Here is a 109,679-nt window from a genome sequence, read left to right as displayed (position 1 = left end):
TACATTCCGCAGTTTTCACAAGTTCCGCATGGTTCTGTAGAATGTTAATGCTAGTATAAACAGAAGAGTGTTGTAAAACTGTATTGCCTTTGCATATTTTCTATGAGGCTCAAATGACAAAATAAAAGATTGTTTAGATCAATCTATCTCTATCTTTGTCTGTCTGTCTCTCCTTCCTTCTCTTTCCCTTCCTTCCTTCCTTCCCTCCCTCCCTCCCTTCCTCCCTCCCTCCCTCCCTCCCTTCTTTCCTTCCTTCCTTCCCTCCCTCTCTTTCTTCCTTCCTTTGTTAGTATGAGGATTTGAACGCAGAGCCCTGCACTTGTCTCCCTTGCTTAGCAGGGCCTCTGGCACTCAGCAGATCTGAGCTTGCTGTCTATTGAAAGCAATTCTTGGCTGGGAGCCAGTGGCTCACACCTGTAATCCTAGATGCTTGGAAGGCTGAGATCTGAGGACCAGTATTCAAAGCCAGACTGGGCAGGAAAGTTACCTCCAGTTAACTACCAAAAACCTGGAGTGAAAAAGGCCAAGGGAAGGGGAAGGAGGGGGAAGAGAGGAAAGGGGAGGCAGGGGACGAATGACAAGGGGAGGGATCTGACACGTGTTCTTGTTTTCCAGTTCCTTCCAGCCATTTCGACATATTTTCCCAGCTCTGGCTCTGAACTATTTCTGGTTGCAGTTTTGTTAGCTGTTGGCCAGCATCTGGATGTGGAAGAGAAAACCCTTGAACTTGGACCTGATAACCTGGATCATCCTCCCAGCTGGCTGACCTTGTGAAAGTCACATCCTCACCTCTTCGAACACCCTTATTATTTTTTTTCCCTCACTATAAAATAAAATGGGAGCCCCTTCACAGAGCTTCTGGAGAAGCTAGGTGAGGTCACTGGCAAGTAGATGCGGGCTTTGTAAATGGGGAAATGTAATACAAATAAAGACATAAGATGAAGCAAGATAGCTCGGGCTGGGGTGGGGGCCTTTTGCCCAGACACAGGAGCTTGTTTATGATGCCCCAGCTGCTGGGGCCCTGGTCCATTCCTTCTAGCCCCCTGGGGGCAGGGCTGGGAAGAAGCAAGGCTTGTAGAGAGGGACAGAGCTTTCTGGTACAGAGGACTTGAAGCTTCCAGGTACCCCAGACAGCAACCCACTCAGTTCCCATACCACTCCTAGATGTCCTGGCCACTATGTTCCCATCTTGCAGATGAAGAAACTAAGGCTCCGTGGAGTTAAGTTATCACCTAAGGCCATATGCCCACTAAGAGGCAAAAGGCAGCCCTGTGCTGGTAGTTCACGCCTAGCTGCTCGGGAAGCTGAAATCTGAGGATCCTGGTTTGATGCCAGCCCAGGGCAGGAAAGTCCATGAGACTCTTACCTCCAATGAACCACCAACAAACTGGAAGTGAAGCTGTGGCTCAAGTGGTAGAGTGCCAGCCTTGAGCAAATAAAGCTAAGGGACAGTTTCCAGACCCTGAGTTCAAACCCCAGTACTAGCACAGAAAGAAAGAAAGAAAGAAAGAGAAGGAAAGAAAGAAGAAAGAAAGAAAGAAAAGAAGGAAAGAAGGAAGAAAGAAGGAAAGAAAGAAAGAAAGAAAGAAAGAGAGAAAGAAAGAAAGAAAAGGTCAGTACCATTGAATGCATAACCTGAAGTGACCATCATTAAAATGATGACTCTGTAACCTTTAGTGACCATTTACAGTGGTACATTGAGAGTCAAGCATTAGCTGAACTTGAACTTTACACAAGAACCAAAGGCACAGAGATGCTTGGGGTTAATTTCCAAGTGGAATTAGTCTACATGTGGTGGTGTGGGGGGGTGGGGAGCTACACTACAGTGTTTCCACCCAGCTGGCCAGTCAGGTCTGCCAGCAAGGGTGCCCGGCTCCAGGTCCTCTGCCCCCCCCCCCCCCCCCGCAAGGCCAGCACTGGGCTTCAAATCCCAGCTTTGCAAGGACCAGAGGTCTACGCATCTTCCCAAGCTGGGAGGGACTTCCTGTTTGTCCACCCAGCTCTCTACTCATGTGCACAGGATGAGATCCCCAGCTGACAAGAACTCTTTTCTGTGAAACAACCCCATGCTAAGTGGTGCAGGGAGTGGAGCAAACTGACATTTAAACTCGATTTCCAGCACACTCCCATTGTCTGGCATCTCCAGGAAATTTAACTGTTTGTGTGCTCATAGCCAGATCACAACCTGCTGTTTAGATAGTCTCTTCTTACAAGCATTTTCATTTGACACTCATATGGTGGCCAGAGGAAGGCGTAGTGGCTCACACCTGTAGTCCCAGCTATTGGGGAGGCAGAGATCGAGAGGACTGTAGCTCAAGGCCAGCTGGGGTATAAAAATTCATGAGATCCTCATCTCCACCAGCGGATGGGCGAGGCGGCACAGGCCTGTCACCATGAGCTAACAAATAAGAAAACCAGGATCGGATCCCGAAGTCTGTGTAAATCCAGAACTTCAGCTCTGTTCTGGCACAGATGCTATGTGGCCAGGTAGGAAGGGCGGCATAGACAGGAATAATGTGGCCAGGAGCTGCAGAGGACATGGCAAAGACCCCTCCACCTAGACTTCAGCAATGTCAAATCCCGTGCTGGCCCAGTCCCTCCTCCATCCTCCATTTCCCACCAGCCCTTTGTTTTGTCAACCCCTCCACAGTTCTGCTGGACTCCACATAGAGGCCTTAAACACGCCGGCCCGTAAACTGTTCTGAACCTCCTGCCTGCCACGTGGCTCCAGTATCCCATCTCTCAGGCTCCAGCCCTGGCTCTGCTGCTTACCAGCTGTGTGACCTTGGGCATGTGATGTTCCCTCTCTGGGCCTGCTTCCTCTTCTGTCAGGAGAGCAGGATGGTACCTGTGCCCATCAGCCTTCTACAGCTCTTCACCAACCCCCATCATCAGTTTATATGAGAAAGAAAGGATTCTCTTTGCCCCCACCATTTTGGAGGCCAGTTTGTGGCCAGTGGACCTTTGTCTTTGGACCTGTGGTGGGCAGCCTGGCCTGGTGGAAATGTGAGTGGAGCCAAACCACTTCCATTGTAGGAACTTGAAAGGAGAGGAAGCAGGAAGGCCACGCCCCCAAAGGCCTGAAGACCTCCCACTAGGCCACACCTCCTCAAGGTTCTTCCACCCCCAATAGTTCCTGTCTGGGCCTTTGGGGGTGCTCCAGGTCGAAGTGATAGCAGTCTCCAATCCTGAGGATTCGCCTTTTGAGAGACGCTGAATGATGGCTGGCTGGAAACATGGCCCACAGGAGTAGTGCTGGCAGTCACTCCAGGCCCAGTGGTTCCTCTCAGAGCCTGACCAGGCCCTCTCGGCTCTAGGCCAACTCCTTTCCAAGGAGGCTGACGTCAGAGGGCTAGGCCGGAAGTCCACATCCTGCCATTGTCCCACACACCCTGTCTCTAAGCCAGCAGTGATGTCATGTCGTGGAAACAGAAGCACTTATCCTGAAGGGATTGGGGGTGGGGGGGCGGTGGCTCTCCTGGGTGCCCCTTCTAGCCACTCAGGGCTGCCACATGGGGAAGGCTTTGACCTGAGCTTTTAGGGGCTGGATAAAGATCTTTATTTCCTCTTTTTTTTTTTTTTGGCTGATTTTAGTGAGCATATCATCTCACATAATAAGAAAGCTATGTCAATTATAAAAGACAAACAAAAACCCACCCAGGGCTGGTTCAGAGACATCCAGATTCCTGCTGCCGAGCTCAGCTGCTAAACTATCTAGGTCGCCTCTTCCTTGCTCAATCTTCTGAAAAACTTCTAAGGAAACCACATGCCCTTCTGCAAAGCTTTGCCTTCACATACTCTGAAAATCACAGTGCCGATCCCTCCCAAGCCCAAACAACCCCAGATGCCCGGCCCTCTGCAGCAGAGCCTCCCACAGAAGAAGCCTGCACAAAGAGCTTATTATTATTAATTAATATTATTACTAATTAGGCCCCGCAGGCTGTATTTTATTTAACCACAGGATGGCTCAAGAAGGAGGTTTCACATCACAGATGAAGAACGGAGCCTGGGGAAATCAAAGGACTTCCCAAAAGTTGTGAAGGCCCAACCCCATGCAGGTGTCTTCCCGCTGGCCCTTGCCTTCTCCAGAATCGTCTGCTGTCTATCACCCACCTGTCCCGCCTCCTTGCTGGGACTCTGCCCCTGTGTGCCTGACTTGACTTTCTTACAGGAAGGTCCAAGCAAGGTGACCAGATGTCTGGCTTGCCTGGCACTCAGGGGCTCTCAGTGCTCTAGTGTAGAATGTTCTGGATGATGGGCTGAGATGTGGAGAGCACCTTGACTAAAGCCAGTCTCCCCCTTCCCCCCTCCCCCCGCCACACACACACTGGAAGCAAAATCCAGTGCTTCTGGGTTCCAGGCCGGTTATGACATGAGCAGAGCGGCCCGGGTGAGGCCATAGGGAAAGCCATCTGCCAACGTGGGGCCTGCAGGCCAGGGCTGCCATCTGCACGGCAATCCAGGGACGAGCAGGGCAGCACTGTCCTGCAGGACCTGCCTGTTGTGAACTTGGCAACAGGCAACCTTCACTTTCTGCTCTGCGGCCCCTCATTGTCATCTTCCTACAGAAGGGTCTGCAGAGAGCTGGCAGGGCTCAAAGCCAAGTGCTCAGTTAAACCAACTGGGCTCAGGAAGAAAGAAACCTCCCCGAGTATCTTCTTCATCTTGCTGCTAAAACAAAATGCCCAGCTGTGATCTCTCCCTCACCCCCTTCACCCCCGCCCACTTCCATCTGCCCTGTCTGACTCCACTTTGTCTGTCTAATATTTAAAGAGGCTCTGATTGTAAGGGGATGTGCCATTTCTAGTTCAGCACTGCTGAAGAAGACTTGGTTGCCCTCCCTAGGTTTTCCTCCTAAATAAAACCAGTTAGTTGGTAGAGTTGACTCTTTCCTCCTCTTTTATTTGGGGGTGGGGGGTTGTCGGTTGTGGGGCTTGAACTCAGAGCCCGGGATCTGTCCCTGAGCTCTTTTGTTCAAGGCTACCCCTGTGAGCCACAGAGTGGTTAACTGGAAATAAGAGTCACACAGGGACTTTTCTACCTGGGCTGGCTTTGAACCTTGATCCTCAGATCTCAGCCTCTTGAGTAGCTAGGATGACAGGGGTGATCTTTTTTTGTCTTACACGACTCACTCTGATCGCAGGATCACAATAATATCCACATTATCTGAGTGGTGCTGTGTTGCCAATAAAACTTCATGTGTACAAACGAATGACAGGCTAGATCTGGCCCACAGGTTCTGACCTAGGATACCATGCTACCGGTGAATGTGCAGAGTTCATGAGTGTGCACGTGTGCGCATGCACACGTGAACACACACACACACACACACCCCTCCATGTAATGCCTGTCCCAAATGCATTCTCTGTTGTGGGTCCATGGTAAAGATGAAGCTACAAGCTTATTCCAGACGATTTCAACACAGCCATCCCGGGACTTCCTGTTTCTATTCCAGGAAGAAAAGGGAAGTCTGAGAACAAACCAAGAGAAGAAGGAGCTGGTGAGTCCTTGTCATTCGCAGCTGGTTTTAGTTTGGCCAGAAGCCAGGGTGGGTGGCTGAGCCTTCTCCCCTACTGGATGGCATGAAGCCACCCTCTGGGGCTAGAGGGGAGGGTTTGGGGAGGGGGGCTTAGAAACTGAAATACGAAGGATGAGAATAAGGGGTGAGGGAGCTGTGCCCCCTCCCACATAAGTGGATGGCTTTTCCAGGCAACTTGTAAACATTTTGACCTTCCCTCTGGGACTCCTGAGGGGCTGCTTCCGGCCTGCCTGGCCTGCCTGGCCTCCTGGCCTGGATTTAAAGGGCCAGGAGCACAGCCAGAGCTGCTGTGGGTACTGCAGAAGTAGCAGATTACATTCTCGTTTCTGTTTTCACATCCTTTAGGTGGAATGAGCTCATCCCACCCCCCCCCTACTTCCTCATGGGGCAGAAGGGGGCCGATTTCAGGGTCCCCTTCTGGGCCTGTAGCAATGAGAATGGGGCGCAGGGTGGGGTGTGTGTGTCCAGGATTTGGTACAGAGTTTTGTGGTACCCTGAAACACACTGAATAGCGCTGGGTTTCAAGGTCTTAGGCACATCCTCACAGATCCACCCTCACAGCCCCCTCTCCCCCAGACTGTGCAAAACCCATTTCCTTGCCAGCCTCAAACAAACTGGTTTCCTTGCCTCTGAGCACTCCCCTCTGTTAGTTATCTGGCCAAGCATGCTATCCTTCCCCACTGTCAGCACAGTCCCCCGCCCCCCCCCCCAAGTAGGTGAGGGTACCCAGTGGTGATGATGTGCTGGCTCCCTGGTGCATTGGTTAGGTTAGGCCAAGTTCTGCCTCAAAAACAAAGAACTCCCCCTCATGTGGCTTTGAAGGCCTCAAGTGAGGAAGGTGGATTCTCATGCAAATTCCAGGATAAACCAGGGGGCCAGGCGCAGTCCGTGTGCCAGGGCTCCACTTTGGGAGGCTGCTACTGTGCCCTTAGGGGACCAAGCATGCTCTCCCTTCCTCTCCTGGAGGATTGCTGATCAGCGGTCCCACCTGGGCCCTGCCTAGAAGCCTGAATACACCTTGAAGACTAGGAGGCTGGGACTGTGGCTCCACCAGGAGGACGTGGTTTCTACACGGAAGGGGCGTGGCTTCACCTGGAGGGTGTGGCTTCAACTGCAGGTGCGGCTCCAGTGGAAGGGGCGTGGTTAGTGCTAAAGTCCAAATCTAAGACTGTTCAATTCCCTGTACCACCAAAAAATAAAAGACTTGGAAAGTGGCTACTCCTAAGACTGCTTTTGAAAATTAGGCATGATATCCACACCTGGGGGATTCTGAGGGGATTAGCCTCAGACTCCCTGCCCCTCCCCCCCCAGGAAAGCAAAGCTCTGCATGCTCAAGTCCCTTATGCAACGGAACAGTGTTGGTGTAGGGTTCTATGCATCGCCTCTCACACACTTTGTCATCCCAACCTGATTTCCAGGACCTACTAGGGTGCCAGTGCTATTGGAATGTTTTGTCATACTGCTTTAGAGGATAATGGCAAGCGAAAATCTGCATGTGTTCAGCACAAATGCAATTTTTAAAGATTATTTTCCGTCTGCAGTTGGTTGAATGCACAGATGAAGAACCCATGGATATGGAGAGTTGACTGCGTTTGTCAGAGAAAAATAATAATAATCGGTATGCATCCTCTGCTTAGAATATGGACAATGGGTTGGGTGAGGTGGTTCATGCCTGTAACCCCAGCTACTCTGAATGGGGAGATTGGTAGGGTTGCAGCTTGAGGCTAGACAGGTGTGTGTGTGGGGGGGTAGGGGAGTAGTGAAACTCCATCTCAACCAACAAACCAGTCATGGTAGAACACATCTGCAGTCCCAGGTACATGGAATTTAGTCCAAGGTTAACCTCTGAGGCAACACTTAAACAGAACCAACCTGAAAAGTAACTAAAGCAAAAAGGACTGGAGGAAGAGGGTGTGGCTCGAGTGGTAGAGCACCTGCCTAGCAAGTGCAACAGCCTGAGTTTAACCAAAACAAGAAGAAAAAAAGAAGCAAAACAATCTGGAGGAAAAAGGAGAGAGAGAGAGAGAGCAATTTTTCAGCCTACAATTTCTTGCCATGCAATATCCTTAAGGCTTCTCATCTCTAAATGCCATAACTATTTGTCTCCATGGCTGACACATGTCCTAAAGGTTCCATTTTGATGAGGATTGACAAAAGCTCAGCAGAGAAATAGCTCCTAATTCAAGAAGACCTGTGGTCAAATAAACCAGGAGGACAAAAATGCTTTGAGAAACCAGGTGTTGTGGCTCACACCTATCATCCTAGCTACTCAGGAGGCTGAGATCGGAGGATCCTGGTTCAAAGCCAGCCCAAGCAGGAAAGTCCATGAGACTCTTATCTCCAACTACCAAAAAAAAAAAAAAAAAAAAAAAAAGCTGGAAGAAGTGGAGCTGTGGCTCAAGTAGTAGAGCACCAGCAAAAATTAATAAATAAATAAATAAAAGCCCAGGGACTAGGACTATGGCCTAGTGGCAAGAGTGCTCACTCATATACATGAAGCCCTAGGTTCGATTCCTCAGCACCACATACATAGAAAACAGCCAGAAGTGGCGCTGTGGCTCAAGAGGTAGAGTGCTAGCCTTGAGCAAGAAGACAGGGACAGTGCTCAGGCCCTGAGTTCAAGGCCCAGGACTGGCAAAAAACTACAACAACAACAACAACTCAGGGACAGCTCAGGATCTGAGTTCAAGCCCTAGGATTGGCATGCATGTACACACACACACACACACACACACACACACACACCATGGAAACAGTTTCTATAACCCCCTGCTTTTTTCTCTTGGTGAACTCATGAAGAGAGTGGACTCTGGAGGTGTCCTTTATACCTTGGAACAGTCCTACTTCTTGAAAAATAAAACACACCCGGCAACTATCCCTTACCCTGGGGGTGGGGGGGAATGGAAGACAGATGGACAGGTGTCCTACACAATCAGTGGTTAATCAACCTGTGGCCACAGGTTTTCCAATTCGACTGGCAGAGGTGCCACTCTGCCCTAGTTTGTCTCCAAGATCCCATCTCAAAAACAGCCCCAGGACCTCTGGGGAAGATGGTGGGCAAAACTCTCGAGCTATGAATGAGTCACAGGCCAGGCAGTGTGTTTGGGGCGGGGGGAGAGGAGAGGAAGAGTGAAAAGTCCCAGGTTCCAGAGGCTGGGCTGTGGCGTGCTGGTGTGCACCTGCAGGACTATGGCCTGGCCTATCTCCTCACCTGCACCTGGCACCAGGTCTGTGGAGCCAGGGATTCCCACAGCCTAACTGCGCACGCGCCCCTGCGGGAAAGATTTCCACAGAACCAGCTGAGGTTTGTGCAGAGTCGCAGGCATGGTGAGCGGTGAGCGAGCCCTCCCCAGTGACTACGCTCACTCGGGGGGGAAAGGTGTGCACAAGTTCCTTTATTGAAACAGCAACATGAAAAAGAACAAGGTCCCCAAGCAACCCGAGGATTCAAAGTGCACATTTATTCCAACTCCAAAGAGAAGGTGAGTGTGGCTGGCCTTGACTGCTAAGGCCACAGAAATTTGGCGTGATTTAAAATGCCTTTGTTCAGTTGGGCACAGAGGCTCACACCTGCAAGCCTAGCTACTTAGGAGACTGAGATCTGAGAATAAAGGTTCAAAGCCAGTCCAGGAAGATAAATCCATTCAGGAGACTTTCTTTTTTAATCTCCAATCAGTCAGCAAAAAGCTGGAAGTGGAGCTGTGGCTCAAGTGGTAGAGCACCAGCATTGAACGAAAAAGCCAAGTGGCAGCACAAGGCCCTGGGTTGAAGTTCTAGTACCAGAACACAACAAAAATTGCCTTTAATCTTATATTTATATAGCAGCTGAATCCTACTGAATTCACTCTTTGGTCTTTTTTTTTTTTTAGAAGAAAATTCATATTAAGACTGTCACATCAGACTGAACCATCACACTCATTGTGGGATCATTAGAAACATTAAAAAAAAAACTCAATAAAAAAAGGAGGAATGTTTTAAGTCAAGTGACTAAGTCAAGGCACTTTGGTTTTATTTTTTTTTAAGCTAAAAGTGCTAAAAATATTCCTGATTATCTGATGCTCCAGAACCCAGGTTATATATAATTCATTTTTTTCTGCATAGAAGATCATGTATTCTCCACCATCTTCAATCTATCCTTCTATTCTCTTCCCACCCCATTACATACTATACAGACATGAAAAATACATGGATATGTTTAAGTCACAGACAAACAACTGTTTAAAAAGAACAACAAACAAAAAACTAACACACCACCACAATGATAACACTAAATCTGTTGTCATCTTTTGGGACACATGGGGCAGAGCTTATGGGAAGAAATCTTCCTTCGCCTGGGTAAACAGCAGGACACATCTTCATCAACGTGAAAACCACGTGGTGTGGCAGGAACAAAGCGACTGTGCCAGGCACACAAGTTCACACCAGTAATCCTGGCTACTCAGGCTGAGATCTGAGGATCAAGGTTTGAAACCAGCCTGGGCAGGAAAAGTCCGTGAGACTCTTACTCCCAATTAACCATGAACAAACCTGGAAGAGGGGCTTGCGGCTCAAGTGGTAGAGCACCAGCCATGAGTGAAGAAGGACAAAGAAAAGAAAATAAGGGGGGGAGGGAGGGAAGGAAGGAGGGGTGTAATGGAAGGAAGGAAAGAAAAGAGAGAAAGAAGGGAAGAAAAGGAGAAAAGAGAAGAAAGGAAAAGAAAAGTTGAGGGTACAGGAGTGACACGTCATGTTTTGTTAGCATGACTGGACCAGGGCGATGTCCACTGAGGAAGCCATGAAGTCAGAAGGAGATGGAAAATTTGGTGACAGAGTCTTACCAGACTCTTCTTGGCAATGAGGTCGGGACAAGCTTAAACTGGGTCCAGAGATGAAGTTCTGATTTCACCAGGAACCAACATAATTGGTTTTAATATTAGAACCAAATACAACACAACAAGTTATTCTGCAATCCTTCCAGATGACTCATTGGCAGACGCCAACGGAGCCAAGGAGTTGACCTCAAATCACCCGGAAGTAAATGCCAAGAAACCCCACCCACCCACCCCCCCACACACATGTGGTTTGATGAAGAATCCCATTAAAAAAAAAAATGGCTCCAAGACTGGGAGTCCCCTCTGTATACTGAGTTAGATGTTATCTGTGGCTGTGTTAATTTTTTGCTGGCTTATTTCTACAATCAACCTGAAGTCTGAGAGATAGAGGATAAGAACTGAAATATCACATCTTCCACTACACATCATACCAGCTGATTCCAAACACAGCTGATTTAACCTTGTACTTATTTGGGGGGGAGGTCAGGGGAGTTGCACACTGGTTGTCCCCCCAAATGTCTGTCTAGCCCACGTGGTGCTCTGGACAACTGAAAATTGTTTGTTTAAAAATGCACTTAGAATAACAATGCTGGATTCCTTTGTGGAGCTGAGTGGTGGCTGCTCCCGGAGGGTGGGCACAGTCCCTGAGACCCGTCCAGCCCACTTCTTTCCCTTCTCCTCCCCTTTCTGGCTCCTGCAGGTTGCTGAGTTCCCGACCCCCACCCCTGCAAACAGCACACACAGCTAACATGGCTTTCCTCACCCAACCTCTCTTGCACCTCAACTGGTGCCAATTTCACCTCCTTCCACCCTCTTCCTCTCACTTCGGTCTACAGTCCTCTTTCCAGAAAAGTCTTCCAACGGCTCAGATTCTCCTTCCTCTCAGCTCCATTTCATTTGACAAAATACATCTCCTTCTCCAAGCCCAGCCCAGGAACATTCCAGAAGACTCCAAGCTCCGGCTGTGGGAGTAGCTGCGGGGCATTTGGCCACATAATGGCTGAGTCACTTCCCACATGCATTTTCTTAAGAACTAATTTTTAAAAATTTTGGTAGCGCCTTCCAGTAGAGAGAGAGAGAGAGAGAAAAAAAAAAGCCTGCCTGCTTTTCAAGACCATGATGGAGCCCTGACAGAATCTAGGATTGAATCCAGGCTCACGCCTATCATCCTAGCTACTCAGGAGGCTGAGATCTGAGGATCACAGTTCAAAGCCAGCCTGTGCAGCAAAGTCTGTGAGACTCTCATCTCCAACGAATCACCTGAAAACCAGAAGAGTTGCAGTGGCTCCACATGGTAGAGCTCTAGCCTTGAGTGAGAGAGCTCGGGGACAGCACCCAGGCCCTGTCTTCAAGCCCCAGGACAAAAAAATAAAATAAAATAAAATCTAGGATTGAGTCCCTTTGGGTTAGCCCACATTTGGGCTACCACATCGTACTTCATCAGTACATAGTAAATGCTTGAAATTACTAAACAGTTATCAACACGGATCGAAATCACTACATTTTGGGTTACCATGTGCAGAGAGCAATTGTCCAGCATGGCATTTAAATAAGACGTTCCTAGTTCTAAAAATTCATCAACACAATGCCCGTTAATTTAAAACAATAAAAAAAATTAAAAATGTACAAGATAGATAAGACGTGGGTCATTAACCTTAAGAAGTACAAAAAAAAAAAAAAGAAAACCCTACAAGAACTGTGTGTTTCCAGATTTATACTTTAAAACAGTATTAAATACAACAACAGGAACCCAGCTAGAAATACATTTTTGGCCTTATTATCTCCCCCTTTCTATTGCCTAAATGACTAACTATATGAAAAATTGGATCAGGTATAGAAATTACATCAATATATATCTATATAAAGATATATAGGTATGGTTTACTCTCATTATTTATCTTAAAAAACTAACTTAAAAAAAAACACTGTGCAGTTTATATGTTTGCAGGAAGCTAGTAGCTTGATCCCTTAGCTCAGTGCAGTACCTTATAGCCTAACATTGGCCTCAAATGCTTGGAATAACCTTTGGGGTACAAAAAGGAACTGTTCCCCCAAACAACTCAGAGATGGCACCCTGTTGCAGCCATTTCTCTTTGCCCACCACTGCAAAGCAATGAAAACAAATCCCTGTAAATTACTTTTTCATAATGTTCCCACAGCAGCCAAATGGATTAGCCGGGTGCCAGTGACTCACACTTGTAATCCTAGCTACACAGAAGACTGAGATCTGAGGATTGAAGTTCAAGGCCAGCCTGGGCAGGAAAATTCATGAGATTCAGATCTCCCAGTAACTACCAAAAAGCCAAAAGTGGAGCTGTGCCTCAAGCAGTAGAGAGCTAACTTTGCGCAAAAACAACACAGGGACAGCACCCAAGCCCTGAGTTCAATCAAGCCTCAGTACCAGCACTAAAGGCGGGGGGAGGGTGATATAGATCCCTCAAAATAGCTCAGAAATTTAACAGTGGCCCTGTTATTCAGGGAACGACTTCATTTCTGCCTTCCAAGTCTTGCCTTTAGGAGCTAAGGAAGGATACAGAAACTTTTATTTGGTTCGGTTTTTGTGTTTTAAAAACCCCCAAGTATATGGCTGAGATTGGATGCATTTTTTCACCAGGCAAAAGGATGGTGGCCTCTTCTAAACTTAAACTACTGTTGAGAACTGTTAAAAACACGGGACAGGGAGAGACACATTTCAGAATGGGCTGAAAAATACACCCAACCCAGATATTTATATCCAAAGCAATGTTGTCCCTAGCTACACCCCTCCCTCCCTGCTAACCTCTTGCTAACTTCCTCTGATCTGTCAGCTCCTCTCTCCATCCATGCAGACCACACCCTCATCAAGAGGCTGAGCCCCCCCACAAACTGTTTGGCAAGACCCAGGCTGAATCAAGAGCCCTTTGAAGCTGACCTCCTGGGCCATCTAGAACCTTCCCAACCATATAGCCATCATCACTCTGTGTCACTGAGTGCCCAGGCTCCCCAGGCCCTGGGGAGAGGCACTTCCTCTCCTTTGTAAAAATCTTTGGGAAAGAATTCCTTGGGAACGCCATTGCTGAGAAGCCTTGAAAGCCAAAAAAGGGCCAAGTCTAGCCAGCAGCCAGCCCTGGCTAGACATCTTCCTAGACAAAGGCTGACATACCTTCTTTCTCAAGACCCGCTGTGTTTTGTCTCTCACCAGGGCGGTCTTAGGCGGCTCTTCTGCCCCATACCTGGCTCCTAAGTGCCTGGCAGAGTTGTTCACATCTCCCCACTAGGTGTAACCAACACACTCACCGCCAGGTACGATCCCTAGCCAACATACATGCTATTTGTTCTGGAAATCTTCCTTTGCCAGCCCTTTTGGTCTCTCAACAAGTAGGGTCACTCCCCCCCCCCCCCCGCAACCCATGCCCGTCATTGCACTATTTGAACAAGAGACCCTGACTGGAATGTGAAACGGGAACATCAACGTTCTCTGCTGGAATAGAACTCAGTTCCCAACGGTGCCCGAAGACTCCGTTTGGAATACAGTCTCTCCCAAATAGGCATGCCAGACAAAACACATCATCTGTTCCCAAGCGTTGGGGGCAGAGCGGGGGGGGGGGGGGGCGGAGAGATGCGAGTGGAAGGCGCAGGGCGAAGGCAGCTGGCGAGGCCGGCCTCTCCCGGGGGGCCTGGCCGGTCCTGTCGTCTCTGCCGCCGGACGCAGGGTTGTACCGGAGTCCGGGCAGCTCGTCCTCTGGACGGGCAAGGCCGCAGCCCAGCCTGCACAGCCCAGTTTACCGGGGAAACCGTAGCGAGTCAGAAGAAAGCGTCCCCGCGTGGGATCTGGGCGTGGCAGCCAGGACAGGAGGGGAGGACAGGATGGGAAGCCTTTTCTCCCCCAAGGCCTCCGGGGTGGGGGGGTCATTCCGCCTTGTGCTGGCTCCCCGACCCGGGAGAAGGCGCAGTTGGGGTTCCCGGTCCATCCTCAGGGAAGCCCTGGGTGCGCTGGCTCCGGCAGGGCTGGGGGGCACCTGGCAAGGTAGCGGGGCCCCCCGTAGGCCCGGAGGAGCTGGGGGAGCCTCTGCCACGTGGTCAGCAGCCTCGCCGCCGCTCGCTCCCGGGCGCGGCCGTCGAAGGCCGCCAGGAGGTCCACGGGCGGGGCCTCGCGCAGGGCCTTGGGCAGCGGGCCCAGGTCGGCGGCCGCCCCGCCGGGGCGCAGCACGCAGTGGAAGAGCGTGCGCCTCCGCAGCAGGCAGTCCCGCAGGAAGCGCACCAGCTCCTCCAGGCGCTCGCGCAGGTGCGCCTCGTCCCAGCCCGGCGCGGGGGCCCCGTCCGCCGTCAGCGCCCGGCTCAGCAGCGCCGTCTTGAGCACGTAGGAGGACAGGATGCGGCCCCACTGCGCGGCGGCCGGCGGGTCCAGCCCGCGCCCGCCCAGGTCGCGCAGGGCTTTGAGCAGCTGCAGGCCCTTGAGGTAGCAGGCACCCGGGGCCGCCCGTTCCTGAAGCCAGCCTAGCAGCTTCTGCTCCTGGCGAGACGTGTTCACGCCCCACAGCAGGCCCGGGGGGAGCCCGGCCGGAGCTCCCAGGGCCGAGGGCGGCGGGGCGGGGGCCACGAGGAAGACCCCGTCGCCCACGTGCACGGCGGGGATGAGCCGCACGGCCATGGAGAGGCGGCAGCAGCCGTAGTCGGTGCGGCAGGGCAGGACGTGCAGGGTGGGGGGCTGCTCCAGGCCCCCCGGGGTCAGGCTGACCCGGCAGCGCCCCTCCAGGCTGTAGCGCACGGCCGCCAGGCAGCGCTGCAGGTGCGCCTGGAACCAGCGCAGCACCAGCCAGGCCGACAGCAGCCGCCGCCCGCCCGCGTCCACGCAGAAGCCCTCGGCGAAGGGCTTGCAGTCGCGGGGCCAGCGGCCCCCCGACGGCGAGGGCGGCGCCTTCAGGGCGCCCACGAAGCAGCCGCCCGAGGCCGGCACCAGCGCTGCGGGCTCGGCGCCCAGGCTCCGCGGCTCCAGCGCCACCGGGGGCGGCAGACGCAGCGGCACCAGCACGTCGAAGCTGTCGGGCCGGCGGATCTTGTGCTGCTCGTAGGCGCTGCCCACCTGGATGAAGTCCCCGCGGAAAGCCAGGGCCAGCGCCCCCCCGGGCAGGGGCGCCGGGGAGCCTCGGATGCAGCCAGCCCGCACCAGTTCACCCACGATCCGACTCACGTGCGCCTTGCTGTGGCCCAGCACGTGCGGCGACAGGCGCACCTCGTGCTCGTAGAAACTCTCCAGCAGGACGTCCAGGCCTGGCTGTCGGGGGCCGGCGGCGGGCAGGGCGGAGGCGCCCCCCGGGCGGGCCGGGCCGGGCAGCAGGCGCTGGCGGACGGCGCGGCGGCAGCGCAGGAGGACGTATCCCAGCAGGAGCAGCGAGGCCGCGGGCAGCGCCGCAGAGAAGCCGCCGTCCGCGCCGTCGGGGGGCTCGGCCCGGGCGCCCCCTCCGCCCTCCCGCAGGACGAGGCCGAGGCACAGCAGGGCGGCGCACAGGCCGCTCACCAGGGGCCAGAAGGCGCGCGGGTTGAGCGAGTAGCGCGCGGGGGCCGCCCGGGGCCGCGGGGCCCGAGCTCCCGACGGCGCCGGCCCCGGCACCGACGGCGCGCCCGGCCCGCCATGCGCGCCACGCCCGGGCGGCCCCGCGGCCCCCGTGTCCCCGTCCTGGGCGGCGGCGCCGTCCCGCAGCCGGGCCTCGGCTCCCGGCTCCGGACTCCCGGTCTCCTCCTCCTTCCTCCCGCCGCCGCCGCCGCCGCCGCCGCCCTGAGTGCCCCGCCCGGCTCGCCGCCTACCCCGGGGTTCCGCGGGCTCCCCGGGCCGCTGCGATCGCCGATCGGCCCCGCTGCTCCGGGCCCGGGCGCTGCTCGTCCCCGGGAAGAAACGGCCAACTCTGCAGCCGGCCGGCGCGCGCGGGGCCTCGGCCTCGGCCTCCAAGGACGCGCGGGCCGCTGGGCCACCCGGGCTCCTCCTCGAAGGCAGTGCCGGCCGAGGCCTGGCTTCCCCGCGCTGGCCTCCGCCGCTCCCCGGGAGCTGTGCTGGGCTGCCCCGGCCCCGAGCCCGGCCCCGGCCCCCGGCCCGCCTCCACCCGGCCCCACCCCCAGCCGGGCGGCGTGGCAGCCCCGGGGGCGGAAGTGCTCCGGGCCGCCGGCCTCGCGACTCACCCGGCGCCCGCTGCGTGCCAGGCCAGGAGGCGAAGCTGCGGAGAAGGCGCGCGACCGGTTTGTGAGAGTGAGCACCGAGAAAAAGCAGAAAGGAAAGAAAGGGCAACCAGATGTGCTGGTGGCTCACGCCTGTCATCCCGGCCATTCAGGAGGCTGACTTGGGAGGGTCGTGGTGTGAAGCCAGCCGGGGCAGGAAAAGTCCCTGGGACTCCGATCTCCAATGAACCACCCCAAACTGTAAGTGGAGCTGCTGCTCAAGTAGTAGAGCACCAGCCTGGAGTAAACAAAGCTCAGGGACAGGACCAGCACACACACACACACCATCCTCGGTCTGATCACTGTCCAAACAAACACCAGATGTTGCCTACATGGGAGAGCTCGCACCTCCTGCCTCTAACCCTGGATCATGCAGAAGAGGTGTGCTTTTAAAGGGACCAGGATTATGGATCCTACAGGCTGAACACAGCAGTACTTATTAGGGCCTCAGCTTCCAGGAGGACCCTAAACCCAATGCTCTCAAGGCCCCAAGGCCTGCCTACCCATGTGTCTATTTGTCTCTGCGTTTGCTTAGTTGTCCTTCTTCTGAATATAAGTGGCCACAATGGCAGAGGCTTTTCCTGGTCGTCCATGTGCCGACACAGGGCAGCCAGGTCCCAAGAACAAAGCCCAAAGCATAGCAGCGATCGCTGGCTCAGAAATACTGTCAGACGCTTAATGACAGGGTTGTGTTCTGAGAGATGCATCGCTGGGCGATTTCCTGGTGTGAACATCCTAGAAGGGCCTTACAAAATTGGGGCATCTGAGAGGGTAATAATCTTAGGAGACCACCCAGTCAGATGTAGCCCATGGCTGACCAGGACACTGGTGTATTCATTGCCTGCAGCTGCTGTAATGAATGCCCAAGAACTGGGCCCTAAGTAAAACTGCACACATGTGTTTTTTAACAATCTCAAAAATACAAGTCAGAAGGCAAGGTGCCTGCCAGGGGTGCTCTCCTTATCTCCCTTCCTTTATCCCCTCCCTCCTCTGCCCTTTGGTTCCCTTCCCTCCCAAGATACCAACCCTGCTTGTGAGGTTGGCAGTGGGAAGCAGGAGATGGGTCATTCTGAAGCCTGCAGCTGGAGCAGCCCTAACCTGCAAGCAGGTTCTGTGGCGAGACCTGAGCAGCAGCTCCTTTACTGGGTCTGGCTCTGCTATGTGGCTTAGGAGTCCTCTTTGGAAGTTCCACTTAGTGTCCCTTCCTGTGGCCATCCCTGGAATTCTCAAAACCATGGGCGATCAATACTCTGCTGTTGTTGATTCCTTTACGCAGGGTTATTACACAATTCTCAACACCCACACTGGGCTGCCCCCCCCCCCACACACTGGTGACCACCATAGCCATGTCAACTTGATGCGGATATTTATAAACAGGCTCAAGTGCCAGGACCAGAAAAGCAGACGGGTAGCGGGGCCAGATACACAACTGTACAAACACTGCTACAAATAACATAACTTTCCCTCCTGGAAAATCTGGATGGGACAGAGCTCCCCTTCCCCTCCCCCAAGGCTGCCGAATGGAGAATTAAGCCAAAACCATAAGCAGTGGCTCTAGGACAAAGGCCCTGGGGCAGCATAAATGGTGGCAGGCCATGGAAGGGAGGGAGGCAAGAGGAGCAGGAAGCTGAGGCTGAGCACTTGGGCAGCTGTGTGGACATGTTGGCCTGATAGATCTCCTTCCAGTTCAAGCCAGCAGCAGCTGCTTCGGTTCTCATGACCCTTATAATTCCCCGTGGGGGTCTGAGGTCACGAGATTGTATCTTTTTCCTTGACCCTTGGGGTGGGGGTGTCCCAAGACGGGCAGACGTTTCTGGGTCCCAAGGAAGCAGAAGCCAAGGGGACACTGGCAGGCAATGTCTGATTGAAGGTTGGGAGCTGGGGCCCAAGGAGAGCTCTCCAGCAGCCAGCAGCGTTTGTGTGTGGACCCTGTCTCCTACAAGCCTGCAGGGAGCATCTTCAATTCCAAAAGCCAGGAAAAACAAGGACAAGCAATGACCCTCTGAGCCCACAGGGCACTGTATTAAAGTCAGGGCTCCCTAAGTCCAGCACAGCCCCCTCCCTCAATGGCTAGAAGCTCCTGCAGGAAGCTCCAGGTCTGGGGCAGAGCTGGGTCTGTCCAGCAGGGCAAACTGAGCGAGCTGGCACTATGGTTTCTCCAAGCAGCCAAGGGCCAGGGTGACCTGTGGGGCTAATGGATAAGGAGTGACCTCTAAGCTGGTACCCAAAGCTTCCTGGAGCTTAGCAGCACCAGCTGAGCTGATCTTGGGGGCGCAGAAGTCACTTCAGGCATGACTCCTGGAGAAGTAGAGGGACTTGCTCTGCATTTCAGGTCTGAAGTGGGAGGGGAGAGGGGAGGGGATGGCAGGACACACACACACACACACACACACACACACACACACCCATGCAGCTTCTGCACCAGGCCCTTGAAGTGGGAGGGGAGAGGGGAGGGGATGGCAGGACACACACACACACACACACACACACACACACACACACACACACACACACCCATGCAGCTTCTGCACCAGGCCCTTTGGTTACCATTCCCACATGCAGCAGTGGAATAATGACACAGTAAACCAAACATTATCTTACACAACAGGGAGATGGAGTGATCTAAGGCTTGCTTGCTTGCCTAATTCAGTATTTCAACCTCGATGCCCCATTTTTTTTTTTTATCTTTCTTCTCCACCATCTACAGACTTGCTCTCCTCCTGGTGACAAGAGAGATGCTGTGATTCCAGGCAACATGTCCAGGCACTGACAGCCATCAGGACATGTACCCAGTATCAGACCCGCTTCTCTAGGGCCACAGTAACAGTGAAGGAGAAATACAGCAATAACCCAAGATTCTGTGTGTCCTGCGAAAACTGAGGTTTGTTATTATGAAAAGGAAAGAGAAGACAGACTGGGGAACAACCATCAGCTTTAAAAAAATTGTTTTTATTTTTTGTTTATGTAGTACCAGGGATTTGAACCCAGGGCCTCCTGCATGCTATGTAAGCACTCTACCACTAAACCACAGTCCAAGCCTACCATCACCTTTTACCATAGCTGCCCAAGTGCATGTCAGCTGGCAGCCCTTACACCCACCTGGGGATCACCCCATCCATCCTCACTGTTTCCTAGGCAACAGGCAATCTTAGGAGGTAGGTTCTGTTTTTATCTCTATTTTACTGACAGGGAAACTGAGGCACAAGCAGGTTATGTTCATTGTCTGGAAAGTAGCAGAGCTGGGATTTGAATCTCCAAAGCTGGAGGTGTCAGCCACCCCACCCCCAACCACATACATACTCATCCATGCACATGCCTGGGGCTTCAAGTTAGCCATTTCCAAATTCCTGGGCTCCTGTTTGTTTTTTCATCTGGGGCAAAGAGAGCATAATATACATGAAGAATTTTTTTCATAAAGCTTAATTTGCAGTGGAGTCTTATCTTTCAGGGCAGGGACATTTCAAAGCCAGCACTTAGAAAAAGAAAATTGCATTCTGCCTGCTATATTGGCATAAGAATTTGGATCACCCATTCATCAAAACTCAGAATGCTCTGCTTCAGGTTTGTGCATTTATCCACCTCATAAAACCTATAACCACAAATTGGATTCTAGTCAGTGATGTGTAGCTGAATTGTTCAGAGGTGAAGTATACTGACCTCTGCAATTGATTTGAAAATATATCAAAAAAATAAGATGGCCCAGGCATGGTAGTACATGCCTGTAATCCCAGCTACATGGGAGGCAGAGATCAGGCACTATGCAGGTCAAGGCCTGCCCAGACAAAAAGTTAGTGAGACCCCCATCTCAACAAATAAGACTGGCTTGATATTACATGCCTGTTTCCTAGCTCTGTGGAAGGCATAGACAGGAGTATCTCGTTCCTGTCCAAAATCAGACCCAAGCACAAACACAAAATCTATCTGAAAAATAGCACCAGGCACCGGTGGCTCACGCCTGTCATCCTAGCTACGCAGGAGGCTGAAATCTGAGGATCGAGGTTCAAAGCCAGCCCAGACAGGAAAGTCCATGAGATTCTTATCTGCAAGTAATCAGCAAGGAGCTTGGCTGGAGGTGTGGCTCAAGTAGTAGAGCACTAGCTGTGAGCAAGCAAGCTGAGTGAGAGCATGAGGCCCTGAGTTCAAGTCCAGTACACAGACAGACACAGACACACATACAGTTCATCCAGGAGGCCTAGGCTGCTGGGTTCCTCTATAAGGTGAAGTGTGTTGTTGTTTTAAACAAAACCAAAATCCCAAGATTAAGCACCTGGAATATCCTGGAAAGATCATTGAGCTTTTTTTTTTTTTCCTTTTTAAAGGCAAGAATGTTATCAAGATAACAAGGAATTCTTAAAAACCAAAACACAGCAACAAGTCAAAAACCATTTAAGGAGGAGAGGTTGGAGGCGTGGCTCAGTGATGGAGCAAGACCCCGAGTTCAAACCACAGCATGGCCCCTAACAACATAAATGGATAAATAAATAGCAGCACTTGGGGGAATTAAGGTCGAGGTGCAGTGTGGTCTACCGCCCCCCAGGCCTGGGCTGGGGTGCAGAAGGAGAGGGCTGGGCACTGAGAGGAGGCGGTGGGCCATCCACGTGACTTGTGTCATCATTTTCTGGCATCTCTGAGTGGGAATGTGTTTTGTTGTGGGTGTTTGGAACTCAGCACAGTGGTTAGGGGCTGCTGCTGCCGGACACAGGAAGTCAGGTGTGGAGACAGGAAGTCAGGAAATCCTCCCACCCACAAGGCCACACTGGGTCTTCTTTACCTCCTCTCCCCCTGCCCCTTTTATCACTTCTTTGTCCTGTTGTACTAAACCTCCACGCTGTGGGCCCCTCCTGAGATCCCCTCAAAATGTCTTCCAGTGTGGACAGGTGCCTGGGAAGCCAGGTCACCCCCCGGCCGCCCCTCAGGTGCATCCTCAGCTCTCTTGTGGGCGCAGGCATGAACTGCGGGTTTCAACGGACAAAAGCTGTGGGGCCAGAGGAGCCGGGCTTATCTGGTTAATACACTCTTGCTGAAGAGTTATGTGATGCTCAAACTCGAGAGTTTTAATGAAAAAAAATACTCTTACAATTTATTAACAACATTCACAAGGTACTAAGTGTCCACGTCCTTCTCTGTGAGGCCACCAGGTCCGCACACGAGGGAAGGTCAGAATCTTTCTGATAAGTAGATGGCTGCACTGCAGCCGGCCTGGATGAGACTCTTCAGCACGGCGTACGCAGGGGCCTGGTGAGCACATGAGACCCGGGCTGAGGCCTCACTAGGGAGCCCGCCCGCCCCGCAAACTAACAGCTTTGGACTTCCCTAGGTGAGATCAGCCCTCTAGGGCTCTTTGAGCAGGGGAAGCAGCTCTCGGGGAGAGCTGGGGACAAGGTCAGGCGGGGCAGCTCTGCCTGTTTGCCTTCCCCAGTGACCACCTTCCTTCCCTCTGGCCTTCCAGAAATTCTCAGACCCGCCCTCCCAGCTTCCAAATAAGGCACCCCAATCAGCAGGAGCAGCAGCAGGGCCCTACCAGTTCTGCATCATGGTCCAGGCCAATGTCATGGTGCTCTAGTTCCTCATCTCGAAACTTCTTTATCACCTGTTAAAGGAAAGAAAAGCATTGGCTGAGGCTGTGCTGCCACCTCACCCCTCGGGCTGTGCTGTCCTTGTCACACAGGGCCCAGGACCACACTCTACCCAGGGAGACACCAGGTATAGAAGCAGGGATCAGACGAAGCCTGGAAAGCCAAGCATGGTGGGGTGTGTCTGTGGTTCCTGCTGCTGGGGAGGCTGTGGCAGGGGGAAGTTACTTGAGCTGGGAGCTGAAAGCCAGCCTGAGCTACACAGCAAAGCCCATCACAAAGAGCAGAATCACAGAACTGGAAGCATGCACCGCCCCCTGCTGGACGAGGATGGGCGTTGGGTCAGACACAATCAGAACTGCCCATGGTAGCGGGGGGCACACAGGCAGGCCGGAGCTGGTCCGCTCTGCCCAGCAAAGAGTCGCCAACCTAGTTGCTGAGGACGAAGGGCCTGCCTGCCCTCTTCCCGTGGTGCAGCCCGGTCTGACGCAGCCCCTGACCTGAAGCAGCTCCTCGTGCTTCTCAGGGTCGTCCTCCATCAGCGTCCTGATCTGGTTGTTGTAGTGATGCGCTATGGATTCTTCCACAGCCACCGTGCAGGCCATGGCGCCCTCCTTCCCCAGCAAGGCTGTGCCGGCCCCTGAGGAGGTCATCCAGAGTGAGACCATGAGGGCCCGGCACCCTGGCACCTGGGGTGGATGGGCCTTGGGGAGCTGCACTTGCAGTCACAGCATGTGTAACACCATCCTGCTAAGCTGTGACCACGGAAGATGTCTTCAGCTGCGGCCTCACGTCCTCTGGGGGAGGGAGTTACCCCAGGCTGAGACTCACAGCTGGGGGCAGGAACCAGATCCCAGGTGAACCTCAAAGCACATGGGGAGAACATGCCTCTCCTTCGAGGCACTTTGTTTTGTTTTGTGATTCTCCTTATGAAGCCCAAGCTCCTCCTGTCTCATTTTCCCTTGTGCTGGAGTTACAGACACAGGCCACCATGGCCAGCTCCAGGAACTGTTTTTTAACTTTGTTTACAGCCAAGACTGAAGTCTCTGTGTGGGGTAGTCTTTGATCTTCTGTCCTATTTTCTCTTCTCTCTTTTTAAAAGCTTGAGCAGATCTTAGGTTTAGAACCTGGGTCAAACAACAGTACCTGGCTGCGATCAAACGATACTAGCTTTTCCCTGTTCCGTTAGATCTTATTGTGCTGTTTATAAAAGCACTGATTCTATCTTACAGAAATTTAAACAAAGAAGAAAATTCAATTAAGTTCTATTTAACGTTAGGGAAGTACCGAGTAAAGAAAAGCAGCTGTGTGCGGCCACAGGAAGGACCTGGTGTCTGAACGGCTCCCTGGCCGGACTCCCTGAGCTCGTGCACATGCACAGACATACCCAGGGCAAAGCCCGCCACGGTCCACAGTGGCATCAGCACCGTCGGCCGGACCCTGGAGGCAACCATCAGCTCACTGAACTTGCGCAAGTGCTCCTTTTCCTGATCCCACATTTTCTGGAAGAGACACAAAAAGATAAGCACCCATGTGGCAGCCTCCTGCTGTCCCAGAGGGAGCTCAGGGCCACTGCACTGGGAAGTGAGAAGGGGGCAGAGAAATGGGGGTGAGCGGTCCCTCACCATCAATGTGGAAAGCAAAATGCCAGCCAAGGAGAAGAGTGTAGGCAAACTGTGGCAGTGCTGGGAAGGGAGTGGAGGATCTCAGCTAGGGGGCGCTGTGGGAGCCTTGGAGCCTGCAGGGCGCTGAGAGCCAGGCAGGTTGTGTGACTTCCTCCAGGCTCAGCGACTGCACAAGCCCTGTCTGTCTCCTGACCAGGTGGCCACAGAGTGTCCTCCCTGACTGCCAACTCTGATAAGAAAATGCTAACAGTGGGGACCACTGTGTGTCTTCTCCTCACTGTATCTCTATTGGGGCTTTGTCCATAAAATGACCAAGATGATTTCCACCCCCTAAACACCAGTCTTGGCTTCTCTAGGGTGTCATGAGGGCACGTGGTTACCAGGGCAGGAGAGATAAGCATGTGCCCACCTGAATGACTGGCCCGACACTGGTGCGGCCCAGCACTGCCATCTGCCCCGCATAGATGCGGTTTGCTCCATATTCACCAGCGTGGTCTACCCGGATTATTCGGTCCACAATTGCTTGACTGGCACCGCCTAAGGCTGCTCCTGAGCTGTGAAATCGAACACTGCCTCCTTGTCCAGAGGATGCAAAACAGTGTCATTACGCTGAGGTAAAATCCACGTTTCCTCTCACAGACAGAAAAACAGCTTAGGGACAAAGATTACGAATGAGCTCCCTGAGAGCCACAGGCCTGTAAATGTTCTCTATAACCTGTGGTGTTAAAACACTGATCCTGAACAACAGGTCTCAGGATATCAAAAAGACATCTGCACATCCATGTTTATCACTGCACAATTCACAATAGTCAAAATATGGAAACAACCCAGATGCCCCTCTACAGATGAATGGATCCAAAAAATGTGGTACTTATACACAACGGAATACTATATAGCTATTAGAAATGATAAAATATTGGTATTTGCAGGGAAATGGTCAGAACTTGAACAAATCATGTTGAGCAAGACAAGCCTAGAACACAGAGAACAAAGGGGCATGGTCTCCTTGATATATGACTGTTTGGGGGGGGGGTACAGTAGAGACCAGGTATGCAAAACAAAAAACTTCTTGTCAAATGGTATTTCCACAGGTTTGGGTCAGCGACCTTACATTATGTATCTAAAACCAAACAACTATTAAACATAAAAAGGTCTAAAATAGACCTCTCAGTGGATCACAATAGCTCAACAGCTATGTATATATGATCATATAAGACAAGGATAAGCAAACTCTATTGTTGACATTATATTTAAAGTTCTACATGAATTTCCTTTGGTGCACACCACGTGGCTACTGTATATGATTTTGGTACACTGGGTATTGTATATATGCCTACCTGATCTAGGGAAGGGAAAGAAAAACAAGGGTATAAGATATCACAAGAAATGTACTCACTGCTTGGGGCTGGGGATATAGCCTAGTGGCAAGAGCGCTTGCCTCGTATACATGAAGCCCTGGGTTCGATTCCCCAGTACCACATATACAGAAAATGGCCAGAAGTGGCGCTGTGACTCAAGTGGCAGAGTGCTAGCCTTGAGCAAAAAGAAGCTAGGGACAGTGCTCAGGCCCTGAGTCCAAGGCCCAGGACTGGCAAAAAAAAAAAAAAAATGTGCTCACTGCCTTATTATGTAACTGTACCCCTTTTGCACAACACCTTGTCAACAAAATTTAATTAATAAAAAAAGAAAAAAAAACACTGAAAACTCCAGCTAACGATGGGGTTCCCAGCTGTGCTTTAAAGCTACCAAGACTTGGAAGGGCTGTCAACATAACAGCAGCCTCTAGAAGAGCATGCTCTCCAGTTCACCCACCTTCCCATGGATTACTCGAATGCATGCCATGGCCCAGAGTACTTTCAACACAACAGTGCTCCCCTCCTGCCCCCAGTCTTTCTAGAGGCCACTGGCCCATGATGATGTTGTGCAAAGGCCTCGTGAATCTCTACAGCTAAGGCTGAGAACCACAAACTTCCAAGTCTTTTAAAACTCTTGAACCCAGCTGGGCTCACACCTCAGGAAGCTGAGATCTGAAGAAGGTGGATCAAAGCCAGCCCCAGCAGGAAAGTCTGAGACTCTTACCTCCAATAAACCACTCAGAAGAGGCCAAAAGAGGTGCTGTGGCTCAAGTGGTAGAGCACTAGCCTTAAACAAAAGTAGCTCAGGGACAGTGCCCAAATCCTGAGTTCAAGCCCCAGGACTGGCACAAAAACAAACAAACAACCCACTTGAACCCATGGGACATTTGATTTTTAAAGTCTAGCCTCAGAGTTTAGGTTATATTTCATCATAGTCCCAAATCAACTCAAGTGAACTCCTCTGGTCTCCAAAATGTGAATTCAGAACAGATTAGATTTAATCTTATTACAAGATCGAATGGTTACACCTTAAATTGCCTGTGCCCTAAATTAGGGAATCTCAAAAGTTTTGTTTTGTCTTATCTGCAAGAGAAGGGCTTTATAGAGAAACAGGTTCATTTCATTTTGATGGAGACAGGTCTTTCAGTTGGTAATGTCAACTTTTACTTAGTGGTGTCACTTGTAATGTGCCTTAGGGCTCTCATGCTATAACAACTTATGTCCTTCCAAGTGTGGAGAGAAGTCATTTTGTTATATCTATGGTTCTTTCATTAATAAAAACATGCAGGCTTTGCACATAAGTTCAAGTGGTAAGCTTGGCAGAATGTGAGGTGGTATGAATGGGAACTTTTCTAGCAGATGGAGTTTTATGGGCCTTACTTATTTACGTGCAGGAGATGGAACCCAGAGCTTCCTGCATGCCAGGAAAAGTACTCTAGCACTGAGTCACACTGAGCCACTAAACACCACAATTTAAATAAAGGAATACTGACATAGTTTGGGGCCCCCTCCCCTACAGGACATATTTAAATTTAAATACACACACACCTGCCTGGGCTGGTTTTGAACATCGTCCAAATCTCAGCTAGAATCAAAAGTGTGAACCACCGGCCTGGGAATATGGCCTAATGGCAAGAGCGCTTGCCTCCTACACATGAAGCTCTCTGTTCGAGTCCCCAGCACCACATAAATGGAAAACGGCCAGAAGGGGCACTATGGCTCAGGTGGCAGAGTGCTAGCCTTGAGCAGGAAGAAGCCAGGGACAGTGCTCAGGCCCTGAGTCCAAGGCCCAGGACTGGCAAAAAAAAAAAAAAAAAAAAGTGTGAACCACCAAAAGCCAGCCTAAATGACTTTTGTGGGGGGTGAGGATGGGAGGAGGGCCTTGAACTCAGCCTGGGCACTTTCCTTGAGCTCTTCAGCTCAAAGTTAGTGCTCTACCACTTGAGCCACAGCACCACTTCTGGTTTTCTAGTTGTTAATTGGAGATAAGAGTCTTGTGGACTTTCCTTCCTGGGTGGCACCAAACTTCCATCCTCAGATCTCAGCCTCTTGAGGTGCTAGAATTATGTAAGAGGTGCATGAGGCACTGGAGCCTGGCTTAATCCATTATTTTCATCAAGAAAAATATTTCTACTTATAGCTGCTATGTCCTAACCTTTTTTTGTTTTTGGTCTGGGGCTTGAACTCAGGGCCTGGGCACTGTCCCTGAGCTTCTTTTTGCTCAAGGCTAGCACTCTACCACTTATGCCACAGCTCCAATTCTGGCTTTTTCTGAGGAGTCTACTGGAGATAAGAGTCATACAGACTTTCCTGCCAGGGCTGGCTTCAAACTGTGATTCTCATATCTCAGCCTTCTGCATAGTTAGGATTACAGGTGTGAGTCACAGTCACCAGGTCTAAACTTTAAAAAATATATATATATATATATATATAATACTGTTCATCTCTCATTTTCCCCCCTTCCTTTTCCTTTCTTCCTCCCTCTCTCCCTTCCTTTTTACAGAAAGGGAAATGGTTGTGAGCCAAACTTAGGCAGGCCACAGTATTTAATATAATGCCAGAACCAGATTGCAGTATATTTTTCATGCTTATTCATGCATTTGGGACAAGTAGCATTGCCTTTCTGCTTAACCAAAGCCTTAGTTTCCCTGAAATGGTTTAATCTTAAAATAGGTTCAGTTACACAAAAGGAGGGAAGGGAGGGGAGGGAAGGAAAGAGGAAAGAGAGAGGATGAGAGAAAGAAAAGGAAGAACTTCAAGCAAAGCCAGGAGCCAGTGGCCCACACCTGTAATCCTAGCTACTCATGAGGCTGAGATCCGAGGATTGCTATTCACTGCTAGCCTGAGTAGAAAAGTCTTCAAGACTCCATGTCCAATTAACCAGCAACAAGCCAAACTGGAGGCGTGGCTCAAGTGGCAGAGCATCAGTTGTAAGCAAGCATGCTAACCAAGAGAGAGAGCAAGGCCCTGAGTAAAAACCCTTGAACTGGTACACAAACACATACAAAAACAAAACAAAAACAAGGCAGGTGCTAGTGGCTCGTGCCTATGCTGCTCAGGAGGCTGAGATCTGATGAGCAGGTCGGGCAGGAAAGTCCATGAGACTCATCTCCCATAACCACCCCCTCCCAAAGGCCAGAAGTGATAGAACGCCAACCTGGAGCTAAAGCTAAGGGGCAGGGGCCTGAGCTCAAGCCCCAAGGGTGGGCACGAAGACAAATAAGTAACAGTAATAACCGGCATCCAACCCAACGTCCCTCCCAGCGAAACCCGGCGCTTCCTTCCAGCCCCGGGCCTCGCCGACGGAACGGCGCATGGACGTCACGGGACGGGCTTCACGGGACATTTCATGGGCCAGGCACCAAGGGCGGGGCCCACGAGTCTCCCCGAGAGGCGGTCCTGCCGAGCACCGGGCTCCGCGTGCTGGAAGGGTTACAACGAAGCCCTCGGCACGCCTGCAGTGACGTCACGGCGGCACTGCCGATAACGTCACGCCCCCCCCCCCGCGCGACAGGCCCGCAGCGAACGGTTCTCAGAGGAGCTCCGTCGCAGGTCAGTGACGTGTGAACGTCTCCTCCCCCTCCTGTGACCTCTCGATGATCTGAACTTCTAACGAAATTACCCGGTTCGCTAACCCCCAGCACAGGGCTACAACCGCGCGTCCACTTGTACCTGAGGGGTGCCACAAGGCGCCTGCGCGCAGCCGCCACACGGGGGCGGCCACTGCCACCCCAAACCAACTCATTGCCGGGCTAACAGTCGCCACTGTTGAGCGCCGCGCGCCAATCGTGCCCTTGGCGCGGGATGATGACGAAAGCAGACGTAAGGAAGACGCTACGCGCCCTGGTACCGGTGGAAACGCCCCTAGGCCGTACTTCTCTTCTATTGGTAGAGAATTACGAATGGTTACGCTCTATTGGCTAAAACATCTATCAATCTTCCATGAGCCAGGAGGTATAGGCTGCCATGGAGATGAGGACGCGAAAGTGCAGTTTCAAAGATTCACGGACCTGGACCGTGAGAGATCGCTTCAGATGCTTTTTTTTTTTTTCTTTTCCCCTCAGCACTGGAGTTTAACTGAGCGCCGCGTGCCTGCCGGGCCGGCACACACCACCACATGAGCCGCTCTGCCAGCCCAGACCTTTGCTGGCTCCTTCGGAGATGGGAGTCTCATGGACTAGAGACTTATTTTTACATCACAACCTTGGTGAACTCTTTAAGTTACCTGCAGCCATTTCCACCAGCAAGAATAGAGAGGCCGCAGAAGGCCACTGCTTGGTGCAAACACAGCCTTTCATTGCCAAGAGGGACTGTGCTGTGATCGACGTAAACACCCTTACGCACACACCCTTTTCTGGCTATATAAACAGGCTATTCCGCTCACCCTGTGCGGCACCTTCTGGACTGTTCCCTGGTGTTGCAACATTGGGCCCACTTGAATTTTTAAAAAATATAATATATGCCTCCTTTTGATCTTTTATCATTCGTACAGCAGGCTGACCCCATAACAGGAAAAGGGGATAGCAGAAAGGGCAGTGAACTGGTAGCAATGGCGGTGGCAGTATAGACAATGGCAGTATTGACAAGAAATGGCTGTGGCAGAAATGACAATAGAGCAGACGTGATGATCATGAGGGCTTATGAAGAGTGAAAATAAGAAACTGGATCCTGGTCACTGAGTTCCAGAGATTTCGAACTTGACTTTAAGGTCCAGGGGTCTTTGACACCCTAGGCTTGAGAATTGTGTCAGGGCAAAGGATTCCAATGCTATAGGCCTGAGGATCCCAGTAGCTGAGCTGTGTGTGAAAGCTGTGCCTACCACTGCTGCTGGAAGCTGAGGACAATAGCTGCCAAGCACACTGCTGGTGTCTGAAGCCTAGAGGAAGAATCTGAGAGACTAGAACCAGGTCTCTTGCCTTCGAAAGCCTGGAGCAGTAGGCTCTCCCCCCCTCCCCCGAACCAGTGGGGTAGAGCAAAAAGGTCCCAGGTAACTGATTGCTAATATTCTGATGACTAAATTAAACACTTCTTCCACCTCCTGCTCCTGCTCTATAGAAAAAGGCAAGAACAAATCAACAAACTATTACAGTCTTCTATGGACACTTGGCTGCTGAGAAGACTGAATTCAAGTATACACAAATCACATTTTACAACCTTCAAGATACTTTAATCCATCAGTAGTTTAATGTACACTTGTTAGAGAGCTGCATGTTAAAAACTGTACAGGTTACACTTGATATTATTACTAAAGTTGTCAAAACATACAAAAACATTTGAGTAAGAGGTATACATAGCAGCAGCAGTGAACTAAAACTCACTCTGATTAGCATATTTCCCTATCCAATTTACACCAGGGAAAAAAGCAGCAATACATATTCACTTTTTATCCAACACACATAGACACAAACAGAAAATTGGACTGTTCTCAGGAGCATGGTTAAAGGTAAGAATACACACACACACACACACACACACACGGATCAGAAATAAAAGAAGCTTTTCTGCTCAAGACAGGTAGCTATTCAGACAGTGGTGGTGGGAGGGGTGAATTATGCTTAGAAGACGAATTCTGTTTTAGAAAACTACACACAACTAAATTCCATGCAAGGTTTGGAGCTAGTGAATGGAAGAAACACAACAGAAGTCACAAATGGCCCATCAGTGAAATATAGTGCTTAGACAGATTTAAAAACATTAAAATCAAAACAGATTAAACAATAACAGGCTTCTATTCAAGGGTTCACAACATTCTATTTGGGGTACATTTACAATGAGGTATTTATTATACATGGTTTCTACTGTAACGGATATCTTGAGATAGAATTCTGCTTTAATAATTTGTAAAATAAAGGCATGTGCATTAAAAAATGTTCACACACAGAAACATGAAACAGCTGCCTTTATAGCTGTGGATTTAAGAAGCCAGCCTCCTACATAGTCCAGCATCACAGGCTGGTCTCTCATGAGGAATTGAGGCATGGAAATAAAACCCAAAGTCTTACCCACAGCTCTGATACAAAAAAAGCCTTCTCTCAGCCTGGTTCAGAAATGTCAGCTGTCCTTCAAAAATGGACTCCTCGGGGCGGAAAGGGAACTGGCAACTGGGAGACAGAGGAAGATGACTTTGTCAGGTTGCTGATAAAAAAAAAAAGGCCATGTACAATCTTGTCTGTTGCAGGCAGCAATCCCTGGAGACTACGCCTAGACAGGGAGGCAATCATGGCTGCCAACTTGGCAGTCTCTGGGGCTTGAGGCAGACAGGCAGGGAACGACAGCTGTGTGCATCCTGGGGACCCAACTGTCCTTCCCCCCCCCCCCATGGGGCTGACCTTCCACACCAATCCTCTCCACATTCTCATCACCTGCTCCATCCATCCCGATGCAGAGATTTCTCTTCATTACATAAAATCAAATTTTAAAAGTTCCATTTCAGAACCATCCTGGAGGGTCCCTCCTGCCTAAACTCCAAGACATGGGTTCAAAAGGAATCAGCCAGCTTCAGGAGCAGTTTGCTTCTGGTTAGCTTTGAAAGACAACACAAACTTGTAAAAAATATATACATATGTCTAAAAATAACCAACAAATAAATAAAATCCTCTCTGCCTCAAATTTTGTTGTAAACGTGTGAATCGCTGGAGGAGGTTTTTGGTAGAGCTGTCCCTGAGCCGGCCACCAGGTAAACACCTGGGTCTCAACCTGCCTTTCTAAGTTGCCAGATTTCTAAGTGAGGGACTGGGTGGCCCAGCCATGGCTAGCTGCCATTCAGAAGAGCCCCGGGGGACTTTGTAGGTCCAACAGAGCCCCTGGGCCAGCTGAGAAGGAACGCAGAAGCAGCTTCATAGTCAGAGCAGCTGGCTCCTCATGTCCCTTTGAGCTTCTGTTAGTTTCTGGATCAGATAGCGTTTGTCACGACCTTCCTTAAAAAAAGAAAAGAAAAGAAAAAAAAGTTGAACAGTGCATTTCATATATCTGGGAACAAATACCATCAGTTCTCCCTAATAAATTAACACCACAGACACATGGGAAACATTCTATCCTCTAAGTTAGTGCAAAGACCTCTGATCTGGTCTGGGTCTCTTTCACTTGTAGCCCCTTCTACAACCTCTTAGTGCACACAGCCACTCAAAGGTACCTGAGAGGCCCAGTGGCTCATGCCTGTAATCCCAGCTACTTGGGAAGCAGAAATAAAAGGATCCTGGCCAGGGGCAGGGGGAGGGAATGTAAGACCCTCTCGGAAAAAATAACTAAATCTTAAAAGGATGAGGGTATGGCTCAAGTGGTAGAGCACCCACCAAGCAAGCATAGGCCTTGAGTTCAAAAATCCCAGTAGGAAAGTAGGGAGGGAGGGAGGGAGAATAGAGAGGGGGAGATTGGACAGAGGAAGAATGGGGGGGGGGCAGGGAGGTCTAGCTTCCCACCCCACACAAGGTAAAACACGAGTTTCTTACCAGGTCCTCCGGGGTTATGCTGACGCCATAGTATCATCTGGCCTTGCCTCACAATTTCATGGCTCTGCAGCCTCAGCCCTCCCCCACCCCCCAAAAAAACCTGGCTCACTGCCTGCTGCAGCCTCTGCCTCTCTCCCCCCTCCTAACTAGGAGCCATATACCTGACTGCAGCCTCACCCCTCCAATGGGCCTTCTGTTTTTGCCAGTCCTGGGGTGTGGACTCAGGGCCTGAGCACTGTCCCTGGCTTCTTTTTGCTCAAGGCTATCACTCTGCCACTTGAGCCACAGTGCCACTTCTGGTATATATGTGGTGCTGAGGAATCGAACCCAGGGCTTCATGTATACGAGGTAAGCACTCTTGCCACTAGGCCATATTCCCATCCCCTCAATGGGCCTTCTGCAGCCCACTGATCACCTTCTTGGCAAATGTTACAGCTATGAAAACTGATCTTGTTTCTTTTACTTTTTCCCTGTTCATCATGGGGCTTGAACTCAGGGCCTGGGCATTGTCTCTTAGCTTTTTTTTCATTTAAGGCTAGCACTCTACCACTTTGAGCTGCAGCACCATTTCCAGTTTTCTGGGGGTTCACTGGAGACACAGGCTTCCCTGCCTGGGCTGGCATGGAACCTAGATTCTCAAAGCTCAGCCTCCCGAGTAGCTAGGATTATAGGCCTGAGCCACCAGCGTCCACCCAGCACTGATCTTGTTTCTTTACCCCCTTAGTCCTTGGCCTATCTCGGTAAAGTATGTGTGTAAGCAGCGAATGGATGCAGCAGAAGGAGGCAGGGCCTGGAGGTGTGAAGATGAGGCAGCGGGGGCTGGGAATATGGCCTAGTGGCAAGAGTGCTTGCCTCCTATACATGAGGCCCTGGGTTCGATTCCCCAGCACCACATATACAGAAAACGGCCAGAAGTGGCGCTGTGGCTCAAGTGGCAGAGTGCTAGCCTTGAGCAAAAAGAAGCCAGGGACAGTGCTCAGGCCCTGAGTCCAAGCCCCAGGACTGGCGCAAAAAAAAACAACAAAAAAAAAACGATGAGGCAGGGCCTGGAAGGTGGGGTGAAGGGGAGGGACCATGGGGGGGGGGGGTGGAAAGGAGTGGGCGTGGCTTGGGGTGGTGGATGGGGGCGTGGCCTGGAGGTGTGAAGAAGGGGAGTGGCCTGGGTGAAGTGTCATGGAAGTAAAAGGAAAGTGGGCATGGCCTGGAGGGTTTTTGAGGGGGCGTGGCCTGGAGGGGTGGGATGAATGCGGTCATGTGGGGTGGAAAGGAGTGGGCGGAGCCCGGAAGGGCTGGAGATGAGCGAGCCAGGCCTGCTGTGGTCTGGAGTGGAGAAGTGGTGGTAGAGACGGGTAACTGCAGCCCACCCACCCCACCTGGCTCCCCACTGGCGCACAGCGCGGCTTTGCAGCGTCTGGCTTAATCCCCACTTTGACCAGCCAGTTTCCCCCCCCCCCCCCCCTTCCTTACCAGAGACAGCTGCTCCCGGAGCTGGTCCACCACCCGCTTGTGCGCACCAGCCAAGGCGATGAAGTAGAACATAATGAGACTGAAAGACAAGATGGGCGGATGCCTCACTAGGAAAGTAGCCCAACACATTTTGTCTGGAACAAGGTTTCTTTTGCTAGAGAAAAATATGGGCTGGGAATATGGCCTAGTGGTAGAGTGCTTGCCTCCTATACATGAGGCCCTAGGTTCAATTCCCTAGCACCACATATATATAGAAAATGGCCAGAAATGACACTGTGGCTCAAGTGGCAGAGTGCTAGCCTTGAGCAAAAAGAAGCTGGAGACAGTGCCCAGGCCCTGAGTTCAAGCCCCAGAACTGGCAAAAAAAATAAAATAAACCCAGGGGACGTCTACCATCCCTGCAGCTTGGGAGGCACAGGTGGGAGAATCTTGGTCCTGAGGCCAGACTAGGCAAAAGAGTTAGCAAGACCCTATTTCAAAAAACAGGCTAGGAGTGGTGGTGCCTGGCTGTAATCGGGTTACTCAAAAGGCTGAAGTGGGAGGGGCATAGAGCAGGGAGCCAGCAGGACAAAACACAGGCAACTAGGAGAGAAATAAACTTAAGCAAATACCAGCTGGGGTGTGGCTCACGTGAGCAAGCAGAAGGCCCTGCATTGGTACCAAAAAAAAAAAAAAAAAAAAGCCAACAAGAAAATGTCTCCCAAGCAGAAGGCACAAGAAACAGCCTGTGTGGTTTTATTTGGCTATGGCAGCTGAGTCTGATTTGTGTGGTTTTATGTTTTTAAATTTGTTGTGTGGGTAATGGGGCTTAGAACTCAGGGCCTAACACTCTTGCTTATGTCTTGGCTCACAGCTGGCACTCACACCAGTTGAGCTACATCCTCGGGTCTGGCTCATGGATGATTTGCCTTCCCTGGCTGGCTTCCAAACTCCATCATCAGATGGAGTAGCTAGGATTTACAGACCTGAGCCACCAACACCTGGCAGGACAATACAATTTTGATTTTAAAAAAATCAACACTTGATTCCTGTCTTTTGTGCACCTCAAATGGGGGTGGTTGAAGGCATCTTTGGGGTGAGCAGAGGGCATGCCCTGGGAAAGGACAGATGCCATCAGTAAGTTGGGGGGGGAGGGCAGTGTCCCCAGAGAGGACTGATAAAGCCACAGTCAGGCAGCCAAGAGGGCCTGACACTGAAGTCAGGAATGACAGTCACCACGAGGTGGCGCCAGCCAAACACAGCGGGTGGACAGAATAGGACCAGCAGCAAGCAAGGTGGCCAGGCCAGAGCCAGGGTTCAGGGGCATCATGCTCCCCGCTTGCCACAAACCCCTCCTTTCTTCAAAGAGCAAGCAATGGAAAGGAGCCACCAGCCATCAGCGGCAAGACTAACAACAGGCAGCATTTGTTGGGATTTATATGTCAGGCCTGGGGCTGGGTGCCTCTACTCTCTGACACAGGAACTGTTTTTATGTCTATTCCACAGAAGGGAAAAACTGAGGCTTGGTAGCTTGTCAAGCAGCGCAAGTGTGGCCGTTTCAATCTGGAAAGTCCAAGGCCTCTGATGAAGGCCTGGTGGGAGGAGGTGGAGCTAATTTAGGTGGTTGAGTCTGCTGCCAGGAGGGTAGGTCATTGGGGGCGTGGCCTGGAAGGGGAGAGCAGGCCCCTGGGCACTTCCTGTTTCTCGCTCTGCTTCCCTGCTTCCACAGTCTCCCAGCACTGTGTTGCCACCCACCCAAAGCCACAAGGCCAAACAACCACAGCCGAAAACCTCTGAAACAGAACACCAAAACAAACGGCTCCCCCTCCCAGTGGATTCTCTCAGGTATTCTTGCCACACTGGGGGAAGGCTGAATAACACAATGTTTCCCAGCCAGAGGCATCATTGCACATGTGCACCCCACACCCAGGAAGCCCCGCCAGGTTCTCACGGACCAGATGATGATGAAGAAGGGCACTGCGAAGGCTTCCGACGTGACGGCCCGGACCAGGGACTGCAGCGAGCTGGGGAAGGTGCTCACCATCTTGGGGATGACATCCCAAGTGGTGTTGAAGCTGGTGAACGGCCCACAGGCTTTCGAGGAAGGGATGCTGTAAAAACAGACTCGGGGGCTCAGACGGAGGCATGCCACACAGGCCTAGTCTCCCATCTCTGCCCCCTGAGCAGCTGGGATTACAGGCATGTGCTGACACACCCAACACTAAGTGTCTTCTAAGTGCAAGACTCTCATTTAAAAAAACTAGAAGGAGGGGCTGGAATATGGCCTAGTGGCAAGAGTGCTTCGTTATATAGGAAGCCCTGGGTTCGATTCCTCAGCACCACATGAACAGAAAAAGCTGGAAGTGGCACTGTGGCTCAAGTGGTAGAGTGGTAGCCTTGAGCAAAAAGAAGCCAGGGACAGTGCTCAGGCCCTGAGTTCAAGGCCCAGGACTGGCAAAATAGTAATAAAAATAACTAGAAGGAACCGAGCAATTTCCTATGTCTTTCTGCTTTCTCCCACACTTCCAACTCCTCTACTGTTTTGATCATCTGAAACAAAGAAAAAAAGCCAACAGGAGACTAAAGAAGAAGTCCTCAGAAAAGAGCATGGTATAGAAAAGACCCATTGCCAAGCCAACGGAGCCGTCAGTCCTACTTACCGTGACATGCTGATGGTCAGAGGTATGACAGCCAAACACAGGCCAATCAGCAACACCAACAGGAAGAAAAAATTCGAGTTAGACGCTCGGAACTGCCTGGGGGATGGTCTGCAGGTGTAGAGAAGGCTCAACTAAAGAAAAGAGAAAAACAATGAGAGCCAAGAGGACAGCTGCGGTGAGGCCACTCCGGCCTTTTGGTGGGATGGTGATTGGGGTGATATCTTCTCTCTACAACGTGGTCCTCAAATGCAGGTCCAAGTGAGCATGGCTTACTCTGGGTTCAGGAAAGTGTGTTGATGAAACAGAGGAGAAGGGGCCACAGATGGGGTGCAGCCGTGGATTATAGGCAACCTACACAAAGCTCAATGTAGAAAGGTTCCCTTAAAGCACAACCATACAATGGAGTACCACATAGCACTCAAAAGGGAGAGTGTTACATCCTCAGAGGGCACTGTGGAATATGACATATCCATGTGGCATTTGTGTGTGTGCACGTGCGTGTGTGCATGTGTGTGTGTGTGCGTGTGTGCGTGCCGATATTGGGGCTTGAATTCCAGGCCCAGTTACTGTCTCTTAGCTTTTTCCACTCCAGGCTGGTGCTCTATCATATAAGCCATGCCAGCAGCCTGGTTTTTTGCTGGTCCTGAGGCTCCAACTCTGGATGTGGGGGTTAAGAGGAGGATAAGAGTCTCAGGGACTTTCCTGCTCGGGCTGGCTTTGACCCACAATGCTCAGATCTCCACCTCCCGAGTAGCTGGGATGAGAGGCGCGAGCCCCCGGTGCCCGGCGTGTGTGGTTCTTTGTGAGGCAGAGTCCATGGGCCTACCTTCTTCACGTAGAAGATGATGATGAGCTTCAAGGTGGCGACGGCGGGGAGCAGGGGGGAGAAGAAGGCTCCGATCCAGCAGATGGTCTGTCCATACACGATGCCCAGCACGTTGTCCGGGATGGCAAACTCCTGCTGTCCCCAGCATTGAATCAGCTTCGAGGAGGAGCAGTAGGTCACCAGGAGCCTGTGAGACGAACCGGACATTGCTCACCTTGGCTACAGGTGTCCACCAAGGCCCACGAAAGCCAGGCTGTTGCCATGGAAACAACTCTTAAATACACAGAAATACACTTAGCTCTTAAATACTCTGAATTTACTGAACTTTGGAATCGGGAAAATGAAGCTGAGTCTCAGCTTCACAAAGAGGCAATCGGTATAAATTCTCGGGTTTCTCGGAGGCCCGTTCCCCTCACTGGAGTGAAACTGCCATCCACGCAGAAAATAGCTTGCAAAGGTTCTGCTGCAGGCCATACCTCTTCCCAGCCCCACACAGGCTTCCCCCAGGAACCTCAGGACCAGGCACCGGGGAGCCCCAGATCTAGCTGTGCATTCAGCCCCCAGGAGGGGTAGCACGGCTAAAGTCTAAGCCAAAAACACAGTAAACTATTACACAGTCCTGAACATGACCTCAGAAGATCCCTCAACCCCTTTGTGCTTTCGTTTATCTTTCAGATAGGGTTCCATGCTTTTGATTAGAGCCTTAAGATGATGATCTTCCTGCTTCCACTTTCCACCTACCTGGGATTATAGATGTGTATTACTATGCTTACTCAGCTTTGTTGCTGGTGGTGGTCCTGGGGCTTGAACTCAGGGCCTAGGTGCTGTCCCTGAGCTTTTGCACTCACAGACTTTCCTGCCCAGGCTGGCTTTGAACCGCGATCCTCAGCTCTCAGCCTCCTGAGTAGCTAGGATGACAGGCCTGGCTCTACTTCACCTTTTGGTAGTTAACTGGAGGTGGTCTTTCCTGTCTGGGCTGGCTTTGACCCTCAGCCCTCAGATCTCAGTCTCTGGAGTAGCGAGGATGATAGGTGGGAGCCACCAATTTAACCTCACAGGCTGTGAGCTCCACAGCTGCCCAGGTCTCCGCTAGTGAGAGGCAGTGCTGGGCAGGCCAGGAAGCCTGGCGCCCCCTGCAGTACAGCGGTCCACACTGCAGGAAGCCTTGGGGAGGCAGCTCCAGTTCTACCCTCAGCCCTGTGCCTAATTGACACAGCACTGCTCATGTGTGGTGATGTCAATGGCCTGGGGCCACCTGAAAGTCACTGGTAGTGTCTCTGTTTTCCTGGGGACTGTGGAGCCATTTGTCATTTGTGCAGTCATGGGGAGGGGTAAGAGGACGCCACCCCTCACTTACTTTCTGGGGAAATCCACAAACAGCGTCATAGCCATAATGATGATGAAGTCGAAGACCATGAGCTTGTACATCTCCTGCCCCACTTGGGTCTCCCAGCACTGAGACCGAAGGGAACAAAAGACACAATAAGAGGGACTCGAGATTCTGGATCTTTCCAACCCCTACCCCCTGTCCTTCCTCAAACCTGCTGCCCGGTCCATTTTCAAGCCCCTGATCATGCCCAGCATAGTACCAGATATACCCAGTGGCTACAGATAGAAAGAGATGTGTTGGGAGCCATGCCCGCCAGGGTGATGGGGCACCAGGCAGCCGCTGGCCCCCTGGCTCACCGGGTAGAGCTTCTGGTTGTAGCCACAGAGTTTGCAAGCATCATCACCGCCGCAGGATGTGATCTTGGAGCCCAGTGTGAAGACCAACACACAGATGGTGGCCAGCCGCATGAAGACGCACCTGCAGGGGGCCAGGCGGGGGACAAGGCAAAGGCTACCCTCATTCCAGCACCAAGAAGACACATGGGGGCAGTGTCTGTGCTAGAAACGACGGGAAGTTCTACAGGTGGATGCTGGCACGGCGAAGGTACTTTACTTGGAGCTTGAACTCAGGGCCCCGGTGCTTATTGTTTTCATTCAAGGCTGGTGCTTCACCAATTAAGCCACACCTCCACTTCCCACTTTTTTTGGGGGGGGGATGGGGATGGGAAGGTGGTTAATTGGATATAAGAGTCTCACACTTCTCTGCCCACCCTGGCTTCAAATGGTGATCCTCCAATCTCAGCCTCCTGAGTCGCTTACAGGCATGAGCCACTAGTGCCTGGCTGCTATTATTTTTTTCTTAAAAAAAAAAAAAAAGATGTAAGTCAGATGCTGATGGTTCACACCTATCATCTTAGGCTCTTCAGGAGGCTGAGATCTAAGGACCATGGTTCGAAGCCAGCCCAGGCAGGAAAGTCTGTGATTCCTCTGTCCAATTAATCACCCCCCAAAACCTAAAGTGGAGCTGTAACTCAATTGGTAGGGTGCTTGGCGGGCTTGGCACACCCACAGTTAGGCATTACCTGAGGATGGTGAGCCGGATCTCAAAGCCCGGGGAGTAATCCTCGTAGCGGATGATCTTAGAAAAGACGATGGGGGTGATGAAATTGGCCAATGTGATCACAATAGATGGCAGATACGATATCAAGAGGTTCTCCCCAAAAACCATCTTGTCGATTTCCTAGGGAGAAAACAGCACTGTGCAGGTCAGGAGCACAAGAGGGGACATGGAGACCCCAAGGAGCAGAACTCAGGCTCAACCCCGTGTGGTTTCATGGGCCAACCAAACGCCCTTCATCCGACACAGCCTGAACCACAGGCCGTCTCCTTGCTGGAAGAAAAACAAACTCTTGGATTTATAAAGTATATTTTCAAAAAAACATTTTTTAAAGCCACATATCCTACGCAAATGAATGAGCTAAAAGATCCTCGAGAATATGATAACTTGTTATAACTGTTTTCATTTCTTTTTTCTTTTTTCTTTTTTTGCCAGTGCTGGGGCTTGAACTCAGGGCCTGGGCACTGTCCCTGGCTTGTTTTTGCTCAAGGCTAGTACTCAACCTTTTGAGCCACAGCGCCACTTCTGGCTTTTTCTGTTTATGTGACACTGAGGAATCAAACCCAGGGCTTCATGTATGCGAGGCAAGCACTCTACCATTAAGCCATATTCCCAGCCCTGTCTTCATTCTTTCATAGCTATCAATCCCAGCTTTCCAGGGTAAACACCAAATTTCCCTCTGTCTCTCTGTCTATCTGTCTCTCTCTAGTTGGTTGTCTGCCAGGCGCTTGGCCCAACATCCCAGCAGCGTGTGAGCCAGGGGAGGGAGCACTTACCTTCTTCATGTGTTCTTGGGAGAAGGTCGTTGCCATGTAGATGGCATAAAAGCACATGGATAACACAGCCAGAACGATGCCATTCAACATCAGCCTCAAAGAGTAAATGCGTATCGTCTCCTCCGAGGTCCTCTCTGCTATTTTCTGCCGGATTCTTTCTTCTTCCAGGTCTGCCTAAGGACCAAAGAAAACTTACTGGCAAGCACTGGGGTATTTGGGATGAAACCTATGGTACATTCTCCACCCATGTTTTTCTTTGGTCAGTGGTAAGGCATGAACTTAGGGCCTGGGCTCTGTCCCTGAGCTCTTTTGCTCAAGGCTAGAACTCTATCACTTTGAGCCACAGCACCACTTCCAGTTTTTGAGTGGCTAATTGGAGGTCAGAGTCTCACAGGGACTTTTCTGCACAGGCTGGCCTTCAAACTGTGATCCCCAGACCTCAGCCTCATAAATAACTAGGATGACAGGCATGAGCCACCAGAGCCCAGCTCTCCATCCATCTTTAAGGCTTGCCTTAAAGAATCACATTCCCATTGATACTTTCCTACACTAAGCCCATGTCGTTTTAAGGGCCGATGTCAAGGTACACCTCCTACTTAAGCATGAATTATTCCCAGCACTGGTGGCTCACGAGGTTGAGATCTGAGGATCACAGTTCAAAGCCAACCCAGGAAAGAGAAGCAAGAAAGTCTGTGAGACTTACCTCCACAGAATTACCAAAAAAAAAACAAAAACCAAAAAACAAAAAACCGCCTAAAGTGGAGCTGTGGTTCAAGTGGTAGAGTACCACCCTTGAGCAAAAAAAGCTAACCAAGAGTGCAAAGGCTGGGCTGGGGATATGGCCTAGTGGCAAGAGTGCTTGCCTCGTATACATGAGGCCCTGGGTTCAATTCCCCAGCACCACATATATAGAAAATGGCCAGAAGTGGCGCTGTGGCTCAAGTGGCAGAGTGCTAGCCTTGAGCAAAAAGAAGCCAGGGACAGTGCTCAGGCCCTGAGTCCAAAGCCCAGGACTGGCCAAAAAACAAAAAAAGAGTGCAAAGGCTCTGAGTTCAAGCTCCAGGGCTCATGCACACCACACACACATACACACACACACTTAATCTCTTAACAGCACACAGGTAGATGCTATTTTTTTCAGTATTAAAGACTGATTTCAGGCAAGAATTCTACCATGGAGCTCTATCCCCCACACTTAAATGTTTTGTTTCTTCAAGACAGGGTCTCATTATTTAGGCAGCCTTGCAGATATGATCCTCCTGCCTGAGCCTTCCAAGTAGCTAAGATTAGAAGCATGCCCCACTATGTCTGATTAGATGTTATTCTATTTTTTAAAATCCAACCTGGCCGTCTATGCTTTTAATAAGAGCATTTGGTCTGTTTATATTTAGTGTATGAAGTACTACATGTGGCTTGAGTCCTTCATTAAGCTTTTGATTTGCTGGTCCTTCCTTTGTTTTGTTGCCAAATCTTTGTTTCTCCTCTCTGAATGAATCTGGGAATTCTCTGGGACTTGTTCATCTTCTCCCCACTCTGTCCTACAATCCCAGCAGTCCTTCTGGAGCTCACTTCTCCAGCACAAGCAATGCTTCCCACAGACTCTCAGTCAGTGGGAAAATGTCATCCAGACAGCAGGGGGTGGAGGAAAGACCTCCTCTCCCAGCTCACTTCCCCATCTCACTTCCCAGCTCCGGGTTACCAGTGTCCCTGTTTCCATTCACCCCAATAAGCCATCTGTGGAGAAAAGCTCTGGAAGATGACAAAGGAGACACTGGCTGAGGCCCAAGGCACGCGCCAGCCAGCAGGGCTCCCACAAGGAAGGGGCTGTCCACACTCACCCGGAGCTCATACCGCAGGCTGCTGTGCCGCAGGTTGGCCGTGCTGTAGCTGGTGATGCAGAAGTCCCAGCCCGCGAAGATCTTGTTGCAATAACTCTGGAAGTGCTCCTCGCTCCGAATCAGGTTGATTTTGAACCCCTCCACTGACCTGATCCCCCCAAAACACAAGTACAGAAGCTCAAGACAAGGCCGGCGAATGAGGTGCATTGACCATCGAAGAAGCTAGCCTTGCACAGCCTCAAGCTTGTCATTCTAGAAACTCAGGAGGCTGAGATCGAAGGATCCTGATTTGGAGCCAGCCCTGGCAGACAAATCTGAGAAACTCATCCCAATTAACAGGCAAAAAGCTGGAGGTGGAAGGATGGCTCAAGAGGTAGAGTACCAGCCTTGAGTGAAAAAGCTAAGCAAGAATGTAAGGCCCTGAGTTCAGCCTCCTGAGAGCTGGGATTATGGGCACGTCCTAAACTCAACTCTTGAATAACAGCCTGAAGATGCCTTTGGTGGTTATTTCTCCTGTCCATAAACATGCAAATCCTTTCACCTGCCCCAGGGCCTTGCCACCTGGCAGCTTCCCTTCTCCAGAGATGGTTCTTTCCCATGACCCTTCTCCTAGCTGGGTCCTTCCATGGGATGTGGAGTGACCCTCAAAAGCCCTCATGTTGGGCTGGGGATATAGCCTAGTGGCAAGAGTGCCTGCCTCGGATACACGAGGCCCTAGGTTCGATTCCCCAGCACCACATATACAGAAAACGGCCAGAAGCGGCGCTGTGGCTCAAGTGGCAGAGTGCTGGCCTTGAGCGGGAAGAAGCCAGGGACAGTGCTCAGGCCCTGAGTCCAAGGCCCAGGACTGGCCAAAAAAAAAAAAAAAAAAAAAGCCCTCATGTTGAAGGCTGGGTTCCTAATCTCACAGTATTACTGAAAAGGGCGGGAACATCTAGGGGTGGGGCCTAGTGGAAGGAAGTTAGGTCATTGGGGGCGTGGCCTCAAAGGGGGTGGGAGGACCCAGCCTTTCCCCTTCCTTTCTCCTTCCCTCTGTCTCCTCAGCTGCAGCTTACTCACACATCTGTCCCTACAACCCCTAGGCCCCCCTAGGCCTGGACTCTGCTCATCCTTTGGCCCAGGGTAATGGCGATGAGGGACTCTGGGTAACTCAAGGAGAACATGACGACAACATAAAGCTACCTTTTTACAATCCAAAGGAGGCTCAGGGCCAGGTAGGCGATGGTGCTGATCAGATACGCGAGAGGCAGGTCATAAGTGAAGTTCTGGAATTTCACCCCATCGATGGTGTAGTGTCCATAGAAGAGGCTGGTCCCCTCCAAGAAACCCTGGAACAGAGCCGAGTGTGTGAGCTCAGACAGGTCAGCTCTGTGTAGGCGACCAGGAGAGGAGGCGGACCTGCTCTGCCTTAGGGATCAGGGGCAACTCAGTAAGTGTTTGGGGGTGATGGAGGGGAAGGGGTTGATCCATCTTGAGCAATAAAATACCCAATGAGGGACATGATAAATGATACAGGGCTCGAACATCCACACACAGTGAGACCAAAGGAGGATACTCGTAGGGGAGAAACACAAAGGTGCAATGCCCAGGGGCCTCTGATCATATAAAATCATATTTATTAAAACAAACTCCAGGGCTGGAGTCCAAGCCCCAGGATTGGCCAAAAAAAAAAAATGAATGATACAATTTGTAGGTGAGGACAGGGAGGGAAATTTAGGGAGAGAGCGAGGGAAGAGGTGACACTGCCCGAAATGTACTCTTTATCTGACTTATGGAGCTGTAACTCCTCCGTAAATCACTGCTTTTCTTTATTCTTTTTGGGGCTTGAACTCAGGGCCTGAGCACTGTCCATGGCTTCTTTTTGCTCAAGGCTAGCACTCTACCACTTGAGCCATAGCACCACTTCTGGCTTTTTCTATATATGTGGTGCTGAGGAATCGAACCCAGGGCTTCAGTTATATAAGGCAAGAACTCTACCATTAGGCTACATTCCAAGCCCCTGTATATCACCTTTATAATAACAATTTTGTAAAAAGCTCAAAAAAGAAAAGAAAATACCCAGATGAATCATTCCTCCAAACTAGAACTAAGAAGACACTCTTATGAGCCAGGGCATCTCAAAGAATCAAATCCTTAGGAATAAATATCCAAGTGCAAATCTTACACTCTGTAAACTATAACTCACTGTTGAAAAAAATACTAATCACCAAAATAACTGGGAAAGCATCCCATGTTCATGGATGGGAGCCCCCTGGAGGGGACTCTACACAATCCTCATCAGATCCCAGCTGGCTTCTGAGCAGAAACCGACAAGCTCATTCAAAAGCTCTTGGGGAATGCAAGGAACCAGGTAGAACTGAATCTACCTTGAAGAAAAGAATGAAGCTGGAGAGGCTGGGAATGTGGCTTAGCGGTAGAGTGCTTGCCTAGCATGCATGAAGCCCTGGATTCAATTCCTCAGCACCACTTAAAGGCAGAAGTGGCACTGTGGCTTAAGTGGTAGAATGCTACCCTTGAACAAAAAGAAGCTCAGAGACAGTGCCCAAGCCCTGAGTTCAAGTCCCATGGCTGATAAAAAGAAAAGACTTTCAAAGTAACTATAAGAGGGGGCTGGGAATATGACCTAGTGGTAAAGTGCTCATCTCGTATACACGAAGCCCTAGGTTCAATTCCTCAGCACCACATACATATATAGAAAAAGCCAGAAGTGGCGCTGTGGCTCAAGTGGCAGAGTGCTAGCCTTGAGCAAAAAGAAGCCAGGGACAGTGCTCAGGCCCTGAGTTCAGGCCCAGGACTGGCAAAAAAAAAAACCCAAAACCAAACAAAGTAACTATAAGAAGGATAAACTATATTCCAATTTGAGGCAGAGGGTGCTAATAAACTTCTAAGATTAGTAAGACTTGAGTTGATTAATGAGATGAATAAACTTCTCAGGGTCTTCAAGGAAAGTGTATATGTCTGTGTACTTGCACACACACGGTCATGTACACACACCTCAGGTGCCTCCTAACATTCCTGGGTGGAAGAGGCACAGTACCTCTGCCTACCACAGTACTGGCCCCCACCCCCCACATCATAACCTTTTTCAATGTCAGAAATAGTTAAATTCCCCACTTTTTTTGTTTGTTTGTTTGTTTTTACCAGTCTTTGGACTCAGGGCCTGAGCACTGTCCCTGGCTTCTTTTTGCTCAAGGCTAGCACACTGCCAACTTGAGCCACAGCGCCACTTCTGGCCATTTTCTATATATGTGGTGTTGAGGAATCAAACCCAGGGCTTCATGTATACAAGGCAAGCACTCTTGTCACTAGGCCATATTCCCAGCCCCTTCCCCACGGTTTTGTTGTTTCTTTTCCCCTTGGGAACTTCTTTTTGTGTAAGGGAAGTCAGACCAATGGGAAGCTAGAAAAGGCCCCTGGCTGGCACTCAAGGCAGCAGGAGGGGAGGTTGGCTGGGTGCCAGCCCCGCCAGGAGGTCGGTGCCAACCCTGTGGGCTTCCACAGCGTCCTGTGTGGATGCTGGTGTGAGGTTCCACCACAGACATCAGGCCTCAAAGTTGGGAAGCAGCGACGACGCAACTGAGCAAGGCGGGCCACTCACGGTGCCAGAGAGCAGGTCTATGGCGTAGCTGTAGAAGTAAATGAGTCCGGAACTGCTCACGGGATAGATGGTACACTGCATGTCTGTAAGAACAGGACGAGGAGCTGCAGGAGGCTGCGCAGTTTGGGGATATGTCTTTAGCTGTGTCCCCCGTTGCACGCTTCTGCATGCAAGTAGCTGAACCCCAATGGATCCAACACAGCTGCCATTCCCTTCATTTCTCTTCTGTTCAACTGCTAGTCCTTGCCTTTCCTTCCCTCTCCTCTCTGAACCTCTGCACGTCGTGCCCTTTGTACGCACAGCCTGGTCCTGTGCACCTGCAGCACAGGTTTTCTCTCTGTGTGCCTTGGGTTCATGTTCCTGTGTCTCAAGATTTGGAATTGTCATTCCATTTCAACACATCTCATAAAACTTCATATGCTTATTCATGCATCATTAATATACATGATACTGGGACTTGAAATCAGAGCTGTCCCTTAGCTTTTTTGCTCAAGGCTAGAGCTCTGCCACTTGAGCCACAGCTCCACTTCCAGCTTTTCTGGTGCTGAACTGGAGATAAGAGTTTCATGTTTTGTGGACCATTTTTTTGTGTGGCAGTTTTAAGTTATTAGTTTTTTAAAATCAGTACTTTTTGATGGAAACAACATGACCAAAAATCTGTCACAGAATTTTGAGACCCATTAAAACAGTTTAATGAGAAAAAAAAAAAAAAAGAGGGCTGGGGATATGGCCTAGTGGCAAGAGAGCTTGCCTCATATACATGAAGCCCTGGGTTCGATTCCCCAGCACCACATATATAGAAAACAGCCAGAAGTGGCGCTGTGGCTCAAGTGGCAGAGTGCTAGCCTTGAGCAAAAAGAAGCCAGGGACAGTGCCCAGGCCCTGAGTCCAAGGCCCAGGACTGGCAAAAAAAAAAAAAGAGTTTTATGCAAAAAAAAAAAAAAAAAGAGTTTTATAAGACTTTCTGCCCTGGGTTGGTTACAAGCCATTGATCCTCAGATCTCAGGCTCCTGAGTCACAGTAATCCTGAGTGGATTATAGTCACCAGTGCCCAGATTTTTTTTTTTTTTTTTGGCTAGTCCTGGGCCTTGGACTCAGGGCCTGGGCACTGTCCCTGGCTTCTTTATGCTCAAGGCTAACACTCTGCCACTTGAGCCACAGCGCCACTTCTGGCCGTTTTCTATATATGTGGTGCTGGGGAATCGAACCCAGGGCTTCATGTTTACGAGGCAAGCATTCTTGCCACTAGGCCATATTCCCAGCCCACCAGTGCCCAGCTTGTTCAATCCATTTTAAACAGTTTTCATGCTTCCTAAAGCTTGAATGAGTAATTCACCTCTGCTGTGTATCAGTCAGCTTTGCTGTTTAACAAAGAACCTCAACAACTGAAAACACTCATGAGCCCTTGGTTTGAGTGTATGCTCAAGTGATGTAGGCTGAGCCAGGCGAGACTCCGGGATTCTGGTTGGGCCAAGCTCTGTTCCTGATGACCTCACTATGGGACCTGGGGCAGCCTTTCTCATGGAAGATCACATGATACAGCTGAGCCAATCACAGGAAGACTTTTCAAGGTAAGTCTTCACTTAGACAAATCAAGTCACACAGCAATGGGACAGGAAGGATCTCCTCCCCACAGCACCAGTCCAAAAGAAAAAGAAGAAAGGAATCTAGACAGAAGCTGCTCCCCCTCCACGTGTGGGCTCCAGAGCAAAGACCATGTGGCAGGAAAAAAAAATTTGCAATCATGGGTCACTAAGAGCTGTGGAGATATATATATATATATAATTTTTTTCCTGCAGCATAACCTAGCCCATGCTGTCTAATTCCAAGTCTGACAGAACATGCATGAAGGTAAAGGCAGGGCTTACACTCACCCATGTCTTTGAACGGAATGAGCACAAAGGTGCTGTTGGTGATTTTGTACTTGGTGAGCAAGACCGGGAGCAAAACCAGTGTAAAAATGATGAGAAATATCACCAAATTCAGCAACACCAGGAACCGCAAGAAGGAGAAATAAGAGCGAATCCCAGTGCCGAACTTCCCTAGAGAGAAGAAATTCAGGATGTCAGTGATCGACACAATCCAGTAATAGATTCTCCACCAGCCAGGCAGGGCTGACATTGGGGATACAGGGTTAGAGGTACGCAGGAGGAACCCCAACTTTCTCTCCCTATGGCTTCAAAGCACCACTTCCCAGGGCTTTTTTCCTGTGAGGAAGGCATAAGGTGAGGAAGAGCAAGAGGAATTCCTCGTCCATCCATCACTGGTGGACTGCCTTTACACCATTCAATCACATATCTGAACTCTGCCCTGCTCCGAGGCTCTACTATGCACTATGCGAGACTTCTCTTTTGGTGGTACTGGGGATTTGAACTCAGGGCCTCTGAGACCCTAGACTGAAATGAAGACTATGTTTTCCAAGGACATGACCCCCCATCCCTCCTTACCTCTTACCCTCTTCTTCCTCTATCTGGCAGCCCAAATACACAAAGATGAGCACAGCAAGAAAGCTGTGCCAGCCCCCAGACCAGATTCCCTCCCATCCCCTCTCCCTTCCTTCCTTCCTTTCTTCCCCTCTCTCTTTTCGTTTTCTTTTTTTAGTTCTGGGAATGGAGCCCAGGACCTCATGCATGCGAGGCATGCACTCCACCACTGAGCTACACTCTCGAGTCCCCAGATTTCTGTTTCTTTAAGTCTGTTACCCTCCAGCACTTTGTTCTGGCCACACAAGCTGCACAGCAGTGTGCCTCATGTTTCACCAGTATGGGAAAAGCAGATGTTCTCCATATTTTCACAGCCATGGGAACCTTTCCTGCCTCTCAACCTCTCACATTGCACCAATGCTTTTAGGTGTGCCGAGTCCAGGCAGTTTGCCATTACAAGTTTGCCAGGCATCGGGGGCTCACGCCTGTCATCCTAGCTACTCAGGTGGCTGAGATCTGAGGACTGAAGTTTGAAGCCAGCCAGGCAAGAAAGTCCATGAGAATCTTATCTCCAATTAACCAGCAAGAAACCACAAGTGCAGCTGTGGCTCAAAAGCCATAGAGTGAAAAAGCTAAGGGACAGTGTCTAGGCCCTGAGTTCAAGCCCTAGTACACACACACACACACCTAAAGGAGCCTAGTACTACTGAAATCTTTGAAGGAGTGATATGGTTCTAAGACCTTTACAGCAATCAAATACAGGGCAGACTGCTATGCATGATTCACTTAGTTGTTTTTTTTCACTCAGGCTCTGCTACGGCTCTGTGTGGCTTGTTGCCCACCCTCATCATGGAAAGGCTCAGAAGTGCAGAGGAGATGGGGCTCACGGGGCTCCGGGTACCCTCTATGCTGCGGATGTCCTTCCGCCACAGCTCCAAGTGGGCGGTCATCTCGTGCGCCTTCTCCAAGAACCGCTTCCAGGACTTGCTGCTGTACCGCTTCCACTGGTCCCACTCTGATAAGTACTGCATCTGTGTCTCCTGAATGTCCCTGGTGACCATGGCAATGGAGAGATAAATGGCAGTCCACATAGACCATATAATAGTATTCAGCCATGAAAAGGAATCTGATCTCTGCTACAACTTGGAAACATCATGCTAAGTGAGAGAAAGCAGATGTAATATATGGAAGAAGGGAGGAAGGATGAAGGAATGAGAAGATAGATGGATGGAGGGATGGATGGATGGACAGAATAATGGACAGAAATGGGTGGGTAAATGGATGAGAGGATGGACAGATGGATGGGTGGGTGGGTGGTGGATGGATGGGTGGGTAGACTGGAGGATGGATGATAGATGGATGGATAATGGGTAGATGGATGGACGAGAGAATGAATGGGTGATGGGTAGATAGGTGGATGGGGGGATGGATGGGTGGAAGGATGGGTGGGTGGACAGAAGGATGGATGGATGGATGAGAGGACTGGGAGATGGGAAAAAGGATGAATAGATGAATAATGGGATGAATAGATGGGAATAGATGAATAGATGAATAGATGGGAAGATGGCTGGATGGGAGGATGAACAGAGATACACATTTTTGGTTTTATGACCCATCTTATTTAGAGAATAAAAGAACATCCTTTGCATGGCACTCAAAGTCCCAGGCCTCTCCGCCTCTCTCCTAGGCCCAATCCCATGTCATCTCATGATTTCTTTATCCTAACTTGGGGTCTTGGCATTTGCCCCTTTCCAGTCAGTAAAGACTCTTCCCCTTCCTCCTGCTGTTAAATACCCTTCCCTCCACTTCCACCTTCCTCTCTCCTCCCTCCTCCCCCCTTCCCTGATAAGTTATTGGGCACAGATCTTCCCATCCACAGCATATAGACTAGCAGCATGCTCTGCTTACACCACAGAATACGGCACAAGTGAAGCCATGCTGGTTCTAAGCTCCATCCCAGGAGGCCAGGGCTCAGCTCCTCTCCTGGAACCAGGCTAATACTAGGTGAAAAAGTCAGAGCCATCTGGGCCTGCAGCCAGCTGACCCCAGCCAGCATCACAGAGGTACCTGCCCGGCCACAGCTTGCCATAGCTGCCTCCCAACTTGATGAAACTATTTAGGTTCCTACACCACAGGTGATTCACTATACACCCAGCTTCAGAGAGGATGAGCTTACTCCTTCCCATTGGCTGGATTCAAACAGGGTTCAGGCCAAGGAGTTCAGGGGGTAGAACGCAAAGCCACAATACGGAAGGAGCCTGGGTCCCTGAATGCTAACATATTTCCAATGACCTGAACTTAGGGCTCTATGTAAGCAAGAAACACACTTATAAATCCAGGCACTAGTAGCTCACACCTGTCATCCTAGCTACTCAGGAGGCTGAGATCTGAGGATTTCAGTTCAATGTTTGCTCGAGTAGAAAAGTCCATAAGACTTATCTCCAATGAACCACCAGAAAACAGGAAGGGGTGCTGTGGCTCAAGTGGTAGAGTGCTAGCCTTGAGCAAAAGCAGCTCAGGGACAGTGCCCAGGCCCTGAGTTCAAGCCCCAGGAGTGGCAAAAAAGAAAAAAAAAAAAACACTTATTAAACTGTTAGGCAGCCTCTAGGTGGCTACTGAACAGACCTCAGCCGCCGCTTCTCAGCGATGTTGAGAGCGTATTTCCGGATGGACTGCCTGTTGAGGTTTTCTGTGATTTCTCCCTCTAGCTGGGAACTGTAAGAGTCTGACGGCTTCAGCAATATGCCACTCTGCTTATCCCGGGCAAGGGCAGTGGTTCTCCGGCGTGTGGCCGACCGGTAGCTAGGTAATTCCTGAAGGAAGTTCACAGGTGGAGAGAAGCAACTGGAATCCAGAGAGAGGTTCTCTAAGGAAGAGAAGGAAGGCATCGTCACACCTGAGAGCCAAGAACAACACAGGCACAGAAGCCTTGAGTGTTTTTTGTTTTTTTTTTGGCCAGTCCTGGGGCTTGGACTCAGGGCCTGAGCCCTGTCCCTGGCTTCTTTTTTTTGCTCAAGGCTAGCACTCTGCCACTTGAGCCACAGTGCCACTTCTGGCCGTTTTCTGTATATGTGGTGCTGGGGAATTGAACCCAGGGCCTCATGTATACGAGGCAAGCACTCTTGGCACTAGGCCATATCCCCAGCTCCGAGCCTTGGGCTTTTAAGAGACCATAACCAGCTGGGCGCCAGTGGCTCACATCTGTAATCCTAGCTACCCAGGAGGCTGAGATCTGAGGATAAGCAGTTTGAAGCCAGCTTGGGCAGAAAAGTCCCATGAGACTCCCATCTCCAATGAACCACTCAAAAACCAGAAGTGGCACTGTGGCTCAAGTGGTAGAGCCCTAGCCTTGGGCACAAGGAGGCTCAGGGACAGTGCCCAGATCCTGAGTTCAAGCCCCCACAACCCAGAGAGGAGAGAGGACTGAGGGGAGAGGGAACAGAGGGGAGGGAGGGGTAGGCTCACTGCCTGGAGATGTGTTCCCAAGCAGGCTTTAAGTTATCATCTGAGTGTTGTGTCTGGCTGCAGCCACTAAGAAAATGTGTGGTCTGTCCACCAAATGGGGCTAGTAATATTCCCATCCCACAGTGTGGGGTACAATGATGTAGGTGGGGCCCGGACAGGGGCTGCTGAGGATGTGGTCCTGGCATGTCATGTTCTGACCCAGCTTTAAAGGGTTGCTGGGGACAGGCCCTGCACAGGGCACAGGGTGAAAGGCATGGCCAGTCCCACAGAGTCCCTGGCCTTCCCAGAAGGCTCCAGGAGGACCAGGCAGGACCTGGAAGCAGGCAACAGCTTTCCCACTGTGACAGACACACGGAGCCCAGCGGCCACACTCCAGCTGGGAGCTCCCCCACTCTTTCTCTTCTGCCTTGACATGCTCTGAGGATATGACACACAGGCTAAGTCACAGAGACTCTCCCCTGATTCACTGGACCCCCGGGGAAGGGGGGGCTAGGTCCAGTGCTGCCAGGAGGCCCCGCCCACCCCAAAGCAGCCACAAAGAACTATTATGAACCAGGAACAAAGGCTTTTAAACAAAAAGCATCAGACTATTAAATATTCAACAGCTGTGGGTCAGGGACCCAGTCAGGGGCCCAAGCCTGGCTGACTTGAAAGGGTGGCCTGTCACCCACTGAACCGGGCACTCCAGAAAGCGGACCGCAGCAGGCCTCCTGTGGGCACGAGGGATCCCACCCTGGAGCCTCATCCCCATGAGGAGAAAGGGGCTTCACACGATGACATTCACCCGGGCTGAGTCACTGGGAGCTCACTCTGTGCCATGCCACTGAAGACTGGCTACGCATCATCATCTCATGTGACACCCCCAACTCCGGGCACAATCATCCCTCTTGTAGGCCGGGCATGGTGGCTCATGCTTGTGATCTCAGGAAGTCCAGGAAAGTAAATAGCAGTCTTAGGCTGTCCAGGAATAAATGTAAGATCCTATCTGAAAAGTAACTAAACTAAAAGGGCTGGGGAGGCCGGGGGTGGGGGGGCTCAAGGAGTAGAGCACCTGCCTAGCAAGCATAAGGCCCTGAGTTCAAACCTCAGTACCAGAAACAAAACAAATCCAAGCACACTTTCCATGTGGCATCTTCACTTTCCTGAAGAGGGTCCTTCACCCTCCCCTCTCTGCAGGAAACCAAGTGCTCTTTTAGCTCCAGGTTAATGTTTAGATAAGATCTTGGACTTTTTGCTCAGGGCTTCCTTAGACTGTGATTGTCCTATCTCTACCTCTTGTGTAGCTGAGATTACAGGTGAGTACACCATCCCTATCTTCTTATTTGAGATAAGGATAGTGTCTTGCTAACTTGGGGGCCTGAGCTGGATCTCCAATTGCCTGGGTCTCCTCTCTTCTCTGCCTTCTGAGCAGCGAGAAGAATAGAAGCATCTCACAGTTACTGGTGGGAGGTTCACAGAGTGATCCAGCTGGTGTCACGGTTGGCTTGGCCTCTGAAGTGGTGCAGTCCTTTTCTCACCATATGTGTAGGAATAGAAGGGGGCGGTTAGGACTCAGGCACTGGGTGGGGTGCCACCATTCAGGACATCCAGGATTCAGCAATGAGACTGTTACTGAAGTGGGAGGATAATGCTACAGGGGCCTGTGGGGCCAGGAGTAGGCAGAAATGTCCTCCCTGTCATTGGGTCTTCTTCAGGCAAGGATAAAGCTTATGATGGTGCCTGGCTCCTAGAGGACTTCTACTTGAAGAATGAGTGAATGAATGCATGGATGGATGAGAGAACAGAAGAGTGAATGGATGGATAGATACTAGGTAGATGAATGGGTGAATGCATGGATGAAAGAGATGAATGCATGAGTGAATGGAGGAACAAATGAATGAATGGATGAAGATGAATGAATGAATGATGAACCCATGAATGGGCAAGCGAGACATCTCAGACTCATCTGGATGGCCACCTTCATCCTGACTTCCTTGGTGGCTCTCCGCAGAGGACATCAAGTCTACTGGAGGACAGATGTGGGCAGAGTATGACCTCGGTGGCACACGGGCTACCCCCATCTTCCGAGACGAGCGCAAGCACACTGGTGCTGAGTGCTTTGGTTCCCCCGATCCTCGGTGAAAGGACTGCAAACTGTGGGGCCCACGGCCCTGCCAGCTCCATGGGAATTCCATGTGTCTCCCCTCCTCCTCAGGGGAGTGTCCTGAGATACCCCCTTCTTCCTGGACACTGTAAACCCAGGACAGTACTGAGCTCTAAGCTCTCAGCTAAGGACTCATCATGAAGCCGGCTGTGGTAGTACACTCCCAGACCCCAGGAGGCTGAGCCACAGGACTGCAGGTTAGGAGGCCAGCTCTGGACATGAGATGAAGGAAATGCTCTCTCTGCCCTTACAACACGACAAGCAGGAGTCACAAGGACCATCATACTGCTGAGACATGGCTGCAGTGACACAGTTTTTGTTTACTCCAACTGTAGGAAATGGCACTGCCTGTGGCCTGTTAGTGGCTGTTCTACCGGGTTATGTGGAAAGCTTCCATACCAGGAGCCTAGGAGCCCGATCTGAGGGAGGAGGGCCTCCTCTGCCAGACAGAGCTCAGCTGGGAGGACATGAGTGAGTCACAACAGGTACCTGGGTGTGGCCAGAGCCTGGCTGGGCCTCACATTCTCCAGAGCCCTGGGTGACTAGCTTAATCATGGGGGGGGGGGGGGGCCCAGCTGGACTTCATACCTAGGCTTGCCAGGGAGGGCTGGGGGGGAGGGAGGGGCAGGGGCATCGTGGAGCACCTACTGCAACTCCCAGGGGGTGGCAAAGGCTCAGTATCCACAGCCACCTCTCTGGGGCAGAGCACCAGCTCCACCTGCCCCCTGTATAACCTGACAAGTTTCTTGACCATTCTGTGCCCTCCTGTCAAAGGAGGACAACCGTTTTCCTACCTCCTACAGCTGTATGCAGAGGATTAGGTGACCTCTCCTATGAAAAGAGCCACAGATGACCCACAAATGAATGGCATAGCTTTGTCCCAATAAAACTTCATTTAAAAAGACAGGTGGCAGTCTGGAAGTTGGCCTAGAGACTGTAAGTTTGCAGATGTCTGATTTAGAGTGTGGCTTCTGTTAATGGTACTAGATGCTGGTGGGCTGTGTGTGGCTCTGCTACCTTACCAGTTAACTGAATACACACGGTGATTTGGAAGTTGCAGTCAGGCCTGTTCTTGCCAGGGATCTCTTGCTGCTGGAGGCAGCCACCAGGGCCTTCCCAGAGCTTTTAGCTGCCCTGGGACCCATCAGGAAGATGCTGGGTGTCTCATCACTGGGGAGCTTCTTAATGGGTTTACAGTGCAGGTCTTTCTTCACTTTGCAGATGTAGAAGGCAGAAGAAGTCTGCCCTAGGGTGATGCAGGGGCTAGAAGAGCCTTTCCATGGGAAAGGCCTTCGGAGGCATGTCTGGTCCTGTTCACTACTACTACAGAGCTGGCTGTGAACACAAGCCTGGACAGGACGAACAACACAGTCATCCACACACAAGCACCCGGACCCCTGAATTCCAGCACATGACTCCTTCTGTTTCTGAAAAGCATTCATCTGTTCTATGTCACCATCATGAAAGACCAGAGACAAATGTAAATGCGTATACACACACACACACACACACACACACACACACACACATGTTGCCTCATGCTTGCTAGGTAGGTGCTCTAACACTTGCGCCACATTCCCAGTCCTAAATAGAGAGGCTGGTTTCTTTAGCTCTTGGTCCTGGAGATCCAATTGCATAGCTCAGGCTGTGCTCTCAGCTATGTCTCAGGATGGCAGTGTAAGGGTGCAAGGGTGAGTCACAATCAGGTCCCACAATCCTTATGGAAGACACCACCTCCAATAACTGAAGTACCTCCCATTAGGCCCTGCCTCTTAAAGGGGCCAATACCACCACACATGGCTTGCTACACTGAGACCCCTTGGAGGACAATTCACACAAAAACATGGCAAATGACTCAGTGAGTAACTTCTCAAAGCCTGTTTTCACGAGGATAAAATGGGCCAATAGTCACCACCTCATGAGACACAGCTATGAGGAATTCAAGTCACCACACACAGGGAGTCCAAAAGCTAACTGCAGACCTGGGCCTGCCTCACTGCGTTCCTCCCAGAGGGGGCTTCCTTAAACCCACCAGGCTTGGCCAGCCTCCAGCCCTCTGCCTCTGCAGCCTTTTCTCCCCAGGTTCCTTCCACCAGACTCTCAGATGCTCCTCAGAGGCCTTAGCTAGCCCCCCCCCCCCATCCCAGCCCATCCCAGTGGGATCCCCTCCCTCTCATTTCCTTCTCAGCAGGAAGTGGGCTCTAGTTCTATCTCCTTCCCTCTCTACCCCTGCAATCCAGAAGCCAGGACTCCACACCCCCTCCATCCCCAGCTCCCCAGAGCCTGGAATTAAGTTTCAGCTCAGACTGATTCACCTCCCTTCCTTCTTCTTCCTCCCCCCCTCCTCCCCCAGGGCTGAGAGTGGGGACAGCCCAGCAGAAGGTCTGGGTGGTCCCAGACCCAAACAATGCTTGGGGCGGGGGGGGGGGGGGGAGGCAGCCAGACATCACAGCACTACACAGCCATTCCCCCCCCCCCCTTTATCCAAATTCTTCACTTCCTGAAAAACAAACAAAAACACCACCCAAGCAAGCAGGCCCCAGTTGCTGGGCAGAGCTCAGGCTTCTCCAGGGGAGAGAAAAATGGCCAAAGTGAGACTGGTGGGTCGCCAAAGAACCAGTGCAGTCTGAAAATGGCCCTGGGCAAGTCTCCAGCTTGTCCAGAACATTCTGCCCTCCTGGGTGACTTTAAAGGGTGACAGGTCATTGGGCAAAAAGGCTTAGATAAGGGAGAAATAAACCTCACAGGTCAAATGGCTATTTGTGTTCAGGCTTAACACAGTGCATAGGACTTAAACCCAAGAACAAAGTTTCCTCCACTGTTACATACCCACTAGCATACCTCCAGAAAGGTCTAGACACTGCATTTGTAGTCATCAAACTATAACATAAGGGTTCCAAAACTCACAAGAAGAAATAACACTGGTCATGCTGAAGCTCAGAAATATTCCATCCCCGAAGGGAAGAAGATATAAATAAGGGACCAAGAGCAAGCTGGACAAAGGCTTTATTGGGTTTCCTGTCTACCTTTTGTCCAATCACATATCTGCAGGGCTGTTAGCTTATTCTTTGTCCAATCACATATCTGCAATACTGTTACCTCATTCCCTGTCCAATCACATATCTGCAATACTGTTAGCTCACTCCCTGTCCAATCACATGTCTGCAATACCATTAGCTCACTCTTTGTCCAACTGCATGTCTGCAGAGCTGTCATAAAAAGTCATAAAAATGGAAAGTTCACCCTGGGTCTTCAAGTGCACATAAAACTTGGATGGACAGAATGAATTCAGAATGCTTCTCTTGCTAATCTGTAGATGGTGACCCTGGGGGTGGGAAAGAGTGTCTTGTCACCTCTTGACCCCTTACAGTTCTACCACTAGGTGCCTGGAGGACACGGCCACAGTCTTTGATCTCATTAAACCCTCCTGGGACAGGAGTGTAACATTTCCTGAAGAGAAAGTCTAAGGCTTGGAGAAGTTAGGATTTGCCCAAGGCCACACAGCTGATGAGGTAAAGACCAGTTTGGTAAGCCAAATGGAAAACCAGATTCTCCCACAAGAGGTCTGCCTCTACCATTCTAGGTATTCCTGGCTCTTAAGCCCACACCAAGACTGCCAGCAGGCAAAGTCAAAGCCGGCGGGGGCCTCTTCTCAGAGCAGACCTTCTGGCAGAAAAGGACTCTGGGCTCTGCAGCCAACACACACAGTGTCCAACGCTACCCCCCACAGCATCTCCGGGCAACTGGGCCAGCCACCCAGGAATCCTGGCCACTGAGTAATGCTTGTGGTCACCCACACAGGAGGGTTAAGAGTGAATGCGGCAGAATGGAAAAACTCAATGGAGGCTCATCATGGACCCAACAAGTCCACTTTTAGGCAGGTCCTGAAAAGAGATGTCTCAAAAACCCTATCCACATGTGCCCACAGGGCACTATTGCAGCAGCCTCAGAGGAAGCCCTAAGGCAGAGCCACCCTGGGCAAGCAGGAGTCACCCCTAACTCCTATCCCCACAGGAACTGAGGTAACACAGGATCCTTGCTGCTCTAAATTACCAAGTCTGGAAGTGACTTCCTGCACACAGTAGCTAATGACTGAATTCTTCCAAGCCTTTCCTTTTACCAGGCAAGGAAATTGAGTCACTGAGTATTTAATGTGTCTGTCCAAAGACAAATTAAGGGTGAGGGTCTAGAAAGGATCTAGAAAGGTTCTAGAGAAACATGATGAAGTCGGGAGCTGGTGTCTCATACGTGTCATCCTAGCTACTCAGGAGGCTGAGCTCCGAGGATCACAGTTCACAGTAAAGTCTGTGAGACTCTTATCTCCAATCAATAAGGAGAAAACCGGATGTGGTGCTGTGGCTGCAAGAGGTAGAGCACTACTAGCCTTTAGCAAAAGAGCTCACTGACAGTGCTCAAGCCCTGAGTTCAAGCCCCTGACTGACCAAATGAAAATGAAAATTTTAATAAAGCATGATGAAGTCTTGTTCTGTGGTATCTACGATCAATCTATACATAAAGCCCTAAGCCAGGAAAGCCCTCAAACCCTTTAAGCTCCCTTCATGACACCACTGGGGTAGAGGGGAGCACTCATCCAGGTCCCTGGGGGCATGCTCTGGAAGGTGACACAGGTACCCCAGCCTCATCCTCCTTAGACCCCCTGTCCTTTCGCTTTCCTCTCCCCTGAGAGACTGGGCTTGTGCCACCATCTGCTCCCACAGCCCAAAGCAGCTAGGCCAATTGATAGTGAACAAATGCCTCGAAAGGCGGGAGCCAAAATAAATGACTGGCTCCAGCGTTTGTTATTAAACATGGCATAGATGACTAACCCACTCCCCCCTCCTAAGCCCAGAAGTTACTGTTCCAACCTGCTATACAAGTAAGGACAGGAGTCTGTCTCTGAGCTTCCCATCCCTGCTGCAGGACACAAGGACAAAAATAGCATCTGTGGGGTAGGGCTGGGGGGGGGGGGTGAGTCCCTTAAAGGGACTTAGAGCCTCCTTACACACTCAGCAAAGATCCCAGACAGAAAACACACTGTGCTAAATAAGAGGAAGATACATTGAAAACAAGAAGAAATATGCTTAACTTTTTTTTTTTTGGAAGGTGTTGAGAATGGAATCCCCGGGCCAAGTAACATCCCCCCCACCCCCCCCAAACCTGGCTTTTACTAATAAAAAGGTTAAACAGAGCTGATGAGAGCTGGGTTAATACTGAGCGAGGAAATCATTATCATTCAATCTACCCCCCTTTTAGTTTGGAGCCCTTTGGGTCCCTCCTGGCTTAGGGTTTAGAGTTAGGTCTGTCCTTTGTCCTTTGTGAGAGCAATCCCAAATGCATTCATATTTTACCCTAAGCCCGTGGTTTTGTTACATTTTTATTCTGAAAGGGGCATAAGAAAGCACTGAAGATACAAAGTAGCAAGAAGAAAACGATGCTGAATGAAATTCGCAGCGGCATCTTCATGTTGAGTTCAGGACAAAAAAAAAAAAGATGATACAAAAGGCAATTTGTCCCGGTGCTGACAACTTTGTTATCTTGACTGAGGAGTGGTTTGACATAGTTAGGTTTTAAAAAACAAACTCAGAGCAGTATAATTTACTTTACACTTTGCCCAATTACAGAAAGCAGCTCGTGGTATCTGGCTGGCCGCGTCTACTGAGCCCTTTCCACGCGCCCCGGCTGGGCCTGGCTTCTCGCTGGTCCTCGGCGGATCCCACCACCGTCCCATTCTCATGGAACCGGTGGGCTCCGAGACGACAAGCCACTTACCAAAGGAACCCAGCAATTTAAAAAAAAACAACAACAAAAGAGCCCTCAAACTCCGGGGCTCGTCACGTCCCCGCTGGTCCGAGCGTGCTGGGGGGCGGCGGGGCTGGAACGCCGGGGCCCCCGCGTTCCTTTCCCTGTGATCCCGAACCTGTTACCTAGCGATAGGCCCGGGTCCCACGGGCGGTGTGCGGGAGGGGGCGGCCGCTCGGCCCCGGCTCCCGTGCGGTGCGGCCGGCGGGGCCCCGGAGAGGGAGAGCGGGCGAGGCCGACCCCGCTCCCCACAGCCCGGCGCGCCCCGAGGCCCCCGTGCCCCGCGCCCTACCTTGGTGTGTGGCCGGCTGTCGGGCCGGGAGCGCCCCGACGCTGGACTCGCTCATGGCTGCGCCCCAAGAAGGCAGCGGGGACCGGGAACCCCGCCGACCCCGCTGCCCGCACCGCCGCCCCCGCCCGCAGCCGGCGCCCCGCGGTTCCAGGTTCCGCCGCTGACGCGGGCTGGGGGCGTGGCCAGGTGGTGGGCGTGGCCTGGGGCGGGGTCTGGGGTTTGTGGTGGGGCGTGGCTATGGGTGTGTCCCGAGGGGAGTTCTCTGAGGGGCGTGGTTGTGGGCGTGGCCTCGGCGGCCTTCCCACGGTCTGGCCGGGGACCCCGGCGCAGCGAGCGCACGGGGGAGCGTGGAGTGCAGGGCCTCGTCATTGGGGTACCATGAACACACGGGCTACTTGGGAGGCGGAGAGGTGGAGGAGCCCCAGCAGAACGTTATCAGGGCCTCATCTCAAGGATACTGGTATTCAGCAAGAAGTGCACTCGCTGCCTTACCAGTGTAACTGCAACCCCTCTGTACATCACCTTGACAGTAAAGTTAAATTAAAAGAAACAAAATAAACTGGAGCTGGGGTTGTTGGTGGCTCACATCTGTAATCCTAGCCACTCAGCAGGAGGCTGAGATCGGAGGGGCATGGTTCAAAGACAAATCTGCCACTCTTATTTCTAGCTAATTAACAAAAAGCTGAAACTGCAGGTTTGGTTTTTTTTTTTAAATGTCATTTGAATATGTAACTGTCTCTTCTCCAACTGCAATGCCTACTTAAAGCTCAGTAAACACACAGAGATATATTAAAGGCATAAATCCACTGGGATAGAGGTGACAAAAATATAAAAACAACACTTTAGAGCCAGAACACAGGCTGCGCAATAGTGATCGAAACTGGATCAAGAAATCTGAATCCAGCCAGGAACCACCCTAGGGCTCAGATACCACACTGGGGCTCACTGCTGTAATCCTAGCTACTGGGGAGATGGAGTGAGGATCACAGTTCAAAGCCAGCACAGGCAGGAAAGTTTCTGAGACTCTTATCTCCAATTAACCACCAGAAAACCAGAGTGGCCTTGTAGCTCAAAGTGATAGAGCACTAGCCTTGAGCAAAAGAGCTCAGGGACAGCCCTCAGGGCCAGAGTTCAAGCCTCAGGACAAAATGGAAGAAAAAAATATAAATCCCATACAGTAGGAGTTCCTTTAGAGAATTCCCAAAGGCTCAGAAATTGGCCAGCGCTTTAGCCCTGAGTTCCAGGCACCAAACCCAACTCCATGTGTTCCACACATCAGGCCTGGACCACTCGCCCCAGTGGGATAAATAAAGAGGCCAGGAGTTGGTGGAAGGCAGAAAATTATGTATTAACGCAGCATGCCACAGGAAGGAGCAAAGCAAGCACTTGAGCTCATCTTCAGGGACACAGACCTGTTTAAGCAAAGAATTAGTGGTGGGGAGGGAAAGGTGTGCCTAGAGATTACACAGTCCTGGTGACTGGTTGATTCTTGTCCAGAGGTTCCAGAGGACAAGCTGTCCTCAGTGACTCCAAAGGAAGGAAGCAATCCGGGCTGGATTCCTCGCCTGGTGGGTGTGGCCTGAGCCCTTGATTGTCTGGCTCCTTTGCTTGGGCACAGTTTCTTTTTTTCTGTCCCTACTTATGAGGATGTTATCTCTCCGTGCAGTGGTCTTCCCTGCTGTGGACATTGGTGACTTCTCTGGGCCTAGGTCTCCTTATTCCTAAAACATGGATCTGAAATGTCTTCAAAGGCTTCTTGTTGGGCTGGGGATATGGCCTAGTGGCAAGAGTGCTTGCCTTGTATACATGAGGCCCTGGGTTAGATTCCCTAGCACCACATATACAGAAAACAGCCAGAAGTGGCGCTGTGGCTCAAGTGGCAGAGTGCTAGCCTTGAGCAAAAAGAAGCCAGGGACAGTGCTCAGGCCCTGAGCTCAAGGCCCAGGACTGGCAAAAAACAAAACAAAAAGGCTTCTTGTTAAAGGTCTGGTCCTCCGCTGGGTGCTAGTAAGAAGTGGTGGGACCTGTAAGAGGCGCAGCCTTGAGAGGTCATCCGGTAATTGGCAGTGTGGCCTCCAAGGGGCTTTAGGACTTCAGCCCCTCCCTTCATCTTCCCTCTATTCCTGTCCCAATCATGCTGAAAACAGCATCTTCCCGCGGCCATGAGCTGGAACTTGGGCCCACAGCAACCCTTTCTCTCCTTAAATTCATTCCCTCAGGTGTTTGCTATAGTAACTGGAAGCTGGACATGACAATAGCAAGAGTACTGCAGCATCATTTGTCGCACTCTTTCTGTACTTGCTTTCTTTTCCTTCTCTCCCTTCTTTCTCTCTTTCCTTCTATTTTCTTTCTCTTTCCTTCTATTTTCTTTCTCTCCTTTGTCCCTTCCTTTCTCTCTCTCTCTCTCTCTCTCTCTCTCTCTCTCTCTCTCTCTCTCTCTCTCTCTTTCTGTCTTTCTTTCAAAATGAAATCTTACTACATGGCCCAGTCTGCTCATCTCATCTTGAATTTGTGAGCTCCTCTCAGTGTAAAGCGGGGATCATGGTGGCTCCTGATACAGCAGCTACTGTGTTTTCTGTATTTACAAAGTCACTCTTGGAGATGTCAAAAGGGGCCAAGCAGGGGGGCCATGTTCCAGGCCAAACCCTAATGTCTGGTGTTTAATGTAGGCTACCTTCTTCCCTTAGTCTTAGATTTCAGCCACAGCCACTGTGGAGGCTGCAGCTGCCACCAGATGGCGCTGGAGAGCGGTGCGCGCTGCTGGGACCGTGGGAAGGAGCGCCCTCCCCAGAGGCTCAGGGTCCTGGGGCAGCCATGCTGTGTGTAAACATGGCCACCCAGGGGAGGGCCTGGCCACAGGTGAGTCCTTTATAATGAGTGCTCCAAGAGTGACAAGCTCTGCTCTGCCTCTGGGGACCCTGCCCTCAGGACACCGTGATATTGGCGCAATCTCTCTTCCCCCAAAGCTTGGGCTGCAGCCCTCCAGTGACAGATGGCATCTCACTCTCTGGGTTTGCTCTCTCTGCTTGGCTGCAGAAATTGTGGCAGTCAGGGCCTTGTGAAAACCATATGTGAAAGAACCACAAAAGCTCTTTTGTTTGTTGTTGTTGGGTTTTTGTTGTTGGTGGTGGTGGTAGTGGTGGTTTGGTTTGGTTTTTCCTGGTCCTGGGCCTTGAACTTTGAGCCTAGGCCCTGTCCCTGAAAGTCTCTGGCTCAAGTGGTAGTCTACCAGCTCCACTTCCAACTTTTTGTGATTAATTGGAGATCAGAGTCTCATGAATTTTCCTGCCCAGGCTGGCTTTGAACCATGGTCCTCAGATCTCAGCTTCCTGAGTAGCTAGGATTACAGGTGTGAGCCATCAGCACCCAGCTCAAATGTATGGTGTTTTATGTTATTGGAGTTTTATTTTTGTCCGTTGTGGGGCTTGAACTCAGAACTTGGGCACTGTCCTTGAGCTTTTTTTTTTTTTTTTCTTCCCCTCAAGCCTAATGTTCTGCCATTTTGAGCCACAGTGCCACTTCTGGCTTTCTGGTGGTTCATTGGAAATAAGAATCTCACCGACTCTGGCCTGGGCTGGCATCAAACTGCGGTCCTCAGATCTCAGCCTCTTGAGTAGCTAGGATTACAGCCATAAGCCTCCAGTATCCAGCTCAAGCTTATGTTTTTAAGAACTAAGCATTGAGTACCAGTACCCTAGGCACTATATTAAGCACTGGGAATTTGACACCCACAGAACAAGACAGAAATCTCTGTGCTCCAAGGAGAGAGGCAAGAGAGACAGCCACACACCTGGAAGAAGTCAGGGAAGCAAGAAAGAGTGAAGGGTGTAAGCAAAGTGCAAGGACCTTATTAGGTCCACCCCAGAGGGCTCCATGCAGATGCCCCCACCTCATTAAGTCTCCACCCAGTTACCTGGGTAACCAGCAGACCTGGAGGCAATCTGTGAGTCAGCCATGAATGAGATGTAGGGGATGGGTTATGGAGATCTGGTTGGGAGCATCTGCTGGAGGGACTGGCAGGTGCAAAGGGCCTGAGACAGAACCATGCCCAGAGCGCTGTCATGGAGGGATGGAGGGGGATTGAAGTGGGAAATTGTGGGGGATGTGGCCAGAGGTAACCAGCCTAGCCCTGGAGGGCCACAAGGATCACAATAGGGATTTCAGCATGGGGGTGGGGGTGGGGGTGGGGGAAGGATGCATAGGGTCTGCTGGATCCTATGTTAGATCTATTCTTCCTCTCTTGAAGAACCTCCGGGTGGCTTTCTGTAGCAGGAGCCCAATTTTCTACTTTCCAGTTTTCAATTCCCACCCAGCCTGGGACAGCGCCGGGGTGCTGAGAACTTAGTTGCCAGGCGACTGTGCCTGAGAGCTGGCGTTTCTCCTAGGAGGCAAACGGCCTGCCGGGCGTTCCGGGAGCGCGCGCCCTGCGCCCTCGAGTCCCCTGGGGACCCCCGGCCAGCGCCTGGCATCTGGTGGGGGCGGGGAAGGCAGGGATTCGGGCTCGGATGCCACCAGGTGCCCTCACCCCGGCCGAGCAGGAACTGGGCCCAGCGCCAAACACAGCGAGCCCCAAGTCCGGCTCCAGAGCCGGTGCCAGGCGTGGGGTCTCCGAGGGGACCCGCTGGCGGGCGCGTTGGGAGCCGCAGGTGCCCGGGCGACCGGAGCCAGGGACCCGCGCGGGCCAGGACGCCGCGGGAGCCCGCAGGTGGGCAATGCGCAAGGCGGGGAGGAGAATTGGGGGGGAGGGGAGAGGGCGGCTATGTAGGGAGGGGGAGGCTGCAGCCGCTGTGGGGAGCGGGCACTGGGGCGTAGTCTGGAATCCCAGCTGGCTAGGGACATGGCTCCGGCCTGCTTGGTGAGGGCAAGGCTCTGAGTTCAAATGCCAGCATCGCCAACAGAAAGAGAAAAGAAGGAAGGAAGGAAGGAGGGAGGGAGGCGGGAAGAGAGGGAGGGAGGGAGGGAGGGAGGGGAAGAGAGGGAGAAACAGTAAGAAAGAGAAAAAGAGAGGGAGAAGAAAGAAAGAAAAAAGAAGGAAGGGAAGGAGGGAGGAAGGGATGGAAGGGAAGGGAAGAGGAGGGAAGGAAGGGAAGGGAGAAGAAAACCCAGTGCTCACTACTGTCCATTCACAATCCAATGCAAAGTAAGAAACTCACAGGCTCAGCTCTTCCACAGAATATGCCTATCATAGGTGGAAAAAATGGCTGGGTGCTGGTGGCTCACACTTGTAATCCTAGCTGCTTATAGGAGGCTGAGATCTGAGGGTCCTGGTTCAAAGCCAGCCCAGGCAGTAAAGTCTAATTAACCAGCAAGCAGCTGGAAGGGGAGCTGTGGCTCAAGTGGTAGAGCCTTAGCCTCGAGCTACAAAGTACAGGGACAGTGCCCAGGCCCTGAGTCCAAACCTCAGGACAGGCACAAAGTGGAAATAAATCATGCAAATACAAAGTAAATACAGAGTGTAGTTTTGAGAAGGGGAGGAGGGAGGGGGGAGGAGGGAGGGCTTACCTGGAGCTTGGGGGCGGGGCCCTCTAAGTTGTTTAGCTGGTAGAGGCTAGGATTAAGCTAGATACCCAGGTGACACGCCTGTGCCAAATCTCAGCTACTGAGGTGTCTTTTCAGCCACTCTCCAGCAGGGCCAGTTCCTCACAGATCGATGGGCAGACCCATCAATTAAGGGGCTGGGGGGTGTCTCACATCACCGGGGACAGCGTGTCACCCAGGAATGACAGAATTGACACAAATCAAAGCATCTTTTTTTTTTTTCCTGTGCTGGTACTGGGGCTTGAACTCAGGACTTGGGCGCTGTTCCTTAGCCTTTTCATTCAAGGTTGGTGCTTTGTCACTTGAGCCACAATTCTATTTCTGGCTTTTTGGTGGTTCATTGGAAATAAGAGTCTCATGGACTTTCCTACTTGGGCTGGTTTTGAACCACAATCCTCAGATCTCACCCTCCTGAGTAGCTAGGAATACAGGTGGTGAGCCACCAGGGCCAGCTGGTTTAGAGCATCTTTTAAAAGCAAAACACCTTCCTTTTGAAAGGCCTTTCCTGAATTTATGATGGGAGTCTGTTACAGGAGAAAATTCCAGCTCTCTTTCGGACAATCGCCGTTTTGCATTTAATGGGGTGCTAATATATCCAAGCTGGGAATGCTTTGTGTAAGTCTATATTCTCCTTGTCAATTGCAGAAATCAAATTCTCTCCCTCCCCACCTCCACCCCTTTCTCTCCTCTTTTAGTTGATTAACTTTTTTGAGCCCAGGCCTTCCTGTCCTTTACCCCTGGTGTTCATCTGGGCAGAGCTGATTCGGCCTGCTGAAATGTTGCCCGGGGGAGCGATTGAGCAGCAAACACCCGGGGCTGGGCAGTGTCTACCAGACCTGGCGCTATGCCACGAGGAGAGTGGAAGTTGACTGGGTAAATGTTTCAGGCAGCCCCTCCCCATACCTCCCACTGAGGCTGGGGGGCCGGGGGGGGGGGCGAGTATCTACCTACTTCCTTATGGCGGCCCAGAAATGAAGTAAGCGCTAAGGAGGACTTTGTTCTTTTTATTGTGCTGGTGCCAAGAAAACTGGGGTGAGAGGGAAGGGCTGGGCGCAGTGGAGAGCTCGGCCTTCCTTCCTGAGGACCCAGGCTGCGGAGCAGGCACAGCACCATGCTGGGGGGGCAGGCCAGCCTGCCCATCTGCCGATCCGATCCACAATCCGCGGGGTAGCAGGTGAGAGATGGTTCCTCCACGGCGGCGGCTGGGCACGGAACCTGCCACCAGCTGCAGGAATGGCCTTCCCCAAGCTGGGTGCTGGCCAGCTCCACTGCAGGGCAGAGACACGGGTGCAGGGTACACCAAAGTGGGGGAGCTCAGGGGATGGAGGAAGGGATGGGGGAGGGAGGAGAGGAGAGGAAAGGAGAAAGGAGGGAAAAAGGAAAGAGGGGAAAAAAACAGTAGGAAAAGAGGAAAGGGAGGGAGAGAGGGAGGGAGGGAGGGAGGTAGGGAGGGAGGGAGGGTCGGGAGGGAGGGTAGTGATCTCCGCACTTCTCCCTCATTTTGACCACTGGACAGCAGCTGGGGATCTGGAAGTTTCTGCAGGACTGAGGAACAGGTAGGAGAGGGAAGGAGGGGAGGCCACAGAAACTGGAGGGCCCTAGGGGCAGGCAGGAGGGTAGGGGAGGAGAAGCTGGATGCAAGGAGAGACCAGATGCCCAGCAAATATTTGTTAGTGGGAAGACTGACCATGGGGAGGGCATGAGAGTTAGGAGATGCAGGTTCAGGGCTGTGAGCTGGAGATGGAGTCTGAGCTCCCCCGCCCACCCCCCCATCCTACCTGTGAGATCCTGGGTGAGTGACTGAACCCTCTGGCCTTGGCTGTGGAATGGGCAGCTGCTGGGAGCTCTGGCCTCCCTCAGTGCCCAGCAGAACCACTAAGAAGGTATGGTGAGCTACCAACACTCTCAAGTGTCATCTTATCCTTCTCATCTTCCTCTGATAACACCCTTGATGAGGCTGATCGAAGTTCAGGGCCTACAGATAGATAGAGAGGCTCAGGCTTGAATTCCATTCTGCTTCTCTCCAGCTGTGTGACCTTGGGTACATGACTTCACCTCTTTGGGCTTCCTTGTTGTTCCACAGAAAATGGGAATTAGACTCCATCGCTAGTGCATTGGGAGAGAGCGTGGTTCCGCACCTGGGGACCACAGGCAAGCATTGGATGAATATGAGTGTTGTCCTCCTTTGCTTTAGAGGAGAGAGTTGCTGGGAAGGTCCATAGGGTCAGGGTAAAGGGATAAACAACTTTATCAAAGTCCAGTGAATCACCTGTGTCATTTTTCACCCGGAAAATTTCCCGAAATGAGGTGACAAGAGATGACTCTCTATCACTACTTAATTCCAGCTACCTGAGGTTCAGTGTTCACAGAGATAAACCCCAGTGGCTGGAACACCAGCCAGCACAGCTGGGCACTTCTGGGAAGAGATTTATAAGGCACGAAATATGGGCGCCTGGTGGTTCACACCTGTCATCCTAGCGACTCAGGAGGCTGAGATCTGAGGATCATGGTTCAAAGCTAGCCCAGGCACAAGAGTCTGTGAGACCCTTCTCTCCAATTAACCGAGGGGGGGGGGTGGAGAGGAAGCTGGCAATGGAGGTATGTATTAAGTGGTAGAGTGCTAGCCTTGACTGAAAAAGCCAGGTAAGTGTGAGATTCTGAGTTCAAGCCTCCAGTACTGGCACCAAAAATAAAAATAAAATGATATGACATGGGAAAAGAAGTTGTTCCACATTTTTAAAAGTGAATGACAGGGGGAAAAAAAAACAACCAAGTTCCATTTCTTGTAACACTTAAGTAGGATGATCACTTTAAAGAAAGAAAGAAAAAAGAAGCATCAGTATAGTAGCTCATGCCTGTGACCCCAGCCAGCACTTGGGAGGGAGAAGCAGGAGGATGGAGAGTTCAGGCTAGGTTGGGCTCTAAGAGCAAAAGTGATTTTCCAAAGGAGAGATAGGGTTTATCCTGCAGGGGACACTTAAGTGAAAAGTTATATGGTTGGAGGAAAGGTAACTTACTGTACTTATTAGAGGCTTTATATTCTTGCCTAGCCTTTGCCCGCCCCCCGCCCCCCACCACATCTGGAACCTCCAGTCTTTGAATGGGCTTTGACCTTTTTGTTTTTTAAGCATCTGTATGGGGCTTGAGAGAAAAAGACATTAGCACTGTCAACTTCATCCAGCTTTTTCTCTCCCTCTTTCCCTAGACACGGCTTTCATTTTTAAGTGATCATGAGTTGGGGAAATTCTTGCCTACCATTTTCCTCCATTAAAAAGAACTTGTTTTGGTTTGGTTTTTAATCCTGGACAAGGTTATTAAACACACACACACACACACACACACACACACACACACACACACACCTTTCATTGGGGGAAAAGGAATCACAATCTCTGTTCCTGTTTCTGCTTGAGCAATCTTCATTGCTATCAAAACATGCCCGGCACTGGTGGCTCAGGGCTGTCATCCTAGCTATTTAAGAAGCTGAGTGCCGGGCTGGGAATATGGCCTAGTGGTAAAGTGCTCGCCTCGTATACATGAAGCCCTGGGTTCGATTCCTCAGCACCACATATATAGAAAAAAGCCAGAAGCAGCTCTCTGTGGCTCAAGAGCTAGAGTGCTAGCCTTGAGCAAAAAGAAGCCAGGGACAGTGCTCAGTCCATGCCCCAGGACTGGCAGCAAAAACAAAAGAAGCTGAGAGCTGAGATTGCAATTCAAAAGCAGCCCAGGCAGGAAAGTCTGTGAGATGCTTACCTTCAATTAACCAGCAAAAAACCATGAGAGGAGCTGTGGCTCAAGTAGAGGGCTAAACTTGAGTGGAAAAGTCAAGCAAGAACTCAGGGCCCTGAGTTCAAGCCCCAACTCTCTCTCTCTCTCTCTCTCTCTCTCATCTCTCATAATGGGATTTGAAACATCAAGTCAGATATCAAAAAGAGTAAAAGAGTCCCTGTGAGATTCTTACCTCCAGTTAACCACTCAAAAACCAGAAGGGAGGCTGGGGATATAGCCTAGTGGCAAGAGTGCCTGCCTCGGATACACGAGGCCCTGGGTTCGATTCCCCAGCACCACATATACAGAAAACGGCCAGAAGCGGCGCTGTGGCTCAAGTGGCAGAGTGCTAGCCTTGAGCGGGAAGAAGCCAGGGACAGTGCTCAGGCCCTGAGTCCAAGGCCCAGGACTGGCCAAAAAAAAAAAAAAAAAAAAAAAAAAACCAGAAGGGAGCTGTGGCTCAAGTGGTAGAGCGCTAGCCTTGAGCACAGACTCAGGAACAGAGCCCAGGCCCTGAGTTCAAGCCTACACACACAAAAAAAGCCTACACACACACACACACACACACACACACACAAACTGAACCAAGAGACAGGCAGAACATAGATCACAGTTCCCATCCCCCATGACATATCTGTTGGTCTGTCTCTGTCTATCATCTATCTAATCTATGTGAGCTCGTGAATGTGTACACTTACATAATGCAGAAGTACACTGGAGGGAGTATAAACACACGTGATGTGTACATACGTGTGGGGGGGTATGCGCAGTCCCTCACCAGTGCCCCACATGGAAACCACAATCCATAGTGAGAGCCCAAGTAGATGACTGTCAAAGAGTTTCATATGTGCAAAAATCCCACATCCTCCTGAAGACTTGAAACTGCCTCTGGTGACCTGCAATGTGGGGGCTCTGGGGTGTATTTTAGGGGGGAATCATGATAAGGAAAAAGGTCTGAACTTGTCCCAGGGAGATTTGTTTTGTTTTCATTTGGACATAGGGTCTTGCTATGTAGTCCAGGCTGGCTTTGAACTCATGGTCCTCTTGCCCCAGCCTGTGGAATGCTGGAATGACAGGTGGACAGTACTCTATGTGGGTGAGATGCGCGTGCGCGGTGTGTGTGTGTGTGTGTGTGTGTGTGTGTGTGTGTGTGTGTGTGTGTGTATGTGCCAGTCCTGGGGCTTGAACTCAGGCCTGAGCTGGCTTGCAAAACTTGCCCAATAGTCTGAATTATTCTCTTTCGTTTACAAATAACAGAAATCCAGCTTTAACGTAAGTTAAAAAGAAAATGAAGTGACTCAAGTTTTCTGTGGCCATCTGCCTTCAGGTACGGCTGCATCCTGGTGTGTAAAAATGCCTCTGGCATTTGGTCCTTCTTCCTGTGTATCCCTGGGCTTTGTTCTTTCCTTGCTGACATCACCCTTAGGCAAACTTTCCCCACTGGGGATTTATTGACAGCTTCAGGATTAAATTTTCAAACTCCCAAGTTTAGCTGGAACAAGGCGGGGAGGGGGCAGAGCCAGAGAGAAAGCTTCTCCCTTCTTTAGAATTAGATCCCACTGGCACTGACTGGGTTATTATATACCCTGGCCTAATTATTGTAGCCAGGAAAAAATAAATCACTCCACTTGGGTCCTGTGTCCACCGCCAGCCGGCTAAGGGATGAGAGTAGAGGTAAAGCAGCATTGCAGCAACGTTTCCCATGGCAGACAGAAACAGGTGCTAGCAGCGACAGAATAAAGAAAACCAGACAGCTCATGATACCCAGCCTGTGAACTAGAGAAAGCCAACCAGTGTTCAGGTGTTCAAAAGTGGAACCTGTCTCATTTACATAGAGATAAATTTAGGATAATTGCCTGAGCTTTAAGAACATTCTACTTCCTTCTTCCTCATTCATCCACCACGTAGGCTGAAAACCAACAATGCAGGGCTGGTGGCGGGGGGGCGGGGGGGGGGACTGTCTTTTATTTTCCTTCCTTCTCACCCTCCCCATATTGACTCAGCCAACAAATCCTTACTGACTTTTCCATTTTTCAAATTGTTTTTCTTCTCAGCTGGGTGCCGGGGACTGATAGCCTGTAATCCTAGTTACTTAGGAGGCGGAGATCTGAGGATCCCAATTCGAAGCCAGCCAAGGCAGGAAAGAACATGAGACACTTAACCTCCGATAAACTACTCGGAAAAGGACAGAATTGGCATGTGGCTCAAGTGGGATAGTGCCTAGGCCCTGAGTTCAAATCTCAGGTCTGGCAAATATATATTTCCTTCTTTTCCCACTGACCCTACACTGCAGCTCTTACTCCTCTGCTATAGGGGTGGTTTTCCAGGAAGTCTAGTCCAGATCCTGGAGCCCCTGGAACTTGACCAGGAACCTTTTCCTATGTCTAGCCTAGTGGCCTGAAGGATGGCAGTGGACACTGATTGGCCAGGCTAGGGTCATGTGACTGCCCCCCCCCCCCCGCGCTGATCAAGCATTAATGGGTACTTCCTGTATCACTTGGCCCAAGTGATAAGGAAGAAAAGATGTGCAGAGAAAAAAAAAATCAGGACAAGGTGCCCAGAGCAGGGGCATGGGTAGCAGACACGTAAAGATAGGAATCAAATTCTCATTGCTTTGGTCTGAGAAGTACACTGTGTCTGAAGATGAGAACTTGTGGAACCGATAAAACCACGTTTTCCTGCTGCAAGTGGTCATAGCGGCTGCCTCTTCAGTGCTCTGTGTCCCACAAACTACTCATCTGTTGCGCATTCTCACTCATTTGTGCATTAAACCCCAGACACACAAGTGCAATCAAAATGCTCAAAGGTGCTGGTGGCTCATACCTGTCATTCTAGCTACTCTAGAGGCAGAGATTGGGAGGCTTGAGGTTCAAGGCCAGCCTAGGGGAATGGCCTCAAGAGATCCCATCTCAGCCTACAGCCAGGTGCGGTGGCCTATGTCTGTCCTTCTAGCCACCATGGGTGTTAGTAGGAGGATCAAACAAGACCCTACCTCAAAAATAACCAGTGCAAAAAGCCTGAAAGTATGGCTCAAGCAGTAGAGTCCTTTCCTAGCAAGGATAAAGCCTTGGGTTCAAACCCCAGTACTTCCTTGTTCTTCTCATCCTTTGGCTCATTGCTTTCACCCCAGCCCCCAGCCCGAAGAATGCATTAGTTAAGGTGTAACTTGGATTGACTATATCAAACATCCTCTAAAAATCCAATAGTTTAAACAAAATACACTTTTCTTCTAATAGTCAGAACTGATACAATGGCTGTTTTGTGAAGCCACCCTCTATCCTAATCGTGTGTGTGTGTGTGTGTGTGTGTGTGTGTGTGTGTGTGCCTACTGGGCCTTGAACTCAGGACCTGGGTAATGCCCCTTAGCCTTTTTGTTCAAGGCTGGCACTCTACCTCTTGAACCTCAGCTCCACTTCTGGCTGTTTGGTGGTTAATTGAAGATAAGAGTCTCTCGGAGAACTCCCCTGCTTCAGCTCTTTTGAATCATGACCCACAGATCTCAGCCTCCTGAGCAGCTAGGATTACAGATATTGTATCTTTGTACACATGGCCCAAGCTGGTGCATCATATCCATGTTCCAGCCCAGACGGTGAAAGGGAGGGATGACCTATTTCCTTCAACAGTACTACCTGGACATTGCATATAGCCCAAATCCCTTGGACTGCTCTCCGGTGCCTATGTAGGCACAGGGAGGCTGGGAAATGTAGTAATTATTCTGGACAGCTGTTTACCCAGCTGTGAGACAAGCCGAAGAGATATTGCAAGATAACTGGCAATCTCCACATGCAAGTCAAGGAAGAAAGAAAGGAAGAAAGAAAGAAAGAAAGAAAGAAAGAAAGAGAGAGAGAGAAACAGAGAAACAGAGAGGGAGAGAGGGAGGGAGGGAAAGAGGGAGGGAGGGAGGGAGGGAGAGAAACTTGATAAGCAAACTCTATTGTTGATGTTATATTTAAAGTTCTAGGTGAATTTCCTTTGGCGTATGCCACCTGGCTATTGTATATGTTTTTGGTACACTGAGTATTGTATATATGCCTACCTGATCTAGGGAAGGGAAAGAAAACGAGGGTGTAAGATATCACAAGAAATGTACTCACTGCCCTATTATGTAACTGTACCCCTTTTGCACAACACCTTGTCAACAAAATTTAATTAATAAATAAAAGAAAGAAAGAAAGAAAGAAACATGAATTTTCCCCTTCCTCTCTGTCTACAGATTTTAAAAAAGAAGATCCTTGAGTGACTACAAATACAGACTTGTTCTACCAGCCCTGGTTGAAGACTCTACTAGCATGTCTGCCTATGACAGAAATCGCTACTATGAGGAGGAGGCAGATGACCCTGAGTATCCAGGGGGTCAGAACTCAATGCAAGGCCATTGGAGAACCCAGGGGTACCCCGCCACCAGGAGCAATCCCTACTCTGCAGGTTCCAGGATGAACTCCTTTGCAGAACCAGATTATCCTGAATCTCTCAAGAACTCTGCTTACCGAAGCACCAGGATGAATCCCTATGCTGAAGGTTCCAGAACTGGTTCAGACTTTCACACATCTCTACCAGAGCCAGATTATTTTGGCTTTCCAAGCAATCCATCATCCAGAGAGCCTGACTCCCCTAGACAGCAACAGAATCCTAATTTTGCCAGCTCCAGGACATATCCACACTATTTAGGGCCCCTGGGAGAACCTGACTACCCTGGAGCTCAAGATAGCTCCCGCCAGCCTTCCTCCAGAGCCAATTCTAGCCCTCGAGGCCCCAGAAGGATTCTAGAACACCCAAGCTCCAGAGTCAGTCCCTACACAGACTCCCTGGCAGAGCCAGACTATCCAGGTGCTCGCCACCAGCCTAATGCTCTGCTCATTTTTGAGAAACCGGACTACCCAGGTTCTGAGGATGATGTCGACCCCCCAAAGTTCTGGGGAAAACCTGATTACCCAGGTGCTGAAGATGGTCTCCAGTATGGCTCTTCTGAGACCCCAGGAACAGCTAGAGGGTAAGTTCCATCATAGGTGGGGGCTGAGTACTGGATCAATTCAATGCTGCCTGGTAAGTGGGGTTTGGACGAATGGCAGGTTCTATGACTAGAAGTCAGAAGCCATATATCTCCACCTCAGGCTCCCAGCCCTTACCCGAGCTTCACCTCTCTTCTAATGCACCTACCTCTGCCTTGCCCAACCCCTGAAAGACAACTGGCTCTTCATTGTTTCATCTCTATATTACCATTGAGGCTGAGGTCCCAATTTGGTGGCCATAAATACAGATGTTGTAACCAGAATCACATCAACAGTAATGGATTTTTATTGGGATGGCATTATAGATCCACTGAGTTTTAATTCCTTAAATATTGCTCTAGAGATTGAACCCAGTACTTTACATATATGTCAAGCAAATGCTCTACCACTCGGGCCATGCCCAAAGCTCTTTGTTTTTTTGCTTGCTTGTTTGATTTTTTTATTTTTGGTGTGTGTGTGCGCGTGCATGCACACACATGCACGCACGCACACGCTGGTCCTAGGGCTTGAACTCAGAGACCTGGAAGCTGTTCCTGAGCTTTATTTGCTCAAGGCTAGTGATCTACCATTTGAGCCACAATTTTATTTCTGGCTTTTCTTGGTCGTTAATTGGACAAAAGAGTCAGACTTTGATGGATAGGCTGGCTTCAAACCATGATCCTCAGATCTCAGCCTCCTGAGTAGCTAGGATTACAGGCATGAGCTACCAGCACTGACAAAGTTTACCAAGTACAGTTATTGGCAGCATTCATTGGGTGACTTAGTTCTACCAAATCTACTTTTTTCCCTAGATTAAGTTTTTCCAGTGTTCATGTTGACAAGACATTTCTTCAGTCAATATTTTGTGTTGAATCTATAACAAATTTTATCATGTAATTTTTCACTAGTCTGAGTCTTTGCATTTGTATCAATGATATTTATGAAATTTACTTTATTAAAAAATCTGTCGGGGGCGGCTGGGGATATGGCCTAGTGGCAAGAGAGCTTGCCTCGTATACATGAGGCCCTGGGTTCGATTCCCCAGCACCACATATACAGAAAACGGCCAGAAGTGGCGCTGTGGCTCAAGTGGCAGAGTGCTAGCCTTGAGCAAAAGGAAGCCAGGGACAGTGCTCAGGCCCTGAGTCCAAGGCCCAGGACTGGCAAAAAAAAAAAAAAAAAATCTGTCAGGGGGCTGGGAATTGGCCAGTGGTAAAGTGCTCGTCTTGCATACATGAAGCCCTAGGTTCGATTTCTCAGCACCACATATATAGAAAAAGCTGGAAGTGGCACTGTAGCTCAAGTGGCAGAGTGCTAGCCTTGAGCAAAAAGAAGCAAGGGACAGTGCTCAGGCCCTGAGTTCAAGCCCCAAAACTGGCAAAAAAAGAACACCCCAAAACCAAACAAAAAAATCTGTCATGCCACTACAGATCGAGAGTTTGAGGATATCCTGAGTTACATAGTAAGACTCCAAACAAAACAGAACAAAATAATGGCTTATGTTCCTCTCTCCAGGAAGAAAGTTGTAGAACTTGTGTGTGCAGCAATCCAAATGTCTTTAGGACATAGTAAAGTGGGATTTAAGTAGAACTAATGGAGACAGGTCAAAATCCTTTCTTAGTCTTACCTCTCAATGCCTGACTCACCATCCCAAGATATACCTTTGGCCCTGTCCCTCTGATTTTCATTTTCTATAGGTCTCCATAACTGAAAGAGAAAGGTCACATGACTGCAGTTCCAACACATTTATAACTGAGAATGTCCTGTGCTAACAACCTCAGGTGCCAGCCCCAAACCAGCCTGACCCATCTTTATTTCCTGACCCCCCCCCCACCTTCCCTCACCTCAGAACTCCAGGCCAGTGTTTCTTGACCTTGGATGGTCCTAAGAATTGCTTTACTACCTGTGGCTCATCTAAATAAATAAATATATATAATGTATTGCATATAACCATATACATATATGTGTGTATATATATAAGCATATATTATGCATAACCATATATATGTGGGTGGGGGGATAGATGGATGGATGGTTGAGTGGGTAGATGGGTGAATGAATGACTGAATGGATAAATGGATGTATAGATGGATGGATGAATGGATAGCTAAATGGATGGGTGTATAGATGTATGCATGGTTGGCAGTTTGGGTAGAAAGATATGTTGATGGATGAATGACTTGGTGGATGGATGGATGGATGAATGGATGGATAGATGGATGGATGGGTGGGGTGTATGGATGACCGTCCTCCCCATTTATGGATGAATGATCATCATTTGGGGATTTCAGGATGTCCATCAGAACCTCTTCAATCCAGCCCTCATTTCATTGCAGGAGGGATGGCCCTTTGGACATCCTTGGGAGTGAGTGTGATGATTACTCTGAAAGCATTGAAATGGCATCCATGCAGAGGGCAAATCCACGTGGCCCCTATCTGCCAGGAGCTCCCGGAATCGGCTATGGTAAGCACATCATGTGCGGGCAGGAGGTCCCAGCAGCAGGCCAGGCATCTCCCTCTCCTCTTAGACACCCTTCCTGGACACAAGACTGGAGACAAACCAGTGTCTTAGAAAGCCAAGGATCAGCCATGATCAGAGGTTCAGGCCCAGTGTGTGAGAACCGCGCCTGCGCATTGGGAGTCTGCCTGAGGAACACACCACCTATCACTAGCCTGGGGGGAAAAAATCTCAAAATGCAAACCCTTATTTTTGTGGTAGTGCTGCAGCTAGAATCCAGAGAGAGCTACCTGCATGGTAGGCAAGCAGGCGCCCTCCCTTACCCCCCACACTCACCACTTGGAGAGGCTCATTGCTTTCCCTCAATCATGAGCTCAAAGCATTGTGAGCCAAACCATTTGTAAGCTGGAGGCCATCTGCACGAGTGGAAAACATACCTGAACATCTGCATGGGAAATATTTGAGGGCTCAAATACGTGTGAGTCACACAGGGATATTGAAGACATTGAGGTAACCCATTCCCAATGGCTGGCGTAAAGGGACCCTTGAACAGCCAGAAAATGATCTTAACTCTTCCTATGCATAAAGCACAGATAGTTACACTAGAGCACATAGGTAAACATCCAGCGTCTGCAGTATTAAAAGTTAATGGATTCTGGGACTGTGGCCTAGTGGTAGAGTGCTCGCCTCGCAGACATGAAGCCCTGGGTTCGATTCCTCAGCATCACACATACAGAAAAAGCCGGAAGTGGTGCTGTGGCTCAAGTGGTAGACTGCTAGCCTTGAGCAAAAAGAAGCCAAGGGCAGTGGTCAGGCCCTTAGTTCAAGCCCTAGGACTGGCAAAAAAAAAAAAAGTTGATGGTCACCTACTGCTGGTGGCTCACACCTGTCATCCTAGCTACTCAGGAGGCTGTGATCTGAGGATCATGGTTTGAAGCCAGCCCAGGTAGAAAAGTCCCCATGAGATTCTTTTTGTTTAATTTCATTTTTGTTTGGTCATGGGGTTTGACTTTAGGGCCTAAATGCTGCCTGAGTCTCACTGAGACTTCTCTGCACGGGCTGGCTTTGAACTGTGATCCTCAGACTCAGCCTCTTCAGTAGCTAGGATGACAAGCATGCGCCACCAGCGCCCGGCTCCTCATGAGACTCTTTTTTTTTTTTTTTTTTTGGCCAGTCCTGGGCCTTGGACTCAGGGCCTGAGCACTGTCCCTGGCTTCTTCCCGCTCAAGGCTAGCACTCTGCCACTTGAGCCACAGCGCCGCTTCTGGCCGTTTTCTGTATATGTGGTGCTGGGGAATCGAACCTAGGGCCTCATGTATCCGAGGCAGGCACTCTTGCCACTAGGCTATATCCCCAGCCCCCCTCATGAGACTCTTTATCTCCAATTAACTACTTGAAAACTAAAAGTAAAGCTGTGGCTCAAGGTGGTAGAGTGCCAGCCTTGAGCTTAGGGACAGTATCCAGGCCCTGAGTTCAAGTCCCGTGGCAGAAGAAAAACATTTTTTTTTTAAGAACTAGGATAAGAATCTCTATGTATCAGCATTCAGGTCCAGTAATTAAGTCATGTTTGGTTAGGTTTATAGTTTAGTTATGTGAGTAAGGTGTATCCTGGATGTCCCTGTGGTGATTATTTCTTTAAAAAATATTTTATTGTTATTATAAAGGTGACATACAGAGGGGTTAGTTACTTAAGTCGGGTAAAGAGTACATTTATTTTTGGGACAATGTCAACCTTTCCCTCTCTCTCTCCCAGGGCAATTATTTCTCTAACTACAGCTTGTAGTCAGATGAAAACTGCTGCTTATATTTAATGAAGAATTTTTAAAAATGTGTACTATTGTCTATTCAAGTTTTTTTTGTTTGTTCTAGGAGGGTTTTGTTTGTTTGTTTTAGACAGAGTCTTGTTATGGAGCAGCAGGCTGATCTTGAACTCACTATCCTTCTGTCTCTACCTTGTGAGTGCGGGGATTATAGGCATGCATCGCCATGTTTGGCTCTTCACACAAGTTCTAAACCATGGGGCTGGTAGGGCCTCAAAGACAAAGTAACAATGTGAATGCTAACCATTTCTAGCACATTAAGAGCCATTATGCACTCAATAGAACCGAGTATGGAGGGATTCATGTACAACATCTCCCTTTCTGTTTGTTCTAGCAAACTCTGCTTATGTGGATGAAAGCAGCCCTGTGTGTGCATATGGAAACCCAGTAGTGCCTGACTATGATTGGCACTCATCACCCCAAGGTAAGTCCTCATGGACCAAAGGCCAGGCCTTCAGCACAGGTGAAGAAACTGCTCCAGGCAACACGTGGCAATGATACTGAAAAAACCACAGCAACTTGATCAGGTCCTTTATCTCCACAGTCTCTGTTTCAGCACCGAAAGAGCAATGGCTTGAGGATAAAGGGACTTAAAGGGATTTATTTTCTCATGCCACAAGAAGAATGGAAGGAGAAAGTTCAAAGTTAGTTCAACATCAAAACTTTCCCTCCTTAGCCAGGGGCCGGTGGTTCACACCTATAATCCAAGCTACTCAGGAGGCTGAGATCTAAATATCGTGGTTTGAAGCCAGTCCAGGCAGCAAAGTCTGTGAGACTCTTTTCTCTAATTAACCCCACAAAAGCTGGAAGTGGCGCTGTGGCTCAAAGTAGTAGAGCCTTGAACCCCAAAGCTCAGGGACGGCTTCCAGGCCCTGAGTTCAAGTCCCATGACTGACAACCAAACAAACTTCCCCCTCTATAGCTTCTTTCTCCACTTTTGCAGGTAAATGTTCATCCTCTTGTTTTCAAAGTGATTACATGAAAGAGGTGAACCAGGAGCAAGTTGTCTCCTTCCTTATTATTATTATTATTATTATTATTATTATTATTTGGTGGCACTGGAGTTTGAATTCAGGGCCTTGCACTTGCGAGGCGGGTACTCTACCACTTGAGCTCCATCCTCAGCCCTTTTGGCTTTGGTTTGTGTATTCAGACCAGGTCTCATGCTTTTGCCCAGGCGGGCTTCAGATGGTGATCCCCTTATCTCTACCTTCCTAGAAGCTGGGATTATAGCTGTAAGCCACCATGCTCAGCGTCCCTGAAGGCCATCATATGTCTCATTGGCTCAAATTGGGTCACATGTTCACCCGTAGCTGCAAAGAAAGCTGGGAGAATCTGAACTTCAGATAATGTGGGTTCTGCTGGCACAAGAGAAAAGAATGCAGATTGAGGAGACAGACAGAGAGTACTGTCCACAACCTGAGACAGACTACAACCAAACTTGGATGTACACAGGCATAGATACTTACAAATTATTTTTTATTTATTTATTTATTTTTGGCCAGTCCTGGGCCTTGGACTCAGGGCCTGAGCACCAACCCTTGCTTCTTCCCGCTCAAGGCTAGCACTCTGCCACCTGAGACACAGCGCCCCTACTGGCCGTTTTCCATATATGTGGTGCTGGGGAATCGAACAGAGAGCTTCATGTGTAGGAGGAAAGCACTCTTGCCACTAGGCCATATTCCCAGCCCCAGATACTTATAAATTATAAGCCGGAAGCACTGAAGGAGAAAGGACAGCTTGCCCTAGGGTTCTGGGTCCTTTAGAAGAACCTCTGTCTTCTCTTTCTAGAATGCCATTGAAGGATTCTGTTTCTGATGTCTTCCCATAGTTACCACGATTGAATTCTCTGCAGGAGAATAACAGATATTCGGAGAAGATCACCCCCCCTTAGGGGGAGGGGAGCAGATGAGGGGAATTATGTGGGGATTTTGTGCTGGTTTCGGGTGCATTCATCCTGGCACTGAAAACCTCTAGAGGAAGCGCCTACACCCTGCTCATGCCCCTCCCCTGCTGGGTCCTCCAGTGTGAGCACTTAGAGGAGAGGAGGGGGTCTTTGAAGACCACCCAGGTGAAGGGGAAGACTCACAGGAGGCAGGGATGCTGCCAGAGAGCCAGGGGAACGAAATCATCATCGAGTTGGAGAATATTCCATCAGGGGTCCACAGTCAGATTTTTCAAGGAAAGTCAGCGGCAAACCCCACTGTCAGCACGGTTTCATCCACGTCTGACATAGATGCCATTGGGTCACAGGGTTTCGGTCACAGGAATGGCAAAAGGCATCACCGTGTCCTAGGGCTTTCAACTTCTTTGAACGAATCGGTGTCTCAGACGCTCCATAGCCCAGGATGCCTGGGCATAGAGTCTCCTTCTACCTCCCACAACACCATTCAAGGTAGAAAATGCTCCAGGGAGCTACAGGGGAGTAGTGGGGAAGGTGGCCAAGCTTATTACTTAAAAAGACAAAAAAAAAAAACCCACCAGACCTGGCTCTGGTGGCTCATGCCTATAATCCTAGCTACTCAGGGGCCTGAGATCTGAGAATCATGGTTCAAAGCCAGCCTAAGCAGAAAAAGTCCCTGTGAGACTCATCTCCAGCTAACCACTCAAAAACCAGAAGTGGAGCTGTGGCTCACAGTGGTAGAGCATTAGCCTTGACTAAAAGAACTCAGAAACTCAGCACCCAGGCCCATAGCTCAAGCCTCATGACCAAAAACAAACAAACAAAACAAAACACAGTCCAGTCCTGTGGCTTGAACTCAGGGCCTGGACATTGTCCCTGATTTTTTTTTCTTTTTTCTTTTATCTCAAGGCTACTGCTCTACCAGTTGAGCCACAGCTTTTTGCTGCTTAATTGGAGATAAGACTCTCATAGGCTTTCTTGCCCAAGCTGGCTTCAAAGTGGGATTCTCAGATCTCAGCACCCTAAGAAGCTAGAGTTTCAGATGTGAGCTACTAGTACCCGACTAATCTTGCTATTTTGAGTAGAAGAAAGAAACCCTTTCCAAGAAACTTCTTGGCAGCATTGGCTCGTTTGTGCTAAACCAGTCATCTGTAAGGGACTCATATCCTCTGGGCCTTGGAGGGGTTAAGGACAGAGCCTTAACACAGTTAGCACACTGTTAAGAAGGCAGGAATGACTTAGGGCTGGGCAACCAGTAGCCTATGCCATATTGGTTGAAAGTAGAGAGGAGAGAAGAGAGATAGAAAAGCCTATGACCAAGCAATATGGAAGGTTAAAGTGAAGCAAAGACAGCCTGACTATAAGTGTAAGATCCTCTTGGCTTTGCTTAATGATCTTTGTCATGAGAAAGAGAGACACACTGAACTTTGACAGTTCAAATATTATCTTTGGCACTGCTTTGAGCTTTAGCTCATATATATGTTTTTTCTTGTTGGTTTTGCTTTTGCCTGTTGGAATTGCTGAGGGTATTTATTCTTCTTTCTTTGTGGCCTTATAAAACATAGTCTAGGGGCTGAGAATGTAATTTAGTGGTAGAGTGCTTGCCTAGCATGCATGAAGCCCTGGGTTCGATTCCTCAGTACCACATATATAGAAAATGGCCAGAAGTGGAGCTGTGGCTCAAGTGGCAGAGTGCTAGCCTTGAGCAAAAAGAAGCCAGGGACAGTGCTCAGGCCCTGAGTTACAGCCCCAGGACTGGCAAAAAAACAAAAACAAACATAAAGAAAAAAATCATATTCTAAATTTAGTGTCATATTTTAAGTGTGTGTGTGTGTGTGTGTGTGTGTGTGTGTGTGTGTGTGTGCCAATGCTAGGGTTTGAACTTAGGGCCTCATTTAGCTATTTTGCTCAAGGCTGGTGCTCTACTGCTTGAGTCACACCTCCACTTCCCAGTGCCATATTTTATAATACCATGACTGTTATAGAAAAAAGAGGGCTGGGCACTGGTGGCTCTTACCTGTAATTCTAGTTGCTCAGGAGGCTGAAATCTAAGGATCACAGTTCAAAGCCAGCCCAGTCAGGAAAGTCTGTAAGACTCTTATCCACCAGAAAACTGCAAGTAGTACTGTGGCTCAAAATGGTAGAGCACTAGCCTTGGGCAAAAGAGCTCAGGGACAGCTCCCAGGCAGCCCTGAGTTCAAGCCCCACAAAAACGTAAAATAAAATGAAAAAAAAAACAACAACCATAAAAACAAAGAACTTGAACTCTGTTTATTCTTCTGCAGGACAAAAGTTAATTGCCTCCCTGATTCCCATGACATCTAGAGACAGGATTAAAACCATTCGGAGCCAGCCAAGAACCATGGAAGAGAAGAGGAGGCTCAGGTATACCCTGGATGTCTCTTCCCCCATTTCAACCCTTGGGCTGGGGGCTTTCAGTCCAGGCCGAGGTGATTGAGGTTCGTGGCCTCCGACTCTAGCTACCCTTATGGTCCTCCAGCCACCCCGGCCTCCTGCAGTCCAGCTTTTGCTTGAGGCTCCAAAGTGGCTGTTCCCTGTGCCAGGACTCTTCCTCTCTCCTCTCTCTCAAATACAGCAGTGCTTGCTTAGTGGTGACCCCCCACCCCCACCCCTCGCCCACACCTCCCAACCTGGCTGCTTTTAACTGTCTGTAATACAAGTCACCTTCTCCTGCTACTCATTATTATATTAATTATTATTTTCTTTTCCAACAAGGATGACAGTTCTACTAGGCAAGAAATTGCTCTTTTGCTTACTGAGCTTTCTTCCTTCCTCCTTCCTCCCTCATTTCCTCCCTCCCACCCTTCTTTCTTTTCCCTTGCAGTCCTAGGGTTAATAGGCCGGTGCTCTACTATTTGAGCAATGCCTCCAGCTCCTTTTGCTTCACTTTATTTTTCATATAGAGTCTTGTCATTTTGCCTGGGGCTAGCCTGGAACTGTGATCCTGTTACCTCCACCTCCTGCATAGATTTACAGGCATGCCCAGATAGTAATTTAATTTTTTTTCACCAGTCCTGGGGCTTGAACTCAGGGCCTGGACACTGTCTCTGAGCTCCTTTTGCTCAAGGCCAGCACTCTACCAACTGAGCCACAGCGCCACTTCTTTCTTCTGTTGATGTGGTGCTGAGGAATCTAACCCAGGGCTTCATGCATGGTAGGCAAGCACTCTACCACTAAGCCACATTCCCAGCCCATTAATGTAATGGTTTAGGATGAGGTCTTGCTGTGTTGCCTAGGTCACCCCTGGCCTTCCTGCTCTGGCCTCCTAAGTAGCGAGGACTCATAGGCATGCATCACTGTGCCCAGCAGTAGCTTTTGTGTGTATGTGTATGTGCCAGAACTGGGGCTTGAACTTGGGGCCTGGGCATTCTCCCTTTGAGCTCTGTTTACTCAAGGCTAGTGCTCTACCACTTGGCCTACAGTTCCACTTCTGTCTTTTCTGGCAATTCATTGGAAAGAAGAGTCTCAGAGACTTTCTTTCCTGCCCAAGTTGGCTTTGAACCTCCATCCTCAGATCTCATCCTCCTGAGTAGCTAGGATGACAGGTGTGAGCCACCAGTGCCTGGCAGCTATTTTTTTTAAATGAATGAATGAATGAATGAATGAATGAACCACAGTGTTGGCATCTCTAATCTTCATGTTCTCAATCCCCCCCCCAACCCCAGGAGAATAGTTGACAAAGAGAAAAGTAAACAGTCCCATGGCGCCTTCCACATGAAATGCTGTGCTCAGTGTTTGAACTCCATCTCTCGGGTAGGTCTGCCTTGGGCTGGATTTCATCATATGCACTTGGTATGAACCCACCATCCTTTGCGGGTTGGGAGGCCAGGGTGTGATACCTGGGTATGTGTGAGCGGCACACACTCCTCCCACTGTGGGAATTGCCCTTGCCCCTCCCTCTGGATCGTTTCTTGTTCAAGGCTAGCGCTCTACCACTGTGAACCACAGATCCACTTCTGGGTTTTGAGTGGTTAATTGAAGATAAGAGTCTCACAAACTTTCCTATCTGGGCTGGCTTTGAACTAGGATCCTCAGATCTCAGCCTTCTGAGTAGCTAGGACGACAGGTGTGAGCCACCAGCACTGGTTAGGCCGCATTTTCTTTATCCATTCATCTGTTGATGGACAGCTCAGTAGATTGGGTATGTTAACTATTATAAATGATGCTTTAACAACCAAAGGTGTGCAGATATCTCTCTGCTAGGCGTGTGGATTCATTTCCTTTGGAGATATGCCCAGTAGGGATATGACAGCTGGATCTCCAGTTAGTGTTTTGTTTATTAGTTTTGTTTTTGTTTGTTGCCAGTCCTGGGGCGTGGACTCAGTGCCTGAGCACTGTCCCTGGTTTCTTTTTGCTCAAGGCTAGCACTCTACCTCTTGAGCCACAGCGCCATTTTTTTTCTATATATGTGGTGCTGAGGAATCGAACCCAGGGCTTCATGTATACGAGGCGAGCACTTTACCACTAGGCCATATTCCCAGGCCCTCCAGTTAGTGTTTTGAAGAACATCTGTGGAGCATGTACTAATACACATTGTCAAAATAAAGTGGACACAGCAAGAGGATGACCACAGGGCAGGCCTGGAGTGTGGATGGGAGGTGGTACAGGGAAGGGGAGACACCCTTGGGTGCTGTCCAGCTCAGCGTGGGCATGGGAAAAGGAGGTGGGCATGGAGAAGATCTGGAGGAGGAGGAAAAGAAGGAGGAGGAGGAGGAGGAGGAGGAGGAGGAGGAGGAGGAGGAGGAGGAGGAGGAGGAGGAGGAAGAGAGGAGGAGGTTGGCATCTGAGCATCCCCAGAAACAACCAGCCTGTGCCTTGGAGGGTGGTTGTGGAGATGCTGCCAGGCACAAGGTAAAGGCCCTGGAGGTTTTCCTGGTCCTGTACTACAGAGAGGTGCTTGAAGGGTGGGTATGCAGTCACAGGCCCTGCCTCCACCCTCAGGCCTACCGGAGGTGCAAGAACAGCCTTTCAGAGCTCCTCAATTCCATCAGCCTGTGGCAGAAGAGGTTCAAGGTCATCGGCGGCAAGTTTGGCACCAGCGTCCTCTCCTATTTCAGCTTCCTCAGGTGGCTTTTGAAGTTCAACATCTTCTCATTCATCGTGAACTTCAGCTTCATCGTCATCCCTCAGTTTACTGTGGGGGAAAGGAACACCCTGCGGTTCACCGGGCTGGAGTTCTTCACTGGGGCGGTAAGTTCTCCACTTCCTCCTGCCCAACACTCACCACCCCGTCATTCCCCCCCCCCACTTCTGTTGCCTGGAGGTTGAATGATAGGGAAAGTGCACAAATCTGTGGGGATTCAGGCATCCCATTCTTCTGTTTGTTACAAAGGATGGACTCACAGTTCACACCTATAATCTAGCTACTCAGAGGGTTGAGATCTAAGGATCATGGTTCAAAGCCAGCCCAGGCAGGAAAGTCATTGAGATGCTTATTTTCAAGTTACCACCAAAAAGCCAGAAGTGGAGCTCAAATGGTAGAGCACTAGCCTTGAGCAGAAAAAGCTCAAGAACAGCATCCAAGACCTGAGTTCAAGTCTACAGTGCACACACACACACACACACACACACACACACACACACACAAACCAAAAATCAAGAAAACAAATCCCAGGGCTAGGAATATGGCCTAGCGGCAAGAGTGCTTGCCTCATATACATGAAGCCCTAGGTTCAATTTCTCAGCACCACATATATAGAAAATGACCAGAAGTGGTGCTGTGGCTCAAGTGGCAGAGTGCTAGCCTTGAGCAAAAAGAAGCCAGGGACAGTGCTCGAGATGAGGAGGAGGAGGAGGAGGAGGAGGAGAAGGAGGAGGAGGAGGAGAAAGAGGAGGAGGAGGAGGAGGAGGAGGAGGAGGAGGAGGAGGAGGAGGAGGAGGAGGAGGAGGAGGAGGAGGAAGAAGAAGAAGAGGAGGAGGAAGAGGAGGAAAAGAAAAGAAAACAAACCCCAGTAATGGCAAAAAGTTAACTTACCAACTAACTGACTAAATAATGTACAGCTATCAGGGCATTTCGCTTTGAAATTTCTCAGCATGCCTCTGAGAAATAAGGCCACATGTTTGCCATCATAATGCCATTTTAAGATTTAACAAAGCTAAAGATTAACATCACCTAAAATCCAAGCCATATTCAAAAATTTCAGACAGAGTCTCATGATTTTCCCCTGCTGGCTTTGGACCTTAGTCCTCCCGATGTGTGTGTCTCCCGAGTAGCTGGGATTACAGGTGCATGCCACCTCGCCCTGCCTACCTGACTTGATTCTCCTTATTATCCCATCCAGGGTTATTTCCAGGACACAGTGATGTACTATGGCTTTTACACCAATTCTACCATCCGGCACAGGAGCGGTGGGGCCTCCTACAACATGCAGCTGGCCTACATCTTCACCATCGGTGTGTGCTTGGTCATCTGCTTCTTCAGTTTGCTGTTCAGGTACACAGCACCAGCACTGATGGTTCTGGGCCTTATTTTAGATTTGGGCAATGTCCAAGGAAGTTAAAAACAAACCTAGGAAGTAGTATTTTTGCAATTTTGACTTGCCACTGCCATCTAATCCTTCCTTGTCCCAAAACATAAGAGTTGAACAGAAAAAAGAGGTTCTGTGTGCCTGTGAGCAAGTGGGCAGACCCGGTGCTGGGGGCACATGCACACCTGTGATCCTAGCTACTCAGGAGGCTGAGATCTGAGGATCTCACAGCCAGCCCAAAGCAGGAAAATCTGTGAAACTCTTATCTTCAACTAACCATCAAAAAGCCAGAAAGGGGGCTGGGGATATAGCCTAGTGGCAAGAGTGCCTGCCTCGGATACACGAGGCCCTAGGTTCGATTCCCCAGCACCACATATACAGAAAACAGCCAGAAGCAGCGCTGTGGCTCAAGTGGCAGAGTGCTAGCCTTGAGCGGGAAGAAGCCAGGGACAGTGCTCAGGCCCTGAGTCCAAGGCCCAAGACTGGCCAAAAAAAAAAAAAAAAAAAGCCAGAAAGGGCAAGAGTGCTTGCCTCATATACACGAAGCCCTAGGTTTGATTCCTCAGCACCACATATATAGAAAAGGCCAGAAGTGGTTCTGTGGCTTAAGTGGTAGAGTGCTAGCCTTGAGCACAAAGAAGCCAGGGACAGTGCTCAGGCCCTGAGTTCAAGGCCCAGGGCTGGCAAAAAAAAAAGCCAGAAGAGGATCTGTAGCTCAAGAGCAAGGCTGCTTTCTTCTGAGTATTTCTCTCCTTGGCATATCTATGTCAGTTGCTGTGGTTTGAATCTGGAACATTCCCAAAGGCCCATGTGTTCAAATCTTGGCTCCAGCTCCACTCCACTGAGGAAGAGTGGAGATGTTAACAGGAGGTCTTTAGGTCATGGGAGGTGTGCCCTCCCAAGGGACTGTGGGACCATGGGCTCTCCCTAACTCTCTCTGGCTTCTTGGCCATTAAGTGAAAGATTCTGCCTGCCATGATGTGCCACCACTGGCCCAAAGCAGCAGGGCCAACTGATCAGGGACTGAAATCTCCAAAAATCAATGAGCCAAAATAAACCTTTTCTAAGTCAATGGAACGGTCGCAGATGCCTGTGATGGTGATGGAAAGCTGAGGGCACAGCTGTTGTCTTTCTGAGTTGTCACAGGGTTCTCACTCTGCATGCATCTGGTTTGAGTTCTATTCCTCTTCCTCTTCCCCTTCCTCCTCCTCCTTCTTCCTCCTCTTCCTCTTATTCCTTTTCTCTTCTTTTCCATTCCTCTTCTTTTCCTTCCCTCTCTCTACTTGCTTCCTTCTTCTCTCTTCTCTCTCCCTCTTTCTCTTTCTCATACTGGTCCTGGGGCTTGAATTCAGGGCTTGGGCACTGTCCCTGAACTTCTTTTGCTCAAAGGCTCATGCTCTACCACTTGAGCCACAGCTCCATTTCTGGCTATTGTTGTTTTTAGTTTAGGAGAGGTAAGTGTCTAATGGACTTTCCTACCCAATCTGGCTTTGAACCACAATCCACAGATCTCACCCTCCTGAGTAGCTTGGATTATGGGTGTGAGCCACTGGCCTTACTTTTCTCTTTTGCTATGCTTGGAATCCATGACCTTGCTCTGCCACGGAGCAGTGTCCCCTTTGCCCTCCTCCTCTTAGAAGAACACTAATCTGGTCTGGGAATATGGCCTAGTGGCAAGAGTGCTTGCCTCATATACATGAAGCCCTGGGTTCAATTCCCCAGCACCACATATATAGAAAATGTCCAGAAGTGGCGCTGTGGCTCAAGTGGCAGAGTGCTAGCCTTGAGCAAAAAGGAAGCCAGGGACAGTGCTCAGGCCCTGAGACCAAGGCCCAGGACTGGCCAAAAAAAAAAAAAAAAAAAAGAACACTAATCTTGGGCTGGGAATATGGCTTAGTGGTAGGGTGCTTGCCTCGCATGCATAAAGTCCTGGGTTCGATTCCTCAGTGCTACATACACAGAAAAAGCCGGAAGTGGTGCTGTGGCTCAAGAGGTAGAGTGCTAGCCTTGAGCACGAAGAAGCCAGGGATAGTGCTCAGGCCCTGAGTCCCCAGGCTCCAGGACTGGGGATAAAAAACGAACAACAACAAAAAAAACCACACCAGTCTTGTTGGATTAGGACCCACCCTAATGACTACTTTGACTGAATCACCACTGATAAAAGGCCCTATGTCCAAATACAGTCACATACTGAGGGGCTTGGGGTTAACAACTTCAATGTGTACATTGTAGGGGACACACTTCAGCCATTACAGCCCCACAGCTAGCATGGCATTACAACTGAAATGAGATTTCAGTTTGTCCTGACAAACTGGGAAAAAGGTCTTCAGTTGATGTTACTCAGGGATGTTACTCAGATTTTGGAGAGACAGGGCCATTTCTGCTCAGAATTTAATACAGGCTAAGGTCAACATTAAGGGACTCCTGAGCCTGACCACAGCTTTGGGATCTTAACAACAGCTACTAGAGAGTGTTTGCTGCTACAAGTTCTGTCCTAACGCTTGTGATTGGCTGAGCAGTGTCACTTGTGATTGGCTAATGGTGTCTCTTGTGATTGGCTGAGTAGTGTCTCCCTGTTCCCTAAAGCTGTTCACTTTGTAATACCTGGAACCTGTGGGCAGGTTATATTACATTACGAAATGGACTTTTGCAGATAAGATGAAGATTCTTAAAGTGGAGAGAGCACCCTGGATTCCCCAGGAGAGAGCCATAGAATCACAAATGCCCTTCTAAGAGGCAGGGGTCAGGGAGATGTGGAATATGCTTCTCTGAAGGCGTTGGGACCACAGGTCAAGGAGTTGAGGGAGGCTTCTAGAAGCTAGAAGAGGCAGGAAATGAATCACAAACGCCCTTCTAAGAGGCAGGGGTCAGGGAGATGTGGAATATGCTTCTCTGAAGGCGTAGGGACCACAGGTCAAGGAGTTGAGGGAGGCTTCTAGAAGCTAGAAGAGGCAGGAAATGAATCTTCCAGTGGTCTTCCGGTTCTTTCTGTGCTGCTTCATACAGAAAGAGACCAGCCCTGTCAGCGTTCTGATGTTAGCCTTCTATGACCCATATTCTGACTCTGACCTCCAAAAACATTGGATGAGGGATGTGTGTTGTTGTTAGTTGGTGGTAATTTGTTACCTCTGCCAGCAGAGATTCATACAAGTCTCCTAGTGTGGAGGTGGAAAGCGAGATTCAGAGCAGTTAAGGAGATGAGGTTGCACAGAAACAAGGCTGGCTATGAAAAAACTCCTGAAGAAAGACCTGGAGAGCCATGCTATAGAAAACTATGTGGACATTGTCAAGAGCAAACATCACCCACACATCATCCAATTTTTTGAGGTGATGGAGGATAAAGACTATATCTGGTCATGGAACTGGCCATGCAGAGACACCTCATAGGCTTGCCTGTGACCTATTTTGTTAAAACCAGTTATGATTTTCTTAAACATTCTTGAAATACAGATTCTAGATGGATTTCCAGCCTTATCTCTCTAAGGACATCTCTCGTACTTGGAAAGAGTTGCACAAGAAGAATAAGGCCAGTAACAATGAAGAAAGAGATTCTCATGGCTCCAGATACCTGTGAGGAGATGAGAAAGTCAGTGAAGTGGTCGAGTCCATGCTTTCTTATAGAGAGACGTTGACTGCTTGAAATTGGCCAAGCCGGAAAGCCTGCTTTGCTTTGTAATGTTCACTGAGAGGTCACTATTTTCCGTGCTCCAAAGAGTAGTGTGTGGGCTAGCAGGGCAGAGGATAAATAGCATTTATGAGAGTGCAAGGCCAAGAAGAACTCTGCCTTCCAGCCTGGAATACACTATTCTGTGTCTCTGCCTAGACTTCTCCCATTTTTTTCTGTAAGTCCCTTTCAAGAACCATTGCTCCCATGGGCCCTTTTCTTTCTACCTCCAGATTTTACACATAGCTTACACTGCTGAGAGTTTCATTCAGTATTTGTTAACTAATGTCTAGCAAAATTACTTAAATATTGCTATACATAAAGAAGAATTTTCTCAAATATATACTGAATTCCATAGACACAAAAAAAAAAAAAAAAAAAAAAAAAAAAAAAAAAAAAAAAAGGAGATGAGGTTGGCACAGTTGGCGAATCCTGTCTGTCCCAAAGCCAGAGCTCCTGACTGTTGTGGTTCTGTGGGAGGGGCTCCATCTCACTCTTCACTGTGGCCAGACAAGGGCTGCCCTTTGTCTACTCTCTGCCATCCTAATAACGGGGGCCTTTGCTTTCTGCCTTCCCTAGCATGGCCAAGTACTTCCGGAACAACTTCATTAACCCCCACATTTACTCCCGAGGCATCGCTAAGCTGGTGTTTTGCTGGGACTTCACTGTCACCCATGGGAAGGCCGTGAAGCTGAAACAGAAGAACCTCAGCACTGAGATCCGGGTGAGACACACTCACCCTGCCTGGCGCCTCTCTTCACCAGCTCCCTTCCCCCCTCCTGTGCCTCTGTGAGGCTGGCCATTTAAAAAAACTAAACTATGTGTCATAAATAGTACTTTAGTACTTGTGCACTATCTGTAGTGGTGTGGGGACATTTTTGTATGAACTGGGAAGCTTGGGCATTAGTGCTGCCTTCCTTGATGACAGTTTAGCCGTTTAGGTCAAAGTCTTAAATTGTGCCAGACATGGTTCCCTGTAATCCCAGCCCTGGAGAAGCTGAGGCAGGAAGATTGTGAGTTCCAGACCAGCCTTGGCTACATAGCAAGACTCCTGTCTCCAAATTAACAACCAGATGACATAGGAATTGCAATGAAAGCTGTTGATCAAGAAGGGCTAGTGAGGGCTGGGGATATAGCCTAGTGGCAAGAGTGCCTGCCTCGGATACACGAGGCCCTGGGTTCGATTCCCCAGCACCACATATACAGAAAACGGCCAGAAGCGGCGCTGTGGCTCAAGTGGCAGAGTGCTAGCCTTGAGCGGGAAGAAGCCAGGGACAGTGCTCAGGCCCTGAGTCCAAGGCCCAGGACTGGCAAAAAAACAAAAAACAAAAAAAAACAAAACAAAAAGAAGGGCTGGTGGATGAGGGAGAGAAAGCAATAGAGTTGCCAAGCACCAATGGTTCATGCCTGTCTAGCTACTTAGCAGGCTGAGATTTGAGGATGGCAGTTTGAAGCCAGCCAAGGCAGGAAAGTCTGTGAGACTCTTATCTCCAATTAATCACAGTAAAAGCTAGAAGTGGTGCTGTGGTTCAAGTGGTAGAGTGCTAGCCTTAAGCAGAAGGGACTCAGGGATAGAACCCAGGACTGGCCAAAAAGAAAAAAAAAGTAGTAGAGTTATTCTGAGCAAAACACAGAGTGTACATGTTTGAAATACTACACTGAAAACTCCTTAGTGTAATTAATACACACTAAAAAAAAAAAAAAAGAATGACAGTCAAGTAAAATGGACTCAGGTTTTAAGGCGTGGGAGCCAACAGAAGAGAGTGAGGATGCAAGCAGAGGTGTTTTTCATGCATGAAAGTCGAACAGTAGAGCCTATTGAAATTGTTTTGAGGAGAGGGATGGGCCATTGATCAGGATCCATTATTAATGTGTGTGGAAATGGCACAATGAACGTATGTTCACAACAAGAAAAATAAAATCCAGGGCTGGGAATGGGCTTAGTGGTTGAGTGCTTGCCTAGCATGCATGAAGCCCTGGGTTCCATTCCTCAGTACCACATACACAGAAAAAGCTGGAAGTGGTGCTGTGGTTCAAGAGGCCGAGTGCTAGCCTTGAGCAAAAAGAAGCCAAGGACAGTGCCCAGGCCCTCAGTACCAAGCCCCAGGACTGGCAAAACAAAAACAAAACCCAGAAAAACCAAGAGGCCTATGAGCTCCACACATTCATAAACAAGGTCAAAAGATATAGGTCTTTTTCAGGATGAGAAGGAAATTTTGATGAGGTGGTGGGGGTTCTTGGCCATTTTGAATTCTCCCATAATCAATTTCCAGCATGAACTTCTGCCTCACCTGCGGATCTGGCTGGCTTTGTGCCTGGGGATGGAGGGACCTGTGGATCAAGGTGATGGGCTTGTGTTTGCAGGAGAACCTGTCGGAGATTCGCCAGGAGAACACCAAGTTCACGTTCCACCAGCAGCTGACCCGCTTTTCTGCCCACGTGGTGGCCTGGCTTGTCTCCACGGGAATGGCCACCACCTGCTGCGTGGCTGTGTATTACCTGTCTGAGTTCAACTCTGAGGTAAAGCAGACAGGCAGGATGGTCAGGGCTGGAAGCAAAGCGCCTGAGGCTGGTCTCTGCTTAAGGGGAGATGGTTCAGAGCCCTTGCTTTTAGCCTGGATGGGTGGCTGAGTGTCTGAAACTGTGCCATGTTGGGGATGGGCACTGGTGACTGACTCAGACCTATAACCCCAGCTACATAAGAGGTTGAGATCTGAGGACCAAGACTCAAAGCCAGCCTGGGCAGAAAAATCTGTGAGATTCTTATCTCCAATGAATTGCCAAAAAGCTGGAAGTAGAGGTGTGGCTCAAAAGGTAGAGCACCAGCCTTGAGCAAAATAGTTAAACAAGAGTGTGAAATACTGGGGCTGGGAATATGGCCTAGTGGTAGGACGCTTGCCTCGTAAGAGTGTGAAATACTGGATTCAAACTCTGGTACCAGCCCCCCGGAACAAACAAACCAAATCAAAATAAAGAACACCTTCACAGTCTCCCCTGCCCTTGGCCATGGCTCAGCCTCTGCCTTTATGAGGCCCTGTGCCATGTGCATGCAGGCTACAGGCTCACATGCTTCAGGCCAGTGGGGGAGGAGAGGAATGGGGCTTTGGCCACAGACCCAGGATCAAGTTCTCCTTTCTTCCTTTATGTAGAACCCCCTCCCCCCAAGAACTCCCACAGCCTCTGGCAGAGTAGATCCTCAATTGTACTTACCTGGTAAACTCCACCAAGTGATTTAATCTTTCCAACCCAAGGATCCTTGCCTGTAAAATACAGTCACACAGCCAGGTGATAGTGGCTCACGCCTGTCATCCTAACTACTCAGGAAGCTGAGCTCTGAGGATCGTGGTTCAAAGCCAGCCAGCCAGCCAGGGCAGCCAAGTCTGTGAGACTCTTATTTCCCATGAGCCACCAGAAAACAGGAAGTGGCTCTGTGGCTCAGAGTGGTAGAGTAGAGGTCTACCCTTGAGCGAAAGAGCTCAGGGACAGTGCCCAGGCCCTGAGTTCAAGCCCCATAACCAACAACAACCACCACAAGAAAAGACAAGATCCAGCACTCAGCGGGCACTTTGGCTTTCTCCTCCACCCTGACAGTTCCTGAAGACACACAGGAACCCCGGGGCGGTGCTGTTACTACCCTTTGTTGTGTCCTGTATCAACCTGGCCGTGCCACGCTTCTACTCCATGTTCAGGCTGGTAGAGAGGTTCGAGCTGCCACGGCATGAAGTCTACGTCCTCCTGATCCGGTAGGTGTGCCCACCATGCCCAAGTTGGCCTCATTTCTAGGGAGCTCAAAGAGATTCTGCTTAAATCCCAGATTTCTGAGGTACATAAGGCAAGAATTCAGGAGTGTGGGTTAAGAGCCACAAAAGACCCTGGGAAAATGTACTTACTGGGTCCCCCACACCTTTTAGGTTCCCCTCCCTTTTCTCAATAGCTATCAGCTTATCCCTAGTCTTCCGGGGTGACACATATGTATGGGCCAGCAGTATGCTGTTCGAAGGATTCTGGTTGAGGAATCATGGGGCACTGAAACCATCCAGTGTCACACCAAGCCCTGGTTCCCACTATACTTCTTCTGGGGAGACACAGTTCTGTGACTCAGCTGCCCACCCACAGATAGGTGGGAAAGGGTCATTCATTGGCACCCTCTGTTCTAGAGGTGACCCCAGGGTTTCATCCACAAAGGTGAGGGCCACCCAAATCCAGACAGGATAGCTGGTTCTCTCCGCAGTCCTGCCTGTGGATGCCGCTCCTTTCCCATTCACTGTGACAGCCTGCTCCTTCCTGTGGCCTCTGAGATCTGGCTCCCGGGCCCGTGTTCTAGCCTGGTGTTCTGCCTCTGTCCTGCTTGAATGTGGCCTCTTCTCCCTCACTGGCCTCCTAAATTGTTCATAAACATGCCCAGCTGTGTGCCAACCCCCTGGCCTTTGCACTGGCTGCGTTTTCTGCCTGGACGGCTCTTTCCACAGATAGTGACATGGCTCATTTTCTGGCTTTCTTTCAGCTTCTGCTCTCAAGTTGGAGAGCTCTTCCCTGACCCCCTCGCCTCCCTTCCTTCTCTGCATTGTAATTTTCTCATCAAATGCTAACATTCTTATTTATTGGTTCCCCCCTACACACACACACACACTCACACACACACACACACACACACACACACACACACACACCACTTTATGGGGAACTCTTTGCCTTATTCACAATAACCCAAAACATAACAGCTGATCAGTACTCATGGTGGAAATGAATGAATGAACACATCAATAACTCGGTCACTTCATTATCCCTCCAACATGGGCCACATTACCCCTTTCTTAGGTGTGTGTACCATCGGCCCCATAACCTTGCATCCTGAGCAAGATGGGTGTAATGTACCAGCTAGTGGGGTTAGAGTTATAAAGATAAAGGAGGGAGATTCAGGAGAGGAAGCATCCTTCCACTGAAGTACATTTGCTATTAAAGCAACAGGAAGTGACATCAGACAGGTGAGGTGACAAAAGAGTATATCCATCAGAATTAATTGGGTTATGCTGCCATAACAAAAATCACACACACACACACACACACACACACACACACACACACACACACACACACACACACACCAGGAGAATGCATGCCAGAACTAATTGTATATACCACAGGATTGAGAAATATAAGGGAAGGGGTGGGTAGAAGGGGTGTGAAGTTGCTGAAGTGATGACACAGATCAAGATGCATTGTGTGCATAAACAATTTTGTTAAATGGCAAAAAAAAATTTTCAATACATAACCCGAAATGAAGTGAGGTGGGGTGGGCGGGGTAGATGAGAATGTTGAAAGGGGCAACCTTAATTAAGATGCACGGTATTCATAAACTGCTCTGGTGAATGGTAACTCCTTTGTACAACCACTTACAGATAATGAAAATACTCAAAAAAAAAATCCCCCCAAATCTCCACAGCCTGGGACACAATGGCTTCTTTCCTGTCCCCGTCACCCTGTGCTCGTGATCCTACCTGTGATACTCCCTGAGGGACCAGGCTGAGGGCACAGTGATGGATTTGGCCGACAGGGAGTGTTAGAGGATCACTCACTCCTGCTTGCCTGCCATTGGCTGCATCTAATCTGTCACGTGACTCCAGCCATAGGGGGTGGGGTTGGGGGGACACCTCTCCTCAGTGTGCACACACAGAAATATTGGCAAGCAGTGCGAGAGACTCCACGGAGGGTCACAAGAGCTCTTTCTCTTCTATGGTTGATCTAGAAACATCTTGCTGAAAATATCCATCGTTGGAATTCTTTGTTACTACTGGCTCAACATCGTGGCTCTGTCAGGAGAAGAGGTGAGGTGGCTGGGCTAGGCTGTTCTGGCTCCTGAGCTGTCATTCCTTGGTCTTGGATTACCATGGAGGATGTGAGTTTCTGGACGGCCATCACCCTGTGTTTGACACGAGAGAAGAGCACATGGCAGGAGAGGCCGCCACGAATGTGCCTCAGACTCTAGTCAGAGGCCAGCTGTATCATCCACAGTCGCTCGGCCTCTTGAAGATTCAGTTTTCCCCTCTGTAAAATGCGCACCTTGGCTTATGCTATCATGGGTGGAATAAGCACATGCCGGACAGGGTGCAGTTGTCCCGCCCCTGACATCCTGGCTCTCCCTCATTGGTTGTTGCTTTGAAGTCTTCCCTCACCTCAGGTGATGGTGTCCAGCCTCCTGTCCCCCATCAGAGTGGTGCCCCACATGCCTTCAGGGACCCTCCACCCTCTCTGCTTCTGCAGCTCCCTCAAGACAGACAGCCTCTGTCTCACACCCAGTTCCTTAGCTTTTGTCAATTCTGGGGCCTGAGAGCACAGGAAGCCATGGGGTGTGATATAGTTAGGGAACTGACTGTCTGTGGCCCTCTGTCCCTGACCTCACAAATAACACTGCTGTGCCCAGACGCAAATGGTTTTTCATGAACATGACACTCTCACCTTTTCATCTGTGTTCTTGAAGAAGTTCAAACCAGCCTTCCTTATTAGGTTAGAGAAAATATCCCACTATATTTCCATCTATCTGTCCATCTGTCCATCCATCCATCCATCAATCTATCCATTTTCATCCCTTTATCCAACTCATCTATCCATATATTCACTGATCTATTCACTGTCCATCCATGCATCTATCCATCCATGCATTCATCCTTTTCTTTCTCCATATATCTGTCTATCCATCCATTCATCTACTCATCCATCCACCCTTGGGCTACATACACAAAACTCCACTCTCCTCCCTAAGCCAAAACTAAGAGCTCCCAGCCTGTCAGCAACTTGCACTGGCTTTCTGAAGAACTCACTAACCACAAGTTTCATAAATTGACCAACTCAAATTTCCAGTCTACATTAGCCTGCTACACCTCAAAGTCATCTCAGTCAAGCAGATACTGACTTGTTTTCTGTGAGGCCAAATGGGAAAAAGAAAGAAAAGCATTCTTCACACCAGTGCCTCCCATTTTCTTGGAGCACCCAATTAACCTTGGTCAAGAAATGGGATGCAGGGGCTGGGGATATAGCCTAGTGGCAAGAGCGCTTGCCTCTTATACATGAAGCCCTGGGTTCGATTCCCCAGCACCACATATACAGAAAATGGCCAGAAGTGGTGCTGTGACTCAGTGGCAGAGTGCTAGCCTTGAGCAAAAAGAAGCCAGGGACAGTGCTCAGGCCCTGAGTCCAAGGCCCAGGACTGGCAAGAAAGAAAGAAAGAAAGAAAGAAAGAAAGAAAGAAAGAAAGAAAGAAAGAAAGAAAGAAAGAAAGAAAGAAGAAAGAAAGAAAGAAAGAAAGAAAGAAAGAAAGAAAGAAAGAAGAAGAAAGAAAGAAAGAAAGAAAGAAAGAAAGAAAGAAAGCTGCCTAAAATATTAAAAAAAAAAAAAAAAAGAAATGGATGCAGAAGGAAAAGGACAGAGTTGAAATGACTTAAAGGGAGGGCTGGTGGAAGGGGGAGTTGGCACATGGAGGGGGGTCAGCCTTAAGGGAGGCAGAAGAGAATCAGCACCCTTGAAAACTAAGTTGATTCCAGTTATACAAAGAGGGAATCTGCTTTACTGGGTACCCAGGACTGGACCAAGCACATGAAGCCAGGGGCAGAACAGGTGAGAATAGAGCCCACATCTGTCTCTTGTCTGCCTTCCAGTGTTGGGAGACGCTCATTGGCCAGGAGATCTACCGGTTCCTCCTGATGGACTTCGTGTTCTCCATAGCAGATTCCTTACTGGGGGAATTTCTTCGGAGGTAAATAACTGTCATCATGAATATTTAATTGTTCCTAGTGCTGACTCCACATGCATGTATCTGATCTGCCCATTGACTTTGGGACAACGAAGGGTGGGAATATGGCCTAGTGGCAAGAGTGCCTGCCTCGTATACATGAAGCCCTGGGTTCGATTCCTCAGCACCACATATATAGAAAACGGCCAGAAGTAGCGCTGTGGCTCAAGTGGCAGAGTGTTAGCCTTGAGCAAAATGGAGCCAGGGACAGTGCTCAGGCCCCCCCCCCAAAAAAAAAAAGGTCCTGAAATAAGACTTTGGGACAACATTCTCTTATAGCTTAGCCCAAATTTTTACCTCAAACTGGGACCCTTGATAATTTCTTTTGAAAAAGAATCTCACTGACTTTTCTGTCTAGACTGGCTTTAAACTGCAGTCCTCAGATCTCAGCTTCTTGAGTAGCTAGCGTTCCAGGCATGAGCCACTGGCACCCTGCTTACTTAACTTCTTCACTCATGGCTGGCACTCTACTGTTTGAGCAATGTTTCCACTTCTGGCTTGTTTGGTGGTTAATTGGAGATCTATCTCACATTTGTCTGCCTGGGCTGACTTCCATTTGCAGTCCTCAGATGTCAGCCTCCTGAGTAGCTAGGATTACAGGTATGAGCCACTTGCTATTGGCTGTTAAATCTTCTTTACAACCCAGGCACACTTAGTACCTCCCCTTGTAAATAGCTTGAATGGGCCAACTTTTTCTGTTGCTGTTGTTGTTGTTGTTTGTTTGTTTGTTTGTTTTGGTGCTAGGTCTCACTCTCAGTGTTCCTGGTCTGTAGGAGATCTTTAGAGATTTTTTTTTTATTGTTGTTTATTTTTACAGTTTGGGAACTAGTCTCAGTATCTTTTCACAGGCTCATTGGCATGAAGTTTATCACCAGCTGTGGCTTACAGGAGTTTGACATTGCCAGAAATGTTCTGGAACTGATCTACTCACAAACTCTGGCATGGTAAGTTTTGCAGCTTGGTTGGCTCCTACCTCAACGCAGACTTGAAATTTTGGAGGCAAACTCCCAAGTCTGTTGTTTTGAAAGCTGCATGGTAGTATATGTATATTGTGTATGTGTGTGTGTGTGTGTGTGTGTGTGTGTGAGAGAGAGAGAGAGAGAGAGAGAGAGAGAGAGAGAGAGAAAGAGAGAGAGAGAGAGACTGAATCCTAGCTAGTGACTTTTCTAAAAAAGAAAAAAAAAAAGAATGAAAGAAAAAGGGAAGGTGGAATGGCTCCCTGGGGTGTCTGGATGTTTGTATTCGTGTGTGGTGGAGGTGGTGCGTTCTGAGGACTGCAGGGAAGGAAGGGTCTCTCCAGGCTTCCACCTTGGCTGACAGCTATCTTCTCCCTGGGGGTTTGCATGCGCATCTGTCCACACATTTGTGGCCTAATCTCCTCTTCTTGGGAGGCAGCTAAGCACATTGGACTAAGGCCCAGCACAAGTCATTTTAACTTAATAATTGCTTTAAAGACCACCCCCTTTGTCCAAATGTAGGCACATTTGGAGTGTGTGTGTGTGTGTGTGTGTGTGTGTGTGTGTGTGTGTCTGTACATCATCATAGGAATTTTGTTGGTGGTAGTGGTAGTGGTGAGGCATGAACTCAGGGCTTGGGCACTGTCCCTGAGCTTTTGTGCTCAAGGCTAGAGCTCTACCACTTTGAGCCACAGTGGAACTTCTGGTTTCCTGGTGGTTTAGAAACAAGACTCAAAGACTGGGAATGTGGCTTGGTGGTAGAGTGCTTGTCTAGCATGCATGAAGGTCCTGGGTTCAATTCCTCAGTACCACATTCACAGAAAAAGCCATAAGTGGCACTGTAGCTCAAGTGGTAGAGTGTTAGCCTTGAGCAGAAGAACCTCAGGGACAGTGCCCAGGCCCTGAGTTCAAGCCCCAGGACTGGGAAGGAGAGAAGGAAGGAAGGGAGGGAGGGAGGGAGGAAGGGAGGGAGGAAAGGAGGAAGGAAGGAAGGAAGGAAGGAAGGAAGGAAGGAAGGAAGGAAGGAAGGAAGGAAGGAAGGAAGGAAAGAAAGAAGGGGAGGGAGGGAGGGAGGAAGGGAGCAGAAGGAAGGAAGGGGAAAGAAGAAAGGGGAAGCAAGGAAGGAAAGAAGGAAGGAAGGAAGGAAGGAAGGAAGGAAGGAAGGAAGGAAGGAAGGAAGGAAGGAAGGAACAGTCACATGGACTTTCCTTCCTGGGCAGGCTTCAAACCAGAGTCCTCAGATCTCAGCCTACTGAGTAGCTAGGATTACAGGCATGAGCAGGGGTCCCTGGCCATCATAGGAATTCTAGAGGGGACACAATTCCACTCTCTCTCCCTTCCTCATGCACGCCTCAACTCTGCCCTCTCCCCTGGTCTCTGACATTCACCCCCTTTTCCCTCACAGGCTCGGAATCTTCTTCAGTCCTCTGCTGCCCTTGATCCAGACAGTGATGCTCTTCATCATGTTTTATGTCAAAAACGTGAGTCAGCCCCAATCAGCTGCCCCCAAATGCTTGAAGCCCAGTTTGCAGCCAGTCACCTTCGCCTGAATTTCCTTGGGGCTTATGGGGGCAGGGCTGAAGCAGAGCCTGGAGGCCTGGTGGGCTGGGGTAGGGGAAGGAGTGGCAGGGATTGGGGGCAGTCTGGTGAAGTCCCTGCTGGGCAGATCTGAAGGTGACTTGTGTGTCTCTCTGCAGATCAGCCTGATGATGAACTTCCAGCCGCCAAGCAAAGCTTGGCGGGCCTCACAGATGATAACCTTCTTCATCCTCCTGCTCTTCTTCCCGTCCTTCACTGGGGTTCTGTGCACGCTGGCCATCACCATCTGGAGGTAGGGCATGGCGGCCTTGGCCGGGTCTGACAGTGCCTGTTATCCTGACTACTTGGGAAACGGGAGGATGGAGGTTTGAGGCCAGCCCCCCACCACACACAAAAAGTAAGGCTCAAAGAATTAAGTGGATGACTTGGTTCACACCCATAATTACAGCTATGCAGGAGGCATAGATAGGGGAGGAAGACATGGAAAGGAAAGGAAAGAAAGACTGGGGGGTTTGGCTAAAGTGGTACAGTGCTGACCTCAGACCCCAGTGCCACCTTCTCCCTCACCAACACAGACACACAGACACAGACACAGACACACAGACACACACACACACACACACACACACACACACACACACACACGTTTTATTATCACCCAAACAGGGTGTAGGGACAGCAGGCCTGGTGATGGCCACCACTGAAATCATAGTTTGCTTCTCAGAGTTTCCAAAAGAAGGGGACACTCTGTGCCCGGCAGGGCCATGTGTTAAGGAGACCCAGAGTGTGTCAGGAGGCAGAGGATGTGGGGGGGGGGGGGTAAGGCTGACAGGAGCCTGGGTTGTTTAGTTTCCATGCTAAGGAGCAGGTGACAAGGAGTCAGCAGGCTTGGGATTGGCTGCTAATTTCATCAGGCTCTGGGGCTCAGGGCTGCTAATAAACCCAATCCCCAGCACGACCCCTTATCTTAGTGCTCCCTTCTTAAACATTACAATTGTTAGTTATCCAAGTGTCCAACTAAAAGACGGCACTTGCCAGCACTGCTAGAAATACATGGTTCAGCAATACATTTTGCTCCAAGAAACTCACTTTAAACACAATGGGAGTGTTGAAAAGATTACATTCATTCATTTTTCATTCCAATAATGAAATTTTGGAGGGTGTGCAACTTCACAAAGGAAACAGTTTTACTTTGGGCCACAGTTTGGGCCCAAGGTCAAAGACCTGCCTCTGATGTTAGCCTTCTTTTTGTTTCTCCTTTTCTTTTTTAAATTGTTATCATAAAGGTGGGTGGAGTGGTACAGAGGAGGTTACAGTTACCCAAGTCAGGTAAAGAATATGTTTCTTCTTGGACAAGGTCAGCCCGTCCCTGGCTCTCTCCCAATTTTTCCCTCTCGTTCCCAGCTACAAGTTGTAAGGTTGCTCTGCGGTGTTTTTTTTTTTTTTTTTAGAGCTTTGTCTGGGGGTGGCTGGGGTAGAGGATCGGTGACCTGGAGCTTGATAAAGGTGGTGTTTGGAAAAGGGGGTGGGCTGTGTGTTGGTGGGTCTGCGTAGGAAAGTCATGCTTCAGAGGCTAGCCCTGAGAAGGCAATCTCCCTAGGTCCGTCAGACCCAAGTTATGAAACCAGAATTTCAAAATTGCTTAATAACAAGCTGGACATGGGTAGCTCATATCTGCAATCTCCTACCTACTCAGGAGGACTAGAGGTTCTGAGGCAGCCCAGGCAGAAAAGTCCATGAGATGCCATCTCTAATGGATGAACAAAAAAGCTGGGCTGGAGGCCTGGCTCAAGGGGTAGAGCACCAGCTGAGCAAGCAAATCCAGCAAGTGTGAGACCCTGAGTCTAAACCCTGGTACCAGAAAAACAAAAACTTGATATAGAGCTCTAACCATGGTCCCTTAGTGACCTGCTGACCCTGAAAATAAGAGTCTGGAGTTATTCTTCATAGCAGGCACCCACAGTTGAAGGCAGCTTCCTTACTTCTGCCAAGGACTAGAAGTTTCCCACTAGGGCAGGGCCACTTGACAGAATGTCAACTCAGTTAATGGAAAGGTCCCCTCTTAAGCTCTCCATCAACTCCCCTTGGCTCTGTTGTACTCCAGCCTGAGCTCTTGTTCTATTTCTAGTACACAGCCTTCCTCCCTGCCCCTGCCCCCTGCCCTGTGCCTGCCTACCTTCTTTGCACCCTCTGGGTTCTAGCTCTAAGGCTGCTCCCAAATTCCATCATTCATGTCTGCCTGCTGTCAGCCGCTGCCTCGACTTCTGAGTTTTGTCTAATGCTTACTCATCACTAGAATGTAAACCTGAGCAGACAACCAAATTTAGCAGAAGTGCTATAAAGTAAAAGAGCTAAGAGATGACAACCAAATTCTGAGTTCAAGCCTCAGTATTGGTCACATGAAAGAATTGTTTCCAGGGTTGGGAATGTGGCTTCATGGTAAAGTACTTGCATGAAGCCCTGGGTTAGATTCCTCAGCACCGCATACACAGAAAAGGCCGGAAGTGGTGCTGTGGCTCAAATGGTAGAGTGCTAGCTTTGAGCACAGAGAGGTTCAGGAACAGTGCTCAGGCCCTGAGTTCAAGCCCCAGGACTTGGGAAAAAAAAAAAAAAAAGGTTGTTTCCAGGTCCCCAGTGGGGGAGGTCCCTGCTTCTTGGCTGCCTCTATTGGAGTCTCCCTCAGTGGCCTTTCCCATCCCTGCCTTTCCCAGGTTGCAGCCTTCAGCCAACTGTGGCCCCTTTCGAGGTCTGTCCTCCTTCATCGAGGCCATCTACAGCTGGATCGACACCCTGAGTAGGACGCCTGGCTACCAGTGGGTTGTGTGGATCTATCGGAACCTCATCGGCCGGGTGCACTTCTTCTTCATCCTCACCCTCATTGTGCTGTGAGCCCACCCTCTGGGAAACTCAGGGTGCGGGGAGAGCTCGGGGGAGCCTGTTTGGTGGCCAGATGAAGACAACACAGGGTTGGAAAGCCAAGAGCCAGAGAATTGCTCTGGGCTCAGGATGCTCCTGACTCTACTCTTCAAAAGATAGGGTTTTGGGGCTGGGGATATAGCCTAGTGGCAAGAGTGCCTGCCTCAAATACACGAGGCCCTAGGTTCGATTCCCCAGCACCACATATACAGAAAACGGCCAGAAGCGGCGCTGTGGCTCAAGTGGCAGAGTGCTAGCCTTGAGCGGGAAGAAGCCAGGGACAGTGCTTAGGCCCTGAGTCCAAGGCCCAGGACTGGCCAAAAAAAAAAAAAGATAGGGTTTTGTTTGTTTGTTTGTGCCAGTCCTGGGGCTTGAACTCAGGGCGTGGGCACTGTCCCTGAGCTTTTTTTTTTTCTTTTCCTCTCAAGGCTAGAGCTTTACTAGGTGAGCACAGCTCCACTTCCAGTTTTTTGTTTTGGTTTGGTTTAGATGTTTTTTGGTGCTTATTGAAGAGTCTCATGGACTTTCCTGCCTGAGCTGGCTTTGAATTGGAATCCTCACATCTCAGCCTCCTGAATAGCTAGGATGATGACAGGCCCAAGCCGCTGAGACAGCAGCACCTGGTTGAATAAATTATTGTTGTTGTTTAATTTTAATTGTTTTAATCTTTTTCTTTTTTTTTCTTGGCCACTCTAAGATTTGAACCCGGGGCCTTGCATTAGCTTAACAGGCACTCGACCATTCCAGCCACAACCCCAACCTTTTTGCTTTCATTGGTACCCTCCCAGCCCTACACCAGGCTGCCAACGGCTCCCCGGAATGGTGACTGGCCCAGGACTTTGCGCTGAGTTGTTGCATTCACTGGGTCTACAGGCAATGTTCCCCTGCCACCAACAGCCTGCCCCTCAACTTAGTTGGACCTGGAGTTAGCCTCAGACCTCACAAGCTCATGGTTCCATCTTGTAAGGCTCCACCTACTTCTGGTACAAGTGGCAAGACCCAGGCTGTGCATCTGACTCACCATTAGGTGAGTCAGGTCAGGCCGGGTTGTCAGGACCTCTCCTCACATTGGGTCATGTGTTGAGATGCCTCAGAATCAGCAATGTACTCTTTCCTTACTGTGGGCTAGGGGGGAACAAACATGGAAGCCAGGCTTGAAAATCCCATGCTAGCCTTGAGCAGAAAAGCTCAGGGACAGCACCCAGGCCTTGAGTTCAAGCCCCAGGACCTGCACAAAAAACAGACAGACAAGAAAAACAAAACAAAACAAAACAAAACCCACTTGTAAGCAAATGTGAGTGCTCCTTTGCACTGCAGAGATTTGGGGTCTCAAAGCCCTGAGCAGCATGTCCGTGGTTCTGTCTCCTCTTCAGAATCATCACGTACCTGTACTGGCAGATCACAGAGGGAAGGAAGATTATGATCAGGCTGCTTCATGAACAGATCATCAACGTGAGTCCTGTTATTCCTGGGGAGCTCTTAGGAGGATCTCACAGGTGGTATGGGGTAATCTGAGGAGGATATAGCAAGTCTCCTACAGACAAATCCCAAATCCCAAGCAGACTCACAGCTACTTTTCCCACACAATGACCACTTACATTAAAAATAAATGAATGAATAAACAAACACCCAGGTAGCTAGGTACTGGTGGATCATACCTGTAGTCCTAGCTATTCAGGAGGGTGAGATTTGAGGATTGCGGTTCAAAGCCAGCCCAGGCAGGAAAGTCCATGAAACTCATCTTTTTTTAAAAAAATTTATTTATTAATTAAATTTTTTTGACAAGGTGTTGTGCAAAAGGGGTACAGTTACATAATAGGGCAGTGTGTACATTTCTTGTGATATCTTACACCCTCGTTTTTCTTTCCCTTCCCTAGATCAGGTAGGCATATATACAATACACAGTGTACCAAAAACATATACAGTAGCCACGTGGCCTACACCAAAGGAAATTCACCTAGAACTTTAACTATAACGTCAACAATAGAGTTTGCTTATCCTTGTCTTATATGATCATACATACATAGCTTTTGAGCAATTGTGATCCACTGCGAGGTCTATTTTAGACCTTTTTATGTTTAGTAGTTGTTTGGTTTTAGTTACATAATGTAAGGTCGCTGACCCAAACCTGTGGGAAATACCATTTGACAAGAAGTTTTTTGTTTCGCACACCTGGAGACTCTCATCTTGAATAAACTCAGAGATGGTCAGAAGTAGCACTGTGGCTCAAGTGGTAGAGCCCTAGTCTTCAGCAGAAGCCACTCAGGGATGGTGCCCAGGACCTGAGTTCAAGCCCCAGGACTGGCAGAAAACAAAATACAAACACAAATTCATACCAGGCACCAAAATGGCTTACTGTAATCCCGGCTACTTAAAAAGCAGTGATTGGGAGATTGAGATTTGAACTCAGTTCAGGATTTTAAAGTTTGTGAGTTCCTCATTTCAACCAATAGTTGGGTAGGGTTGTGCCTGCCTATTGTCCCAGTAACCCAGAAAGCACAAGTAAGGGACTTACAGCCCAGGCATGAAGACTCTATCTCGAAAATAACCAGTTTGGGGCGGGGGGAGGGAAGAAAAGAGAAAAGAAGTCTCACAAGGGCAAACCCCTGGGTTTTACCAAACAAAAAAACAAAACAAAAGCATAAACAGGAGGATTTTGGTCCAGGCTGGCCAGAATGTAAACATGAGACCCTATTTGAAAACTAATGAAAAGTGGAAAGGGATGGGGGTATGGTTCAGGTGGTAGATCACCTGCTGAGTAAGTTTTGGGTTCAACACCCTGGACCCTGTCCCCCCCCCCCCCCAAATCCATTGGTGAATACTAAAATTAGCAGGTAAAAGTTGAGAGGAAACTGAGGCCTGGAACTGGGCTGACCATGCCTGACCTGCCCCAGACACAAGAGCTGATAGCCTGGGTCACCTGCCTTAACCCACAGGTGTACTGTCCCCCACACCAGGGGAAGGTGACCTCCTTCTGCTTTCTAGTTTTGAATCTCAGATCCCCACAGACACAGATAACTTTGGTGAATGGAACATGGACCACAGGGCTGACGCAAGCATAGCTCGGGTTAGAGGCGGCTAGGGAATGGCTTCCAGCTCTGTAGGCGGGTTGTCATTTGCTTTGCTGTGAAATGTTCCCTTTCTTTCCATTGGAAGAAAAGATGGCGGTCACCTCCATCCAGTTTCTGGAACCTCCTTTTTCACCCATAATTTCTTAACCCAGCACCATCAGCCACTCCTCATGTTTGTGTTTCCCTCTTGTCAGGAGGGTAAAGACAAGATGTTCCTGATAGAAAAGTTGATGAAACTGCAGGACGCCGAGAAGAGAGCAAACCCCAGCGCACTTGTACTGGAGAGGAGGGAGGTGGAGCTGGAGGTGAGGCCTGCTGCTACCACTGGGGATCCCTAGACGGGCCTCCTGTGAAAAGGGCCAAGCCAACAGACACCAAGCCCTGTCCTGGGCGTGGGGGAGAGGGTTACACAGGGGCACTTGGCTTTCTATGTTTAAGCATTTGGATGGTTTATTATTATTTTAAAATGATGCCAGGCACTGGTAGGCACTGATGGCTCACACCTGTCCTCCTAGCTGCTCAGGAGACTGAGATCTGAGGGTTGAGGTTCAAAGCCAGCCCAGACAGGAAAATCCCTGAGACTATTTTTTTGTTTGTTTTGCCAGTCTTGGGGCTTGAACTCACTGTCCTTGAGCTTTTTTTGCTCAGGGCTAGCACACTACCACATAAGCCACAGCATCACTTCTGGCTTTTTCTGTGTATATGGTACTGAGGAATTGAACACAGGGCTTCATGCATGCTAGGCAAAACTTCTACCACTAGGCCACACTCCCAGGCCCCCATGAGACTCTTATCTTGAATGAACCACACACACACACACACACACACACACACGCTGGAAGCTGAGTTGTGTTTCAAGTGGTAGAGCATCAGTCTTGAGCAAATAAGTTCAGGGATAGCAATAAGGCCCTGAGTTCAAACACCAGTACTGGCACTAAGCATAAGAGGCGGGGGGGGGGCACAAGTCATGCCAATGACATGAGATCCAGGGCATATATTCCTCCCTAGTAACGTAGTCATACTTTTCCCCCCTTTGGCAGCAACAGGACCCTTTGCATTGGGAGGAGCGTGGTTCTATGCCCGGTGAGTAACAGCACAGACACACGGTAGGACATGTATCTGAGCGATGCAGCCCACGGTGGAGGCTAGAATTGCTCCTGTATGGACTTGCTCTTTCTGTTTGTAAACCTGACCCAAGCTGGCTGGAGTAGAAGTCCATCTTTGCTTTAGGCCTGGCCTCGTGACATCAGAGACTTCTTTCTCTATTCTGTTCCTTTCACAAACAGGCCCTTCCTAATAATTGCACAGTTGCTTTGCCAATTTCCCCCATCTTCTCTCAGTTTCAATCTAGTGGGAAAGGGCAGGAACCAGAGGTCTCAGTGTATCATTGGGTCTGATGGGGTGAGGCTGCCATTGTGAACCAGTTGCTATGCTTTATAAGGTGCAGCATTTTTTTGGTCAGATCTGCATCACATGACCCCAACGTGGGCAGAGATTGCGCACAGGAAGGTAGCTTTTCAAGAAACTCAAGGGCTGGCACAGTGGGGTGGGTTAGGAAACAAGCCAGCTCACTTGTTTTGAGTAACAGTATTTCCTGATGATATCCCGCAAAGGGACTTGTGAGGGAGGATTACAGAAACTAAAGGGAAACCTAAGCAAGGCATAAGCAGCTTGTGGAATCTTCTAGAAGCACTTACGTGTGTTCACTGTGGAAATGGGGCTGGGTGCCCCTCAATGAACTTGTCAGCTTCAATTAACTTCCCTATGTCAAATCTAGACTTGAGATTTAGGCGACCTGTTCAAGAGAACCCAAGAGCCTGATGACTACTGTGGCTGGCACACTGAAGCAGGAAAGACAACAAAAAGGGAGTTTCTTCCAGGACACTGGAGCCAGAGCCTGGAAGAGCTTCCTACAGTGGACTCCACATCAAGAGGGAACATGAACCCAGTGCCAATGGCCAAGTAAAATGGGGGCTGTGTGCTGCTATTTTTCAAACCTGGATTGCTGATTTTTCATGACCCCCCCAAAAAAAATACTTAGGGTTTTCCAATAAAGACTGTTGTGATACTGTAATTAACCATACACATACCTGGGAAGATCATCAGAGAATGATGTATTTTATCTCCAAGAGCATATGATCTTTAGGAATCTTTCCCTCTCAGATCTGGCAGAGGTTTTGAAACCCATGTTAAGGGGTCCAGAATGAATAAAAATGTGATCCTTAATCAAGACTGTAAAACCCTGGAATTGTCAAGCTTGTATTTGTGATTTGGAGCTAAACACATTCCCAGGTTATCCAAAGTTGAAATACAATCAGAGGTCTTGTCTCTAAACTTTAGTATATATCCAATACTAGAATCCTAGGGGTTGGACCAAGGTAGGGGAGTTTTGGGGGAGTTGGGGGACAGGGAGACTCAACTCCTATGAGGACTTTCTTACCCATGACTGCAACAAGTCACACATCAAACCAGACACAAAACCAACGCCGTGTGAGATGATTGTCTATGTGGGTACTTTTTCTCTCATAGGTT

General features: G+C 49.8%; 4 protein-coding genes across 6 annotated transcripts; 1 reads left to right on the top strand and 3 right to left on the bottom strand.

The window, feature by feature from the left end:
• Window positions 1-13,695: 13,695 nt before the first annotated feature.
• On the bottom strand, window positions 13,696-17,046 carry Itpripl2 (ITPRIP like 2). Its single transcript, XM_048333077.1, is given in 3 exon segments — window positions 13,696-14,334; window positions 14,336-16,623; window positions 17,043-17,046. Coding segments are annotated over 3 exon segments (2,388 nt in total). The 3' UTR covers window positions 13,696-14,238.
• Window positions 17,047-21,607: 4,561 nt separating this feature from the next.
• On the bottom strand, window positions 21,608-28,890 carry Coq7 (coenzyme Q7, hydroxylase). 2 transcript variants are annotated; one of them, XM_048332387.1, is made up of 6 exons: window positions 28,765-28,890; window positions 24,147-24,313; window positions 23,500-23,614; window positions 22,613-22,752; window positions 22,061-22,129; window positions 21,608-21,774 (listed from the first exon to the last, which is right to left on the bottom strand). In XM_048332387.1, exons 1-6 carry the CDS (start codon window positions 28,835-28,837, stop codon window positions 21,697-21,699), a joined length of 642 nt encoding a protein of 213 aa, XP_048188344.1. In that variant the 5' UTR covers window positions 28,838-28,890; the 3' UTR covers window positions 21,608-21,696. The 2 variants fall into 2 exon arrangements, with proteins under 2 accessions (XP_048188344.1, XP_048188345.1); XM_048332388.1 differs by having other exon boundaries at window positions 24,147-24,310.
• A 1,309-nt stretch (window positions 28,891-30,199) lies between these two features.
• Tmc7 (transmembrane channel like 7) lies at window positions 30,200-60,383 on the bottom strand. 2 transcript variants are annotated; one of them, XM_048332775.1, is made up of 16 exons: window positions 60,253-60,383; window positions 51,179-51,419; window positions 49,455-49,603; window positions 48,005-48,172; window positions 46,131-46,213; window positions 43,715-43,860; window positions 42,533-42,680; window positions 40,695-40,868; window positions 39,884-40,041; window positions 39,159-39,279; window positions 38,830-38,927; window positions 37,473-37,659; window positions 36,647-36,777; window positions 35,942-36,097; window positions 34,008-34,086; window positions 30,200-32,009 (listed from the first exon to the last, which is right to left on the bottom strand). In XM_048332775.1, exons 1-16 carry the CDS (start codon window positions 60,305-60,307, stop codon window positions 31,935-31,937), a joined length of 2,169 nt encoding a protein of 722 aa, XP_048188732.1. In that variant the 5' UTR covers window positions 60,308-60,383; the 3' UTR covers window positions 30,200-31,934. The 2 variants fall into 2 exon arrangements, with proteins under 2 accessions (XP_048188732.1, XP_048188733.1); XM_048332776.1 differs by lacking the exon at window positions 60,253-60,383 and adding an exon at window positions 55,376-55,389.
• Window positions 60,384-66,924: 6,541 nt separating this feature from the next.
• Tmc5 (transmembrane channel like 5) lies at window positions 66,925-109,167 on the top strand. The gene is made up of 21 exons (XM_048332792.1): window positions 66,925-66,964; window positions 73,772-74,548; window positions 76,883-77,010; window positions 79,159-79,248; window positions 83,013-83,112; window positions 84,414-84,501; window positions 85,690-85,938; window positions 87,030-87,181; window positions 91,459-91,603; window positions 93,244-93,399; window positions 94,471-94,622; window positions 96,626-96,704; window positions 98,532-98,629; window positions 99,514-99,609; window positions 101,027-101,102; window positions 101,319-101,452; window positions 103,872-104,045; window positions 105,450-105,528; window positions 107,342-107,452; window positions 108,188-108,230; window positions 108,925-109,167. The coding sequence occupies exons 2-21, from the start codon at window positions 73,848-73,850 to the stop codon at window positions 108,966-108,968; spliced, it is 2,895 nt and encodes a 964-aa protein (XP_048188749.1). The 5' UTR covers window positions 66,925-66,964; window positions 73,772-73,847; the 3' UTR covers window positions 108,969-109,167.
• The last annotated feature ends 512 nt before the right edge of the window (window positions 109,168-109,679 follow it).

This window comes from Perognathus longimembris, chromosome 23, assembly GCF_023159225.1.
Source record: "Perognathus longimembris pacificus isolate PPM17 chromosome 23, ASM2315922v1, whole genome shotgun sequence".
NCBI classification, from domain to species: domain Eukaryota; kingdom Metazoa; phylum Chordata; class Mammalia; order Rodentia; family Heteromyidae; genus Perognathus; species Perognathus longimembris.
Note: the sequence above shows the minus strand (reverse complement) of the source record. Positions and strands in the feature narration are given on the sequence as shown.

What these genes read in the sequence shown, in the direction of transcription:
- Coq7 (XM_048332387.1), bottom strand. Translation starts at nt 28,837, where the DNA reads ATGAGTTGGTTTGGGGTGGCAGTGGCCGCCCCCGTGTGGCGGCTGCGC. An exon ending in GTGTCGGGCCAGTCATTCAG is followed by an intron (nt 23,615 to 24,146) that starts GTGGGCACATGC and finishes TGTCTCTTCCAG; the next exon opens with AAAATGTGGGATCAGGAAAA. An exon ending in AGCACGAGGAGCTGCTTCAG is followed by an intron (nt 22,130 to 22,612) that starts GTCAGGGGCTGC and finishes TTCCTTTAACAG; the next exon opens with GTGATAAAGAAGTTTCGAGA.
- Tmc5 (XM_048332792.1), top strand. Translation starts at nt 73,848, where the DNA reads ATGTCTGCCTATGACAGAAATCGCTACTATGAGGAGGAGGCAGATGAC. An exon ending in TTGGCACTCATCACCCCAAG is followed by an intron (nt 79,249 to 83,012) that starts GTAAGTCCTCAT and finishes ATTCTTCTGCAG; the next exon opens with GACAAAAGTTAATTGCCTCC. An exon ending in TACTCACAAACTCTGGCATG is followed by an intron (nt 99,610 to 101,026) that starts GTAAGTTTTGCA and finishes TTTCCCTCACAG; the next exon opens with GCTCGGAATCTTCTTCAGTC.
- Tmc7 (XM_048332775.1), bottom strand. Translation starts at nt 60,307, where the DNA reads ATGAGCGAGTCCAGCGTCGGGGCGCTCCCGGCCCGACAGCCGGCCACA. An exon ending in GCTGAGAAGCGGCGGCTGAG is followed by an intron (nt 49,604 to 51,178) that starts GTCTGTTCAGTA and finishes CATGGTCACCAG; the next exon opens with GGACATTCAGGAGACACAGA. An exon ending in TTTGTGGATTTCCCCAGAAA is followed by an intron (nt 37,660 to 38,829) that starts GTAAGTGAGGGG and finishes TTCGTCTCACAG; the next exon opens with GCTCCTGGTGACCTACTGCT.